Raw genomic sequence first — 118,668 nt, 5'->3', positions numbered from 1 at the left:
CTGTCTTTTGGTCAGAAAGTTAACAACAGTGTTCATTGAGCTTGAATAAGGCTATGATCCATGTGATTTGTAATAGATTAATTTGAGATTAATTAGTTGATGAAATTAAATTATAGATATTAATTAATATATTTGTTAATAAATAAACATTAATTAATTAATTTTATTAAAATAAAAAAAATAAATAATAATGTAATTAATATTAATTAATAAAAAAATAGCAAACAGTTCTAAAGACCACTAAGTGGACAATGATGGGAATTTAACTATAGACCCCTTTAATTATGGAGGCTAAATTTTTACTATAAGAGTAAGACCTCATCGGCTCTCTCCATATAATCTCTTTTTTTTTTATAGATAATTAAAATACACTTTATATTTAATTTTTTTTATATATATATATTATCTTATCAATAGTTGATTTACTCATTTGAGTGAATTCAAATTAAAAGGGGGAAGTATTCATTTTTTCAGTAAGTCTTATAATTTTTACATTTTTGGATATATATTTATTTTTACATTTTTATATTAAAATATATTATTATTATCTCTATGAGTAAAAGATTTATATTTTTTCCATAACATATGCAAAGGAACAACCGCAGAGAGCAAATGCAACTTAAGAAGAACTTCACACTTGCAACAAACATTTCCCAAGCCATCTGCAACTTTTAAAAAATAAGATCAAATTGAGGGAGAGAACGAGCAGCTAGGTAGAGTTCTTGTAGTTCTTTGGCAGTTAAGAGACTGGATGCCATAGGAATGGCATCGATACTGTCCTCAAGAGGTACCGTGTCACGAAAACTAAGAATTTGTTTACCATCGATCTGAAACAGCTCAAACAAACAAAACTTTGCCCCTAAGATTATCATGCAAGCATCCACCCTTAAAGAAACCGGATGTGGAAATCTAACACTTTGTTTGGATACAGGGAAAAGGGGAGGAAAGAAAATAAATAAGAGAAAATAAATTGGGATTAACACTTTTTCTTGTTCGGAAATGAAGGAAAAATAAAAGAAAAGGAAAAAAGAGTTTCTCTCTTTAAAAAAAATTAGAGAAAGAAAATCTTATTCTCTCTGTCCACCTGAGATTAAACCTAATAGAGATAGGTATTTTTTTTTCCCTTATTTTCTTCATGTAGATGGAAAAAACAATTAAAAACATGTAAAAAATTAAAATGATAATAAAACCTGTAATTCATGTCTCATTTTTTAATATTGTTTATTGAAAAATAAAGTTATTAATTAATTAGCTAATTATATATTAAATTATAACCTAAAATAATATATTTATTTTAAATTTTTATGTTTTACAATTTATTTAAAATATTTATATTTAAATATTACATTTATAAATTGAAAAGAAATAAAAAAAAAAGGGGACCAACAAGATTTGTTGTCACGACGTACGTGGCATGCAAAAAGGGACTGTCGCTCCATTTTAGGAAAGAAAAACCTTTAAATTTTAGAAAATGATAAATAAGATTAAAATTAAAAAAAAAGTAATTTATCCTTAGTAATATAATTTTTTAAAATTTTTCATAATTTCTGATAACTACTCACTTTTAATAAATTTTGATATTTATCTACTTTCTACTAATTTATTTTTAAGGTTTTAATTAATTAAATCAATGAAAAAAAATTAATTTAATTAACTTTATGCCTAAATAAAAAAAAATTATTTTTTTGTAATAATTTTAAAATTTTAAATAAGACAAATTTACGAATTAAGATATTTTAAGTAAGAAGTTCAGTTATATGTAAAAGAAGTGTTAAGCATGCTAAAGCGTTCGTCCATAGACGTTTATTTATTTTATCATTTATTATTTTTTAAATTAAAAATAAAGACAAATAACATATTTTAAAAATTATTAAAACGAAAATATTTTATATTATAATTTGAAATATCACTAATTACATTTGGGGATTTGTAATTTTTCGTAAGTTTCAATTTTAACCATTTTCAGAAAATAAAAATAAATGGATCTAAATTTTGATGAATGAATTTAAATAAAAAATAATTTTAAAAATAGTAAATTGGAGTGAAATTGATATTTTTAATTAAAAAAAAGTGAATTTCAATATTTTAAATTCTGAAATAACGTCAATAATATTGTAAAAATTAAATTATAATTAATGAAATGAAAAAAAAATATTAATTTTGATTATGTAAAAATATTAAGTCTAATTTATTTGCAAATATTCAATTCGTTGGAATTGTTTGATCTTAAAGGGATTTTTTATAATTTCACTCGTGAAGCGTTATTTCTTATATTTTTAAAAATTTTACTTTTTTAAATATTTGTATATTTAATAATAATAATTTTATTTTTTTCAAGTATTTTATGAAAATTAAAATCAAACATATCCTAATGAGAGAAATATGATATAATAGAAAATTGATTTGAAATATATAAAACATATTATTTTTTTTAATATGTCTTCAATTTTTTTTTAATTTTCTTTTTTTCAATTAAATTAATTACAAACTAAAATTATTTTAAAATTCCACTTTAAAACCTAAAATTTATATAAATATAATAAATCTGGTCTCTAAAAACTTTTGACAAATGATTCTTTATATTATTGATATATGTTGGTTTATATTATCAATATGTGGCTTTATAAAATTTCTTAGTGTATGCATATTTAAATTATATAACCCTTCATTTTCTTTATTAATTATGTTATTTTTTTTAATGTGTTAAAAGTTATGTAATAGATTACCACCTTTGGTAATACTAATATAAATTATGGAAAACTCTTGAGTTATATCTTATTTAAATATTTTCATTTTTATTATAATGAGTTCATTTTTAATTCATTTGAAACTTGAAATCCATTCAAATTATTTTGTATTATGATAATATTAATTATTTAGATATTAAAATATTTATCACGTAGAATAATTAATAAATATAACTATTACCATTACTATATTATTTTAATTATTATAATTGAAAAAAAGAGGAATTAGACTTTAATTCATAATAGAAATAGTATTATTATTTTTATGAGTTTAAAAAAAACAATTTATGGATAATAAATAAATAATTCATAATAAATTATGTTCGTAATTAATAAATAATAAGCACAATAATATTTCAATAAATTATTAAGAAAAATTAATGTAATTTTTTTCTTTTTTAATTATTGTTAAGGGAGAGAAAAAATGAAAAAAAAAAAGTCATGGCTCGTGAATTTATTAATGTTAACAATGTTAATATTTACATATAAATTCAAATTAAAAGTGTGCTCTTTTGGCATTTTGAGATCTACATTGATGGTGAGTGCCTGTAGATATGAATTATATAAGAATAAAAATTTTATTAAAATTATCGTAATTTTAATGCATTATTGTTACTAATCCGTGTGTATATATATATATATGCGTGCGCGTTTTATTTTATTTTTTTTTTAATTTTTTTAAATCTTATTTATGTATAAATGGAATGTGATGCCTGCATGGTGTGTTTTAGCTGTAAACAAGTTGGCGAATAGAAATTGTGCCAAATTTTTATTATCAAAAACAAGAGGGGTCCACAAATTCCATATATTTAATCACAATCTTAATCATGATATGCCAAATCCCAGTTCTCATAATTTATTGAAATTTCTTGAAAGTATAATTATTGGATGATAAATAAATAAACTATCATTGAATATTTTTAAAAAATTAAAATTAATATAAAAACAATTTATTATTCAAATTATAGCAACTATAAAAGTTCAAATTTATATAAAAATAAATTCATTAATATTTAAATTAAATATTTATAAATAAATTCGTACACTTTATATATAAATTTTAATTAATTTTTATAAATTTTAATATAAATATTTAATATAATAATTATTAAATTATTTTCATGTGAGTTCAAATTTATATTAAATACATCTTTAAAAAATATAATTACTTTCACTTTTCTGAATTAAATTTTTTTTTAATCACTTGTTTGCAAGTTAAAGATCCTTTATGGAGTTTGGCATGCAAGTATAAATGAAGTTAAATAATCTCTTATTGGAAAAGTAAATTAAAAAAGGAAAAAAAAAATTTTTTGCAAAGCTGAGCATTAAATAAGGATTAAGGATTAGCCCACCATTAAACTTTTTTTATATTTTAAAATTTAATGAAAAGATAGAGCTTTTATGGTTTAAAATTTTTACATAATAATTAAAAAAATAATTAAATAATCTTATTTTTAAAAAAAATTAATAATTACCTAAAGTACTATTATATTTAATTAAGATAGAAATAAGTGATAAAAAGGAATAAATGCAGTGGAATAACAATAGATAAAAATAAAATTAAAAAAAATAATATTTTTTTAACTTTTTAGAAGGTAAATAAAGTGGGATAAATTTTTTTAAAAATTATTTGAAAAGGATGGAAAAAAATAGAAAAATGTAATTATTAATTTAATAATAATCTCATTATTAAATTATAAAATAAGTCTTCCATATGGTAATGTGGCCCGACTCACATGCATCGTGTGGAGACCACACACACGCCAACTCGCAAACATACAAGAATACTTTATTTTTTTCTTATATGTTCAATAATAAAATATTTCTTAAATAAAATTTTAATAATTTTATAAAGACACAATAATTTATATAATTTATATATACACTATTTATAATTAATATAAAATCTTGAATAATTAATTAATAAAATTTAATCATTAATTATTATTATAATTAATTAACAATATAATAAAACCGGTTGCAACCCATTATAAGGCAATTTGACTTGTATAAAAGGGCAAAGCCCATGATCGTGATCAAGGGTAGATTTTCTTAGCATCCAATCACAAATCAGGATTCATAAGAAGTGGTTTGGTCATCAAGTAAAAGCAGGTGGTGATGATGGGCAATTGGCACGTGGCAATTTTTTTTTTCCCATTTTTTGAGTATTTTCATTTATAATATTTTTGACCCAGAAGAGGATATCGAGAGATTCGTCAGGACAATCCACGGCGTTGGTATCATCGCCACATAACAAGAAGAAAATATCTTTTGGAAAATATGCTTTGATTAAGATGTGTTCATAAGCTGGCCGTCCAATTATTGAGCTGATAAAGTCAAGATTTAGGTGGAGATTGCTAGAAGTAGGGTAATAAAAACACACACATTTCTACACTTGATTGTGGTTGGCTTTGGCTTGTTGATCAACGATTTTATGATGCTTTTTTTATTATTTCTTTTTATGGGTATTATGAATTATTTTTATACAAAAATTTATCTAATAATTTTTAAATTAAATTTTTATTTTAAAATTTTTATATATACCCAACTCAACTAGGCTAAATTAAATCTTTATCTCAAAAATTTAAAATTAATTATATAAATTCATTTTTTCCGTTCTAAAATTTTTATATATATTCAAATTATTTATGATTAAATATATGAATTTTATTATTATTTAGCTCTTTTAGATATCAGATTTACATTATAAAATTTGTATATGAACAATATATATATTAACTTTACATATTCCCATACTCTATTTGTCTACTCTTATTTTTTGATTTTTTAAAAATTATTTTATTTATAAAGATTAAGAAGTATTAATTTTTTTAAAACATTTTATCTTTATATCTACTAAAAACTAACTATTTGTGTAATTTATTAAAACTTATCTTAACATTTCCCCTTCTCTTTTAATTAGAAGAGATAAAGGCTAATTTAATTAAATTAAAGAGTATTTTTATTATTATTTAGGTGATTTAATTATTTTTTTAATTATTATATAAAAATTTTAAACAAAAAATAAAAGTGAACGAAAAGTAATAAATATTTAACAAGAATAAATTTATAATTATGATATCTTTTACATTTATTTAAAAAGTAAACAAAGAGATTTAAATTGGACAACGTGTGTGTAATATAAAATTTAATATGTTTTAATAAAATTATCATGATTTTATCAAATGGTGTATGTTTTTCTTGACTCGTAAATGTTTGATGCATTGTATTGATATTTTTCATGAAGGGAATGACTAGTAAGATTGCGAAAAGTCATAACAATGTACTATGAGTTTCTAGTTAGTTCGATTCTCCATGGCTAAGTTCAATGAAGTCCAACAATTGATATTTGACTTCAGAAATTGAATTTGGCGTCAAATTTGGGATGAAAGTGATTTGGGTAGTTTTCCAATGGAATTGCTTTACAAGTATACATTTCTCTATTTCTTACCATTTTGTGCAAATAATTTTTTTTTTTATAGAGAAATTAGTAATTAGAGAGTAAAACTCAAACATGGATTTGTTAAATGAATAATATAATCATTTCAAGTAATAGATTTTGCTTAATGGTAAAAGACCTTGGTAATATTATTCTTAAGTCATTTTTAATTCGTTGTCAAGATTTCTCTCGGTCAGCAATTGCCTGAGTGTAAATATTGATACAGTAAGTCTTGTGTTTTCGTGTGTGTGTTCTCTAAAAAAAAAAATTGTAATTTTTCAAATAATTAAAAATTAAGGTCATACTAACTTTTATAAGTGATACATGCATTAATTAATATTTGACAAATTAATGGTGTACCTCAATAAAATAAGCCAAAATTTATGTATTTATTCAGAATTACATCACATAAAAATACATGTTGGGGGAAAAAAAAAATTAATATGAACATCTTTTCTCTTTCTCATCCAAGTCAACCCACATGGACAAAAGGGAAAATTGTGTCGCACCAAGTCACGTGTTTTATTTATTTACTTGAAAAAGAGAAGAAAATTATTTGTGAATTGTTAAAAAACTAGTTTACTTTTTATGGCCCTTCACGATTGAAAGACAAAGCATGATGTTGGGCAGGTGAGAAATTGCAGCTGCTTAGGATGTTTTTATGCCTGCTTTTCCACGATTCCATTTCAATCCTCACTATTTCTTTTCTTCAAATGCATGGCTTGGTCAAAATTTCACATTCCATTGCCTAATCTTTTGAGTTTCAATCACTAAAATAAAAGCATCACACACAGTGACAACAATTTTCCATTGTAAAATCCACTATTCTGATGGATATGATGAGGCATTTGAATTCAATATCATGTTAAAATTTTTATAAATTTTCACCTAAAACACAAATCCAAATTTAAATTCATTTTAAATCTAGGAAATTAATGATTTATAAATAGTTCAAGTGACACTCAGAACATATTGTTGGTACAAGAATTCTATAAAGTGCATCCAACTGATTGGATTGCATGCTCAACAACCAAGAACCCTTTTACATTTTTGTCTAATTTACCTTGGCTTCCTTCGCATTCCCATCCGAGATTTTGCATATCTTTATTTCTTATTAAGCAAAACATGCAGGAAATAATTTGCAGGGAAAAAACACAAGGCTATGTTTGGTAGAGGGAGGAAAATGGAAGGATATTGAAAACGAGAGGAAAATGGGAACGGGTTCTACATGACAAGAAATAAATGACAGCTCCACTTTCCTCCATTTTTCCTTCCTTGCCCCCATTTTCCTCCTCCCAAACTGACATAAATGAACTTTTCAAAAGGATACTCTAATCGCATGCCTTCACCTGTCGATGATGAGTAGAGAATTGTGCCTTGCAGATGATTTAGTGCCCCAGTTGAACAGGAAGTATCCTGCACAAAAATAGTACAAATTTGTTTAGGCGAAATGAGAAATTCAAAATGGCAGGAGTAAAAGACAGCAATAATCCCACTCTTCTCATACATTCAGAACACCAAAAAGAAAGGGGATGGTGGGGTTTAAATTGGCTATGGATCAACTGCCATTTACGATTTAATTACAACCTATTAATCTAGGAGAACAAGACAAAGTTAAAAGAAACTAACAAAGTAAATGATATATTACTTGTTCAACATGCCATACGGAAAACAGACAATCCCCACCCAGAGTTAAACCCAGCCAAACCTCCTTATAATAGAGCGCCATAGCCATTCTAGGGGGAAAAATGTGATATGCTCAAAAAGGAAAAGAAAGAGATTTGACAAGAATGAAATACCTGGAAATCAACAAATGCAACTGGAGACCCATAAGTGCTTTGCATCTTCAATTTCAAAAACCCAGGACATCTGACAGAGAGATGACAAAAAGGAAAATATCAAAAAGAATTGACAGAATATTGCTCGCCTATAACATTTTACATGACTAAATAATAGCATGTACCTTGAAAATACTTGAATTAGTTCTTGCTCTGTACAATTTGGTCCCAGATTAGCCACAAAAAGTGTCGGACATGGGGGTGATGAAGAATTAGTCTGTCAGTGTAAGAATATTCACTATTCAGAATTGGAGAATCCATTCACGTGAACATCATGTCCCTTTATTTGAATGAACCTCGATATCCAGATATAAAACGGATCCATGACATGATAACAATATGCAAAGGTTCCGCAATGAATGCAAGTTAAAATAGGCTTAGGAATACATTTCACATAAAATAATCTCCCAATTGGGGAAAAACATTTGGAGTTTGGACACAATTATTCACAAGCATCGAGAGCAATGAGTTCACGTAGATACATAATTATTCCCAATATCTTATTAGAATCAGATTGACATTTAATGATGCATCTGACTGACGTGAAATCCTGGAAAAAAATGCACGATCTCTAGAAATTTCTTTCTTGGTTTTTTTATTAAATCTCCTAAATGGTGTTAAAGGCCAAAAGTCCATCTGCTGCCTGCTTTTTTAAACATTTTAAGAACATCAGCTCTTAGATTTCCTAGTGTTAGTGTGTTACTGAATTATGATACAAAACATTCTAAGAATTTCTAAATGCCAGGGAAAAAAGTTTCAAAAGTCGATTTCTAGATATGCATTGGAGGAGATTGCATCATGAACTGAAATTGATATCTTATGAAGGACTGAAAATCATACATTCTATCTAACTAGGAGAATTATATTTGGTGGTGCAGGTGCACCCTCTCTCATAATCATGACCCACACTTCCTATATAATAGGAAGGACCCACTTTCTGTGAGAGAATGAGCACTATTTTTTAGTGCACCGGGTGCACCTAATAATTAACCCTAACTAGGTGGACATGATGTGTCAGCATCAATTGGTTGTGTTGCATAATTAATAGCAGCAACTACTATAGGATGCTATTTGTTCCTCAAGGATTCCAAAACTTAAAAATTTAGTGGGTCAGGAAGGGGAGGGGGGGAAATTTTTCAAACATAAAGGATTGGAATTGAATTGTTCAAATAGTTGAGTAATTGACCATCTATCACAATGTGTGCAATCATCTTCAAGGGCAAAAACAAGGGCAAGCAACTTACAGAAACCTATATAAAATGAAATGTCTTACCAAATTTGCCCCTGTTGACTCACTTACAGCTCGGCCATCAAAGTTCCCATGACTGCATGATTCAAAAACAAAACAGTAACAAGAAAGGCTTGAATCGATATAAGATGAAGGTCATAAAAGGCAGATACTGTACTCCCACTACAGGTAACAGGGCATGCAGTAACTGATATTACTAAGCCCTTGACCTTTCAGCTAGAAGTAATCAATAAAAGTGAACGAGCTAATTGAGCTAGAAATAGTCACTTCCAAATAAAGATGTGCTCAAGTAGTGCAGACAACCTTTGTGCAGATGGATAACCAATCGTGTTGTAAGCAGAATTACCCATTCCAGGCAAGTGGACGCTGCCAAAACCTGCTAGTGCCCAAGCGTGCAAAACGTGCAATGTGAGCTTTTAGAAGAATGTGTTCTCCATGTGATTGAGTAATTGATTTGTATTCCATGATAATAGAAGCAAAACACAACTAATAATAAGAGTAGAGTGTAGAAATATAACTCATTTAAAAGACCCGCAAAGATAATTAGAAAGAAGGTGAAGTTCCACAAATCCTCAAAATTTTGGACAGTCATCTTACCTGAATCAAGAGTACCACGTGCTATTGCAGGAGAAGCTTTAGCTTTCTTATCCAAGCCAGACCATTCATCATCTAATTCTCAAAACCATCAAGTACACAAATACAGTTTCAAATAAGTTAAAATCAAGGATATACAAACAAGTCTACCAGAGAATAAAGGAATGATAATTTGCAAGTAATAAACCTGTTCTTGAGCGCTTAGATCTGGAATTAGATTTTGCAAGGTCAATATATAGGGTTGAACCCTTCTCAAGATCAAAAACCATCCCCTGAATCAATGTTCAGAACCAAGATTAATCAGCTTACACTATCACATCCAATGTTCTGCGTTATTGCAGCTTCCTGGTGCCTCTGATACACCAGTTTGTACAAACTATGGTTACAACTTACAACTCACAAGTGAAGAATGAAAATCATACAATTAACCTTGATAACAATTTTACCACAAAAAAAGGTCACTTTTCCCATGCAAATTTCTAAATATTCCCATTTTCTGATATATTCTCAGATTTTTCTCTTATTTAAAGCATAAAAAACTTTTATTACAATATTTTATGAACAAAAGTTTCATATGAAACAACTCTTCAAACATTCAAAATATTCAGGATCAAACATGAAAAACTGTCCTTACATTCAGTGCATGCATAGCTGCAACTGCAGATGGTTGATCCGTGAACGTAGCAAAGGCGAATGGCTGCCACCATCCCAAAACCATGTTAGTGTACAGATATTCAACAGAATAAAAGAGATAAAAACATATTAAGTGACTTTTTTTTTCTTTTTTTTTTTTTTGGTAGTCTGCCAAGATCTGTACATTTTCCTTAAACTTTCAGCTCATAAGTAGCTTTCCCATTTCATTCAGAATGTCATACCCAAACCCGTCTCTCATTTTCACTCTGCCAATGCAATTACTTGCAAAGAACTTTGATATTATACCAGAAGAAAAAAATGAACCCTCACATTTTGTATTTAAAATTTCCATCTTACTCAAATTACAGAAATCTTCCTAGGAGGAAGTTCAATTCATTTTTTGGCCAGTAATTTGTTCAAATCCATAAAGCAATCATTGATGACCAACCCATAAACTTCACAGAGGCTTCCTTGGAATAAATATCATTAGCAATAAAAGAATTCAATTGAATTATTACATAATCATGCTTGATTTCTTTTTTTTTTAAATGAAAATTTTTTTAAGTTTTTTCCCCAAGCATGAGAATTGAGAAAAAAAAATCAATTTAATTGAATTCTTGTAAAATTCTAGTCTCCAAAGAAGGGGAGAGTGAATATCTGAAAGTAGATATCCAGTGGAAATAGTAAACTTCTATCCCATTACACAGCACAGCAAAGCAAACATGGTTTTTGCTGAACTAGGCATTATTGATCAAACCTCAACTAACAAACTTCAATCTGTTTTCTTGCATTATCATTATCCTATAACCAAAACATATCAGAACCAAGGCTCCTACTCTTACAAAAATTGAAGTCATTAAGCCATTTAAAACCCAAATATCAAGTAAAAGCATATAAACAATATATAAGGTGAAAGAGTACCTGAGAAGTCTGGGTAGGGCTTCGGAGATGAGAAGACTCGTAACCAGGGAATTCCCGGAAAAGATTGTAGATTTCGCGAGGCTTGACGTCCTCTGGTAGACCCGCCACGAAAAGCGTACGTACCAGATCGTGAGTGGCATGCGGGGTATAGGGAAGGGCGTAGGAGGCAAAAGGCTGATGTGGCTGTGGCTGAGGGATATATGGAGGAGGTGGCGGCGGCGGTGGAGCAGGAGCAGGCGCCGGCAGAGGTGGTGGTGGGGGTTGGTAGTAGGTGGGGTAGTGACCGGGCGGTGGTGGTGGGTAATAAGCAGCCATACTTTCATCCATTGAAAGGAATCCAAGATTCCGATTGGGGTTGGTGTTTTAATCGCAAGTGTTTTAATCGCAAGTGCGCTGATGATTGGGCCGAGGAGCGAGGGCTCGCAAACCCATCATATTTCATGTCTCCGACTGTGAGCGTTCCTAAATTCTCCCATGTTGCGCATCATCATCATCATCTTCATAAATTAACTCTATTTTTCAAAATTAAATTTATATTGTTAATTATATTTTTAAAATAATTAAATAATTTTATTTTAAATTATATTTTTAAGAAATTTACTCGCTAAGGTTAATAAAATAATTGAAAATTCACAAATACACGCAAGTGATTATTAATAAGCGGAAACTCCTTCATATTTGTAAAAGTTATTTTTTTTTTATTTTATAATTTACTCTTTATAATCACTATTTCACTAAATGGATTGAAATTAATCCTTCAAGGTAATATGTGCTAAGCATATGAGCAAATTATACAGAAAAATATAATCTATCAATTTAGTGTATGGAATTGAAACATTACTGCCCATTGAGCTAGAAGTTGAATCTTTATGAGTGATACTTGAAGCTAGGGTCCCAAAAAAATGTGTAAGCTCAGAAAAGATAGGAGCAATAGGCCACGATTAATGAAAAGAGAATGAGGGCCTTGTATCACATGCAAGCTTATTAGAGAAAGATAGCCTGAATCTTCAGCAAAAAGGTTAGGCCAAAAAAGATCAAAGAAGGTGATATAATTTTGAAATAGGTCTGGCCCATCCCCTTTGATCCAAGAGGAGAATTCAAGCCAAACAAGGATGACCCGTATATTTTCAAGAAGATTTTGCTAGGAAGTGCCGTGAAAATATCAGACTTGGATGGAAACAAATTTTAGGAACCCGTTAACCTTAACAGGCTCAAAAGTTACTTTGTGTGAGATAGACCCGCTAAGCTGAAAACCCATAAAGGTGATTTAGGCAAAAGTTAAGGTCAAGAAAAAGAACAAATAATAAAAAAAAAAAGAGAAGAAAAGAAGAAATATAAATGCTTGGCTGAAAACCCAAAAGGGCAATATAAGGAAAAGAAGAGTAAGAGAAGATCTGGATGAAAAATCTAAAAGGGCCATTCAGCAGGTTATAGTTTTATTTCTAACTTTGAAATGTTAGAAATTTGTCAAAATTGAATGGAGAAGGGATAATGGTGCACCTAAATTAATAAAAAAAGTTTTTATTTGTAACACCCCTGATTTTTTATATATTATTATTGGGCTTCGTGTAGGTATCCTCAATAAATTGCGGTTGTCCGGGATCGTAATTTCGGCGAACAGACCGACAAACACGGAAAAGTCATTGTCGGCGGCCCGAAAGTCGAATCGGGCAAGTAAACCCGAACCTAGTTTTTACGTAATTTTCTAGTGCTTAAATAGGATTAAAAATCCATAAAATATTCGTGGTAGCTTAGAAAATTACGATTCTTTTGCAATAGCTTAGTAATATTGCCAAAGTTTTATAATTTTTAGAGCTTGTTTTTTGCAAAAATGATCAATAATAAGGACTAAATTGAAATTTATTGTGATGGATGATTGATTTGATGGGCGGGAGGGCTGTGTGATATGATTGAACTGATGTATGGATTGTGAGTATAGAAGTGCGTTTTTAGCCCTTTGGGTAGGTCCTAGGTATAGGGAGACGATTTGACTTAGGCGTAATTGGTCTTTTTCTTTATTTGTATTGAGTCGATTGTATTAAATAAATGTAATATGATTGTCAATTTGTCCAAGTCCGTGAGTAAAATATTAATTTTAATTGTAATTTCGATATTATTATATATGCCCATGCATCACTTATATGCATATATTTATGTAGTTAAACTCTAGGCACGAATTATGTTGCATTCATAATGTGCCATGAATGTTGTTGTGGTAATTTGGAGGTGTGCGTGCGTTGGCGTGCGTGTGATGTGGTGTGGACTATGGATAGGGCGGGCGACGGCGAGTAGTTTGTTTGGACCCGATCTCCTGGTAGGTCACGGCTTGAGTATCGATTTGGTTATTAAGTGGAAGTCCGAGCTTGAGTAATGTTGGATTTAAGAGATATGTTATGATTGATACTGTGTGTGAGTGCTCCAAATTACCTTTTGATGTTATGATGTGAAAATGTTGTGTATGTTGCATTTCACTCACAGGTTGCATTAGTTTGAGATAGTTATAGAGATTATAGTTAAGATTGATATTTTACTTTCAAAAATTTGGAGGATATTTAGTTGTTTATCAATATTGTGTAATTTTAATTACTCCTAGAATTTCAATTATTTGAAATTGAATATTATATTCATGTTGGACTGTAAACTTAATATTTTAAGTTTTGATGGATTGGATGAGGCTCCCATTTATTATTATGTTGATGAGTATGTGGAGGAATGGATTGTTTATTGTGTTGAAAACTCCCGTTGGAAAGTCCATTTTTTGTTTTCTTATTTGGGCCCAAATGGGCCTTAGAGTTGGGTTAATGGTGACATTATTACATGACAAGAAATGAATTCTAATTAGTTAATATTGCAAATGCTTGCGACTAGAATGATACATCAAATAGTTAAATAGTAGGACTGCATATTTCAATTCAATGTGAGTTTTCTTTTCATGATAGAATAATCAATGATAAATTCCCGAACAAAGTTTGAGTAAAAAGAAAAAGATAGCTAAATCAGAAACCTGAAAAGGCAGTTTAGGCAAAAGCAAAGTTCGTTAAGTTGAAATCTAAAAGGGCAGCTTAGGCAAAGTTAAAGCAAGCTCGCTGAGACGAAAACTTGAAATGGTGTTTCAGGCAAAAAATTAGAGCATAAAGAATAAAGCACATAGAAAAGAATGAGCAGAATGAATCAAAACAAGGCATAGGCTTAAACATGGTCTTAGAATGATAATCCATAGTAAGAAAGAAATGGGACGTTAAAGAAAAATCAGAGAGAAATTATATTTTGATCTAGAAATAGTCTCTTGGTGTGCATTTTTTTTTTTTTAAAAGTTTTGAAAAATCTCACCTCCCCTGTTAGTTTTCCACAATACCACCATGAAAGCTTTAAAATTTTCAGAAAAATCTCCAGTGATATTCATTTCTAATGAAGTTTTCAAAGATATTTCCTAGCGAAAATAAGCATGCATACATAAAAGATAGAAAGCACATAGATCATAGATAGTTTTGAGATCCAGTTATCTCAGTTTTCAAATCATAGATTAGTTTATTTGGTAAGTCCTTAGACTTTATTTAGAGTGCATGACATGGTTGTATAAGGCGTAGAAGATTATGTTTCAATATGTCACCTGTAGATGTGTAAGGTATAGAAGATTATGTATCACCACAGTTTTTAAATCACAGATCAGTTTTTTGATAAGTCTTTAAACTTTGTTTAGGGCACATGACATAATTGTGTAAAGCATAAAAAATTATGCATCATCATAGTTTTCAAGTGTCAAACTATGAGAGGATTTAATTCTCACCAAAAAGGAGATACGCAGGGAGCCTAGAGTTTCTAGGTTCAAAATCTCAAAAATTTCAAATCGCACAATTGTCACACTCGATTTGCACTATTGTGGGACTGTAGCTAGTCCCATAACGTATAGGGTGTATTGACAAAGCAAGATACACTAGATTTGCACTGTTATGAGACTGTAGCTAGTTCCATGAAAAACTGGGTGTATCAACAAAGTATGATACACTTGATTTGCACCGTTGTGGGACTGTAGCTAGTCCTATGACACATAGGGCGTATCGACAAAGTAAGATACACTCGATTGGTACTGTTGTGGGACTATAGCTACTCCCATGACACATAAGGTCTATCGATAAAGCAAGATACACTAAATTTGCACTATTGTGGGTCCGTAGCTAGTCCCATGACACAGAGAGTATATCGACAAACCAAGATACAATCGATTTTCATTATTGTGAGACTGTAGCTAGTCTTATAACTCAAAGTCTTAAACTTAATTTAGGCAAAGTGTGTCGATAGAGTAAGACATATTCGATCCTCATAGCTGATATTTCATTTGCTTTCAAACAATTTTCAAAAATTTGTGTTTTCACTTTGATGAAATTTGAGATATGCCTTCGCATTAATTGCAAATCTCATCAAAGTGGGGGGCAAACTATAGACCCTTATTTTTGTTACTTTTATGGGTATGTGCATTAAGGCTGTGAGAAACCTTTGATGAAAAAATTATATTACCATGAGGGATATTTAAGGACGTTAAAAGTAAAACAATTATATGTATGGCATGATACTTGAAGAAATTTTTGAAGAGCAGAAAATAATAAAATAAAATTTATTTATTAGAAAAACCTATTTAGACTTTATGGGCCCAAGAAGATCTAAATAAGAATTTTAATTAAATAAAAAGCTCACATAATTTTTTTTTAACCTAATTTTTTTTTTAAGAAAAGAAAATTTTATCTCTATTTTTATCTCTTTCCCTCACTACCCCTCTCCCATACAATCTCTTTCTTCCTCACTCTCTCTGTCCCATAAGAACTTTCTCTCCCTCTCTCCCACCAATCAGATCCCTCGCTTTTTCTCTCCCAACAATTGGTTCTCTCTCTTTTTTTTCACTAAAATTCTTTTTTATTTTATCTTTTATTTTATCTCTTCTTAAACTCTATCAACAAGTCTTTCAATTGTACTACAATTTTACACCCATAATCTTACAAATACCCTACTAGAAAGATGAAAGGAACACACTCAGAAATCAGTCCCTAGAGCTCTCTTTAAATTCTCTCTTCCTTTTCTATGTTTTCTTTTATTTCTTTCTTTAGTTCAAGAAAAGTTTTTTTAATATTTAATTAAGGTGAGGATTCTTAATACCTTTTGTTCAAGATTCATGTCATACTATAGTTTTTCCATATTTATATGCCTTGAGTTAGCCTTTTATATTCATAATTTACATGTATATGTGATAAATTTGAGGATGATGACAGTTCTGCACATATTCTCATTTTTTTTCATTTTGTTTTAATTAAGTTTTGTGTATTTATTCTTCTATAAAAAAAAATAAAAATTATATTTATAATCTTCATGGTATTCCAATAATTTATACAAAAATTCTAGAAGCATACCAAGACATCATATCAAAATAGAAAATTATTAGCTAATTTAAAATCTCAACCAAATAATTTACAAAAATCGTAGTTCATTACTCTTATGCATTAGAGACAGATCTACACTATTTTTTTAAAATTAATATATTTCACAAACCATAAAAGATATTTACATGAAAATAGGAGTGGCCACGGTTCAGGAACCGCCGGTTACGATTCCTGAACCGCCGGTTTAGGTTCAATAAAATCATAAACTTGAACCAAACCACCAGGGGACGGTTTGAAAGACAGTTCCTGAACCACCTGTTCCGGTTTGAGCCCCGGTTTAAAATGGTTTGAAAGGTGGTTTGAAAAAGAACGGTTCAAGACAGTTTGGAGGACAGTTTGGAAGTGGTTTAGGGATGGTTTAAGAGTAGCTTAGACAAAAAAAATTAGAGAAAAATTTTATTGATTCAAAATTTAAGTTATATTTGTAAAAATATTTTAATTTTTCTTAGAAATCTTTCAATCAAAATAAAATAAGAAAAAAAAAAGAAAATAATTTATCTTTAAGAAAAATTTAATAAATAAAGAATTAAACCTGATTAAAAAACTAGAGATGAAATTAATTTTTTTTAAAGAAATTAGCAAAAAGTGTATGAACTTAATTTTGCCTAAATATCCCTTTAGGATTTAGAGGAATAAAAATTTCTAGTTCTATTACTTGCCTTTTTTTAAAAATTATATAATAATTGATAATTAAAAAGTATAAAAGAGAAAAAAAATTAAAATAGAGGGTATTGAAAATTTTATTGAGGATTTAAAGTAATAACAAAGTAATTGAGATAGTATTGAAAATTTCAGTAAGTATATAAAATAATAAAGTAGGAAAATTGAGAGAGTATTAGAAATTAAAATGAGTGTAGAAAATAATTATTTAGATAATTTGAGAAAAATTGAAAAAATACTAAGAATTGAAGAAAATGCAGAAAATAATTGTGTAGAGAATTAATGATATATATAAATGAATTAGGAGTGAGGTAACATATTTATTGAATTTTTTTAGATTTAAATCGCCGGTTTAATTCAGTTTGAAATCGTCGGTTCAATCCGGTTCGGAACCGCCGGTTCACGGTTCTTAAAAAATATGAAACGGTTTCGGTCTGGTTCGAAGCTGGTTTCGATTTTGACCGGGTTTGATCTGATTTTGACCGAACCAGTTCCGGTTCAGTTCTGGTTCAAAACCGAACCGTGGCCACCCCTACATGAAACCAATGGAAAAAGTTAGAGAAGATCTTAAATTTAATTTTACAATAATAGTAAAAAAAAAAAAAAGAATTGAAGGAGATATGAACTTTGAAATTCAACTATACTGCAAATCATGATATGCAGACACCCTAAATTTAGACTGCCATAATTTACTCAATTTAATAGCTTTTTTCACTATTATTGAGGCTAAAATTATTATAATATCATGAAGATTACAAATATAATTTCTATACAATTTTTACAGAAGTATAAATATACGAAAACTAATTAAAATAAAGTGAAACAAAAACATGTACAAAATTATCATCACTCTCAATTTTATCACATATACATATAAATTATGAACATAAAAAGCTAACTCAAGGCATATAAATATGAAAAAACTATAGTACGGCATGAATCTTGAACAAAAGGTATTAAGAACCCTCACCTTGATTAAATTTTAAAAAACTTTTCTTGAACTAAAGAAAGAAAGAAAAGAAAACAGAAAGAAGAAAGAAATTTAAAGAGAGCTCTAGGAGCTGATCTCTAAATGTGCTTATTTCATCTCCTTAGTGGGGTATTTATCTCTAGGTGTAGAATTATGATATAATTGAAAGAGATAGAGTTTAGAAAGAGATAAAACAAAAGATAAAATGAAAAAGAATTTTAGTGAAATAAGAGAGAGAATCGATTGGTGGGAGAGAGAGGGAGATAAAACAAAAGATAAAATGAAAAAGAATTTTAGTAAAATAAGAGAGAGAATCGATTGGTGGGAGAGAAAAAGCGAGGGATCTGATTGGTGGGAGAGAGGGAGAGAAAGTTCTTGATAGAGATAGAGTTTAGAAAGAGATAAAATAAAAGATAAAATGAAAAAGAATTTTAGTAAAATAAGAGAGAGAATCGATTGGTGTGGGAGAGAGGGAGATAGTTTGTGTGGGAGTGGGCGAGGGAGAGTGAGGAAGGAAAAGGTTGTATGGAAGAGGGATAGTGAGGAAGAGAGATAAAAATAGAAATAAAATTTTCTTTTCTTAAAAAAAAATTTTAGTTGAGCTTTTTTTAAATTAAAATCCCTATTTAGATTTGTTAGGCCCGTAGAGTCCATATATTTTTTTTAATAAATAAATTTTATTTTATTATTTTTCTGCTCTTTAAAAATTTCTTCAAGAATGATGCCATACATTTAATTATTTTTTCTAATGTCCTTAAATATATTTTATATTCATATAATTTTTTCATCATCGATTCCTCACCGTCTCAATACACACACCCACAAAGTCATAAAAAATAGGGGTTTACAACACTTATTGATAATACATGCAAGTGATTATTAATAAGGATAAACTCCTTTGTATTTGTACAAGTTAAATTATTTTTTTTTTAATTTTATAATTAAAATATTAATATCCTTAAATTTTGATTTTATTAATAAATCAGTCTTTTATATTTTTATATTTTTCAATTTATTTTATATTTTTCAATTTATCACTTCAAATAACGAAAATCGTTAACTAGAATCAAAACAAGAGATTAAATTATTTTAAATTAAAAATAAAGTAATTAATTATAATTTTCATCAAATATAAAGATTAAATTATAATTTACCGTATCAGTAATATTCTATATATTGTTTTCAAAAAAAAAAGTAATATTCTATATATTATTTATAATTTTAATAATAAATTTTAATTATAGTAATAAATGATTTTTTTAACTGACACAAGTTGAGTTTATTTATTAAAATGAGAATTAGCAATGGACATTCGCAAGCTTTAGGTGGAAAGTGAAATACGGTGGCGGTTTGCAGAGATCTCATGCCTGCCCAACAGTGCTTCGGTCCGTTTTTCAAGCTGCGCTGTCGTATGCTAATCAAGATTTGGAGTTTCAATATACTCATGTATGCCAGAAAGCAAAATTTTGCAAAAGATAGGATGGCTGTTTATGGTTCAAGATCCGGTCCTTTTTCATCAATCATTGATAAGGTGAGTTAGTTGTTTATACGAGAATAAAAATTTTATTAAAATTAATATAATTTTAACAGATATTTATCATTATCACTGAAAGAAGTGAAAATTAAGTTCGATGTGATTTATAGTTTGAGATTCATGAGTGGATCGAATGTGTTCTATAAATTAATCTTTTAAAATCTCACATCGATTATAAATAAAATATATTAAATTACTACATTCATTTTCGCCATTGACCCATTTGTGTGTCTAAATACCTACATGAAAAAAATGTTCAAGATTCATTTTCGCCATACTTCTGAATGGAATCCTCCGATGGCTTCTCCGCGATGCTTGGGGCGTACCTTATGCCAGAAGAGTTATCGTTCAGTTTTTTATTTTTATACATTTTTCTATTTAAAAAAATAAAAATCAAATATAATATAACACCCCAAAATTTTAAATTTTATGAGCATTTTTGGTATTTTAATTTTATTTAAATTTTAGGAATTTTTTTGAGATTTTTCGGATTTTAAAAATCGGATTCGATTTTTCGAAAATATAAACTTTGATGATTTTTAAAAATTAATTTAAAGACCACGTGGCAAAACTAAAAATATATTTGGAGTCTACGTATTTTTTTGAGTTTTCTGAAATTTTTTCGAAATTTTTGGACCTCGTTTTTGGTCCCGAGGCAGAGTAAAAATTTAAAATTTTGTATTTCGAATCGAACCAGCCGAATCGAACCGGACCGGATCGGACCAGTCGAATCGGACCAGCTCCCTTCCCTTTTTCTTCCCGCGCGCGTCGTTCCCTCTCCCTTTTCTCTCTCTTTTCTCTCTCCTCCTCCTCCTGGCCACGACCACCTCCCTGCCACCCCGGTGGCCGTGCGCCACCTGCAACCCGACCCGGTAGCGCGGCCCGAGCAATGGAAGCGCGCGAATCCCCTCCCTCGCGCGCGCGGCATTTCGGCTTCTCCGGCCAAAATCCGGCCGATCCGGCCACCAATTGGACCGGGTCTTGTGTCTAAAATTATCTACTCGACGAGAGCTTTCCATAGACACCAAGAACGCCGAAATCCATCTAGCGGTTTGTTCGATTTTTGCTCGGGAAAATTTTAGCCCATTTCGACTTTTGGGCTAGATTTCTCGAAAACCGTGAATCCCACGAGAAAACCGAGGGTACCAGCACGCTCCACTCATCGAGAGCTTCGCGGCGACATAAATTTCAAATTTTTCCGACACCGTTTTTCGGTAGGTCCCACAGAACTTCGTAGTGTTTTTCCGAGCATTTAATGAGCTTAGAAAATTCTGAAAAATTTATGTACTAACCCCCGTGTTATGGGCTTCGTGTAGGTATCCTCGATTCGCGGAAATTCGACACTTAACAGTGCTGTGAAATTAGGCGATGCACTGTTCTGGAAAAGTCTCCAAATTGGACCGAGGTTTTGGCTAGCCCCCCATTGTCAGACGTCCCGAGCACGTCCCCGAAGTCGGAATCGGCAAAGGTAAACCCGAACCTTGCTTTTTCGTAATTTTCTAGTGCTTAAATAGGATTAAAAATCCATAAAATATTCGTGGTAGCTTAGAAAATTATGATTCTTTTTGCAATAGCTTAGTGATGTTGCTAAGGACCATGGGCAAAGTTTTAGAATTTTAGAACTTATTTGGGCAGTTTTTGCAAAAATGGTCAATTATAAGGACTAAATTGAAATTTTACATATTGTAACGGATGATTGATTTGATGGGCCCAGGAGGGGCTGTGTGATGGGATTGAGTTGTGGACATATGGATTGTGAATATAGAAGTGTGTTTTGAGTCCTTTTGCAGGTTGGGTAGGTCCTAGGTATAGGGGAAACTCTGCCGGATTTTCGGCACGACTTAGGACGTATTGGTCTTTTTCTTTGTTTGTATTGAGTCAGATTGTATTAAATAATTGTAATATAATTGTCAGGTGAGCCGATGACCTTCTTCCTCCGCCCAGCCGCCACAGTGATTGTCGTCAAGTCTGTGAGTAAAATATTAATTTTAATTGTAATTTCGATATTATTATATGTTCAGCATGCCCATGCATCACTTATATGCATATATTTATGTAGTTAAACTCTAGGCACGATTTATGATGCATTGACAACTGTTAAAGTGCCATGATGTTGTTGTGGTAATTTGGAGCAGTGTGCGTGCGTTGGCGTGCGTGTGATGTGGTGTGGACTATGGATAGGAAGGGTAGTCACGGCTTGAGTTCTTCGCTGGGACCCGATCCTTCGAGGGGTAGTCACGGCTTGAGTTCTTCGCTGGGACCCTCGATTTGGTTATTAAGTGGAAGTCCGAGCTGAGTTCTTCGCTGGCACCAGGTTGGATTTAAGAGAGCTGTATAGGGGATCAGCTCCCATATATTATGATTGATGTTACAGGGTGCGTGAGTGCTCCAAATTACCTTTTTGATGTTATGATGTGAAAATGTTGTTGCTGTTGCATTTCACTCCACAGGTTGCATTAGTACTAGATAGTTATAGAGATTATGGTTAAAATTGATATTTTACTCTCTGAGTCGAACGCTCACTCCTGTTCAAAAATTTTTACAGGCCACAGGAGGATATTTTTTTGAGGTTAACCTGCTTTCTCCCTCGCAGATCAATTATTATTGTTTGTATGAACTTGTTAAATCTTAGAATTTCCGCATGTGTTAGAAATATTTATTTGATTTGGGTCTGTAAACTAAATTATTATTTTGGGACCTGTAAACTTAATATGCTATGCATGTTTGATGGATTGGATGAGGGAGCTGAGCTCCCATTTATTATTATGTTGATGAGTATGTGGAGGGTGAGCTGAGCTCCCCAATTGACTATATATTGCGTTTACAGGTCGGGTGAGTCGAAAACTCCCCGTTGGTAAGTCCATTTTATGGCCGAACTCTGTCCGTTTGTTTTCTTGATATTGGGCCCAAATGGGCCTTAGAGTTGGGTTAATGAACAGTTAGGCTTACTACGGGCCTCGGGGGCTTTAGGCTGATCCAGGTCCTAGTGCCGGTCCGGCCCATAGGTTGGGTCGTGACAAATGTGGTATCAGAGCCTGGTTCCAGATTCTTAGGGAATGTTTGTCTAAAGTGTTGGGAAGAGTCTACTAGGAGTCACATGCGGAAAAATAGGGTCCACATTCGTCTTGCATTGTCGTCTTTGCTTCTAGTTTCTGCTTCATATATTGTGTGTAAATATGAGTCTATAGAGCTGTGTAATATGCAGTTTTGAATTTTGTGGGCTAATGCTGCTGAATTTCAACAAAATGCGTAGAAGCAGGAGAGCTGCCACTGCACCAGAACCAGATGTGCCTGACGAGGTGTCGGCACATGATGAGGCGCCTGCCCTGAGGATGCGGGGTAGGAGGCCTAGAGCTGCTCAAGTAGAAGAGCAGCTGCCACGACTGAGATCGATCTTTTATGGCACAGGGTCCCATGGACCCAATGGCAGCTACTCTAGCTGGGTTACAGAGGACCATCGACATGATGCCGCAGTATATGGTCCACCCTCCATAGCAGCAGCAGTCCACCGCACCAAGAGGGGAACCTTACAAACAGATCATAAATTTCAAGAAGTTGGTGCCTGGAACTTATGATGTGTCAGACGATGCATATCGGTTTTTAGATTCTCGCATGTGCAGGGAACATAATCTGATTGGTGATAGAAGACTGATAGAGTGTATGCAGCATGTCATGGGGCCTATGCCTAGACAATGGATGAATGACTACGTGTTACCTCGGATGGAGGGTTTGTCATGGGCTCAGTTTGTGGAACTTTTCATCAATCGATTTGTGCCAGAAAGCTTCAGAGATCAGAAACAGTGGGCCTTTGAGGCCTTAAGACAGAATGGCAGGTCTGTAGATGAATATACTACAAAATTTCTGAAATTGAGCAGATATGCACCTACAGCAGTATCTACAGAGACTATGAAGGTGAAAAGATTCCTAAAGGGGCTTGACAGGAGGTATGCGAACCTGGCCATGATGTCTGATCAGTCTTTTGATGTGGTGGTTGATCGAGCGCATGATTGAGATTAGCTATCTTTGTGGATGACAAATGAAGAGCAAAGAAAACAGAGTGAGGGTTCTACCGGTGTTCCCAAATGGGTACTCGGATAGTGGTGGCGAGTAATTACAGAGGAAAGAGTAGGAACAAGAGAAGTGGTTTTAGACACAAACCACGAGGATTGCACTGTGCGGATCCAAAGAATGGTCACGATTGGGTACAGAGTTCTGGTGCAGTTCAGATCCTCTTGGCACCGTGCACAAAGGTGGAAGAGGACATTCAGACCTTGTTTGATGGAGTCGAGTATGCTTCAGTGTGGCCAACTGTGTCACTTTGCTAGGGAATGCCCCATGTTCACGAGCCACGATGGGGTCACAGTGGTTCATTGCAAATGTTCCTCGCGATTGTATCCGGTACTTCCAACATGGCAGTGATCGATGGCCAACAGGCGAGGACAAGGGGGACGTGGATTTGGAGGCGGTCGAGGTAGAAGTCGATGTGGTTACGCCACTCGGTAGGGGTCAAGCTCGGGTTTCACCCCGACCCACCAGGATGCTCGAGCTTCCAATGCGGTTGTGGCGTATTCTTCCAGTACATTCTTATGAGGCTCGTGTTTTGATAGATCCGGGTGCTACGCACTCATTTGTCTCCCCTGTGTTTGCCATGAGGTTGGGTAGACACCCTACAACTTTAGAGTACCCTTTGTCAGTAGCTACCCCACTTAGTGACAACATAGATGTAGACATGGTTTTTCCGGGTAACCCAGTAGTAGTGGATGGAAAGATCCTCCCAGCAGACTTGGTTCCTTTACCAGTAATGGATTTCGATGTAATCTTGGGGATGGATTGGTTGGCAACTCACTATGCCACTTTAGACTGCAGGAACAAAAAGGTGTATTTCCACATACCTGGTGTGGAAGAGTTTAGCTTTGATGGTGACAGGAGCGTGGCTCCATATAATTTGGTGTCAGCAATTAGTGCTAGAAAAATGTTGAGGCGTGGATGCCAAGGGTATTTGGCATTGGTGAGAGATACATCTGTAGAAGGTGTCAGCATGGAAAATGTTCCTGTTGTCAGAGAATTTATGGATGTCTTCCCTGAAGAGCTTCCAGGGTTGCCACCAGAAAGGGGAATAGAGTTCTGCATTGATGTTGTTCCGGGTACAAACCCCATATCAATGCCACCTTACAGGATGGCACCAGCAGAATTGAAAGAGCTGAAGGAGCAACTACAGGAGCTTTTGGACAAGGGTTTCATACGTCCGAGCACTTCACCCTGGGGTGCTCCTGTTCTATTCGTGAGAAAGAAGGATGGGTCATTGAGGTTGTGTATTGACTATAGACAGCTGAACAAGGTGACTGTGAAGAACAAGTATCCACTTCCTCGGATCGATGATTTGTTTGATCAGCTCAAGGAGCTAGATTCTTTTCAAGATAGACTGCGATCGGGCTACCATCGATTGAGAATCGGGGATGAGGACGTGTCCAAAGCGGCTTCGAGGACAAGATATGGTCATTATGAGTTCTTGATGATGTCTTTTGGACTCACTAATGCACGTGACAGCGACCTTCATGGACTTGATGAGCAGGTGTTCAAGCCATTTTGGACCGTTTGTCATCGTATTCATAGATGACATTTTGGTATACTCTCGGACCAAGGAAGAACACGTGTGGCACTTGAGGATGGTGTTGCGGGCGTTGAGGAGCACTAGCTATATGCCAAATTTTTAAAATGTGAATTTTGGCTAGAAAGCATCTCATTCTTGGGACACGTGGTTTCTAGTGACGGTATTCGAGTGGATCCCAAGAAAATTGAAGTCAGAATCGATTGGCTTAGGCCTACAAGATCACTAAGGTGCGAAGTTTTCCGGTTTAGTAGCTACTATAGGCGTTTTGTACAAGATTTCTCCAGAATAGCGGCTCCCCTAACTAAGTTGACTAGGAAGAATGTTCCATTCATTTGGACAGATGACTGTGAGGTGAGTTTCCAGAAGCTTAAGGAGTGTCTAACCACTGCCCCTGTGTTGACACTACCTGTGAGTGGTGAAGGATACACCGTGTATTGTGACGCCTCCAGAGTTGGCCTAGGGTGTGTTTTGATGCAGAATGGAAAGGTAGTGGCTTATGCTTCAAGGCAGCTGAAGAGGCATGAGCAGAACTACCCCACCCATGATTTGGAAATGGCGGCTGTAGTCTTTGCACTTAAAATCTGGAGACACTACCTGTATGGTGAAGTGTGCGAGATATACACCGACCACAAGAGTTTAAAGTATATCTTCCAACAAAGGGATTTAAACTTGAGACAGAGGAGATGGATGGAGCTTCTGAAAGACTATGATTGCACCATCCAGTACCACCCTGGGAAGGCCAATGTTGTAGCAGATGCTTTGAGCAGAAAATCTTCTGGCAGTTTGGCGCACATTTCAGTAGAGAAGAGACCATTGATTCAGGAGGTACATGAGTTGATGGATCAAGGTTTAATCCTAGATCTTTCAGATGAGGGGATATTGTTGGCTCACTTTTCAGTGAGGCCAGACTTGAGGGACAGAGTTAGAGTTTCCCAGCACAGAGACCAACAATTGATGAAGATCATAGAAAGAGTACAGCAAGGTGAAGGTGGTGAGTTTGGATTTGCCAATGATGGCGCCCTAGTGCAAGGTTCTAGGATATGTGTGCCCGATGTGGACAACCTCAGGAATGAAATCATGCAAGAGGCACACTATACAACATGCTGTCCACCTGTGCTCCACCAAGATGTACCATGATGTGAAAGATAGCTATTGGTGGAATGGCATGAAGAGAGACATAGCAGACTTTGTATCCAAGTGCTTGACTTGTCAGAATGTGAAGTTTGAACACCAGAGACCGTCAGGGAAGCTGCAAGAGCTCCCTATCCCAGAATGGAAGTGGGAAATGATCGCTATGGATTTTGTGACTGGGTTGCCTCGTACCACGCGATGATATGATTCGATATGGGTAATTGTAGACCGTTTGACCAAATCAGCTCACTTCTTACCTGTGAAGACTACATATTCGTGGCACGTATGCCCGCTCTACATTCGAGAAATAGTCGATTGCATGGAGTTCCGCTTCCATAATATCCGAGAGGGCCCCGATTCACTTCTCGGTTTTGGAGAAAGTTGTAGGAGGCACTTGGCACACGCTTGAACTTCAATGCGGCTTTCCACCCTCGCATGCAGGCGGTCAGAAAGGACAATCCAAACATCGAAGACATGCTTCGCATGAGTGTCTTGGATTTTGGAGGTCAATGGGATGAGCTTATAGCTTTGGTGGAGTTTGCCTACAACAACAGTTACAATTCCAGCATAGGTATGGCTCCCTATGATTCACTATATAGAAGAAAGTGTAGGTCTCCTGTGTTGGGAGAAATGGGGAAGTGAAGGTGCATGATGTAGACTTAGTGCGGTACACTTGAGGTAGTTCCTTTAATCGAGGAACGATTGAGGCGGCTTTCGATGAGAAGAGTTATGCACCCCAGACGGAGGATGTGGAGTTCTGATGGCGACTATGTATTCTGAAGGTTTCTCCAATGAAGGGAGTCATGAGATTTGGAAAGAAGGGCAAGTTGGCACCTCGGTATATTGGACCTTTTGAGGTTCTTGATAGAGTTGGAGCGATTGCCTACTGGTTGGAGCTACCACCCAACCTCTCTCACGTTCATCCGTGTTTCACATCTCCATGCTCAGAAATACATTCCAGATCCTTCTCATGTCTTTGATGGATGTGATAGAGCTAAAGGAGAACTTGACATTTGAGGAGCGACTGTAGCCATAGTGGACTACCAAGTGAGACAGTGAGATCCAAAGCAGATCCCTATGGTTAAGGTTTTGTGGAGGAGTCGATCGGTGGAAGAGTGCACTGGGAGTCGAGCGGGACATGCGTAGCAAGTACCATATCTGCTCAATGTATAATCATGTGCTTTATTCTCCCTTGTGTAAAATTCGAGGACGAATTTTCTGTAAGGGGGGAAGAATGTAACACCCCAAAATTTTAAATTTTATGAGCATTTTTGGTATTTTAATTTTATTTAAATTTTAGGAATTTTTTTGAGATTTTTCGGATTTTAAAAATCGGGTTCGATTTTCCGAAAATATAAACTTTGATGATTTTTAAAAATTAATTTAAAGACCACGTGGTAAAACTAAAAATATATTTGGAGTCTACGTATTTTTCTGAGTTTTCTGGAATTTTTTCGAAATTTTTGGACCTCGTTTTCGGTCCCGAGGTAGAGTAAAAATTCAAAATTTTGTATTTCAAATCGAACCGGCCGAATCGAACCGGATCGGACCGGCTCCCTTCCCTTTTTCTTCCCCGCGCGCGTCGTTCCCTCTCCCTTTTCTCTCTATTTTCTCTCTCCTCCCTCCCTTGCCGCCGGCCACCTCCTCGCCACCCTACCGACCGTAGGCCACACTGCCACCCGACCACTGCCGCGCTAACGGCGGAAGCCATGCGAATCCTCCCTCGCGGCATTTTGGCTTCTCCGGCCAAAATCCGGCCGATCCGGCCACCAATTGGACCGGGTCTTGTGTCTAAAATCATCTACTCGACGAGAGCTTTCCATAGACACCAAGAACGCCGAAATCCATCGACCGGTTTGTCCGATTTTTGCTCGGGAAGATTTTAGCCCATTTCGACTTTTGGGCTAGATTTCTCGAAAACCGTGAATCCCACGAGAAAACCGAGGGTACCAGCACGCTCCACTCGTCGAGAGCTTCGCGGCGACATAAATTTCAAATTTTTTCGACACCGTTTTTCAGTGGGTCCCACGGAACTTCGTAGTGTTTTTCCGAGCATTTAATGAGCTTAGAAAATTCTGAAAAATTTATGTACTAACCCCCGTGTTATGGGCTTCGTGTAGGTATCCTCGATTCATGGAAATTCGACACTTGACCGGGTCTGTGAAATTCCGGCCAGACAGACCCGTTACCGGAAAAGTCTCCGAATTGGACCGAGGTTTTGGCTAGCCCCATTGTCGACGTCAGCGGCGCGTCTGAAGTCGGAATCGGCAAAGGTAAATCCGAACATTGCTTTTTCGTAATTTTCTAGTGCTTAAATAGGATTAAAAATCCATAAAATATTCGTGGTAGCTTAGAAAATTATGATTCTTTTTGCAATAGCTTAGTGATGTTGCTAAGGACCGCGGGGCAGAGTTTTAGAATTTTTAGAACTTATTTAGGCAGTTTTTGCAAAAATAGTCAATTATAAGGACTAAATTGAAATTTTACATATTGTAACGGATGATTGATTTGATGGGCCCAGGAGGGGCTGTGTGATGGGATTGAGTTGTGGACATATGGATTGTGAATATAGAAGTGTGTTTTGAGTCCTTTTGCAGGTTGGGTAGGTCCTAGGTATAGGGGAGACTCACGGATTTTAGCACGACTTAGGACGTATTGGTCTTTTCTTTGTTTGTTTTGAGTCGATTGTATTAAATAATTGTAATATAATTGTCGTGAGCGGAGATGACCTTCTTCCTCCGCCGCCCACGGTGATTGTCGTCAGTCGTGAGTAAAATATTAATTTTAATTGTAATTTCGATATTATTATATGTTCAGCATGCCTATGCATCACTTATATGCATATATTTATGTAGTTAAACTCTAGGCACGATTTATGATGCATTGACAACTGTTAAAGTGCCATGATGTTGTTGTGGTAATTTGGAGCAGTGTGCGTGCGTTGGCGTGCGTGTGATGTGGTGTGGACTATGGATAGGACGGGTAGTCACGGCTTGAGTTCTTCGCTGGTACCCGATCCTTCGAGGGGTAGTCACGGCTTGAGTTCTTCGCTGGGACCCTCGATTTGGTTATTAAGTGGAAGTCCGAAATGAGTTCTTGGGCACGAGTTGGATTTAAGAGAGTGTATAGGATCAGCTCCCATATATTATGATTGATGTTACAGGGTGCGTGAGTGCTCCAAATTACCTTTTTGATGTTATGATGTGAAAATGTTGTTGCTGTTGCATTTCACTCCACAGGTTGCATTAGTACTAGATAGTTATAGAGATTATGGTTAAAATTGATATTTTACTCTCTGAGTCGAACGCTCACTCCTGTTCAAAAATTTTTACAGGCCACAAGAGGATATTTTTTTGATGTTAACCTGCTTTCTCACTCGCAGGTCAATTATTACTGTTTGTATGAACTTGTTAAATCTTATAATTTCCGCATGTGTTAGAAATGTTTATTTGATTTGGGTCTGTAAACTAAATTATTATTTTGGAACCTGTAAACTTAATATGCTATGCATGTTTGATGGATTGGATGAGGGAGCTGAGCTCCCATTTATTATTATGTTGATGAGTATGTGGAGGGTGAGCTGAGCTCCCCAATTGACTATATATTGCGTTTACAGGTCGGGTGAGTCGAAAACTCCCCGTTGGTAAGTCCATTTTATGGCCGAACTCTGTCCGTTTGTTTTCTTGATATTGGGCCCAAATGGGCCTTAGAGTTAGGTTAATGAACAGTTAGGCTTACTACGAGCCTCGGGGGCTTTAGGCTGGCCCAGGTCCTAGTACCGATCCGGCCCATAGGTTGGGTCGTGACATATAATGTATAAAATAATAAAGTATTAATTATTAAAAATAAAAGTTTTTTTTAAATCAAATATAACATTTAAAGAAGAGAGGGAAAAATCAAATAATAAGTTCAACATTAAAATAGAGACGATGTAATGCGAAAATAATAATAAAAGCTAATTTCAAAAAAATAAAATAAAAGATTAATTAATTGGTTAGATACTAAAATAATTCACACATATACACAATAATATAATGATATTAAATTATCTACCAAAAAAAAATATAATGATATTAAATTAACACATAGTAAATTAATAAATTATAATATTAAATTAGGTTCCAGAACTGGAATCCCTTGCAAATTCAAATTTCAATAAAAAATAAATAAATAAATAAATAAATATATATATATATATATAATATTAAACTAAATTTTATACCATACTTTAAAATATAACAAAAAAAAATATTTAATTTGCATAAATTTCATCAATAATTAGACAATAACAACTGAACGAAAAAAGAATGAACGGCAAACAGACGCTTGTCATGCATTTCAGAAAGCTACCATCTTAAGCAGTTGCTACCACATCAAAATTTCACACCTAACCTGCACTTCTTACTAGCAAATCATCCAATTTCAATTTCCAAATTATCATGTACATACATTATGACTTCCCATCACACCAAAGAAATTGTGATATAACTTAAATTTTAGATTTTAACTGCTATAAACACCAATGAGTAACAATGGCTGACCAGTATACTGCGACATATCAACGAAGATTAACCCAAATCCCAAATCTGTGGAGCTGAAATGCCAGTCCAACCATGCAGTCACACATAAAGGCCAGTGACAATTACCAAATGCCATCAACTATTAGCAAAAGCTAGTTTAACATTACACAATTGTGGGGCAACTAATAGTTACCATAAACCAGCAGTTCTTAGATATAGAAGTTTTCACATTACACAAGATGAGGGTATTGCTTGGCTTGCTGGCGAACCCTTTTCTTGTACTCCACAGCATCCTGCATTTAAATCAAGTTCATGCACATTAGACCAATGAAAATAATAACAGTGAAAGATAATTCTGTTTAAGCCCCTTTGCTCAAACAACCAAGAACTCTCAAGGACACCATCAATCCACACCTGCAAACACTACTATCACACACAGCCACATCTTTTCAAATACTCATCAGGTTATACTATTGCATGTCTTTTTGGCATCCATATACCATAAAGAACACAACCAAGGTGATGTTTGCTGTTCAAATTTGAATCTACAAAGGAAGGAGAGTTCTAATGCCATGAAGGTTTCTGTAGAAAAACTTCCATCCTTGTTTGTGTTCTCAAAACACATCAGCAGGCAACCACACTTCTGCCATTTTTCAAACTTAGAACTGAACCTATGACATTGAAGTATAGGTTTACAAGAAAATAATGACTCCAATAAAACAAATGGAGACCTAAAAAGCATGATAGTTACATCAAAGAAATCATCATATTTCCAAGAGGTCAGCATACCTGGATAAAGAGATGATAACCTTCAGTTTGTGCAGGATCAGCCGGATTTGGTTGGTCCAGCAGGTCCTGGATACCCACCAGAATTTGCTTCACAGTGATGGCTGGTCTCCATCCCTACAACATAAATATGCCAAGTATTAGGTAGTAAAGAGATTCCATAACACATTCCGGGAGGAAAAAAAAAAAAAAAAACACTGTAGAACAAGAATCAAAAGCAACATAAGGCACTTACACTATCTTCATTAAGGATTGACAGGCAAACAGTTCCAGAAGGGTAGACATTAGGATGGAAGAAACCTTGAGGAAATTTACATTTTGGAGGCTTGCTAGGATAATCTTCACTAAAGTGGAGTGTAAGTGGAAAGTAACCACCCTCCCAATCAGTCTACAATACCATATATGTTACAGTCAATCCATCCAATTTGAGAAGAAAATATATTACAAGGTAAAAACATAACCACTACTTTTATCCTTATAATCCATCTTTACTAATTATGTGAGATCTTTAGATAGCGATCAAAAAAACACCCAAATAAAACAAACTAACATGCCTTGAAGTCTTATACCTTATTATACATGTGAGGGAAAACAAGGGATGTAAAGTCATGTATTCTCTTTGCAATATAGGCGGATGAGGATACTAAAATAAGAGAGAGAGAGAGAGAGAGAGAGAGAGAGAGAGAAAGAGAGAGAAACAGAGAAAGATCAGAAGTCCAAAATCAAATCATGGCAGAAATTTATTTTCCCAAGTCAAACTTCAACTTAAAACCCAGCATCACAACTGGAAAAATTGAAATTTCATTTGATCATATTTTCTATTATTTCCCTTTCTTTACCCGGCAAAATGAAGTATTGAATCAATGAATAGAGTGCCTAGAGAGGGGCACTACCTCCAGTACAATGATATTGTTGTGGTTTTATCATAGGCATAATGTCAGGTACAACTTCTTGTCTTTTCATAAATTGGTAGACGAGTTGTACTGTACCAAAATACCAACAATACCAGAATAAGCTCAGCCATGCAATAAAGAGGTGAAAAAAAATTAAAGAGGAGGGCAATAAACTTATCAAACAATGTAGGTGACACAGAAAGCAGTAAAACAGCTACTGAGTTTTCAGCAAGTATCTTCTTTTACGATTTTTTAAGAGATCCATTTCCTAAAAGAAATATAGGAATAATTACCAACAGAGAATGCATGATGTAAAAAAATTGTAACTTGTAGCCATTAGCAATTTCACTACCATCAAAGTCAATTATCATCATTATGGCCAAATCAACAAAATGAAGAACTAATTTACCCTCTTCCACATCCACTACAACCACAAAAAATAAATGGAGAGAATCTCCTAAAAAGCAATTAAAATTTCCTTGTTAAGAAGCTGGAATTGAGAAAGGGAGAGAGGTCATTTCAATTTAAAATGATGAAGTTAAAATTAACAAGAACGGCATTTTATTTCCAACGGAAGGGTGAAATAATTCACTGGTTGAAAAAAAAAGAGATGCAAGAGATGGAAGCTCATGGATTGAACAAACCATCTCCATTATCCACTGGTAGTCATCATTAACAAACAAATTTGTGTATTCAAAAAGGATAGAGCCAAATCAAGAGGTTGACTAGCTTGTGCTAAGGCTTATCATCTTCAGCAACCAACTAGAGAAAGTCACATGCCAATGATTGTAGCAACATATAATAATAGCATGATAACTAGGCCAGCTATAAAGGTGCATCTCATATGTTGTTAGATTGTTTAACTGCATTGCCAATGAGGCGCGCCTAAGGTGCAAAGCGCACCTGGCCCAAGGGTTTGCGTCTACTGGCTGAGATGCAACATGCATCGTAAACCTACACCTCTGCCTTCTGATACACAAAGACCACCATCACTAGACTTGGAATGTTCTGATCTATCAAAATCTAACATCGAAGCATCAGAAAGTCCATCTCCGCTGCAGGGATCTTTAGGAACACCTGTACCTAGGTCGCTTGTGGCCGATCTTCTAATTTCTGGGGTCCACACGCCTTAAATCCTTCTCCTTCTGCCTTGTTTGGATCTTCTTTGTTTCCCTCCTACCCTTAGCTGCGGCTGCATCTCTTTTCATTCTGCTCTGGTATTTTTTTTATACCTAATCTTTTTTCTCTTAAACCGTAAAATTAACATACTTGTAACTCCCTCTATTCTATATTCTTGACAAATTTATTTAAATTAACTCCCTCTATGGGAATGCAATTTCCTCGCATGGATATGCTGGATCCATGCACTAATGTGGCTCACTTGTAACAAATTTTAATTAATAACTTCCTCTATTCTCTACTCTTGACAAATGTAAAATGTTAATCAGTAACTCCCTCTATTCTTAACAAATTTTAATTTATTCGTGAGTACATGTTCAATTTTTCAAGGTGTTTAATTTGTTGTATGTTCAATTGGTGATTAATTTGTTTACTTACAATTTATTCTATGAAAGTTGTTAAATTCTATCAATTTTTGCAATAGAACTATTTTTTTTTTCTAAAGGTAGATTGTTAATTTCTTAAATATGTTATGAAATTAAATAATACTGAATTTTTGCAGAAATCTCTTTGCGCAATGTGTCACTCAGGCACTCCCCTTCGCTTGCACCTCGGCTTCAAGACCCCTAGGCCCTTTGGTGAGCCTTGCACCCTTAACAACCATGGACACAATGTCACAATCACAAAATCCTGACTGCATACGAAGCTTTAACGGCCAAGAAATTAATAAACAAATGTATATCATTAGAAAAGCTATCAAGATATACAATATTCTAATGGAACTGGAAAATATTTCATTATATTAAAATTAAATTCACCTTTGAACATAAATGAAAACAACTTTTATAAGTCTTATCGTGCTAAAAAAGGAATTCAACTAACAGGTATATTTTGCGTCCCTTTTATTTGTTTTTCCTAATAACTTTCCATTTTAAACTACAATATCATAGATTTAAATTGCCGTCACAGTCGCGAGTAACGGAAACAGGTCTGTTACGGCTCTGTAACGTAATGGTAACGGCCTATGCTATGCAAGTTTTTTTGAAAAATTTTGCAAAGTTCACTAAGTGAATAGATATTTAAAAATATAAGTAAAACTAAAATATACAACTAAATAATGAGCATAAATATATCAAATAAAAACATTAAATCTATTATTCTTAGATATTATTAGCATTAATCAATTCAAAACTAAAAAAAAAAAACATGTAGATAGTAAAGAACTAACATTATAATTAACAAACATTAATAAAGCCTAAAAGTTTCTTCGATGTTATTTTCTAATTACTTACGTATTGCACTAAAATTAATTTTGAAAATAGTTTAAAATTAAAACAAATAGATCAGGCAAATTAATGCTTCATGCTATAAATTTAATAAAAAAAAATCTACCATCAAACATAATTTTCTTCAGCAAATAAAAAAAACCAAAAAATAAATAAATAACTCATCCTTTGCAAGATATGGATGTGTAGAACTAGAAAGATAGTTTATGATCTTAGCTCAAGAGACAACAAGTGAAAGATTTGTAGAAACATAGAAAATTTTACATGGAAGTGGAGAGAGAAAGTGAGACATAGCAACTTAAAACATTCCAAACCATAAACAAAGCATGAGGAAGAGCTACTGCACCATTTGGACCAAAAAAACAGCGAGGTAATGAACCATTACCATTGCTTAATGGCAAATAACGACCATTACCATTACATAAAGACCATTACAGAAAGTCAGTTTCATTACATATGCATGTTTTCTGTTGCTTTCAAATAATGGGTGCAACGATAACGGAAGGCTAAAAGACCTTTAAATAGCACATAACTGAAGTTATTAAAAACCATGTTTTTAATCTCTTATCCAAACATCATCAGTCATTGATCTAGAAAGGCTTGTACTTGTTGAAAAGAGTATCTATTGCATATATAAATTTTTAATAACCGCTGGGGGCAGCATGAAGGAAATTACTTTCACAATCCAAAGCAACCTCAAGGAAAGTAATTGTTCTTAATTTGTTGACTTAATTACCAAAGGGAAAAACAAAAAGCCACTATACTATTTGATCAATATGCCAGAATTTAAATAATTGGTTCAATAAATAGCAGCAGAATAATCAAATTTCCAGCATATTTACATTACAAATATTTGGTACAATTAATTAGTTTTTCCCTTCATACAGCAAAAGAATCTTTCATATCAACAAACTCCCAGTAATTTCCAAATCCTTTGGCCATCATCTACCATATGGAAACTATGTTCTCCCAAGTAAAATTCTCAACGAACAGGAAGCTCATAATCAACAAGCAATATGGCAATTTCATTGAGCAAGACCACCCAAGCAAAACAGGAAGCAAAAATTAGGGGAAAAAATGATAGTAGCACTTACACCAGGTTTTCCAGGAATAGTGCAATGCCACACCATCAAATTCACCGACCCATCAGGCAAAGTCTCCGGCTTCGCTACAAAACCCTAATCCACCAAAATTAAAAATCGAACCAACAGAAAATTAGCAACCACAAACAAACGAACAAAACAACAAATTTCAAAGACAAAAACATAACAAAGAAAATAAACAGCAAAAGAAAATCGAAGAGCCCAAAAAATTAATCATCTGATGAAAGGTGTACAGACATGGGGATGGTTTTTGCGCCAAGCCTTTCGCTCCTCAGCAAGACGACCACGCGCTATGCCTCCAGACATTGCTCTGTCTCTATATCTCCGTAATTTTAGGGTTTCTATCTCTACAGCAGATGTATGCTCCCCTCCCTAGGTCCCGCCCTCTCTCTCTCTCTCTCTCTCTCTCTCTAGAAGACCCAGTATCAAATGACGGGTAATTTTAAAGGGCAGCGAAATAGAGAGGCAATGGGAGTGAAACTTCTCTCGTCGGCCATAGCGCCCATTTTTTTAATAGAAAATTCCAAAACTGCCCTTGCCGTGAAGACTCCTGCAAGATGCTAAGCACTGTACGGTCGAGATTTGACGTTTGGACGACCTGAGCTGTTTCAGTGAACAAGGGAAGGTACATTTTGTCGTTTTGTCGTTTTTTAGAATATAAAAAATGAAGGGTTAAATAAAGTCAAAAAATTCGATTTCTCCTTTTTTATTTTTTCCTTTTAAGCTGGCGTGAGATACACGCCACTGCATGCCCTCTCGCGTGAAGAATTTCTCCCTGCGGACGCATAAAGCAGCTTTGGATTATTGTTTTAATAAGAATATATTTGATTTTATCAATAATATATTATTTATTTTTATTAATATTATTAATTAATAACATCTAATATTACACATCCAAAAATCACATCTAAAATTAAGTCAAATAATTAAAATTTTATACAAATATTCAACATGACAATTAAAAAAATTTAATACTATTTAAAATAGTTAAATAATTAGAGTAAAATAAGATTGAACAAAAAAAGTAAAACTAAATTTTATGGAGATAATTTTAACATATCAATTAAAATTATTTTTATAAATGAAGTAATGACTATTTTCGTATAAAGTTTATAAATTTTAATAAGTAATCAGAAGTAAGTTACGCACATTTTCATTCTTAAATCTTATTATAATTTTTTTTCATATTTTCATATCAAATTCTTTGACTTTAGCATTTAAGTGACTTGCTAAAAAGTTACTCACCTCACATTTTTCTCTATTACAGATTTACATGACGTTATGATTGGATCTCAAAAACTCACAACAGCGTTAATATTATAATTTATTTAATTATAATTCAACTCAACTAAATCTTTATCTCAAAAATTTTAGGTCATCTATATGAATTCTCTTACTCCACTCTAAACGATTTTGAGTTAAATCATCGGAAATGTGTAATGCTTCTAGGTTATATTATACTACTCTCATCTAAGTCAGTTTAGGTCTAACCCTTCTTTTCTTTCTATCTTCTACCTTAATGTACTCTACTTGTCTAATTGCAACCTCAGTATGTCTACGCTTCACATGACCAAACCACCTCAATCTCCCTTCTCTCAACTTATTCTCAATTTGTACCACTCCTACCTTTTCTCTAATACTCTCCTTACGGACTTTATCTAGTTTAGTATAGCCACTCATCCGCTTTAACATTCTCATCTCCGCAACTCTTATCTTAGACACATGCGACTCATTCAGTGCCTAACACTCACTAGCATATAACATGGCCGGTCGTATGGCTGTACGGTAAAATTTTTCTTTCAATTTATTGGGAATCTTGCGATCACATAAAACTCCTATGGCACGTCTCCACTTCAACCATCCGGCTTTAATCCTATGACTAACATCCTCCTTACATCTCCTATCTACTTGAAGGACTGCGCCGAGATATTTAAAGTGATTACTTTGGGACAGTATCACTTCATCCAAACTAATTCCTTTCCTATCATCAGTTTGGCTTTTACTGAACTTACAATGCATGTATTATGTCTTCGTTCTACTTAACTTAAAGCCCTTTGACTCTATAGTACTTTTCCAAAGCTCTAACTTTCTATTAACTCCTTCTTGCGTCTCATCTATCATAACTATATCATCCGTAAATATCATGCACCAAGGTATACTCTCTTGTATATGTTTCATTAATTCATCTAAAACTAATGTAAAAAGGTAAGAACTTACAGCTGAACCTTAGTGTAATTCAACTGAGATAGGAAAATCTCTTGTGTCCCCTCCCACTGTGCACACAATAGTAGTTACTCATACATACATGTCTTTCAATACTTGTATGTACCTAATAGATATCTATTTTTGTTCTAACACTCTTCATAAGACGTCTCTTGAAACTTTATCATAAGCCTTCTCCAAATCGATAAAAACCATGTGTAAATTTTCCTCGCATCTCTATATTTCTCCATCAAACTTCTAATAAGAAAGATCGCTTCCATAGTTGAACGATCAGGCATGAAGCTAAATTGATTGGGAGAGATAAAAGTATCATGACGTAGTCGATGTTCCACAACTCTCTCCCACAACTTCATAGTATGACTTATGAGTTTAATTTCCCTATAGTTTGAGCAACTTATTTAATTATAATTAATACAAAAAATTGCTATATTATTTTTCTTTCCCTCTCATAAATTATTCAAATAGAGTGTTAATTTGTGTTTTAATTGGTGCAGTTTGTTGTGCTTCTCATTTATGTGGAGACACAAGACTAACTTAATTGTGGGTAAGCAAAGTACATGATGATCCACTTTGCATTTTGCTGCCAATTTGTTGAGTTGTTACAGGTGCAACTTGTCCCAGTAAACGTTATGTGTGAATAGGCCTGGCCATGGCTGGATCCGTCGGCTGGGCCAATCCCATAGTTCAATCCAATTTCAGTTTGAAAATAACTTCGATTTGAAATAGTTAAGGCTTAAAATGAATCCAATCCAAATCCAAATCAGTTTTGGTTAAAAATGATTTTTATTCAACTTTAAATATTATTAAATTATAATAAATTTTTACATATTATGTAACACCCCAAAATTTTAAATTTTATGAGCATTTTTGGTATTTTAATTTTATTTAAATTTTAGAAATTTTTTTGAGATTTTTCGGATTTTAAAAATCGGGTTCGATTTTTCGAAAATATAAACTTTGATGAATTTTAAAAATTTATTTAAAGACCACGTGGCAAAACTAAAAATATATTTGGAGTCTACGTATTTTTCTGAGTTTTCTGGAATTTTTTCGAAATTTTTGGACCTCGTTTTCGGTCCCGAGGCAGAGTAAAAATTCAAAATTTTGTATTCTGAATCGAACCGGCCGAATCGAACCCGACCGGATCGGACCGATCGAATCGGACCGGCCTTTTCCTTCTTCCCTTTTTCTTCCGCGCGCGCGTCGTTCCATCTCCCTTTTCTCTCTCTTTTCTCTCTCCTCCTCCTCCCGCCGGCCGCCTCCCTGCGTCCCCCTCTCCGGCGCGCCTCACTGTCCCGGCCAATGGCCGCCGCCCGGCCCGGAAAACACGCGCGATCTCCCTCCCTCGCGCGCGCGGCGTTTCGGCTTCCCCGGCCAAATCCGGCCGATCCGGCCACCAATTGGACCGGGTTTTGTGTCTAAAATCATCTACTCGGCGAGAGCTTTCCATAGACACCAAGAACGCCGAAATCCATCGAGCGGTTTGTCCGATTTTTGCTCGGGAAGATTTTAGCCCATTTCGACTTTTGGGCTAGATTTCTCGAAAACCGTGAATCCCATGAGAAAACCGAGGCTACCAGCGCGCTCCACTCGTCGAGAGCTTCACGGCGACATAAATTTCGAATTTTTTCGACACCGTTTTTCGGTGGGTCCCACGGAACTTCGCAGTGTTTTTCCGAGCATTAAATGAGCTTAGAAAATTCTGAAAAATTTATGTACTAACCCCCGTGTTATGGGCTTCGTGTAGGTATCCTCGATTCACGGAAATTCGGCGATTGATCGGTCTGCGTGAATTTCCGCATGCACTGCACTGGAAAAGTCTCCGAATTGGACCGAGGTTTTGGCTACCCCCATTGTCGACGCCCGAAAAGGCGTCCCAAGTCGAATCGGCAAAGGTAAAACCGAACCTTGCTTTTTCGTAATTTTCTAGTGCTTAAATAGGATTAAAAATCCATAAAATATTCGTGGTAGCTTAGAAAATTATGATTCTTTTTGCAATAGCCTAGTAATATTGCTAAGGACCGCGGGGCAAAGTTTTAGAATTTTTAGAGCTTATTTGGGCAGTTTTTGCAAAAATGGTCAATTATAGGGACTAAATTGAAATTTTGCGTATTGTGATGGATGACTGATTTGATGGGCCCAGGAGGGGCTGTGTGATATGATTGAACTGTGGATATATGGATTGTGAATATAGAAGTGTGTTTTGAGCCATTTTGCAGGTTGGGTAGGTCCTAGGTATAGGGGAGACTCTGCCGGATTTTCGGCACGACTTAGGACGTATTGGTCTTTTTCTTTGTTTGTATTGAGTCAAATTTATTAAATGATTGTAATAAAAATTGTCAGGTGAGCCGGGACAGCCTTCTTCCTCCGCCCAGCCACCTCAGTGACCACCGTCAAGTCTGTGAGTAGAATATTAATTTTAATTGTAATTTCGATATTATTATATGTTCAAGCATGCCCATGCATCACTTATATGCATATATTTATGTAGTTAAACTCTAGGCACGATTTATGTTGCATTCATAACTGTTGATGTGCCATGGATGTTGTTGTGGTAATTTGGAGCAGTGTGCGTGCGTTGGCGTGCGTGTGATGTGGTGTGGACTATGGATAGGACGGGGTAGTCACGGCTTGAGTAATTCGCTGGGACCCGATCCTTCGAGGGGTAGTCACGGCTTGAGTAATTCGCTGGGACCCTCGATTTGGTTATTAAGTGGAAGTCCGAGCTTTAGTAATTCGCTGGCACCAGGTTGGATTTTAGAGAGCTGTATAGGGGATCAGCTCCCATATGTTATGATTGATACTACAGGATGTGTGAGTGCTCCAAATTACCTTTTTGATGCTATGATGTGAATTTATTGCTGATGTTGCACTTCATTCCACAGGTTGCATTAGTTTTAGATAGTTATAGAGATTATGGTTAAAATTAATATTTTACTCTCTGAGTCGAACGCTCACTCCTGTTCAAAAATTTTTACAGGCCACAGGAGGATATTTTTTGAGGTTAACCTGCTTTCTCCCTCACAGGTCAATTATTACTGTTTGTATAAACTTGTTAAATCTTAGAATTTCCGCATGTGTTAGAAATGTTTATTTGATTTGGGTCTGTAAACTAAATTATTATTTTGGGACCTGTAAACTTAATATGCTATGCATGTTTGATGGATTGGATGAGGGAGCTGAGCTCCCATTTCTTTTTATGTTGATGAGTATGTGGAGGGTGAGCTGAGCTCCCCAAATGACTATATATTGTGTTTACAGGTCGGGTGAGTCAAAAACTCCCCGTTGGAAAGTCCATTTTATGGCCGGACTCTGTCCGTTTGTTTTCTTGAAATTGGGCCCAAATGGGCCTTAGAATTGGGTAAATGAACAGTTAGGCTTACTACGGGCCTCGGGGGCTTTAGGCTGGCCCAGGTCCTAGTGCCGGTCCGGCCCATAGGTTGGGTCGTGACATATTATTTATAAATTATATAATTTTATTCACAATGTAAAATAAAACTTAAATATAAGTTCAATATAAATTAAAAAAAAAGTTTTTAAGTCAAACCAATTCTAGGCTGATACAACTGAAAGGGCACTAAATTGACACTCTAATCCTGATTTAAGGCTTGACCATGGCTGATTTTGAGCTTAACCCAAGTCGATCCCTAACGGGTTCAAGGGTTGAACCTGGCCTTAGTCGAGTCTATGTGTGAACTTGAAAACCTCCTCCTTTTAGCTTTCCTAAATCTCAACACAAATGCAGCAATTTCCACCTCAAAAAACTTAACGGATTTAGGAATCATTGCACCGGATGAGATAGGTAAGTAATGGTTTCGGCTGCAAAATATGTTGTCAGCATCTGTTAAGTTGATTAGGCAAGGTTATGCTATGTTATGGTTGATGGTTTAAATATTGCTCTTGTTTGTGATTTTACTTCTGTTAGTGTGGAAACTAATTCTCAAGGAATTCTAAAATCTCCAGGCCTCTATCCCTTCCATCACGTTGTTGAAGATATTTTTGCATCTACCTGTAAATTTTCAATGAATCTCTTTTGATTCCGTGCTCCATAATTGTAATCTAGTTAAAAGTATTATTGAATAATTGAATTGATATTTGTAACCTCGTAGTTTATGTTTTGGTTTTCAATTAATAATTTTAAAAATTTTCTGTCTTTAGTATCGTTCTATTACTTTTAATTTGATAATTGAAATAATTAAAATTATATTAATTAATATATTAATTATAAAGGAGTTTATATTTTTACAACTCAATAAATTAGGGTAACAAGTTGTAATGCCCCTTTCGGCCCACTGGACCTCACGGCTCTGTCCTTTTGACCCCTTCTTTGAGGCCCAAAAGTGCACTATCTAGGTTAGAAGGCTTATCACTTATATGGACATTCACTTTCCTCTTCATTTCTAATATGGGACTCTGTTCATTCCTACGCGCCCCCCCCCCCCCAAAAAAAAAGTTAAATATAAGTTTTTATATTTATAAATTATATAATTTTATTCACAATGTAAAATAAAACTTAAATATAAGTTCAATATAAATTAAAAAAAAAAGTTTTTAAGTCAAACCAATTCTAGGCTGATACAACTGAAAGGGCACTAAATTGACACTCTAATCCTGATTTAAGGCTTGACCATGGCTGATTTTGAGCTTAACCCAAGTCGATCCCTAAAGGGTTCAAGGGCTGAACCTGGCCTTAGTCGAGTCTATGTGTGAACTTGAAAACCTCCTCCTTTTAGCTTTCCTAAATCTCAACACAAATGTAACAATTTCCACCTCAAAAAACTTAACGGATTTGGGAATCATTGCACCGTATGAGATAGGTAAGTAATGGTTTCGGCTGCAAAATATGTTGTCAACATCTCTTAAGTTGATAGGGCAGGGTTATGCTATGTTATGGTTGATGGTTTAAATATTGCTCTTGTTTGTGATTTTACTTCTGTTAGTGTGGAAACTAATTCTCAAGGAATTCTAAAATCTCCAGGCCTCTATCCCTTCCATCACGTTGTTGAAGATATTTTTGCATCTACTTGTAAATTTTCAATGAATCTCTTTTGATTCCGTGCTCCATAATTGTAATCTAGTTAAAAGTATTATTGAATAATTGAATTGATATTTGTAACCTCGTAGTTTATGTTTTGGTTTTCAATTAATAATTTTAAAAATTTTCTGTCTTTAGTATCGTTCTATTACTTTTAATTTGATAATTGAAATAATTAAAATTATATTAATTAATATATTAATTATAAAGGAGTTTATATTTTTACAACTCAATAAATTAGGGTCACAATTTGTAATGCCCCTTCCGGCCCACTGGACCTCACAGTTTTGTCCTTTTGACCCCTTCTTTGAGGCCCAAAAGCGCACTATCCACGTTAGAAGGCTTATCACTTATATGGACATTCACTTTCCTCTTCATATCCAATATGGGACTCTGTTCATTCCTGCGCCCGCCCCCCCCCCCCCCCCCCCAAAAAAAAAAAAAGGACAAGGTCACTAGAGAGCCCCTTGCTCAAGCCGAGATCCTTTCCCTTTCCGCACGGGATATTACAAGCCCACTAGCTTCCGCCTAGTTCATCCCTGAACCACACTGTACTGTGAGAGGTTGGCTCTAATACCATTTGCAATGCCTCTTCGGGCCCACTGGATAGTATTGTCCGCTTTAGATCTCACGGCTTTGTCCTTTTGACCCATTCTTTGAGGCCCAAAAGCACGCTATCTGTGTTAGAAAGGCTTGTTACTTATATGGACCTCGACTTTCTCCTTCCTTTCCTTTCCGATATGGGACTCAGTTCATTCCCACCCCCCATTTGAACAAGGTCACTAGCGAGCCCCTTGTTCAAGCCGAGGTCTTTCCCCTTTCCGCATGGGATGTTACACAATTAAAATAAAGAATGAACTAAAACACTTTAAATATTAGTCATTTATAAATTAGTCATTAAAATTATTGTCATATTTATATCTTATACTTTCTCTCCCATATTTATTAGTCAACTTTAAAAGAAAGCAAATATTTTAAAGGATTTTCATTAAATAAAGTAATTGTAGCTTAAAATAAAAAGAATTTTACACCAAATAAATTGTACATTTTTTTATATAGGCTAAATGACAAAAAAGTTATTTATGTTAATTATCAAATTTAACTAAACCTTTTAATTTTATCAACTTAATCATAAATTTTTAACAATGTTTTCAAATTTATCAATAAATTTAATTAAACACAATTAAATTCATTAATTGACATATTATTAAAATCTTTTGATTTATATGTTGTCAATTTTAGGTAATATATTTAATTTTATTATTTTATTCAATAATTTTAATATTTTCATAATTTTAACAAACTTCCTATTATAATAAATTACAATAATTAAATAATATATCTAATATTATTATCTTAATTTTTAGTATTTTTGTTCCTCTTTCTTTTTATTATACTTTGAATTCATATATATTTTATCATTTTATCATGAATTTAAGACCTAACAAATGAAAAAAAAATCAAATGTTTAACATAAAATGTTGATAAAAAATATAATTAAAATAAATCTAATTATAACTTCCAAAATAATAAGTATTTGATTCAGTAAAGTAATATTTTTATTTGATTTATATGAGAATAATTGTTAAAATGATAAAAAAAATTAAAATGATTGGTTAATATTAATAATGCTAGCCATTATTTAAATTATTTTTATTAATTAAATTATTTAATAAAATTAATTATTAAGAATGAAATTAATGTAAAAGTTTGAGACTAAATTGATCAAATGGAAAAATTTTACTAAAATTGAAAAACTTATAAAGGTTTTAATTTTATTAAATGTTTAGCCTTTTATTTAATTTGCCATTATTATCTCCTCTCTAAAAAAATTACCACTATTAAGAATTGTTAAATAACTTGCTTAAATGTAAAAAGACTATTCTCATGAACAAAAATAAAATAAAATTGTTCAATACAAATTTATCAAGTATGCATTATTCACCCATTATTTTAGATATAATTATTTTTTTAATATTAATAAATATTTAATTATTAATAAGCAAATAATTTAAAAAATAATCCTTTAAAAATTTAGAGAGAATTAATCGATCAAATTTAGATATTTAAATATATATTACATAACTATTAATTTGTGAGTTTATTAAAAGATTAATTATTAAATTATTTACTTTTAAAATTATAGAGATTAAATTATAAGTTTAATCAAAATTTAAGAATTTACTTGTAATTTATTATTTTTTAAAATTTTAATAACAATGATTGGATTCTACTTATGAAAAGCCCAAAAGAAACTTGAGAAACGGATAGCAATGTAATGCCCAACAGTAACTACAGAACAAGACCCAATACACAGATGGGCAGGAGCCCGTGAAACTATCTATATCAGTCACTGCCAACCCTATTGAATTATTAGCCACTGTAATTGTTGTCAATCTCCCATTAATATGTTATTTTCATTGCATAAGTTCTTATAAGCAAATGAAATATTAAGACTTTATCTCTTTATTTTTGTAGAAAGAGAGTTTTCTCTCATTTTTTCTTTCTCTTAGTCTAGGGCTGGGCTCTCATCACTGATACTCGTTGGTTTTTTCTTATCTATCTAGGCAGGGGAAGGTCTCTCTTACCACTAACTAAACGTGAATTCCTTCCTTGCCTCGGTATTGGGTCGTAAATTTTTATTTTTGTGTTGTGTTGCAGCTAGATCGTTAATGTTGAAGGTTCTTTAAGCCGCCTTATTTTTCCATGATTTATTGCAAATTGCTAACACGTTTCTTCTGGTTTACTATGGCAAAAGGAGGCTCTTTGGAGAAAATGATACCATGCCCGGTTTGAAGTTAGGTTCGTAAGGCTCTTTGGATCTATAATGCTTTAAGGTTCCTATGTTCCTTTGGCCTAGGGTTAGTAGATCGCATGCTTACATGAAGATCCAAACAAAGACAATATGTTTCTGAGTGGTTTACCCGTTACAATTAGGGTTTCTAATTTTTTAATGTTGGACCTGTCCCTGGCTGAGCTTAGCTGAGATTATATGTTTTTAGACTCTTTTGCAATGGGCCTCAAGTCTATTTTAATTAATGAAATATCCATTTTCATAAAAAAAAAAAAAAACTATTAAGACTTGAAAAATTAAAATATATTTGATATAGCAGCAATGGTTGCTGATCAAACATTAGCAGCTAATAATGATAAACAATTCAGTGATCGAAAGCTAATAGATTGAAATTTCAATTTTAACATCATAATTATAATTTCTCTTAAACTATTCATTATTAACTTTTGAAGAGCCTATTCAGAAACTCCCTGTATTCAACACCTGAACCTAATTGTTTAAGAGCCTAACAGCTCAAATCTCACCATAAACATTAAGAAGCCCATCCACAACTAAATGGGTTTCATCTCGTTCAGCTGAATTCTCCACCTGGGTTGAGAAATTAATAATCTTATAATTAAATTTTTTTTTCAATATTATTAATAATAATATTATTATTATTATTTACGAAAAAATCTGCCTTAATTTGTTATAATGATTATTATCATTATTGCTCTCATATAATAATGGACAAATCAATGTTTTAGCTGCAATTTTTCAAACTTAACCATGATTACTACTTTCAGCTTTTATCTTTAGTATATAATAATAATAATTCTTAAAGCAAAAAATTTTACTTTTCACATATGCAATTGATTCCGCATGATAATTTTTTTTTTTTTTGCCATAACAATTATCCTCTCTTTATTTAAATATGAATAATTGATGCTCCATCATCACCCTCCTAAATCCAAAATATAGCTTAAATGCTTTTAATTCAATGATTGTTTAGTCAAAAACCCACCAACCAAAGATAAGGGTTGCAATAATTAGGACATAAGAGTCCTTGATTTGAAGATTTTAGACTAATTATATTATTGCAATTACCAACTTCATTTAACATTTGCTATTGTTGAGACACTTATAGATGGACTTCAAAAACAAAGCAAACAACGTTTGAAATCTAATGAAATAAATGATGTAATGAAATTGTTATTATATTTTATATTTATTATAAAATAAAAATATAAGTAATATAATATAATAATAATTTTTATTTTAATATTTAATTTATTTTTAATGTTAATAACAAATGATAATAGCTATAATAATTAGTGGTCGGTGGTGATAGCGGCTAAATATGGTGATTGTAGTTGCTAGATGGTGATGATAGTAACCAAGTGATGGGTGTGGTGGTAATAGTAGTGTCAGTGGTGGTGGCTAGATGATGGTGATGGTTGAGTAGTTGTGATAATAATAGGGATGGTAACAGGTTGGGTTTGTATGGGTACCCGATCCAACTAAATTACAATAGATCGAGTTTGGGACGGGTTCGAGTTTGAAATTTAATAGCCATGACGAAATCAGGTCGGGTTTAGATTTTATATATTGGATATCCGTTATCCGAACCCGTTTATATAAATATTCAATTAAATAGAAAATATATATTTTTTATAATAATATTTATAGTTTTTTATATTTTTTGTTTTATGTAAAATAAAATTGAAATATTTTATGAAATTATTAAAATTTTAAAATATAAATTATTAATAAAAATTATTTTTTATATAGATTATTAATTAAAATATATAAAATTAAACATGTTCGGGTATTTACCGGGTAATAATAATCGGGTTTAAAACAGATTTTGGTAATTGATAATAAATTTTAATCAAATTTATTATGAGTTAGGATTTTGAGAATGTTAATCGGGTTTGGATTCAGGTATAATACTTTTCGTGGGTACTCTACCCTTAACCATCCCTCATCCCTGGGTAACAGCGGTTATAAACAAGTATCCATGATAGTAGTAAAATTGAATAAAATAAATTAAAATGAGTAATTATGAAAATATTTATTTTTATAAGTAATGATGATTATATTTATTGAATTGAAATTATTGCATTATATAATTCTTATTTTATTATATTAATTTTTTTTAATCAAACAAAGTAATAAAATCATGATTATATCATACATTTAATTACGTAGCCTTAGATTCTTTGCTTGACCAACTATAATTGTGGGAATATTGGAGAAATAAAATTATTGTATGAGACTGAATATTCAAGCAAGCTGTTGAGTACTCTGCTTGCTGCACAATGTTACCTTCCTTTCAATGTTAATTTTTGTTGTGTATTAATTGCTCTAAGTATCCCATATTACCATGGTTGTAGTTACACACATGAATCCAATAATATCAAAGCTATTTTGGGTTTGAAGAAAAGAAAAGTTGCAGAGCAAATAACCCAATTAATGTCAAGCATTTTAAGGCATACCCATGATGAGATCTTGCAGTAGTGCACATGTAGTTGTTGTCAAAATTGCTCAAAGCTCAAGCTGTAAAGAAGAAGAGGGGAAACTAAAGAGAGATAAAAACCCACTTATATATCCATAGACAAAACTTGATTGAGAACAAAAGTGAGCCACAGTACATGCAGACAAGGTATGCATGGTCTGGCATGATAAAAGAGGACCACATCAAATGCCCACTTTTCAGTGCTTCTTAATCTTGGATTAGTGCATTGATTAGTGAATAAATTGTAATTATTCTCTACCATTCGATTAGAAAAGATCTGTATAAAGTTTACATATGTGTGGACAAAAGCCAATGGAAAAGTGACAGAAAATTTGAGAGATCAGATCAGAAGAAAAAGGTGGCAGCATCAGCATGTGAACAAAAGACCCACGTAGCCAGAAAGCACAGTAGAGGAGAAGATTGACAGAAAAAGAAGAAAGGAGGGAATAAAGACCTCCCTTCCTCCAAAATGCAACTCCAATCCTTAGTGGAGAACAAATGTAAAAGCAGCTATACATTACTTAATATGGTGATTAAAAATTAGTTTATCATATTATTTTATCTTACAACAACAGCATCTTAAAACTAGTTCTGGTCGATAATATATATCAAATTCTATTAGACACTAAATTCGTTTTAAATATTATTTTATCTTAACATTAAAAAAATTTATATTCTGAAACTCAACTCAGAGATATCATAAATGGTGGTGTTTCTCACTGTATTTTTGTCCATATTTATGAACCTTTGCCACATTTTCTGCAAGTTTTTTGTGAAAAAAGATAAAAGTTAAAAGCATACCATTTTCCAAGTCCTGCATTCTCATTCTTACCTTTTATGTCAATGAGGTCTTGTTCTTTTAATAAAATTAGTTGAAGTTGAAGCCATAGCATTGAGAAGTTTCATGTTTAAATCTCACTAATATTAGTTTGATTTTATTCTTATATTAATTAATTAAGATAATTGAGAAAATTTTTTTAATAGGGCAATCGGAAGAGTAAGAATTCATATCTGGATCTATCAAGTAAATGATATGTTATTAGAATAAGTTATGCTAGGCAAATGTATTTTGATTTAGATCGACGTAATTATATTTATTTTACACAATTTTTTGAAAAAAAAATCATTTTCATTTTTATTTAAAATTTTTTTCTTTTTCTTTACAATGATGGCAGAAGTAACAGAATAATTGCATAGGCTACTATGAAGTGTTGAATTCCATGAGCTGCACATGATATCTACTCATTTCGCTGTTCATTTCAACAATAAAATTATGCAGTAGATTTAAAATGGCAGCAATTCCCATCTCTTAAAATCATACATACTTTATTTCCTCAGTCAATAAAGCGAATTGATTGCCAGGTTACAGCCAATATTTACTGGAATCTGTGCTTTCCTTTGAATTTCTCAAGGCATATATTCATCTTATGCATACCCTTTTCCATACTTCTATAAGGGAAAACTGAACTGCTTCAAGTAGATCCTGCCAGGTCTCTATTCAGGTTTTAAATTGGATATAAATCAGGGCCTGAATTGGAATTGGACAAATTACAGGGGTCAAATTTGGTCTCCCATTCTCAAACCATGAATTGCAACCGAATTGAAACTAGCGGTTTGAAGCCGGTTCAAACCATATTTTAATAAAAAAAAATATGTGATGATTTTAGAGAGTGCCACGTAGATCAAATTGTTACCAAATAAAACTGAAATCGTCAAAAATCGAAAGTACTGAAAACAATTGGAACCAAAATTTGTCCAATTTCAGTTTACTCCCTCTTTAAAAATTGAATCATCGATTTCGACCCAAAATCAAACCAACAACCAAGGCTATCTTCAAGTATAAAACTAATATTATTAGAACTACTAATGCATCACATCAAATACATTTAAATCCAAAGGTTGAAATCTTCTAAATTAAGATATTTTGAATCATTTAAATTCTGTTTGGTTCAATTCTATGCTAAAATTCATTTTAAATAAATTTCATGATAGAATTTATTTATAAAATGAATTTCTTTATTTAATACATTTTATATTAAATATAAAATTCACTTCAAATGAAATGAATTTTATGTTTGGAATAAATAAAATAAAATAAAATGATATAAAATAACAGGATAACTTGAAATATATATGATTTTAAGTTTATAATTCATTTGCAAATTCTATCAATTTTGATAATATTTGATTCAATTATAATAAATTCCATGAAATTGATTATTAAAAATTTTAAATGAATTTTTATTTAAACTAAACACTAAAATTTTAGATTTACAAATGAATTTCACAAAATTTTATAGAATTCATTTATACCAAACACTACCTTAATCTCAATATAATAAATTTAATATAAAAACATATAGAGATTATATATATTTTTTTACCTAAAATATGTGAATAACCTTATATATTAGACCATTTTTCATTCATATATAAATCAATAAAGTATTTCTCTCAATGTACAAAGGAGAAAAAGGAAAGGAAAAAACTATAAGAAATGTGACATCTCAACTCATTTTGAAAGCTTTATATTTGTAGTTTATTATATTGAAGAGAAAGAATAAGTTTGGTTAATTTGATTTGTGGGTGCATATCAAAACATTATAACAATTAGATTATGTTAACATCAAATCACCAAAACTAACCCAACTAAATCAAAAGGGCTATTTGAAGATCATATAAGTGGGGGCCTCTTTATGGTTACTTGCCACCATCCAACTCCAAAGCCTCTAACAATCTAATCCAATGAATTAAAAAGATTATAGCTAAAGTAAAAGCTTACTTTAAGGTTGAAATAAAAAGAAGAAGAAGAAACGTTTCTTATGCACAAAGGAGATCTTAGTGGGAAGGAAAAGTTAAAAGTCATTCTGTTGCTAGCAGATTGCTTGACTTGTTTTCTACTATTTTCAGTACCAAGCAATGTATCTAACTGCAGATAAAGATTATCACTAAAAAAACTTTAAATATGATTGGTTGGATGTTAATAAATATTTTTTTATTAATTTTTAATGATTATAGTGTAACGACGAAATTATTCTATCTGTGAGTTGAAGGTCATGGGTTCAAACCACATAAACTATTTTTATTTTAAAATTAGAGTAAAATTACGTACAATGATAATTTTCAGAATCTACTAGTTAGACCTATTAATTTCACTTCAAACCTGTTTGAAATCACTAATTTATATTCGAGTCTCTACTCCTTAACTAAATGTAAAAAAAAATTAGATAAGTCTTGTTGTTATTTAATATTTTTTAAATTATAAATCAAATAGCTTTTCGATCAGATTTAGAAAGATCAATAATGCAATAAAAGCAACTGAGATTCAGATGTTAAGAGGAGGGACCAAATGGCCATAAAGTAGGGAGAAATTGAAGTGTTCTAAAGGAATAGCATGTGAGGGAGGGCCCAAAAGCTAAGTTGATCCTTGCATTGCATTGCATGCCAATGGCATTTTAATCGAATTAAACGGCTATAGTTTGCTGTTTATTTCCTTTTTTTTAAGTATAATTCACTTCAATTAAGGTTCAAATTTGAAGTTTCAGGAAACTGAATTATGGCTCATCTATGGATTTCTTTCTCTTTTACTATTGCTTTTGCCTAACTATCACATCTTCTTCTCCGTTTAAAGAGGCTTTACTTCCTTTGACAGCCTCATCAAAAGCTTCCTTTCAATTTTTTATTTGTAATTTTGTATACTGTAACAGCTTGGTGGAGACAAACTCCTTTGCATTTAGTGGTTTTTGGAATAACTTTCAATGAATCACATCAAAATTAATCAATTTGATCTGATAAACAATTCTCTCCTAATATTTAATCACAAACTCTGGCAAAAATGCAAACACTAATTAATGAAACAAAACTTTATTTATATTAGATAATCTTAATTAATACAGCACGATTAGCGAGGGCTAAAAAAGGTTGATTAAGAAATTTCCTCCTAAAACGGCTGTGGGACCCAGAGAGGGGCAGTTTAGGAAAGAAGGATACCAAAATTTGGACGGTGATATTTAAAAAAGAATAAGGGTGAACAAAATTTAAAATTGATTGAATTAGTTTAATTTAAAATTTTTATTTGATTTTTTTTTTTATAAAAAATTTAGCCTATTAGGTATGATTTTCTGAAAAATAATAGAATTAAACTAAATTTAAATTTATAAAATATCTATATTAATAAATTAAATTGAATTAAACAGAATTAAATTCAAATAATTCAATTTAATTTAATTTATTTAACTTAATTCAATTTAATTAGGTGAAAATTTCAATTTATTTAATTTTTTATTTTTTAAATCAAATTAAATTCATACATGCTCATCAGCTTTCATTTAAATAAATTATTTATAAAAAAAATAATTTAATTAAATTCATACATAATTACACCTAATTTATATTTTTTATAAAATGATTTCATTTAAATTAAAATAATTAAATTTAATCAAAACAACTAATTGAATTAAAATTTTCTAAAATCATAGAACGTAAATAGCAACTACTCTACTGGTATGGCCAGTATATACCCACCACCCGCATCATCAACGGAAATGGCTTTTTGGTTTGGTCAGTGTTCTATACCATACTTTAACACACACTCGCTGCTCGCAGGAGAAGGAGGAAGAGCAGTGAACCACCAGGAAAATGATAGTGTGAAGTGTGATTGATTGAAGCTAAGCTAAAGGTTGCAGTTACCTCCTCTAGCCTACCTTCTGGTGCCTCCACTTTTCAAACCCCTCCGCTTCCCCCCCAATTTCATTAACTACCAACCTTCTTTCTCTCTCTCGAAACCACCTTCGCTTTCTCTCTCTCGTTGCAGCATCATTTTCTCTTTCTTAATCCAATCTGATTTGATTGGATACTCAGAAATTAATCCTCACATAATTCTCCGTTTCTTTCTGTTATTTTTCTTTTTCTTTATATTTTGTAATCATGGAGGCGTCGGAGAATTGTAGTGTTAAGGTTGCAGTTCATATTCGTCCGCTTATCGGCCATGAACGAGTTCAAGGTTGCAAAGAATGTGTCACTGTTACGCCTGGGAAGCCACAGGTGTCCCTACATTTTTTTTTGGATTTTTTTTTTTAGTATTTTTCATGTTATGAGCTTAATTAAGCGTTTATGCTTTGTAGAATTAGCTGCTTTTTTTTTTTTGATGATTATGGGAGTTGTAATGTCTTCAATCTGTTCAATATAAATCTGTTTGTTGACTATGTTGACATGTGTGTGTGCTTTGCTCTCTGTCGCTAACACTAAGTTGGATTCTTGGGAGCTTGTAGGCAATCAATGAGTGGAATGAATTATTGAATTCGAATTTGGATTCGGATTCTGGTTATGAATTATTGAACTTTTTTCTAAGAATATCGAGTGTTGTGCATGCTCAAGTATGCATTTGAGTTTATATTCTCTGATTTTGCAAGTTTCAGAATATCAATACTATATGTACTGGCTTTGACATTGGTTTTAATTATGATGTAGGTACAAATCGGTACACATTCTTTTACATTTGACCGTGTCTATGGAAATGGAGGTTCTCCATCATCCAGCATGTTTGAAGAATGCGTTGCTCCACTTGTCGATGGGTTGTTCCAGGGATACAATGCCACTGTACTTGCATATGGTCAGGTAATCTCTGTGGTGTAAGACTGTGATTTTCTTTAAGTTGAACATGATTTCTCATATGTTGTCTTTTTCAATTAGTATTTTACATATGCTTGCATTGCAGACAGGATCAGGGAAAACGTATACGATGGGTACTAGCTTCAAAGATGGTAGCCAGACTGGATTGATTCCACAAGTTATGAATGCTCTATTCAATAAGGTTGAGACATTAAAGCATCAAACAGAATTCCAGTTGCATGTGTCCTTCATAGAGGTACATAATATTAGCTTATTTTACAAGTTTGTGTTCTGATGTCAATTAGTTATGTAAAACCAAATGCTTCGACTGGTTTTTTGGGTTATTAGTTTCCATGACAAATCCTATCCATTGACCAAAGGTAAATGAACAAGTAAGAAGTTGTTAGTTGACAATGTCAATATGATGACTTTGTCCTTGGGCTTTGGCTTATGTGGTAAAGAAGTTGGCCTCTGGGTCAAGAAGATTTCCAAGATGCATGACTCATTCGTGTTATATGCAGCAAGTGCTAATTAAGTTTTCTACTTCAAATGAATAGGCTGTTCTGTTTTGTTGATGTTTTAGCATACTGGTTTTCCGAGTTTAAAATGGTGTTAATAAAGGCATCTCAGACAAGGCTCCAACCCTAAAGCCTCTACAAGTGAAAGGCAGTTGACCTTTAATAGGCGCTTGTTTTATGTGCTTAGGCCCAGGCCTTTTTCTAGGCGTAAGGCTTTAGAAAGGTATGCCTTATTTATTTCCACCACCTGCGAGCACTTACATTGGCAAAAGACATTGCCATTAGACTTGAAATTTGCTGATATACTATAATATGGTGTTGACGCATCAGGAAGTTGTCATAATTGTGGTTGCTGGCGATAAAAAGCCATTAGAAGAATCTTGTCAAACCACCACACCCAAAATCCTAGACCGCCCATATTTCTATTTTCAACACTCATGCTCTATTAATCCCTCTCCTCATACCTTGTTTTCAATCTTCTTTCATTATCTATCTCATCTTTATTGCTTGTTGGACTCATCTATTTCTAGTTTATCTAAAATTGCCTCCCTTTTGTTTTAACACCACTAACAATGCCATGTAGGTCATTTATTTTAGGATTTTTCTGAGATTGCTTCTTTGTTGTTGTTCTTTTTTAAAAAAAAAAACACTAACATAGATCATCTATTTCCTTATTATTTGCCCTCTATTTAAAAAAAAAAAAATGAAACACTAACATGTCATTTAGGTCCTTTGTTAGGTTATCTAAAATTGCTTTCCCCCCATTTTTTTTAAAAACACTAATAATACTATTTGGGTTTGTTTGTGAATATCAAAAATCCAGAGTTTGTTTTTGAATGTCCAAAATTTGGATTTATGTTGTTTTCTAACAAGTTCTTATAGTGTTCTCTTAAAGAGAAAAATATATTATTAATGGTGAAATCTATATTCATTTTATGTATTTTTTTATGCTTATTAAAGCTTTGTATATTGGTTGTTTTTGTAAGTTTAGTTTCATTGAGTTTTATCTATGATTATCTGATTTTAATTTTAATTTTTTTATTAAATTTTATTTTTTTTAGCCTCGCCTCATTTAGGCACATGCCTGCACCTTGCGCATAGGCCCTAGGACCTCTTTGCATCTTAATGCACCTTGCCCCTTTAATAACTATGGTTTAAAACACCACAATTTTCCTGATAGGCGGGTGTTAAGCATGGAAGTTATCCGTTTTTTTCCCCCTCTCTACATTACAATCCAATGACCCAAATGAGAAAAATAATAAAATTCCTAATTTAAAAATAAATTTGGCTGCCATATGCTATGTTCTGCCATATATGTATATAGATATTTTTTCAAATGCTAATAACACTGTGATTTGGAAGAATCCTTTGGAGAGGAGTGAACCTTGAGATAGCGCATAAATTGGCAAACTTATATGATATTCTGGTTTCTAATTTCTTGCTTAGAATGCTCTTTGCTATCTAACCTTTTTCTGAGGAACTGATACTTGTGTTTTGTTTTTGAAGATTCTAAAAGAAGAAGTGAGAGACTTGCTGGATACTGTATCTGTGAGCAAATCAATTGCTGCTAATGGACATGGGAAAGTTGCTGTTCCTGGGAGGTCTCCAATTCAAATACGTGAATCGTCAAATGGAGTTATTACACTAGCAGGATCAACTGAAGTACCTGTTAGTACATTAGAGGAAATGGCTGCTTGCCTGGAGCAAGGATCATTAAGTAGGGCAACAGGAAGTACAAATATGAACAACCAGTCCAGGTAAACCTTGAATATGGAAGATTGTCCTTCCTACCTGATTTAACAAACTGTTCCATTCAAGTCAATTTGAAGTAGTTTGTTAATTTTGAATTAGAAATCCTTGATTTTATTCATTCATAATGCACATATATATACAACTCAAATCCCTGAATAGGAAAAGAATAGAATCCCTAAAATTACTCTAACCAATATAGGAGTATATAAACATATTTACTTCCTATTCTGTAATGCTCCCCCTCAAGTTGGAGCATGAAATCTCATCAATTCCAACATAGTTTAATTTTCCATTGTTGTCCCATTATATTGATCTTTGAGACAGTTTGGACTTTGGAGTTTGGACTAAAGAGCTTGTAGATATAAGTTAATAAAGAACTTCTTTCAAACAATGATGATAATTCCTTTGCTTCAAATTATTAACCGATTTTCCTCACGGGTATTTTTACAATTTGTGTTAAAGAACGAGCAGCAAATTTCATTTTGAAGTTTGGTATTTATGTAGAAATCTCTATGACTTGTATATGCTGAGTTCATCTAGAAAATATATTTATGGTCTTTGTTTATTAATTTCCCATTTGGTTGTGAAAATGTGATTCCCCTCACCGTTTTGATAGGGAAGTTTATTTTGAAATATTAAATTCAGAAGCTAGGAAGGTTTTCCATGTTGTGACTCATCAATGAATTGTAATCTAATTGCATGCCATTCCCTTTTGCATGTTTATAAAAGTCGGTCGCATGCAATTTTCACGATCACATTAGAACAGGTGTGCAATCTGCATTCAGTTTCTCCTGTTAATGACACTCCAGATGAGGATACGGGTGAAGAGTATATCTGTGCTAAGTTCCATTTGGTAGATCTAGCTGGATCTGAACGAGCAAAAAGAACTGGTTCTGATGGTCTTCGTTTGAAAGAAGGTGGGTAGATGCATATTATTTTCATGTATTACTGCAATGTTTTATCTTCATTGGTTGTTTCCATAACAATTACAGTTGTCTGTTATTTTATTTTGTATTTGTTTATTCTTTACGAACAGGTATTCACATTAATAGGGGGCTTCTGGCACTTGGTAACGTCATAAGTGCACTTGGGGATAACAAAAAGCGAAAAGAAGGAGTGCATGTTCCCTACCGAGACAGTAAACTGACTCGACTCTTGCAGGTTTGACTGACCTGTGTTTTAATTTTGGAACTGTTCATATTTTTCTAAATTCTGTTTTCACCTGGTATTGGCATATAAAAGCCATCTTTCCGATATGGTTAGAGGTTCAACTTCTGGTTTCTGCACTACTTGTGAAAAGAATTATCTCATCTGATAGTGGGTTTAACTCCCAAAGAAACAAACATATTTTTTTGTAACAAAATATGTTGAGTCTTGTTCTATTTTAATGTGTTTGCTTGTCTTAGCTGATATATCTCTTTTAAGATATCAAAGCTGGCTTTATCTCTACTGGCATCCTATAGCCTTAGCTGGATCATTTTGGGGGTTTGACATGTGCTTCAGAGCTATGCATAGAAGGTGTCAAAGATAATTAAGAATAATAAATGTGCTTAAACATAATGTTATCTACAGTCTTCATGTTCATGCTCTAACTCGATATCAAAGAGCCTGTTGCTTCTGCTCTGTGTTTTGATTTGCCACCAATCCATGCACTAGGCCAATATATTTGAATTGGCTTGTTTCTGATTATTTGCTGTTGAGCAACTTTTAATAGTGATGTACAACAGAGTGGTGGATTTGTTTCTATTAGAAATGACAAACAACCACTGCTATCTGTTACTGGGGTTAGGAAGTGATAGAGTAATTACAAAATAATTGCTGTTTTTACTTTCCATTGAATTATCTTCTTTTAAAGCTTTCTGATTGAAATTTGCTTATACTCTTTGGCAGGATTCACTAGGTGGAAACAGCAAGACTTTTATGATCGGTAATCCATAATTACACTTCACTTTCTTTTTGGAAGTTGCATCCCATGTTTGATAATGGGTTGGGGATGCTTTCTAGATATCTTGAGCTAAATTTCTCTGTATCTTATATTTAGACTATTTTTATTCTTATCTTTTTTTATAATGATCCTTTGCCCTCCTTTCCAGCTTGCATCAGTCCTGCTGACATCAATGCTGAGGAAACTCTCAACACTCTCAAATATGCAAATCGTGCTCGAAACATTCAGAATAAGCCTGTAGTATGTTTTTTTTTTCTTTTTACTTTTTTATTACTTGTCATGCGATCATTCATTCCCCTATATTATAGTCCACTATCCATGTCCCTGTGCATTTGTAAAATCTTATCAGGTATGGAGTCACTTCAATGGTATAAATGTAAATCTATGTATATATATATTTTTTGTACAGGTTAATAGAGACTTAATGTCCAATGAGGTGCAACAGATGCGCCGACAGCTAAAATACCTACAGGCAGAACTTTGTGCTAGGGGGGGAGGAGCTCCATCAGATGAAGTCCAGGTATATCAATATGCCTTTCACAAAAAGTTAGTGGTTTTCATGGGTTTTTAATGGGGATATTTACATTTCATAGTGACTCACTTAAAAGTGAATACCTGTGTTTTGACAGGTGCTGAAGGAAAGGATTGCTTGGCTTGAAGCTACCAATGATGAACTTTCTCGAGAACTTCATGAATACTGCAGCCATTGTGCTGTTGTAGAACAGTGTGAAATTGATTCCCAAGTATGTGAATAAAATTTTCTTACTCCCTCTCTCTCTCTCATTGCTTGTTATTCTTAAAATAATTTTCTCTGTTTTATGGATTGAAATGCTGTTGATTTTCATCATTATCGTTTTGGCTGCATGTTACATTCATTTTACTGATATTATAATATATTTACTTTTAATTGCTAGATTTATAGTTATGCATTTTCAACTTAAATCTCAGGAAGGTCATGCCTATTCTTCAAAAAGTGACAGACTTAAGAGAGACTTTCAGAGTATGGACTCATCTGATTTTCAAATGGATGAAGCCTTATCAGGTAATCACTTAGTTACTTGTATAGTCTGGGCCCTTATGGAACAATAATGCTGGGACTAGTATCAGAGATGCTCAAACATGATGCGTCCCTAGACATATCCTGGATAAACTTTTTGTTTGGTCATTTTAGTTAAAATTTTCTATTCGATACTATTGGTAATGGCCCTGCAATTAGAAGTATGCTATATTATCAGCTTGTCTATTTGCTTGGCCACTTCTCATCCATATTGGTTCAAAATTGCATTCTGCAGGTGAAAGTTCTGGGGAAATTGATGAAGCAGCAAAAGAAATGGAGCATGCACTTATGCAAATTACCATGGATAAAGAATTGAATGAACTAAACAGACGTTTGGGGCAAAAAGAGGTATTGTTTATGGGTGTTGTTTTATGAAACAAATGAAATTGATGAGTTAATAAACCTCCCTCTTTCTTTCTCTATTTCTCTCTTTCTCTCTCTTAATACAAAATAAACGTGTTTCTTAATTAAAGGATTGAAAGAGAATACTTTAAAACTGTGTGTTCATCTGTTGTTAACGGAAGTGGTGTTGCCTAGAATTTTATCATAGGGTTTATATCATGCTATTGTTCTTGAAAATTCCCACCAGATCAAGGCTTATATCTTATTTTTTCAAGATACAATCTAAACCTTCTCTCAAAATGTGAAAAAGCCTGTAGAAAGGGCATGTGTTTTATTTTTAAACAATTTTTAGGAATGAATTATACGGCTACAAGAATTTTGATGGTATGCATACGTAGGGTCAATCTTCTGGACTATGTTATTATTGTTTGATCTGCATATACAACAATATATCAAATTTTTACAGCAAATAGAGGTCATGTTCTTAAAATTGTAATCTCAAGTGCCAAAAATGGAGATATTGGTAATGTTTTCTTTTGAAAGAAATGCGTTGGAATGAGGTCATGGGAATGTGATATTTTGGAATGGCCTATTTCTCAATTATTTGCTTCTATCCCATTTGAGGAAGCTACTTATCCTACCTTCCTAATCAAACTAAATTGATGGTGATCTAGTATCATGTTTTGCCTTGAATTGTCTGACAATAACCAACTATGTTGAATTTCAGTGGCTGGATGAAGTCAATTTTACTCTAACAAATACCTTAAAACTTGAAAAATGACTCTTTGATCAAATTCCATTAATCTTTTTTTGAAAAAATATATATTTCAGTGATCAGAGTTAGGGACAGAATCTATTCATCTCTGTCCTTTGGGAAAAATTATAGGCCCCTTATTCTTTGTCTCCTTAACGCAGTCCGAGATGAAACTTTGTGAAGGGGTTGACACTGAAGCTTTGAAACAACACTTTAGGAAGAAAATCAAGGAGCTCGAGGAAGAGAAAAGAATTGTTCAGGTGCGATTGAACTCGACTTTTATTTGTTTAATCATTAATGTTTTACTTTGGGTCCTTTTGATTCAATTGTTAGCAGTAGCTAATAACTGGTAGCTATTTTTGACAGTTAATGTCTAGTTGTTAACTCTTTGGTAAAACCATTACTAATTGCTGTTATTGATGCCTAAAACATCATTAAGGACATAATTTACGTTCCACTATAGTGAATTGTATCTTTTTTTCTCTTTTAGATGGATTATACATATAACAAACAACCACTTATTTTATGCGTGACATTTGATAGTCATTTTTTTGCTACTGTTAAATTATAAGGTTTGATTACATATTATATTTGGATAGAAAAACAAGCAAATACTTATGGAAAAAGTTTACTAAGGACAATTAATTCAAAATATTCTAAAAATCCTAACAGATATCAGTTATTGGGAGAAACTGCACAGAGTTGCTTTAATCAACATTTGTTTGAGCTTCTAACATTTATCTGCTTTTCTGTAAAGAATGTCAAAGAACACTTTCGGTCAAGCTGTTAGGGTTGATCAATTAATAGCCAATAGCTGAACAAAACACCCTTTATAGCTTTAATATTTATGGTTGACAAAAAGTATAAAACTGCAGCAAGAGCGGGATCGTTTGTTGGCTGAAATTGAGAACCTTGCTGCTAATTCTGATGGACAAACACAGAAAATACAAGATATTCATTCACAGAAACTAAAAGCACTTGAGGCACAGGTGAGCTTGTGTTATCTAGCTGTATCATTCTGTCATCATGAACTGTTGGTCTGCTTAATCTTTGTTATTTTTCTGTATTTCAAATTCAGATTTTAGATCTTAAAAAGAAAGAAGATAGGCAGGTTGAGCTTTTAAAGCAAAAACAAAGAAGTGAAGAAGCAGCAAAAAGGTTGCAAGCTGAAATACAGCAAATCAAGGGACAAAAGGTTGGTTTTTCCTTCTGGTGCTTCTATGCTCAGATTGTACCCCAACATGTGTCTTAAAACTTTACAAACTGATCTACTTGTGCATTCTTAATTCTGTAGGTTCAGTTGCAGCACAAGATAAAACAAGAGGCAGAACAATTTCGACAATGGAAGGCATCGAGAGAGAAGGAAGTGCTGCAGGTTCTTCAGTTTCCATGAATGATACAATATGGATTTCTTTCATTCCTTAAGTTGCAAAGGGCTGGTGTCGTTTAGATTTTGAAGAAACTTTTAAGTGCATGTGACTAGATTTCAATGCTTTAAGAAGAAAATGATGTCCAATGTGACATATGTTAACCTTTCTCTCTAGGTTGATGTTATTGTACTACCATGTCCAAGGGTGCATCAGTCTCCAATAGGGTTCCGCTCATACTATTTTTTATTTTATTAAAGGTCTATTTTCTCTTGATGTTCTGTAAGGAACAATATTCAACATCTTACACATTTCCCCTTTTTCCATGTTTTGAGGTTCTTAAGATTTTTTATTGATGGATGCTTTACTTTAAACCATGATTCCCTATTTGATGCTTTATTTATCTTTACTGCTTTGATGCTTTGGACGTCAGTTATCCTAATCATGCTTGCAACTTTCAAACATATTGTATTTTTTTTTGCACTAATTCATTTTTCTCTTTTTTGGTTTTCTTGAGCAGCTTAGGAAGGAAGGCAGGAGAAATGAGTATGAGCGACATAAACTTGAAGCATTGCATCAACGACAGAAACTGGTAAAGAACTATATCTTTCAAAACTTAAGAATCGAGATTAGTACATTTAAACATGGTGTTGCTATATAATAGTTACATACTGATCCTTCTTTGTCTCCCTAAACCATAGCTCTGATTTTCTTCTAGTTATGATGCCTGTGGATGAAAGGAAGATGACCGTTAATGTTTTTTGCTTGCAGTTTGTCAATCAGTTTTACATGTTATTGTATCAGCTTTTTTCTTTATATCCATTTCCAAGTACTAAATTGGTCCATAGTAAATGATGTTGATCCATTTCTTGCTTAATGCGTGTGGGAGATAGCAAATAATACAGAATATTGATTTTGCTTGTAATTGATTGGATTTAAACTGGCTTAGGATATACCTGATTCTAATCTTTTAGAATAGTACTTAAGCTGATCCAATAATCAAGTGGATATTGAAGTATATTTAATTATAATTGAATTTGTTAAATTTCAGAAGCGTTGGTATAAAAAAAAGTTGAATTTATTAGTTTATGGAAATTAGACAATTGAACTTTTTTAATCTGATCTAGTTACATAAAAAATTGGCAAAAAAGAGAATGAGAAGAATCAACCTCTTCAAGTCTTATAGTGGATGTTAAAAAAAAAAAAAAGAAAAAGAAAGATAAAATGTAAACTACTATTCTTTGGGTGGACTGGGGGATTACAGTGCAATGATATTTGCTATCAGGGCTAAGCCAACCTTGGTGAGGGGGGTGGAAAAGCAAATTGAAAATGACACCCTTTTTCCATACTCAGATGTCTCCATGAATATGCAGTAGAATGAGCAAAGATAAATTAATATTATTTGAGATCATCAATGATACGTTATTGATTGCATCAATGATAGAATAAAGTATCTTGATGGAAAATGAGATGCTCCAAAACTGTGCTCAAAGAAAGATCTGGAATTTGAAGTAGTAATTAGAATAGGTAGAAAAAGGAAAAATTTTGCAGGAGTAGTGGCTTGAACAATGAGGCTGTTAGATGTCAACTCAATGACATGTGAACTAAAAGAATTCCTCACAATGAAGCCATGAAGATTCATTCAAATCAATGATTCTTTTCTCTAAAGTTGCCCTCAGACATAAGTTTTTTATTTTTCATCTTGATGTCAATTGGCTTTTCTCTTATTCGGCTAATCCATAATTTTTTGGATGTCAAGATTTCAAGGGACTGATATCACTATACTCTTTCTTTAAGGTTCTTCAAAGAAAGACAGAAGAAGCAGCAATGGCTACCAGAAGGTTAAAGGAGCTGTTGGAAGCTCGAAAGTCTTCAGCACGTGAGAATTCAGGTAATTTCCTTTTTGCTCTTTTCAGGTAGTCTGACAAACATTCAGAGACCCTGATTTTTTTTTTTTTTATTATTGTCTTCCGTCTCTGCAGTTAATTCAAATGGACATGCATCATCTGGGCAGGTAATGATCTAAACTTAGGTGATTCCTTATGGCATAGTTTACTTACTAGAGTAGCGATGTCTATTGATACCTGCAACCTTTTCGTGGATTGGCTTGTTCAGATTAGGTTCCTAGTTATGAATCATGATCAACATGGCACCAGCTCTAATTTTGCTTTGAAAATATTATTAGATGGCAAAGCATACACCTTAATCCGAATTTGTGCTGGATGCTTATGTTTTTGGTTTTCTACAATGTCATTACATTACATGTGAATGACAGCTTTATGCCCGCTGTACTTAAAGTGAGACATCTCATGTTATCCTTATGCTTCAAAGCTAATGTCAGAACAATATCAATTTTGAGTTGCACCTTTAGGGAAATGAAAAATCTTTACAAAGGTGGATTGATCATGAGCTGGAAGTCATGGTGAATGTGCATGAAGTTCGTTTTCAGTATGAGAAACAGAGACAAGAGTATGTCATCTGCAATTTTCTTTTCTGAGATTGTAAGTCGTTTTCAATATGTTTGGATAATTTTATTTTAAAAATTATTTGTACAGACAAACTGCACTGGCAGAGGAATTAGCCTCGTTGAAACAAGTAGATCAGCTTGGTCATAATGCGCAAAGTCCACATGAGGTGAAGAATGGACATTCAAGGTATATAGATTTTCCCCTTTAATATCTCTCATTTTTTAGCATACAAATTATGGTTGATTGACAGGATTGAAATCTCCATTAGATTCGGAAAACTAAGGATGAGTATAGTTGGGATAATACATCAACAACATGCTAGTATTCTACTATTGGATCATTTACTGGTTTGTGTTTCTTTCAACCCAATTAGATTATTGTTGATGTCACCAAATGCAAGAATGGCAAGAATAAATTCTCTAGAGAATATGCTGAGCATATCTTCAAATGCGCTAATGGCAATGGCCTCACAACTTTCAGAGGCAGGAGAAAGGGAGCGTTCCATAATTGGTCGTGGACATTGGAACCAACTACGCTCAATGGGAGAAGCTAAGAACCTGCTCCAGTATATGTTTACTACTGCTTCAGAAGCGAGGTGACTTTCTGAAACCTGGAATAATTTTCTTCTGTATTCTGTTCAGTCTTTACATTTTTTTCTACAGTTGGGTTAAGTTGTAATGTACAATTTTAGGTGAATTTAAATCACCAGTTTTAACTTTATGATCAAATTATAAAAGGTTGATTTGTACTAGTTTAATAATTATAAGTCCAGCAATTAGAAATTGCAACAGGCTGCAACTTTAGGTGCTCTTTCACAGTCAAACAATTTTTGGTGACTGTTGCCTTTTTCCCTAGGATGAATATGAGGAAAATGTTCACAAATAGGAAGAGAAAATGACTACTAATGATGATTTCGTGGTTGATTTTGTTTTTCTTGGACTTTTTTTTTTCTGGAATATGTACATTATTCAGCTTATTCTTACTTTCCAAGTTGGGATTATTCTGTTTTGCCTAATATTCAGGCTAAATGTCATGTGACTTCAGTTATATATGTTTTGCATTTATTTTTATATAAAGCGAGGGTAGTTTGTGTGTAGTTTACTAGTTTTTAAAGTTGTTTTCTTCTAGTGCTAGGGAGCACCTTCTTGCCAATTTAATGTGATTCTTTTATAACAATACAATTCAACTCAACTCAACTCAATTAAGTCTTTATCCAAAAAATTTGGGGTCGGCTATATAAATTCTCTTTCTCCACTCTAAATGATTTTGGGTTAAATCCTCGGAAATGTGTAATGCTTCTAGGTCATGTTGTACTACTCTCCTCCAAGTCAGTTTAGGTCTACTCTTTCTTTTCTTTCTATCCTCTAACCTAATGTTCTCTACTTGTCTAATTGGAGCCTCTGTATGTCTACACTTCACATGACCAAACCACCTCAATCTCCCTTCTCTCAACTTATCCTCAATTGGTACCACTCCTACCTTTTCTCTAATACTCTCATTACGGACTTTATCTAGTCTAGCATGGCCAGTAATCCACCTTAACATTTTCATCTCCGTAACTCTTGTCTTAGACACATATGACTCCTTCAATGCCCAACACTTATGTGGAAAGAGATAATTCTTATTGATTTTAATTAATCTGTACATAGGTATATATATATACAATTGATTCCTATAATTGTGTTTTACTAATTAGGAAGAATTCCTAAATAAGAAATCCTAAATAGGAATACAGAATACAGAATATACAGAGAAATAATATAGTGATTGACTTTCCATAACACTCCCCCTCAAGTTGGAGCATAGATGTTAATCATGCCCAACTTGTTACAAATGTATTCAATCCTAGCTCCATTCAGAGCTTTTGTGAAAATATCTCCTAACTGCTCTCCAGTTTTGATGTGTCCTGTTGAGATGATCTGTTGTTGAATCTTTTCATGAATAAAGTGACAATCAATCTCAATATGTTTGGTTCGCTCATGAAACACCGGATTAGAAGCAATATGAAGAGCAGCTTGATTATCATACCACAATTTCTCAGGCAGGGAGGTCTTAAAACCTGTCTCATCTAGTAATTGAAGTATCCACATTACCTCACATACTGATTGTGCCATGGCTCTGTATTCAGATTCAGCACTAGATCGAGAAACTACACTCTGCTTCTTGCTTCTCCAAGACACCAAATTTCCTCCAATAAAAACGCAATATCCAGTAGTTGACCTCCTGTCAACCTTAGATCCAGCCCAGTCGGCATCTGAAAAACATTCAACATTCAAATGCCCATGATTACCATATAGCAAACCTCTTCCTGGAGCGCCCTTCAGATAACACAAGATTTGTTCCAAGGCTTCCCAATGAGCAACAGTTGGGGAAGACATAAACTGACTTACCACACTAACAGCATAAGCAATGTCAGGACGAGTGACTGTAAGGTAGTTCAATTTTCCTACCAATCTCCTGTATCTCTCTGGATCTTCAAACAACTCACTATCCCACTACTTGATTGTAAAGTTTGAGTCATTGGTGCGCTACAAGGCTTAGCACCTAATTTTCCTGTCTCTGTCAATAGATCGAGGACATATTTTCTTTGAGACAAGAAAATACCCTTCTTACTTCTCATAACTTCGATACCCAAGAAATACTTTAACAATCCCAAGTCTTTGGTCTGAAACTGAGTTTGGAGGAAGGTTTTAAGAGATGAAATACCTGCAGAGTCACTCCCAGTGATGACAATGTCATCCACATAGACTACCAAGAGAATTAGACCAGCCTCAGATTGCCTATAAAATACTGAGTGATCACACTTACTCTTTTGCATACCAAATTCCTGTACTGCTTCACTGAATCTCCCAAACCATGCACTAGGACTTTGTTTCAAGCCATAAAGAGACTTTCGAAGCCTACAAACTTTGCCCAACTCCCCTGAGCAACAAACCCAGGTGGTTGCTCCATATACACCTCCTTCTGAAGATCACCATGAAGGAAAGCATTCTTGATATCCAATTGATGCAGGGGCCAATCATATGTAGCTGCTAAAGAGATAAACAAGCGAATAGAAGTAAGTTTAGCTACAGGAGAAAAAGTATCAGAGTAATCAATCCCATATATCTGAGCATATCCTTTTGCTACAAGACGTGCTTTTAACTTAGCCACAGAACCATCAGGATTTACCTTTACTGTAAATACCCATTTGCAACCAATAGCTTTCTTACCAGTGGGCAAAGGCAATAGTTCTCATGTACCATTAGCATCTAAAGCCTCCATTTCCTCTTTCATAGCATCACACCAGCCAGGATGAGACAGTGCCTCACCAACAGTATTAGGAATAGGAACAGAATCTAAAGAAGTAACAAAACATCGAGAATAAGAAGAAAATTGATTATAAGAAACAAAAGAAGAGACAAGGTAAGTACATGAACGTTTACCTTTACAAAGAGCAATGGGTAAGTCTAGATCAGAATCATGATCAGTATAAAGTACAGGATCTCCCAACGAAGTAGCTGGTGAAGGATCTGAGTCAGGAATCTCCAATCTCCTGGAATAAACATGAACAACGGGACGTCGAGTAGGTCTAGAGACAGAAGGAACAGGCTGTGGGAGAGGACTAGACACTGGTTGGACAGTATATATTAAGAGATCATCCTCCTCCCCCTGATGATGGAGGAAAAAATGAAGTGGACTAAAAAAATATGACATCTGCAGAAACAAGATAACGATTAAGAGTAGGAGAGAAACAACGGTACCATTTTTGGAGCCAGGAGTACCCAAGGAAGACACATTTGAGAGATTTTGGATCCAATTTAGTAACCTGTAGACCAACATCACGCACAAAATAGGTACAACAGAAAATACGGGGTTCAATAGGGAACAAAGATTTTGTAGAAAACAAAGCAGTATAAGGAATATCTCCATTAAGGACAGAAGACGACATACGATTGATCAAAAAACATGCCGTAGAAACTGCATTCTCCCAAAAGTGTTTAGGTACTTTCATCTGAAAAAGAAGAGCACGAGTTACCTCAAGAAGATGCCGATTTTTTCTTTCGGCCACGCCATTTTGGGATGGGGTATCCACACAGGAAGACTGATGAAGAATGTCATTTTGTGTCATATAAGGCTGAAATTGTGCTGAAAAGTATTCTTTGGTATTGTCACTTCTTAATATGCGCACAGAAATATTAAATTGAGTTTTGATTTCATTACAAAAGGCACAAAAGATAGAAAACAACTCAGAACGATTCTTCATTAAATATAACCAGGTAACATGAGAGTAATCATCAACAAAAGTAACAAAATAACGAAATCCAGTTTTAGATGTAACAGAACAAGAACCCCAAACATCAGAATGAACTAACTAAAAAGGGGATGAAGCCCGTTTATTGACTCTACACACAGAAGGCAAACGATAATGTTTTGCAAACTGACACGACTCACATTCTAGTACTGATAAAGACTGAAATTGAGGACACAGCTTCTTCATGGTAAACAAAGAAGGATGACCCAATCTACAATGAGCTTCAAGAGGTGTTAAGGTACTGGAGCAAACAAGCGACCACGTTACATGATTTTCCAGAATGTAGAGACCACCTGACTCGCGTCCTCTACCAATAATCTGCTTCGTCGTAAGATCCTGAAACAAACACTGGTCAGGAAAAAAGGAAACAAAACAATTTAATGTACGAGTAAGTTTACTAACAGAAAGTAGATTAAAAGAGAATTTTGGTAGACACAAAACAAAAGACAAAGAAATTGACGAAGTCGGGTTCGCAGTTCCAGAACCCATGACACAAGAAGTAGAACCATCAGCTAAAGTAACAGTAGAGGAAGTGAGATTAGACTGAAAAACAAATAGAAGACTAGAATTACCTGTCATGTGATCTGTCGCACCAGAATCAATAACCCATTTGGATGAAGAAGACACAAGGCATGTAGTGGATTTACCTGACTCAGCGATCGCAGTGACAGGGGAACTAGTAGGCTTTAGAGATGCCTGATACTGGGAAAATTGTGCAAAATTCTCTGCAGATACCAAAATAGTTTTCTTAGAAGAAGATACTGTAGAATTCTCTGCTGCCATATTTGCCATCTGTGATCGCTGATTTTTCCTCTGAAGTTGCGGACAATTACATTTTTTATGGCCAGGCTCATGGCAATAATAACAAATGACTCCTCTTGAGTCCTGATTAGAACTAGTCTCTCCATTACGCTGGTTATTTCTATTGCCTGTAATTCCTCCTTTACTTCCTCTTCTATTACCCTGTTGTCCATTTGGATTACGGCTAATAAGAACACTACTGGCAGGCTGTGAAGATTGAGTACTCTCTGTACGAAGGACCCGTGTGAACGTTTCATGCAAAGAGGAAATCTCGTAATCGAGAGAATCTGAGATTTAGCAGTCTCATACTCTGAAGGAAGGCCTGCAAGAAAACTCATAACAGCCAGTTGCTCCCGTTGGGCCTGCTGAACTTTCACATCAGGACTAAAAGGCAACAATACATTAAGTTCCTCATATACTCGTTTAAAATCCATAAAATAAGCCGTGAGAGACTTATCCTCTTTCTCAGCACAGTAGAATGCCTTACAAACATCATAAATACGGGAGATATTCCCTTTACCAGAATACAGAAAATCTAAGTAATCCATTAATTCCTTAACAAATTCACAGTGATTAATTAAACTAATTACCTCACTATGAATCGAGTTCCGAAGCTGCAAAAACAACCGAGCATCCTCCCTTAGCCAAGTTTATCGTGTATCATCAGTGGGTGGATCTTTAGTAAGGTAATCATTCTTATCAATGCTACGCAAATAGACCCTAACAGTCTTACTCCACTCCAGGTAATTCGAACCATTAAGTTTATGTTCCGTGATCTTAGTCATCACCGGAATCACATCAGAAATAACATTCTTATTGTCTGCCATTTGTTGAGACAAATAAAAACTAAACGAAACGCTAATCCAAAGTGCTTATAGCAGCAAAATAACCTAAAATCACAAATCAAGCAAATACCGAAATAGGATCTGAGAGCCAAACCTCAAAAGTCCTTTAATGGTATACTGGATCAGGCAACAGCACACAGTGGTGGAACGGCGATGTTGATCGGGGTCGAAACGGCCGGTCGGCGGCCAAGGTCTCTCCTGAGCTGGGTAGTGAGAACAAATAGTCACCCTAGATTGATGACCTGCTCTGATACCATGTAGAAAGAGATAATTCTTATTGATTTTAATTAATCTGTACATGGGTATATATATATAATTGATTCCTATAATTGTGTTCTACTAATTAGGAAGAAATCCTAAATAAGAAATCCTAAATAGGAATACAGAATACAGAATATACAGAGAAATAATATAGTGATTGACTTTCCATAACATAGTGATTGACTTTCCATAACAACTTACTACCATATAACATGGTCGGTCGTATGGTTGTACGGTAAAATTTTCCTTTCAACTTATTGGGAATCTTGCGATCACATAAAACTCCTGTGACACGTCTCCACTTCAATCATCCGGCTTTAATCCTATGACTAACATCCTCCTCATATCCCCATCTACTTGAAGGATTGAGCCGAGATATTTAAAGTAATTACTTTGGGACAGTACCACTCCATCCAAGATAACTCCTTCCCTATCACCAGTTCGGCCTTCACTAAACTTGCAATGTATGTATTCTATCTTCGTTCTACTTAACTTAAAGCTCTTTGACTCTAGAGTACTTCTCCAAAACTCTAATTTTCTATTGACTCCTTGCGTCTCTTGTATATATTTCGTCAATTCATCTAAAACTAAAGGTAAGAGCTTATAGCTGAACCTTGGTGCAATCCAACTGAGATAGAAAAATCTCGTGTCCTCTCCCATTATGCGCACAATAGTAGTTGCTCCTTCATACATATCTTTCAACACTTGTATGTACCTAATAGATACCCTCTTTTGTTCTAATACTCTCCATAAAATATCTCTTAGAACACTATCATAAGCTTTATCCAAATCGATAAAAATCATGTGTAGATCTTTCTTTACATCTCTATATTTCTCCATCAAGCTTCTAATGAGAAAGATTCCTTCCATAGTTGAACGACTGGGCATGAAGCCAAATTAATTGGGAGAGATAGAAGTGTCACGACGTAGTCGATGTTCCACAACTCTCTCCCACAATTTAATAGTATGGCTCATGAGTTTAATTCTTCTATAATTTGAGTAACTCTGTATGTCTCCCTTATTTTTAAAAATAGGTACTAAAATACTCTTCCATTCATCAGGCATTTTCTTTTATAAAAATAATTCCCCCTTTTTTTCATTAATGATAAAATTTGGGTTTTTTGCTGGGAAGCTGGATAACAGAAATACTAAACTGTCAACAGGTGCCAGCTGTGGGATAAAGATATGGAAATCAAGGAACTGAAAGACCAACTAAATGAGATTGTAACTCTTTTGCGACAAAGTGAGGCCCAGAGGAAAGAACTTGAAAAGGAGCAGAAGATGAGGGAGCAAGCTGTTGCCATTGCCTTAGCTACATCAGCTTCAGTGAGAATATCTGCTTATGACCTTCTAACTTTATGTCCTTGTTATTTCATACAATCATGTCTGGGTCTCTAATGCATTCATCTTGAATAATATTTGAAACGTGGGATGGAAATCGCCAATTTTTTCTAAACAAATATTGAAATATAGTCCCAGTTGTTCAGCTAGGGACATTGTTGCTAATGATCACGTGATGTAATGGCTTTGGCCTTCTTGAATGAGTCTCAAGGGCTGGGTTCAAGTCCAACTACCAAAGCACCATTGATGGGAAGGATTTTGAGAGGAAGAGAGAGTTTCTTCATTTTGTGTTAAATACTAACATTAATTTTTCCCCCCTTTTTGAAAGAGAAGGGCTAATGATACTGTTTTACACTTCTGAATGGAAATCAACAGGGTAGCTCACGCAGTTTGTCTAAGCACTATATCGATGATATCAGTGGTTCCTTGTCCCCAATGTCACTTCCAGCGCCAAAGCAACTGAAATTTACACCTGGGATTGTTAATGGGCCTGTCAGAGAGTCGGCGGCGTTTCTAGATCAGACACGGAAGGTAATTCCCTTCTGTCTGTTCTTTATATCCTGGTCATCCCATGTGAATAACAGAACTGAGATACTGTAAGAGCAGATGGTACCAGTTGGGCAGTTTCCAATGAAGAAACTGGTAGCTGCTGGCCAAACTGGAAAACTCTGGAGGTGGAAGAGAAGTCATCATCAGTGGTTGCTTCAGTTCAAATGGAAGTGGCAGAAGCCATGGAAGCTCTCAGAATGGATCAAACACAGTGATGAGACAATAATGAGATCAAGGCCTCGCCCACAGGCTCTTGTTGACATCATATGACTACTGCATTTTTCAACAGTTAACCTTGCTGCTGTATGTACAACTTGATTACTATAAATGGATCTGACACATCTCACTGAGACCAAGAATGAATGAAGGTAATCTTTTCTTTTTCCCTTATTTTTTTTAGTACATTTATCAAATATGATGCCAGAACAGAAACTTTTATTTCGTCTGGATTTAGCTCTATGTAGCGTAGAAGGCCCCACCCTGTGTGATTGACCATGGTTTTCCATTGTAATTTCTATATGTCTAGTTGCAAACTAGTTCAACAAATATCTACTAAACACTACAGCATGATTGCTTAGCACCATTTATTATATATAACGACACCGTTATAAACAAAAAATGATTATTTTTCTTGCCCTTGTAAAATGCAGAAATGTGTATTGGGAAGGTGGTGTCCTCCATGGTCAAATTGGTGTTCAGAAATTCATGAGGCTGATACTGTCTTTGGACTGAACTGGTAAATCATAAAATACAAAGATCTTGTTATGCCTGATGGGCTCTCAACGGTTCTGGAAAATGGCAGTGGTTTTGTGACTGCCGCATGATCGCATATAGCAGATCATGTTATTCGTGATTTCTACTGCATAATGTAGATTTTCTCTGTTAATTTTTTATGTTATTGCTGTCATAATTGGTGAAAGAGAGGAAATCATCCACCTGAGTGCAGGTTTTGTGTAAAAGTTATTTCAAATCTGCTGTATATATATTTGATTTTGTTTCGAGTTTTGTCTTAACATTTATTTTTTTCTTTTTTTTCCCCCTGATTTCTTCTCTCTTTTCCTAATCAAAACAGGCTGGATATGGAGTCTGATTTTTAACCAAGTCGGTACTTTTGCTCAACCTTGTTTCAATTAGGGTTCGGTTCAGCTCAAATGCTGTGATGTATCTTCAAATTGCCTCAGGTGATTTACAATTGGTTTTTGAGTTATGGCAAAATTCATATTTTTTTTTCTTTTTTACAAACAAGTTGGTTTTTGAGGTATGTTTGTCATTAGGTTAAAATTTACTGTTAGTGAGTTGAAAATTGTCCGAGTTTAACAACACTTTAATTCATATATTTTTAATATTTTGTATCAATGCATCAATTATTATTGACCCTTGTGAATTTTAATAGAAGTATTATTTTGTTAACAGAAACATATTTCAGTGATTAACTTATTTTTCTTTTCATAAGAAAAATAGAGAGATTAAGTTAAAATATTTGTTATAACTCAGGGATTAAATTGCAAAGTAACCTAGAAATAAATGCCACTATCTTTGCTAAAATATGGAGAGGTCGACGGCCTACAGCCACCGGACCCGGTCAATAATATAAGTTGAAACATCTCAACTCAAAATTTGTTTGGAACTCAAGAAAACTGGGGAAAATGAGAGAATTGTGGAAAATAATGAAGGGATATTGTATTCAAGAATTCACCAACTTAAGATTATCAGCTTGTTAAAGCGGAGATAGTGGTTTGCTTTTGGGGTCTACAAATTGGGATGACAACAAGCACGACCCTAAATGACCAAACCCAACTCCGATTCAATCCGATTACTGTCAACGGTGGATTTAGAAAGATATTTTTTGAGAGTTAATATATAAAAAGTAAATAATATTATTATTAAGAAATTAAAATTATAATATTAATATACTACATAAAAAATTACATTATTATTAATACTATAATATATATATATATAAATAAAAGCAATTAAAAGAAACTTATCAATTTATCATATGTTTATCTTCATCAATTTTATTCTTAAAAGAAATTATCGTAAAATTTTTAAAATAAATAATGATTTGAATGCATAACATTTCTTTTATTTTAACTAATTTGAAATTTTTTTAAAAAATATTTAATAATTAAATTTATAAAGTGTCAATATATAAATATTTGTATTATATATATATATATATATATATATATATATATTAAAGAAAAAAAAATCAATTAACCCATCATTGAGCTGTCTACATCCGCCACTTGTTATTATTTATTACCACCTCTAATCTCAGCGATAGGGGTACTGAACTCGCTAAAGTTTCAAAATTTTTCAGGGATATATTAGTCATTTCACAAGCTCCTAAAATTTCCTTAGTGCACTAGTTCACGATTTGGTGCATTATGTTATTTGGATATCACATACGTGCCTTTGTTTTAGTGAAACTGGAAAATTTTATTTGTTCAATAAATGATTTTGGCATTAAGCCTCCTCATTATGAACTCCTCAGTTTTACCTCTTGACCTTTATATGACTGTAAATTATATGGCAGTTTCTCACCTTTTTTAACATTGGCATTTCTTCTTCTATTATGAACACTAGTAGTAGTTGGTAAAATCTTCAACTTCAAAGGTTCATTTTATTCACTTTTTACTATTTTGTGGATGGATTTGTCCCTCAATTAGATATGGGGTTTACAAAAATAAACACTGATGTAGGTTTTGCATTTCATTTGTAACTAATGCAAGAACCTTGGCGTTGCTTGTTTTAGTTGAATGCCGAGAGAGTTGCGGATCTGTGTGTACTCTCTCTATTTATTTTTTTTATTATTATTTTTGTCGTAATTCAACAGTAATTTTACCATTGGGTTTATAAATAAGTTTGACTCAGAAATTTGATTGACACTTGTCGAATTAGGAATGCCATTAACTTTTTTTTAATTTAATTATAATAATTTATTAATTCTCTTTGTCAATTTATTTGTTGATCACTGTATGATTATGGGTTATAAATAATTAAGAAAGTGTATGTCTTAACTTATAATCAATAAAATTAATTTATAAATTTAAAAAATATATATATATTTATTTATAACATTTTTTAAATAAGATTGAGGAGACTAATTTTTAATTTTATCACTTATAAACTCTTACACTTATAAATTAATTTGATCAAATATTTTATTTTTTTTAATTTTAAAATTTTTAATATATTTTATTTAATATTATTTTTAATAATTTTAATAATAAATATGCCTACAAATTATTTTAATTAAATACATAATTACTTAAATTTTTACGTTATGAACACTTTGTACCTATAAAGTTGCATGATGTTCGAGCTACACCCCTTATGAGTTAGCTTGTTACTCCCCTACATCTTATGTGGCTCGGTAATGGCTGAGCATTGTCTTTGTAAAAGCTTCATTTGAGACGGCGGTGGCGTAATGCATTGCATGCTAAGAGAATCAGTTTTATGCTGAGTGCTTTCCGCTATGCCCTATCTTATGGGAACCTTTACTTCAAAGGAGACCATTAAATTGTGGATTTGGACTTTGATGCTTTGCCGCGAAATTTCATTTTTTTTACTTGTTTATATATGTGAGGGTGAGCACAAGAGACTATGATATTTTACTCTCTTATTTTTATGCATGCGCAGAGGTATATACATTTATTTTTAGTGATCTAAATATTACTACAATTTTAACCTTAAAAATCTAACAAGGGGATCAAATAGAAGAGCCATTTAATCGGAGACAAAACTGAAGCAGATGGTCAAATCCACTACAAGGTCCAAAACATAAGTCCAAGCTACAAAGGAGAGCAATCTGCTGACTGAACTCAAACAGTACAAACTCGACATCAGGCCTGCAAAAACAAATCTGCTGTATCTTTCATCGTCTTCCTCCTATTACTTGCTACACCACCATCTCCAACACCATCTTAACCATACAATTTGTAATACCTTAATGCTACCACTAAAAGATCTACCTCTCCATGTGTGTTTCTGTTCTGGAGCAAAACGGATGAACTTCATGTTACTCCTTGTTGAAAATGGAAATTGCTTGCCAATTCTGCTTTAAAGAATGAAAACCCAAATATAGAAGGAGTTGATTTCTTAACCATCAAAGGTCCATTTGGCAAGCGATCAAAATGATAACACTCCACGGAAAGAATAGTAGAATCTTTACAAAATCACGATTTATCCTCCATTTAAAGGTGACATCTGACTGGCGTTCCTGTAGCTTCCTAGAGTTCCATTAGATCATATAAATAATTTTAGAAACCTACCTCCCAAAGCTATGGTTTGAAGCGGCCGAGTTCGCAGTTTGTTCCATGCATCCAATCTTGTAAATGTACACAACAGAGAACTATGAATATCCAGCAGCTGTATTATCCTCTACCATGGCACTTTCCTTTATTTCATGTATCATCTTCAACACTTGCCACATTGCCGGTCTTTGTTCTGGAGAAGTCAAGCTACAAACACTGGCAACTTCAGTAAGCATTCCTAATTGGTTATCTTCTGCACCATCATCTTCCCTAACTGCTCTGACCCAGTCCAACATATCAGCGGGTGCAAGGAATGGATGGTGTGATGGATGTTTACCAGTCAAAAGCTCGAGTAATAGCACACCAAATGCATACACATCAGTTTTGGCAGTGGCTCGATGGCTAGACTTGCGGATCTCAGGTGCTTTGCATGCTGTGGAATCAGGATCTTCAGTAGATGCGTCTGCAAGGGCGGCAAGGCAATAGTCTGTGATACAGGCCTCAAAATCAGCTCCAAGGAGAATGTTGGAAGATTTCAGGTTGCCATGAACCAGTTTCGATGCTTGGTGGATATATGCAAGACCCTGGGCCACATCTTCTGCTATCTTTAAGCATGATGTCCAATGAAGAGGCTTCGCTCTAGTGGATCTTGAACCTGTCCGCATTTAAATAAGTTATAAGCAACAAGTGATAAGCAATGTGATGGCAGTTGCCAAGAATGAAAAAGATGAAGAATCATTTGTTCCATGACAAGGCATGCATGTATAACATAGGATGAAAGCATTGAAGGGATTGGGTAATAAATCAAACCATGCATAGGCATCAATTTCAAAGAGGAATCCAGGAGACAAACACTACAACCAAGCCCCTTTATAATCTCTGTTACTTGATCAAGCTTTTAGGATAGAAACAATATAATTCACAACTGGGCAAACATCCTCAAGAAAACTTCAAAATAGGGAAGATCAAGAAAGGATAAGGACCCAAACGGTGATCATAGTTTATCTGGTTCTTTCATTTATCAGGATAATCAAATATATCAGCCATTAAGTGAATGAATTTTCTGAAATCACCACTAGCAATATAACAAGCAACTATTTCCCCAATAGTTTTTTGTTTGAGTAACCTTTCATGTAGCCAAAGCTCATACATCCAGCTACACGTACTTTGTGCAGAGTAAATCAAATCATGCTAACTCAACTAGAGTTAAACAATCTACTATTCTCAAATCATGCACAAATGAACTTTTAGTGTTTGTCAAGGTGCAAATACTCAAGACTAACTTTAATATACAAATAATTAAACACATAAAATTGATCGCTTTAGCTCTGGAATGGGCTGATGATGAATCTCAAATTTGAGTTTCAATAGGAGTAAGCACATACACAAGAAAAGAGAGAAAGAAAGAAACACCAAGATTTTCATAGTCACACGAAAAGAGAGAGGTTTGGAGACAATAGTGACATTTAACTAGTTGATCCTACGGCATTGGAGCATATCAAGCTTTCACATTACCATTGAGCATATCTTGAATTTAGTTAGTTCATCAGTTGGAGGGCTGTGCTCAGAATGTAAATAATTTGTCCCCCATATCGACAACTAAGATTGAAATCCTCCTAAAGTTATGTATACCTATTACTTTTATATAATCCCAGTAATTGAATTCAAAATCAATAATTGAGCTTTCATTATCCAATCCTAAAATTCTAAACCTGATTTTTGATAAAATATCAACCACTCATTTGAAACACATTCAAATCCAGATAACTAACCATCCAAATAATCTGGATCTGGAGGTATTTTTTGGACTGATGTCTCTTTGCCATAGCAAGGAAATCTTCATTTAAGTTTCAAAAATTTTTTTAAAAAAATAATGCAACAAGTACATGTAAAGTGAGTCAGCAACACAATAAGACCCAACTCAGTTTCTGCATTGCCATGTTGCAAGATTTGTCCATAAGCATGCATTAGGATTCTCTTAAACAATAATATTAATACCAAGACAAACATGTACACAATTTCACCAGAGTCACGGTCAACACCTTGATTGTTGTCCATCATTTTTCTTTTTTCTAATTGCTGTTTATCTTGAAAATAGCACCGTGATTGTCGGCATAGTTAACAGAAAACGTTACAATCGCCGTAACTTGATGTGATTAATTGATTATGAAAAAGAACACCACAGATCCACACACAGCACACCTATGCGCTAGCCACGAAAACAGCACATTAGAAATTGTGATAAGCCAAGTGGGGTCATACTGGATAATTCTGTAGGTCCATCATCCATGTGACACATGACATGTGGTTCATGCATTGATTGCGATATAGGATACAGTTCCAAACTCCAATGAATCAATCCTTGATTGTAATAGCAAACAAATCCCTTTAGTATAAAAAAAAAAAAAAAAAAAAGCAAACATATCCCTTTCAATGTGTTGTATCCATCATAATTATTGACGTCTTGAACAACTCTTACTCAATTCATATACAAATATATAATAAATCTCAAAAAAAAAAAAAAACCTCTAATCTTACTGGTATCTTTTAATTTTCGCCATGAAATAGATAATGTTGCAATAACTTAGGCAGAGTATAAATATCACTAACCTAAATTAAGGGAGACATGGTATCAACTCGGACAGCAATGTAGTAATTCACCCACAAATTAACAAAAGCAAAAATAATGCTAAAAATTCACAATATCATATGTTGGGGTTCAATAATGTATACCGTGAATGAGATTGAAGAGGCTGCCATTGGGTTGATAATCATATATAACGAGCCTCTCTCCCTTGGCCTGGAAGTATGCCATGATCGGCACCAAGTTCGGGTGGCGAAGCCCACCCACGGCTTCCATATGCCCTTCAAACGCAACACTACTCGTAATGGCAGTCTTACTCGCATCAAGCCTCTTTACCGTCACTATCAGGTGATTATCTAGCACAGCCTTATACGTAGTCCCTATAGAACCCCTCCCCAGCAACTCCGCGGAAGCTCTCATAAGCTGCTCCAATGTGTATATCTGTGTGTTCCCTCCACAGAACACCAAAATACCACTCTTCTCCGCTCTTCTCATTTGTTGTACTTCAATTCCTCTCGTTTCCGAATTTACTATTGCTTCGCCATATTCTCTAAAAGCTTGAGCGTCCCCTGTCGAGTTTGTATGAATCGAATTCGCAGCCTCGGTTGCAGATGTTGTTGCCGCCAACTGTTTTTCCTGCGAATTTGCTTGTTTGCTCTGTTTCTTGAGCAGAACAAAAAAGATACATAAAAGAGACACTATCAACACCGAAACACCAACAGCAAAACCCAAAATAGCAGTAGTTCTCTTGTGCTTCTGCGGCGATGGCGGAGATAAAACCACCACTCCAACACCGCCTTCCGCCTGCGCGCTCTGGCCCAGAGTTGCCGTCGGCGAGGTGGCATTGGATGATGACGGAGAATCAAAAAACGGAGAGCGCGTCCTAGTACATGCCTTGTTGATAATCTCACCACAGAGATCCGGGTTGAGGGAAAACGACGACGTATCAAACTTGGAAAGAGTAGAAGTGACAGGAATTGGCCCCGTGAGATTATTCCCGGAAACATTGAAAAAAATGAGAAAAGACTGGTTCAATGGCGGGAGCGAACCATTGAAGTGATTCCGCTCTAACCGAAGAGAACTAAGCCGGTCGAGAGCAGACAACTGAACCGGAATGTGACCGGTGAGATTATTGTAAGAAAGATCAAGAACATTGAGCCTATGAAGCAACAAAATAGAAGGAGGAAAAGATCCAGAGAAGGAATTGTGGCCCAAAAAGAGGGATTTCAAGTTAAGGAGAGGGGAGAGATCGGGAAAGGGACCGGAGAGAGAGTTGTTCTGAAGACTGAGGACTCGAAGCTGGTCGAGACGGGAGAGAGTGTTGGGAGCGAAGGTGCCACGGAGAGAGAAACCTTGGAGGACGAAGCGAACTACGCGGCCCTGCACACACTTGACGCCTTGCCATTCGCAGTAGTCGAAGCGCTCGTTGAGAGTATAGAGAAGCTTATTGTCCAAGTCGGCCTTGGACTTGAAGGAAAGCAGAGAAACGGCGTCGGGCGGGAGGAGGTAGGTTGTGGTCTGGGACAGGGAGGGAGTTGCAGCGGCGGCAACGGCGACGAGGAGGAAGTGAAGGAGGAGAAGCATTTGCATTTGAGAGAGGACAAAGTGGCGGGTGGAGTGTGGGGAGCAGCTGGCTTTTGAAGTTGCTAGTGGAAATGAAGAAGTCACGTGGGAGTGGGGAAGGATGAAGAATTTTGATTGGCTTTTTTGAGGGGCGTGAGTGTCTGCGGGTGTCAGTAATGGAAATGGAGGTGTATGGCAGAAACTGCAACAATACAGTATCTGATACCCATAATATAAAAATATAATGTACAATTATATGATTTTTTAAAAAATTCAACACTATATAATTTTTTAATAATTATGTGGAATTTTTATATTTAAAAGAAATAATTTTTTATATTTACAATCAAACTTATTTTGACTTAGTTTTTACATATAAAACTTTTTCTAAATAATTTTAAGGACATATTTTTTAATCAATTTTATATAATATGTTTTAAAATTTTTTTTATCATAACTAAATTTTGATTAATAAAAATAAAATTTTATTAATTGAAATTTCTTATATAATATAAGTTAGTGTACTAATAATATATTTGATGCCCGTGATATCTCTGCATTAATACTTATACACGAGAGAAAAGTATATTATCTTATATTATGAGGCTTTTAGCATTAAAGATATATATTTTATTTTATTATAATTAAAGATGAAAATTTTAAAGTTGTTTGCACTTTAAATATAAATTGTTAATGGTGATAAATGACACTGACATAAAATAGTGATGTGACGTCAAATATGACGAGATATAATGTAGAGCTCATGTATGAATGATATGCTAATATAGTGCAGTATATGACATGATGTTGATATTAGTGCCCGTGATATCTCTGCATTAATGCTTGTATATAAACGTTTAGTCACATTTAGTGACTTTTAAAAGTGGGCAACATAGAAGTCAAATCGACTTCCTCTTAATTAGGAAGACAAATAGAGCTCTATGCAAAGATTGCAATGTCATTCCAGGAGAGGCTTTAACAAGTCAACATCGGTTGTTAGTCTTGGATGTCAAGTTTAGGAACAATTCAAGTAAGGTCAGAAGAAATAGTGTAACTCGAACAAAGTGGTGGGAGTTCAAATGAGTAAAGCAAGTGAAGTTCAAAAATGAGCTGGATATGGAGGCCAATGATATGTGGATACAGATAGCATCAAATATTAGAGAAGTAACTAGAAAAGTACTTTGAGAGTCTAAAGAATATGGACCACCCTCAAAAGAGAGATGGTGGTGGAATGAGGAAGTACAAAAGTCAGTGAAGAGAAAAAGGGAATGGTATAAGAAATTACCTAAATGTGATAATAATGAGACATATGAACAGTACAATATAGCAAAGAAAGAGGCCAAAGAAAAGTTATATGAGAAACTTGGAACTAAAGAAGGGGAGAAAGATATTTATAGATTAGCAAGGATGAGAGAAAGGAAATGTCAAGATCTCAATCAAGTTAGGTGCATTAAGGATAAAGAAGGAAAAGTGCTAGTGAAAGATGAGGACATTAAAGAAAGATGGATAAATTATTTTAATGATCTCTTTAATAATAGTCAAAATGGTAATAGCGTAAATATAGATTATAGAATAATAGAAAATAATGTGAATTATACTAGAAGGATTAGATCCTTAGAAGTAAATGAAGCACTTAAGAGAATAAAAGTGGGTAAAGCCTGTGGACCCGATGAAATACCAATTGAAGTGTGGAAGTATTTGGGAGATATAGGAGTGGCATGGTTAACTAAATTATTTAATAAGATTCTAAACTCAAAGAAAATGCCCGATGAATGGAGGAAGAGTATTTTAGTACCTATTTTTAAAAATAAGAGAGACATACAGAGTTACTCAAATTATAGGAGAATTAAACTTATGAGCTATACTAAGAAGTTATGGGAGAGAGTTGTGGAGCATCGACTACGTCATGATACTTCTATCTCTCTTAATCAATTTGGTTTAGTGCCCGGTCGTTCAACTATGGAAGCGATTTTCTCATTAGAAGCTTGATGGAGAAATATAGAGATGTGAAGAAAAATCTACACATGATTTTTATTGATTTGGAGAAGGCTTATGATAGTGTTCCAAGAGATGTCTTATGAAATGTGTTAGAACAAAAGAGGGTATCTATTAGGTACATACAAGTGTTGAAAGATATGTATGAAGGAGCAACTACTATTGTGCGCACAGTGGGAGGGGACACAAGAAATTTTCCGATCTCAATTGGATTACACCAAGGATCAGCCATAAGCCCTTACCTTTTTACATTAGTTTTAGATGAATTGACGAAATATATGCAAGAGAGTATTCCTTGGCGCATGATGTATGCGGATGATATTGTTCTGATAGATGAGACACGAGAAGGAGTCAATAGAAAGCTATAACTTTAGAGAAGTACTCTAGAGTCAAATGGTTTTAAGTTAAGTAGTACGAAGACATAATACATGCATTGTAAGTTCAGTGAAGGCCAAACTGGTGATAGGGAAAGAGTTAGTTTGAATGGAGTGGTACTGTCCCAAAGTAATCACTTTAAATATCTAGGCTCAGTCCTTCAAGTAGATGAGGAATGTGAAGAGGATGTTAGTCATAAGATTAAAGCCGGATGATTGAAGTGGAGACGTGCCATGGGAGTTTTATGTGATCGTAAGATTCCCAATAAGTTGAAAGGAAAATTTTACCGTACAGCCATACGACCGGCTATGTTATATGGTAGTGAGTGTTGGACACTGAAAGAGTTGTATGCGTCTAAGATAAGAGTTGTAGAGATAAGAATATTAAGGTGGATGAGTGGCCATACTAGACTAGATAAAGTTCGTAATGAGAGTATTAGAGAAAATGTAGGAGTGGTGCCAATTGAAGATAAGTTGAGAGAAGGAAGATTGAGGTGATTTGGTCATGTGAATAGACAAGTAGAGCACATTAGATTAGAGGATAGAAAGAAAAAAAGGAGTAGACCTAAATTAACTTGGAGAATAGTAGTACAACATGACCTAGAAGCATTACACATTCTAAGGATTTAACCCAAAATCGTTTAGAGTGGAGAAAGCGAATCCATATAGCCGACCCTAAATTTTTTGGATAAAGGCTTAGTTGAGTTGAGTTGATGCTTGTACACGAGAGAAAAGTATATTATCTTATATTATGAGGCTTTTAGCATTAAAGATATATATTTTATTTTATTATAATTAAAGATACAAATTTTATAGTTGTTAGCACTTTAAAGATAAATTATTAATGGTGTTAAATGACGCTAATATAAAATAGTGATGTCATGTCATGTATGACGCGATATGATGTGAAGCTCATGGATGAGTGATATGCTAATATAGTGCAGTATATGAAATAGTACTAATATTAGTGTTACATCAATAATTTTTATGTCATTATTTATTTTAGATCTAAGTATAAAAAAGTAAGGATACATATCTTGAATTGTCAAAAAAAAAATCAAACCTTAAATGCTAAAAACATAAAACTATAAAAAAATATATAGGCATGAGAGAGAGATATATATATACGGAGAAAGAGAGAGACACACACAGTGAGAGGAAAAAGGACAAGAGGCACAGAAGGGTCACTTTGTCTTCTCTTTCTCTCTCTCACTTTATCTTTCTCTCCGTCTCCGTCTCCCTCTCTCTTCCTCTCCTAATTTTTTTATTTCTCAATTAATCGGAGAGAAAGAAAAGAAGAGAGTAGGATAAAGAAAAATTAACAAATAGAGTAGAGAGGTAGAGATAGATAGAGAAAAAGACATAAAAAGAAAGCAAAAAAGAGAGACGAGGAAATATATGAAAGGAGATAGAATCAGAGTGATTTTCCCATACCTCTCTACTTAAAGAAGAGAGTAGGATAAAGAAAAATTAACAAATAGAGTAGAGAGGTAGAGATAGAAAAAAAGACAAATAAAAAGAAAGCAAGAAAAAGAGATAAGGAAATATACGAAAAGAGATAGAGTCAAAGTGATTTTCCCATGCCTCTCTACTTGTCTCTATCTGTTCCTATTTTTCTAATCGTCTCTCTCTCTCCTATGCCTTTCTTTCTTTATGTTTATTTCTCTTTCTTTCTCTCTCTCTTACTTTATTTTTTATATGCTTCAAAAAATTTTATAATTTTAACATTTAGATTTTAATTTTTTTTTTACAATTTAAGATATTTATTTTCACTTTTTTTTATATTTAAAACACAAAAATATATAATATAATGTCAACATGTCACGTCATATCAATGTTATATCTACGTCACTTAATATCATCAGTAATTTGTTCTTGCTAGCAGGGTAATAAAGTATATCTTTCCCTTCGTATTATAGGGGCACAGGCTCTTTGACTTTTCCGAAGGATCCCGATGGACGTAGCTGTGGCCATTGTTGCCTACCGAAAGCTCGCCACGCAATTACTTAGTTAAATTTTGTCCACACTTTGCCTCATTATCATCGTGACACCATGCAGTACTAATAGTATAATACTGTTGCTCGCCGGTTCTGATTGGGAAATTATTGAGCGAACTTCGCGGGAAATTACACAATATCAAATATTAAATTATTTCACTTCTAATATTTTTAAATGCTTGTTCAGGCACACAATTGAAATTCAAAAATCAATCAGAATTCAACGTCATAATGCTAAATTTTTTTTATTTGTTCATTGTTTTTAATTGTTAGCAATTTGTTAATATTTTTATGTTATAAAAATTCATTAAATTAAATAATAATTAAAATATTATATATTGAGAGAATCTTCTATTTATTATAAAAATTATTAATTTTAAAATAAATAAATAAATAAAATATAAAACATTAATTCAAATAATACTCACTCAACTAAGTTGGATTGACATTATCAAACTCAATAGAAAAAGTTTTAGATTGCAAAGAATATTTATCTAAAATATTTTTATTAATTAACTTTAAAATATTAAGTTATAGACCTTTCATTAAAAACTTTAAAAGACATAATAAATCTTAAATAAAATAACTATCATCAATTTAATGGCAAATTATTTCCATATAAGAGTTAATTTATTAATGATCGATCTAAACATTGAAACAAATAAAAATTTAGTGTCCGAACTCATTTTTTATTGTAAAGCATTAAAATAATGATTATTCTTAAAATATGTATGAAATCCTTTTAAATTGAGGGTTTAAATCATTTAAAAATAATTACAATTTTTCGATAATGAGAATAAGTGTTGAATTGATACTAATCTGATAAATTTTTGTTTTATAATATTATTGGAATATTTGAAGACAACTTGTATCAATCATAAATATCTAAAATGACAACTAGCCATTCATTGATCTAATGATTAATTGGGTTGAATTAGATAATGCTTACAGTGCTTATAAGTATTAAATTAATATAAATTTATAAATATTTAAAATTTTAAGTAATTATATAATTAATTAAATTATTTATAAGTGACTAATAAGTGATTAACGCATTTAGTGAAAAATAGCTTATAAACATATTTAATATTAAAATTGCTAAAAAAATATTAAATAAAATATATGGTAAAAATTTAAATATTAAGTGAGGATAATATAATAAATTACTTAGATTAAATTAGTTTATAAATAATAAAATAAAAAATTAATTTTTTTAACTTATATATTCAGAAAATATTATAAATAAACAGATAAATTTATTTTCAGAATATTAATTTTTTTTAATTTATATATTCAAAAAATATTATAAACAAACAAATAAATTTATTTTCATAATTTATAAATTAGTTAAACCAATTTATAAGGTAAAATAAAGACTTACTTACTCCAACTTAATTTACAAATTTTAAATAGATAGATCATAATTGGTGGTTCAAGTTCTGACTTAGGATTTGGATATGATGATTTAGCTCTAAAGGCAAATTAAAACTTTTATTTCAATTTGACTCAATCTAATCTTTATAAAATTCAGTATTGAGCAATTAAATATAATTTTCTTTAAATTAAAATATAATTAACCAGTGAAACATATGGGGATTGCATTTTTTTTTTTTCAAATTATGTATAGTATGATCAGCATGTTTAATAAGTAATTTGTGGTCTAAAACACATGTAAAGGTACAAAATATAAAATTTATAAATGCTAAATATTGGGGCTGAGTATTCAGTTCAAATTGAACCGACTTAACAAAATTGAATTAATTGAATTACTATATTTAAGAAATCGAACGAAATTGAAATGAATGAAAAATCGAACCGAATTGCTTTATTTTAGTTTGGTTCGATTTGAACCCCAAGTTTTTAGTATGAAATCTGTCCTACGAGACATTGGTACCATATCTATTGTCCATATTAGGTGATTTTGTTGAAGGATGCTAATCAGAATTAAATGAAAAGTTTGATGGCATGAAGAGAGTATATGAGTCAAAGAGACGGTCAGTGCTTGACTTATCGAGGAAATGAAAAAAGTGGAAATGTTCTCAAGGAAAGTTGCAAGTGGAGGATATTCGGACCGGGAAATGATTAATTAGATCACTAACCAAAGTTGCCTCGTACCATCGAGAATATGATTACGATATGGGTAATTAAATGGCTAAATTGAAGAATATTATTTGAAGACTGATATTCAATTAGTTTATGCACATAAAATCATTCGAAAAAGTAGCCTTCATATAATTGGTTATAGAGAAATAGATTCGCGCCGGTGGCAACGTATCTTCATCAAAAGTCACCCAAATGGCACGGTTCGGAACGTTGCGACTTCCACATCAAACATGAGAATGATCTATATATATATATATATATATATATATATATGCAATTTTGGATTTTGGAGGCTTAGGGATGAAAATGCAGCAATTATGAGTTTGCCTTTAATGCCGATTTAAAATATAACAGATATAGGGATGAAACCAGTGTCACACTATATGAAAGAGACGGAAATGTAAAGTTTTTCGCATTTATGAAATGGGGCGACTTTGCAAATAGTATTGCTTAAAGCAAAACGATATAATAGTTCACTGTCCAGAGGCTTATTGAAAATATTTTTCATGGCGGAAGATATTATTGAGTAAATATCAGGATGGATGATGTAGATTACTTTGGCGTATTAGGAATTAAAGATTTCTCACGATGGGCAAATTTTTATATATAACTTGGATTTTTTTGGGCACCTCATTAAATTTTTCCTTTTTGAGGTTCTTATGGAGCTTAACTACCACCTTTCAGAGCTGTTCTGTTGGTTTTCGATCGTTCATCCAGGTAACCGCAGAAACATCCTCTTCTAATACATTCCAGATTCGGGTCTTTAAAGGAGAACTGCCAATGAAAACTTGAAATCTGTGATTGTTAGGTAACACAACCAGGATGGCAATAAGATCAAAATAGATCCCTAAAATTTGTTATGTGGGTTAATTTTTGGTGGAAGTTCATCGGTGGAAGGACTGACATGCTGTCTCTAGCAAAACATGTATCCCTTATGTGTAATCGGTATGTTTGTGTGCTGTGTAAAATCTTTTCGAGAGAAATTTGCCAAGAGAAGGGAAGAATGTAACACCCACTTTTTATATAATATTTATTGGGCCGATGTAAGGTATCCTCGATTCGCGAAAATTCGACGGTTGTCCGGATCGTGAATTTCGGTCGACAGATCACTCTGGAAAAGTCTCCGAATTGGACCGAGGTTTTGGCTATCCCCCCATTTTCAAACATCCCGAGCGCGTTCTAGAAGTCAGAATCGGCAAAGGTAAACCCGAACCTTGCTTTTTCGTAATTTTCTAGTGCTTAAATAGGATTAAAAATTCATAAAATATTCGTAGTTTAGAAAATTACGATTCTTTTGCAATAGCTTAGTAATATTTCTAAGGATCACAAGCGAGTTTTATAATTTTTAGAGCTTATTTGAGCGCTTTTTGCAAAAATGATCAATTATAAGGACTAAATTGAAATTTTACATATTGTGATGAATGATTGATTTGATGGGCGGGAGGTGTGTGATGTGATTGAGTTGTGGATATATGGATTGTGGATATAGAAGTGTGTTTTGATCCCTTTGCGAGTTGGGTAAGTCCTAGGTATAGGGAGACTCTGCAGATTTTCGCACGACTTAGGGCGTATTGGGTCTTTTCTTGATTTGTATTGGGTCATTTGTATTAAATAATTGTAATATAATTGTCGGTGAGCCGAATGACCTTCTTCCTCCGCCACCGCCACGGTGATTGCCGTCAAGTGCGTGAGTAAAATATTAATTTTAATTGTAATTTCGATATTATTATATATTCAAGCATGCCCATGCATCACTTATATGCAAATATTTATGTAGTTAAACTCTAGGCACGATTTATGTTGCATTCATAATCATAGCGTGCCATGGATGTTGTTGTGGTAATTTGGAGCAGTGTGTGTGCGATGACGTGCGTGTGATGTGGTGTGGACTATGGATAGGACGGGTAGACACGGCTTGAGATCTTCTCTGGGACCCGGTCCTTCGGGGTCGACACGGCTTGAGTTCTTCATTTGGGACCCCGATTTGGTTATTAAGTGGAAGTCCGAAATGAGTTCTTCACGGGCACCAAAGTTGGATTTAAGAGAGTCGTATAGGGATCGGCTCCCATATATTATGATTGATGTTACAGTGCGTGAGTGCTTCAAATTACCTTTTGTTGTTATGATGTGAAAATATAGTTCTTTGTTGCATTTCACTCCACAAGTTGCATTAGTTCTAGATAGTTATAGAGATTATGGTTAAAATTGATATTTTACTCTAAAGTCGAACGCTCACTCTGTTCAATATTTTTTCTCAGGCTACAGGAGGATTTTATTGTGGTTAACCTGCTTTTCTCCTTCGCAGGTTGTTTATCAATAGTTTTGTAATTTTATTTACTCCTAGAATTTCCGCATGTGTTAGAAATATTTAAATGATTCGGGTCTGTAATATAAATTGTCATGTGGACCTGTAAAATTATATGCATGTTTGATGGATTGGATGAGGGAGCTGAGCTCCCATTTATTTTTATGCCGATATGAGTATGTGGAGGGTGAGCTGAGCTCCCCAATTGATGATATATTTTGTTTACAGGTCGGGTGAGTCAAAAACTCCCCGTTGAAAGGTCCACTTTATGGCCGGACTCTGTCCAGTTGGTTTCTTGAAATTGGGCCCAATGGGCCCTAGAGTTGGGTTAATGAACAGTTAGGCTTACTACGGGCCTCGGGGGCTTTAGGCTGGCCCAGGTCCTAGTGCCGGTCCGGCCCATAGGTTGGGTCATGACATAAATTGAATTTGTTAACTTCATAAAAAAGTTGTGAAAATTTGAAGTTTATGAAATTGATTTTCATGATCAAGTTAAAATGTTGATTTATCCGCTTTTAGCCCATGAGGCACTCCATTTTGTTCCTACAAAGAAACATAGATTTTGCACTGTTTTTACATTTAATTGAGGTTCAATCAAATGATAAAAAGGCATTGAAGATATATATATATATATCTATTTTTAATTTTTTTAACATTATGCAAAATAATATTTTTTAAAGAATATTTTTAATCTCAAAAGAAATCATAATTATTAAAATTTTTAACAAGTTGTAAAGTAAAACAACATTAATTAATTACAAGAAACGTACACACATGATTCAGGGAAGACTTATTGTATACACTTACACATCTAGGCAATTACTGATTGGATTAAAAAAAAATTAATTAAAATAAAAAATAATCTTATAATCTTATTTATATTTGCAAGATTAAATTATGAAGTAAAATTCCATGCATTTTGTATGGACCCTCATAGTAGTGGCAGATGTAGGCTATACAATGAGATCAATTGATTCCTCATAATTTAATTACTAAATCATAATTTAGAAAAAAAATTAATTGTGATAAAAAAAATTGTTATGCATTTAAAATATTATTTACTTTAAAATTTTATTATAATTTTTCAAAAATAAATTTTATCAAGACAAAATTATATAATTATACATATAATAAATTGATAAGTAATTTTTAAATGTTTAATAGTATTAATAATGATATAATTTTTTTTTATATAGCATTCAAGATATTTGATTTTGTTAAGTTTAATTATAAGATATTAACATTACATTTTTATATTTTTTAATAATAATATTATTTATTTTTTTATATATTGACATGGAAAAAAATTTGTCATCCGCCACTGGCTTATAGTTGGTCTGGAAAATGGTGGGTTAGCCCTTGGAAACTGAGGGGTGAGTAGGAATGGCAATTTCTTAGGTGCTGGTTGATTCCAGATAGAATCAAATTACCTTTTAAGAAAGGCAGATCTCAGCTGCCCCATCTTTGCAAGTTAACCTACTTAAAAACAGCATCTGCCATCCATAGATCTGTCACCATTACCTGTTTTGAAATTGAAATTAATCATAATTATATTAATCTAAATTGAAATTAAAATTAAATTAATTAAAATTAATATCTAACTAAATTAAAATTAGATTGATTTAATTTTAATTTAAAATTAAATTCAAAATCAATCAAAATTATTAATCGCTAAAAGGGAGAATCTCAATTAAAGTAGATAGATTTTGATTAATGAAGTTGATGATGCTTTGTTGACCAGAAAGAGGGCTTACAATTATGAACATCACAAATCCACAGGGGGGAGGATGTCTTGTCAAATGTCAGGTGGGTTTTTTAGGCAAAATGAAATGATGATGGTGATTGGGCCACCAGGCAATGACAAAGCCCAAAGCTTTGAATGGAAAAGAACTAAAGAAAAGCCTTTATTATCAAAATTTGTGAGCTTTTAGACAAAAAGCACACACCAAAATGGCGCATGTAATCATCATTATTATTTGGTTAATTTTTAGGCGAAAGAGATGGTCTAGCTCTTTGAATAATGACTTGGTTGTAGAGAGGTCCATTCCCATTTGAGTTGGGCTTCACTTGTCATCCATTTGCTGGGCTATCTCTCTGTTATGGTTATGGACCATCTCTTCTCACTACATCTCTCATGACAAGATTTCCGTTGCTTTCCTTTGGAGATCACTCTCCCTGTATCCGTCTCACTGGAATTTGGTATCAAGATAAAGGGGATTTGGAGCGGAAAGAAGATCTTTCTGTCCCACTCCAAAATTAATATGGGATCGAGAAAAATTAATTATATTTAAAATGAATCAAATTAAGGTTGAAATAATTGTTGATCTTTAAATTAGTACAATGTTTCACAATCGAAACTAGGGGTGGCCACAGTCTGGTTTTGAATCAGAATCGAACCGGAACTAGTTGGGTCAAAATTGGACCAAAATCGATTAAAACTGAAATTGGCTTCGAACCGGATCAAAACCGTCCTTCTGCGGTTTGGTTCAGGTTCATATTTTTTAAGAACCATAAACCGACAGTTCCGAACCGAATTAAACCGGCAATTTAAATATAAAAAAATTCAATAAATATGTTACCTCACTCCTAATTTATTTATATATATCATTAGTTTTTTACACAATTATTCTCTGCATTTTCTTCAATTCTTAATATTTTTTCAATTTTTCTCAAATTCTCTCTTTTAACCCTCTCATCTAGCTCCTAATGGGACATAAAACAATTTTTAGGAAATAAAATTTACACATCATTTTGTAAAAAATTTGATCCTAAATTATTGAAATTTGCAAATATAAAATTTGTGAATAAAATTAAAGTTTATTTATCAAACTATTGAGATGATTTCCCTTCAATGATGAAAATAGCATGTACATATAAATATAATAATTTCCATGACAAGGAATATATTTTAGGTAATAATTGAGGCATCTAACTATTGAAAATTGGGCTAAGTTTGGTAGGAAGTCTAATGTCAAAGGTTGCATTGGATTTTTTTAAGGACATTTTGTAAATAAATATTTTAAATTACATACATGTGCTACAACATAGATGGGTGGTAGGTACTTCAAATTCTTGCTCCATATGAACTCTTTCTAATCAACCCTTAAAACAATAATTTAGTTTTCAAGTATTTGTCTCATGATACAGAAGATGAGATGGTAATAAATACATATATATTTTTTATTTAATTAATTATTTATATAAATAAATTCGAATAATACACACTTAATACATAAAATTTAAACTCGATATAAATCCAATACGTATATTTTTTTAAATTCAATTCTATTTTAAAATTGATTACATTCTGTTCTCTTAGATTTATGATTTAAAATTCTAATTGTTTTGAAGTACTCTTTGTTGGAAGAAATATTCCTTAATAGGATAGAGAAATATTTTCTATATAGACTAAAATTTTTCTATGAACAGTGATCTTTTAAGTGTAATTAAGTTGATGAATAATATTATTTGAGTTTATAATTGATAATTATTTATTTAATTATAATAAAAAATAAAATGTTAATAAATATATCTATATGAAAAGGATGAATTATTATTTCTTTTATAATTTATACACTTTAGCAGTACATAACATATTCAAATGTATCTAAATAAAATTTAATTGAATTGAGTATCAAAAAGTTATTCAACCTCTGTCATCCTATACAAAAGTTTTGACTCAACATCAATTTCAAATCCAAACCCATCCAGCACATATACACCTTTTACTGCTATTATGGACACTACATGTACTTGTGTAACAGAATTAGTTACACCTGTATGTATGCTTGAAGTTGAAAATTACCATGGATCACAATCCCATGAAGGACCTCATTTTGGTACATAATCACTGGAGGTAGGGCATAATCTAATGATTGCTTTTCAATTACAATCTAGTTGCAGGTAGTTAGTCTCCATCAATGGTAACTACTTGTTTAAGAAAAGGGTCTCTATTTATTTAATTAATTATTCAATATAATTAATTATTATATATGTTACTTGTGAACTAAAACAAAAATGATGAAGGAAAAGCGACTTCTGGCTAGTAATTAGTTATTGGGTCGCTACCTTCCTTCCACCAGCTCCAGTCCAACCACTTTGTGTTTTGCTGCCATTGCACATCAAAGTTTGGATCAGAATGAGCTGCTTCAATTCTTGAAAATTTTTAAATATAATTTTCCCATTTGACCGATCACAATTGCATGGAAACAACACAATTAATTTAAATAAATTATGTAATTTGCTTGAAAATGTGCTGTAATTAGGTATCTAGAATATTATTTGGTTGATTGTAAAGTGACTGATGTCACATTCTGGCTGTACTATTGCTTCAAAGCATGATCTTTTGCCTTAGAGCTAACCCTTCTTTAAAATCATTCCCTCTTTTCTCATTTCAATCAAGATTCTAAATCTTGACCACCAAGAACGAGAGAAGGGAGGATTTTCATTGCTCTCTCTTTTGCACAAGAAAGATGAAGAGCAATAACAATAACAATACAAAGCTTATTCTTCTTCACCCTTATGTCCAAAAACAAGGAAGCTCCAATCGCTTATGGCTCCTTGCCTTTGTTTCTTTCTTCACTATTGCGTTTCTTGTTACTCTTATCTACACTAGAGAGTCTTTGCCCACTAAATCCACCGCCGCTTTGGCTGCTGCTGCCACATCCTCCTCCATCTCCACCACCGCACCACTGCCTACCACAGTCATCAATACTCTCCTCCACTATGCTTCAAGATCCAATGACAGTTTCCACATGTCCTACTCCGAAATTAAACCCATATCTGATGTCCTTAGAAAGTGTTCTTCTCCTTGTAACTTTCTTGTTTTTGGCCTAACACATGAAACCCTTCTCTGGAAGGCCCTCAACCACAATGGCCGCACAGTTTTCATCGATGAAAACAGATACTACGCTGCCTATTTCGAAGAGCTACACCCTGAAGTTGATGTGTTTGATGTTCAATACACAACAAAAATGGGAGAATTCAGAGAACTCATAGCCTCCACAAGGGATCAAATACACAATGAATGCAAGCCAGTTCAGAATCTTCTCTTCTCAGAATGTAAGCTTGGGATTAATGACTTGCCTAATCATGTTTATGAGGTGGATTGGGATGTGATATTGATCGATGGGCCTCGAGGGGATGGACCAGAAGGGCCAGGGAGGATGACACCAATCTTCACATCTGGGGTTCTAGCTAGAAGCAAGAAGGGAGGAAATGGGAAGACTCATATATTTGTGCATGATTACTACAGAGATGTGGAGAAAGTATATGGAGATGAGTTCTTGTGCAGAGAGAACTTGGTGGAAGCTAATGACATGCTTGCTCATTTTGTGGTGGAGAAGATGGATGAGAATAGCTACCAATTCTGCAGCAACAAAACATCAAAATCAGCTTCTTCTTCTTCATCATCCTAATTGTTTTTGTCTTAAAGGCACATGGTTCCAGTGGATATCAAATGGTACAAGTGGTAAAAAAAAAAAAAAAAAAAAAAGAATGTGGGTTATTTATGATCATTGAAAAGCTTAGACCTTTTCTCTTTTTCTTCTTGGATTGGGGACTGGGGAATGTAAAAAATAATTCTTTTTGGTAATGCAAAAAAACCCTTGTAATTTCGTGGCAATGGAAGCTTCAAAATCTCAATTTGTTTTAGTTCATTTCTCATCTATCATTTAAGATTTAAGCCTTTAGTTTTTTTTTTTTTTAAGATTGAAATTGGATTTACATTATAATAGCAGCTCAATTATTATAATATTATTGATATGAGTTTTTTTAATTCTGATTAAATTTTAATTGAATGTATTAATCAAATTTTAATTATAATTAGTGGTAGGCTTCTCTCTTGGAAAAAGACAGAAGAAGACGACAAGAAAACTTTCACATTCCGTGATTAAACACTACTCTTCCCTTTCTCATTAATAGACTGTACTTAGCGGCCCCTTTGGATCCATTTCACACAGAGATCCTCAGGCGAAGCGTCATGGCCACCGATTTCAAATCTATCCCAATTATCGGTAATCAAATCTTCTTCGAACCCGTATCTATTATCTACCTGACCAAGTAATAAATTTTGTAACTTTTCGAATGGAAACTTTTCTTTTGAGCTCTGCAGATATTGGTCCTTTGGTAGCCAAGTGTGATGATCCAAACATGGCTCGGGACCCCACTGTGTGTGAAGTCGTTAAACAATTGGACCAGGCTTGTAGAGAAGCTGGATTCTTCTACGTGGTAATTTTCCTTCCTAATTTTGTGTTTTTTGCACTTTGTTTATTGCAAAATTGCTGTAGCTGATGGTGGGTAGTTGAATTTTATGTTGCTGTGCTAAATTAATTTCCAGAGGTAGAAATTTTCTGGTTAATTTGTTTTTGAGATATATTAATGGATTAAACAAAGTAAATAGTAATAAGTTAGTGGTTTCTAATGAGTATATAACAGTATGGATATTTACTGGTCTTCTGCTAGAAGTAATAATTAATCCCTTGTGCTTCTGTTTTCAATTGTAGCAGATAGGAGGGAAAAAATCCTATTATTTTCATACTTTTTAATTGTCTGGGCACATGCATGTTTGGTGGGTTTGTGTTCGTGTGGTTTTATACTCCTATTGGAATAAAGACAGCAATTTCTCTTGTCTATATAGATTGATTCGATACATTATCAGGGAGGAAAAGCAATGTGTTGCTCGATTATATTTTGTTTAGCTTTTGCCTTTTTCCTTTTTCTTTTTATTAATTTTCTTTATGCTTTTTGGTTATGTGGTTGATTAGAGGGGCCATGGTATACCTGATTCTCTCATTAAAGAGGTTAAAAACGTATCACACAGATTCTTTGATCTTCCCTACGAAGAAAAATTGAAAATAAAGATGACCGCTGCTGCTGGATACAGGTTTGCTTTTTGAAATAGCGTGCTATATCTAACAACTTATGGTTTTGTTAGTAGCATTTATGAACTTTAATTCACACGATAAACTCTTCCTTTGGATTCAGGGGATACCAGAGAATTGGAGAAAATATAACCAAAGGCATTCCTGACATGCATGAAGCTATTGATGTAGGTTTTTCTTATTCAGTGTCATCCTATATCTGTGATCCTTTGAATGTTGTATTATGCATTTTAACTAAGATAAGATGCTTTTGCAAATATACTAAATTATAAGTAAACATAAAAAGTAATAAATGTTGTGCGCATTCCATGTTGAACTTGTTTTGCTGTTATTGTATGTAGTTTCAACTACAACTTGTGCAGGCAATGATCCCATGGAGGCTCTTTTGAAGAATCTGTGATTATAATCACCATTGCTGGTGCACTAGTGCTGCTGCTGTTTCTCCTTTCATTTTTTTCTCTTCCCTAGACAATGATTATTGTTTTGTTTTATGTTCATTATAGTGTTACAGAGATATGAAACCGGGGCTGTATGGAGAGCTTGGCAAACCCATGGAAGGACATAATCAATGGTATGCAGAAATTTCGATGTTTTTAGGCGAACTTAATAGACAGAATATTGCAAATATTGAATGGTATTTCTTTTCTTATCCTGTTAAGTGATTATTACCATATCATTTAAGATTAACTGGATGTTCAACCATCAAACCTCAAGCAATACTTGGCTGCTTTTGGTAAATTGGTATAAATAATGATATTGTGTCAGCAAAGGTAGCCTTGACTGAGGTTTTCAATTGAAACTTTAAAAAAACTTCTGCGTGGTGGAACACAAACCTTAACGGTTTGCTGCTTCATTATGTTTGGCCATAAGATGCAACACTTTGCTGTTAATAAGACACTTTGACCAATATCAAATGGATTATTATTGTTGCTTTTTTGCTCATAAAATGGCTCATCAGTGTAATCTTCTGTAATGGCTTATTTATATGTTCCACAATTTTAATAAGCTTGATAATTATAATTTTTTCAATCTACCGCGCTGAAATTTAGGAGTGCTGATCTTCAGGTTTAGCCCTGAGTCAAAACTTGTTATTAGTTGTCTTCATGAAGTTGTATGTTAGTGAATGTTGGATTACTTCTCAACATATATGAACTTGTGCTCATTATTCATCTCTGCTCCTTTTCACAGGCCACTTAATCCACCAAACTTCAAAACACTGATGGAGGAATATGCAGCCCTTTGCACAGGCATGCCTTCTGTAGTGTGGTTCCTTGCTATTTGTCCCTCAGATTTTTTTCGGATTGAGAAGTTCCATTCTTATCTTTGACAGAACTATCAAGAAAAATCCTGCGGGGAATTGCTCTAGCATTGGGTGGTTCAGCTGATGAATTGGAAGGTGAAATAGCCGGTGATGCATTTTGGGTGTTGCGTATTATTGGTTATCCAGGTGTATCTAGTGCAAGAGGCCAAGATTTGGCTGAAAATGACATTGGATGGTAATGCATTCTCATTTCAGATTCAGTTGGCACTTGCACTTTTCTTGTGTTGTTGGGTCTAATGTAAATGTTTTTCTCTTTTTCTTTGTTTGCATCTGCACATATCTTCTGGGTGAATGATTACAGTGGAGCTCACACTGATTATGGTAAAGTTTATGAACTTTAAAATGTTAGCCCCTTGTAAATTCTAGCTTATCAATCTCAGTCCTTCTGAAGTGTTGCACGACAGGTTTGTTGACTTTGGTTAATCAGGATGATGATATAACTGCACTTCAGGTACGGCCCTACTATTCTGATCCTCTAGTTTTAGGGAGTACTGTCTTAAATGTTCCACTACATATTGACAGAAATGCATGGTGTTGAATCTCTGGACAACTCTACTGACCTTGTAAAGATATGCGCTCATCTTTCATTGTAGAAATCACATATTTTACATTCAGAAATCTTTTGTTCTCTTGAGCAGTGAAATAACCAGTGGTTACATATAGGTTCCATTTGGTGCCTATATCCAAACCTTGCAATTAACATGCTTTTTATACTTTACAAAAATCATCTTAACTACCTATGTCTCACTCCCAAGCTAGTTGGGATTTATTATATGTTTTTTAGACTTTTTCATACCCTCTCTTATCCATTCCATGTCCCAACCACTAATCTATTGGTTCCCCTTTTTTTTTTCCTTACAAAACTGCATATTATATAAAAGGGTATTTTATAAAAGAGTCCCTGAGGTTAGGGGAAAAAACTCGGGCCCATCCTTGCTGTTTGAAAACGTAATGATTTCATCATTCCATTAACCAATTGGCCTTTCTGTCCAAAATCAACCAAAATTAAGGTTAGTGAAAAAAAAAAAAGGACATTCAAAAATTTTTTTTATCTAAAAAATACACTTGTCAATCTCTCTCTCATCCTCCCTCTCCTCCTCTATCACCCAAGAAACCATCTCAATGGTAATTTCCAGCAGCAAACAAAACCCAAATTAATCAAAGAACAAATTAAAATAAGCAATCCATCTCAATTTGGCCATTGACAGTGGCAATTCAATTTAATACAAAGAATAAACAAACTCTTAATTTGATCGAAATTGAAGAACATGATTGTGAATGAGAGAGAGAAAGATGGGGATCGGGGAGATCTCTTTTTATAGTCATCTGAAAATTATGGGCATTTTGGACCTTTTCTCTACGATTAATAGTAAATGACCAATTGTTTAATGGAATCAAATCAAATGTTAGGGATGAAATTGTTAGCGTGGTTAAAATTAATGTGGTTACAGTTAATTTCCTGCAATAGGCAGCTTTATTTTAGTATTGGAGATCAGTGACCATAAGCAAATTATAAGCACCACCCAACCACCAAACACACCCACCCCCCCCAACAAACAACCCACCCGTCCCTCTCTCTCTTCAAAAGCCCTAGTGAGAGAGAAGGATTTATCTTCTAGTTCCAAAGTCTTGTGACAACATGATCTGCATTACATCTTTTACAGTTCTTATTGTACCTTTGCTGCTATTATGTTACCCAAAATTCTGTTCCTGAACATTCAAATTTAGCTATTGAATGTGATAGTGAGGTTGGGCATAGAAGGTAGGAGCCATTTCTTAGTAAAGTCCGAAGTACGATAAGTTGAAGGATCTTTATAGATAGGCTAAGTAAACCTGCTTGCTTTATTTTTCCCTGAATTCTAAATTAGATGAGCTGTTGAAGGTGCGAAACCTGTCTGGTGAGTGGATATCAGCTCCCCCAATTCCTGGGACATTTGTATGCAACATTGGGGACATGCTAAAGGTAATAAAATTAAACACTGACCTAAATGTCTTATAAGTCTTTTGCTTCTAGTAGATCATTCTTATGGAGTCTTGGCAAATTGCAGATTTGGTCAAATGGTTTGTATGATTCAACTCTGCATCAGGTCATCAACTCCTCTCCTAAATATCGTGTATGCATAGCTTATTTCCATGAGGTTAGTGAGTAGCTCCATTTATCTCTTCCTTCATTTCATTGACAATTGATCCCTCACACATCCTTTTTGTATGAACAGCCCAACTTTGATGCAGCTGTGGAGGCTTCAGATATTTGTGTAAAGAGGACTGGTGGTATCAGGAAGTCTGGAAAAGCAGTTTATGGAGAGCATTTAGTGAACAAAGTTCAAACTAACTTCGTTTGACCTTTGTTATTTTAATTGAGGTGTATATTTCATTGAATAATCCATGCATCCGTGTCTTAGCTATGAAGTATTTATTTAGAGTGTATGAGTTGCAATTTGTGTTTGCACTCATCCATGCAAATGTATCCTCTTGAATGGATTTGTCTATTTATCTTCATTCTGGCCTCAGGACTGATAAGGAAAATTGTAAATGGAACACCGTACCTCATCATTCGAAATTTTTCTTCAAGGCATTGTCAAATGCCAATTAATTCTTCGAAAATCCAAATGCCTTTACTATTGAATTGCTTTATTAGATTTTTCTGGCAGAAAATGTTAGCCGAAGCAGGGAAATACAGCACCTGACACGTTGTAGAGCATTGTTTTTCTTATACGATAACAGATAATCTACGCAGAAAAAAAAAAAAAAAAGAGAATACAGCCTTTCGAGTAGTTACTTCTCCGTGGTACAAATATCAACAATAAAAGAAAGTCAACACAAAAATGCATTTCGAGAGTTGCCATGCGATAGAGGGAGGAAAATCGGGTGTGTGCAGCCTGACTGGTGGAATGTCTTCTGCTTCCTCAAAAAATGGATTAGCAATAATTAGCACCACAAATTGCTGTATTGTTCCAGTCTAATAATATTATAAGAGACAACAAATTGATTAATGATAACCTGCTCACTGATTCTCATTTTCCATGGTATGAATAATGTGCACCAGCAACCTAACTACCATGTATTGCAAAAATTATTGGCCAAACCATTTGCAGTAACTTCTGCTGCCAGTGTATCGACTTCAACATCCTTCAGATAAAGTGGAATCCTCCCACCTAACTCTCTGAGTTGGTCTACTATATTATATAAAAATTCAAACGTCAGCCTGGATTGTGCATTGAGATCTTCCCTTACATGAGGATGTATCCTGAACCAGTCTCCCAACATCTTGTGCACATGAGCGCGGATCATTCTCCATGGTACAGGGTATTTTTCACAAAGCTTCAAATACTCCACTAACAAATCTGCCTGGTCCAGATTTCCATCTCTATTTCTTTTTTCATCACCAATTACCCATTCAGCTGTCCGAAATCCAGCAAATAGAGCTGGATTCTCAAGGAGAGATTCAGCCGAAAGCACCCCATCAGCACCAGTCTCTTCCAAACAGTTCTGAACATCATCCATATGCCGGATGTTCCCATTAGCAAGAACTGGGATTCTGACAGCACTTTTTACAGCCTTGATGGCCTTCCAGTCAGCCCGGAATTTCTTTCCATCTTTCTCATCTCTAGTTCGACCATGGACAGCTAAAAGGGAACAACCAGCTTCCTCCAACATTTTCGCATAATTAATAGTATCCTCTAATTTTGGGAACACCCGGATTTTGCAAGACACAGGAACATGAAGGTTGCAAGCCAACTTTTCAACTAAAGATTTGACAAGCGGAAGATTATCCATTAAGAAAGCTCCATAGTTCCCCCGTCTGGCTATCCGCTGAGGACACCTGTACAGATGCCATTATAGCCAATTACATTTTATGTAAAAGGATTCAGTCCACAGTTGCAGGAATCATGCATGCATGCTTGATAGTTGGAAATATATTACATTTCATCAATTCAAGTATGATCAAATTATTCTTTATAATGAGAAAGCTAATGGAACGATATTTGAATTGCCTAATATCTAAGATATTTCATTCAAATTTTGACCCACCATCATTGCCATCAGTACCACCACCACCACCATCACCACCAACATACCATGACTATTATGCACCACACTACCACAACACAGGTATCACCCAAACCATCGCTACTTCTACCACCATAATCCCACCACTACACCATCATTGTCATTCTTATCATCAACTGCCACTAACAACACCACAACCATCACTCAAAACTACCACCAGTTTGAATCAAAATCAACACTACCCCCAACAAAAATCATTAGCACTACTGATTTATATAATTACACCATTTCATCAACTATTTCCTATGATTCCAAACATACTAAAGACTACTGAATTTTTAACTGATTTAATGTTCTCAAAAGGATAAATTTTAGTGAACTCCAGTGTACTCTATGCCCTTTAAAATAATACTGCTTTGACGATCTTGCCCTCATCCATGTAATGAAAAAAGCTGTATTATTTCAGTCTACATAGTGTTCTGTGACATGAACTAACTTGATTCAAAAAATTTGGAGCTTAATGAGATTCCTTTTATCAGTCTTATCAAAGTTCACAACAGATATCTTAAAACTAAGTGCAAACAAGAATAATTTGATATGCTAAGAAACAGTAAAATTTTAATATGCTGCAAAGAATAGATCCCTACTCTAACCAAACATTTTCCATAAGAATCAGAGAAACAAAAAACTAAACCTAAAACTTGTATTAAAAAATCAAAGTTATCTTCATTCCTCTTAAAAAAATTAAGCTATTTTAAAGACATTAGAAAAAGCATTTGCTTAGATAATTGGTTAAGAATATTACCCCAGATTAATGTCTACATAATCACAATAAGGTTCAACCCTCCGTGCAGCATCCAAAAAGGTGTCTGGATTATTGGCACAAAATTGAACAAATAATGGACGATCTTCCTGCAATTGTTATCACAAACGCATCTCAATATTATGGTCATAGAACGAACAGAGAGAAGAATATCATCCAAAGCTAGATGTTTGCAATTTGTGAGAGATTAACTCATGTACCCCCATCCCCACAGAAGAAAATGGCACGAATCAATGCAGTATATAGCATACAACTGTAGAATTGTTCCAGGAGGCTCAGTTTCACAATACACAGTAGCATAACCATAAGCATCCCACGTTAATAAAAAGTAATAGAAATCTACAATATAAATCAGCTTTCATGATAACCCAAAAGGCTTAATACCCAACAAATCCAACTCAAGCATAATGCACATAAAACTGAGTTTTCTATAGTAAATTAAGGCACTAGATAATGCTACTTACTAAGGCACAAATAAAGCAAATCACTTATTAGTAAAAACGAAGCTTAAGTGAATACCTGACAAGTAGTAAATTCCTGGTTTCGATACTTTTCGTTCTCAGTGAAAATCCTGGAATGCAACATCGGAGTATAAGCAGCGTCGGCCCCATATTTTCTACAAAGCATTCGAAACGGCAGCTCCGAATTGTCCACCATAGGAGCAACAATCAACTTGGGTCGGCCCAGCTTCGTCCAGTGGGACCATGCTCGCTCCACCCTAGACTCTCCGCTCAGGTACCGACTAGGGGAGCCCAAGCAGAAGGACGACGACGTATCAGGCAAAGAGGTATCGTTATCGTCTTCCGTTTGGTGTTGCTGTGGTTTAGAACAGAGAAGGTCATCTAGGTGTGGAGGAGGAGGATCTTGGCAGAGGGCATGGGTTAGAGACGAGGCCATAAGGGGTTTGAGTGGCGTAGAGGGTAAGGTTTCGAGAGAAATGAATTGAGAAGAGAATAGATTTTTCATGGGCTGACGATGGGAATGGATAGGCAACCCATCGCCGCCTTCGGACAAGGTAGAGAGCACGCAGAGCGGTTCCCAAGATTCGGCAATTTGAGAGTTGAGACTGGAACTGGGGAGCCCCGCTTTGTGTCTGCGCCTTTGGTCATGGGCTTGGGTTGGCTTCATAATTCGCTCGTTGGGCCTCTATTTGGGGTAGGACAGTAAGATTTTTTTAAATAAAATTTTTCATATTTTTAAATTTTTATAGTTTTTTATTATTTGATAGTAAGAGAATATTTTTAAAAATATTTAGTGATTTTGCAGAAAAAAATATTTTTAACTTATTAATTTATTAAGTTAAAAAAATAAAAAGCTCTTATTTTAAAAAAAATTTATTTTTCTAAATATTAATTTAAGATTTTAAAACCTTAAAACACCTTGCTTTATAAAATTTCTTTTTAAATAGAGGCTTAAATTCATGCTTACAATAAGCGGTTAAAACACTATTAAGAAAATATTTTATAAAATAATAAAATGTTTTTTAAGATTTAAAAATCATGAATTTATGTTTGTGAGAACATGTAATTTATTAAAATAAGATTTTTAAAATTTTAAAAATAATAAATTTATATTTGAGATAATATATGATTTCTTAAAATAAGATTTTTAAAATTTGAAAACTAAAAACAAAAATTATTATGACACACCAGACGTATAGTATTCTACCACTCTTCCTGATGGCCCATCATCACCGCTCACCGCCACAAGAGGAAGCTTCATGTTCTGCAAAATGCTACATCGAATTTAATGGATTCTAGGGTAGCGAAGCAGTATAAATTTTGTCAAATAGAAATATACTTCAATCACCCTCAAGATGAAACCATTTTCAATTCATATGATGAACAAGGAATCAACCATGCTAACAACATCTTCAGATCCTCCAGAACCTATATTGTTAAAAAAAAAAAATTCGATTCGTTAAGTAAATCTTTGATCTACCCAAGAAGAAAAGGCATGCAAATTGCTCGACTCAATCTCAATAATAATAATAATAATAATAAATTTCAAGTTTGGAAATTTCTCAAACTTTGTTGCAAGATTACTAGAGAAATTTCATAAGCAATATAGTTGCGGTTGTGCGCATTGGAAGCAGAAGATCATAAAAGAAGAGACTAAGAGTATGTTCATGGAAAAATTTTTGTCTTCACTCGGTGCATCAGCTAGGGGGTGAGCCGTTTTCGGTCTGAATTGAAAAATTGAACTGAATCAAGTCAATTCGAGTCAATCGGTTCGGTTTATAAATTTCGATAATTTCGATTAATCAGTTCGGTTTAATTATTTTTCATAAAAAAAAATCAAACCAAATCAAAATTACTAATATATATCTATCAAGGAAACCCTAAGATTTTTGAATTTTGATTTCTAAGTTTTTTTATGTTTTTGTTATTGAGATTTAATGTTAAAAATATGAAATCTTACAAAATTCAGTTTGATCGGTTTAAAACCGAATCGATATTTATTAATTTGATTCGGTTCGATTATCTTTTATTGATCGGTTTGATTTGATTTTCAAAATTCTTAATTTTTGATTTTCGATTTTATCTATTCAGTTTGGTTCAGAGCTGAACCGAATCAGGTATGACTCAATATTTAATAGGTAGTTTCATTATATATTTTATATTTTAAGTTCATTAGCTTAAATAAGAAAAATCAATATTCATATATGAAAATAAGAAAAAGAAAACTTAAGAATAACATTTTATATTCACATGTGAAATTTTTTAAATAAAGAATTGAAATTTTATTTTTCTAATTTTTCTAAATTTAACTAAGATTTGTGCTACCATTTTCCTTTGGACTTAAACTTTGTTTTCAAACTAAATTCCAATATAAAATAATAAATTTTTTTATAATCAAAATTATACTACAATTTTTTATAATTAAAATTGAATAATTATTTAAGAAAGTATATATTTATAACATCAAGTGAATACATTTTTCATGCTTTTTTTATTATTTTATAAAAAATAAAAATTGAAATTTTTTAAAAAATAAAAAATTATTAGAGTTAGGGCTAGCATGGCAAGTTCTAAAGCCTTATCTCAATGAGCTCTGATCCTGAAATTCCAGCTCTGGCATTTTCAATTTTTCACTTCCAATTTGGGTAACAAGGATTTTTGTGAAAAGAAAAATGAAAATAAAATAATTTTTTGATTACAAATTAAAATTGATGAACTGATATGAAATATCCCTAATATCAGGGACAAAAAAATAAAAATTATGTGGGATTAAACCCCTCCATAAAACCAGTAAATAAAAATTAAAAAAATAAATAAAGCTCCATTTTTTTTTCAAAAAAAAAATATTTCTGTATTTTTTAGCATTTAAAAAAAATATAAAAATATTTATACATATATAATTTAACATTGCAATCAAATAATATAAAATATTTTTTTATAAAATAATTAGTTATATTTAACCTTTGTTAAACAGAGGTCAGAGGTAAATATATATATATATATTACGAGTGAGAAATTCAAAAGTCCTGATATATCGTATTTTTAATTTACTATATTTTATTGTGTATTTTATAGTAAAAAAATTATCATTTAAATAGTTGTATAGAGTTAAGAAATGCGCAAATTCCAATTTAAAATTATAATTATTGTGATTAGAAGGTCTAAAAATTAAAAAAATAATAATAATTTAATTAATTTTTTTATTAAATTTTATATTTGAAAAGTTTAAAATTATTGAAATTTAATTTTTTTAATTAAAAAATAAATATTTAAAAAAAAATGAATTCATACTAAAAATAGCATGATTTTGCATGAATCCATTTTATTTAAGAAAAATTTCTATTAAATACCCAAAGCACTCTGCTTAAATTGTATTTTTTTAAAAAAAAATATGAATACATATATTTCACTTATCAATTATTACAAATAATAAAATTTATATAAATTTTATTATTTTAAAAAGTATTCCAAATACAGTTAATTATAGGTTACACTTGATAGCACTAAAAAATAGTGTTTCTTTCTATATAATAAAACAGTTTTTCCTTAATTATAAAAAGGCTAGACCCATATTTTTATAAAAATAATATATATATACCGAGTGCACTTTAAGAATATTTGGTTTAGCGATTTACTTTTAACTTTTAATTTAAAATATATTTTTTAACTTATGAGTCAAATTAAAAATAAATAATTAATTATTTAGTAAAACTACTTAAATATAACTTTTAAATGGTTTAAGTATTTGATTAAAATGTGTTTAAAAATAATTTAGTTTATTGAAATTACTAAAAAAAATATTTAATTAAATGTTGTAGTTATTAAAATAGGATAATGTTGATATTTTTAAAAATTATTAGGATTATATAGTCTTTTATTTAGTCAAACAGTATTTTTAAAATAAGTAGATAAGTCATAAGTACCTTATTTATGACTTCTAACTTATTTTAAATAGTTTTTTTAACTTATAGACTAAATTAAATGCTAATCTATTTATGATTTTTCTATTTATAAATAGACTTAGTATACTTATAAGTCAAACTAAACACACATATCTTTCAAAACACATTAAATCTAATAGTAAGAAACACATTTTCATATGAAAAAGAAAACAAGAAGTCCTTTATAGATATAATACCCCACACAATGAGTTAGTTCCCACTATGACCTGCTTTTTATCCATGCACAACAATTGAATATCACATGCTTTCTTGACTTGTTGGCTTGTTTCATATTTATGTTCAATCCAATAGCTAAGCATAAAAGAAAAAGGCATACACTTTGATATTCTTTTCTTGCAAAGCTTTTTCATGTTGGTGCAATAATAACTACTCTCATCCCCAATTCCCAATCTTATCATTATCTCCATCTTATTATTAATTGACAAACCCTTGTCTTTGGATGATACTTTCTACAAAATGTGCAAAGCATGAGAATTGAGAATTTGTGTTTAAATTGACATTCCCATGCAATTGGATATATTTTGTGTGATTTGACAGATTTTGGCAGCTAAAAATTTTTATTTCAATTATTTCTGTTCAAATTTTATTGAAAAGGAGTCTTTAATATCAAATTATATTTTGTTTAACTTTTATTAATAGCCTTTAATTTAGAATTTATTACACTTTTCTCTCTCGTCTTTATTTTATTATCATAAAATTTATTTATTTAAAAAATATTATATAAAAATCTCTCAACTTAAAATATATTACATAAAAATCCCAGCTTCTTTGTTAAAGGGGAAAGGATGAAGATCAGCTTCAAAGTGATTATGTTTGGCTTGAGACTTGCAAATTATTTGTTGATTTAAATTTTAAATTTGATTAAATTAATTTTAATTTTAATTAGACTAGGAGGAGAATGGGGAATCATGTGCGAGGCTGAGTAGAAACATTGTCCATACGCCTGTGGACCTAAGATTCTCTGAATATTATAAATGCAAAAGCAAATAGGCGAAGAAAAACGCCAAATGCAAAGGATCCAGGCGGTAATAGCCTTTGACCTACGCAAAGGGGCGCAAGACAACCAAACCAAATCCTCCACTTCCTCTAGTACTTTGTAATAATAATAATAATAAATTAGGCGTTGCAAGGAAGGTACTGTAATTCGGAAGTGTTAATATTAATACTTCATCAAAAAATGATTTCTGCGTATGATGATCGCCGATTTCAGCTTTCAAGGAGGGGACCATCAACGTTGACGTTGAGCAAAGCCAAAGCAATTACAACCAGCCAAAATTTCTAATTATTTCAAACATTGTAGGGCCCTTTTTATGACCCTTTTGTTTAATCAATTCCCCCACCCACCCATTTTGACTTTTGCCCATTTTGCATTCCCATCCATTTCCCTCACCCTTTGCCTTTTGTCTACACTTCCTCGCACTATTATTCTTACACCTACCTTCCTTTATTGTTTTTCTTTATTGACCATTATCTAGCTAAATACTATATATATAAATTCTCTTAAGTTAATTAGATCTAACTGTAGTTAGTGAATTGGCCGTCCAACTGGAAACTGCCAACTTATTTCTTATGGTCAACCGTCCCAAACACGACACTACACGCTGGTCAGGGTCTGCCCTTCTTTTCTTGGCCTTTGTTTGACCCAGTCTTTTTCTTTTACTATGTTAATCAAAAGATGATGCAAGAAAAGTAGGAATTAGGCATCCAGACACAGACTAGAGCAAGCAATCAATCAATCTAATTTTAAAAATTCCAGAAAGGATTGAATTCCCATTTTGCTTTTGATTTATCCTTTGCTTTTAGACCCAAAATCCAATACCAAATCCCACCATCTTCACATTCTTTTTTCTTTTACTTAACAAATGTCCAATTGGGATCACAATTTTTCAATTCAAAGAGATGAAAAAAATAAAAATTGAGAAGCTGAGGAATTTATAATATTTTACAGAGAGAAATGAAATGAACCAAACCCACTAATCTCCTTTGAGATTAAAGCTTGAGAGAGTTTCTTTGAATCCCATTGTACACAGCTCTCGCTAGCTACTGTTACTACAAACTATTCCTACACTCAAGTTGAAATGAAACTAAAATCCCATTTGTTTAAAACTGTTTTTGGTTACAGTTTTTGTTTTTGTTGTTGATGGGATGAAGATGATGACGCTGGTGATTAACCTATGAGGATTCTAAGATGAGATTGGTTGTCTCTGCAATGGAGAGAGTATGATTGTGTTCTCCTTCGTAGGTGACTACAAGCATTGATGGATCGTCTAAAGCTCGCTCCACATGCTTACGTGCTGGGCAACCTCTCACGCTACTGCACTTGTAATAGCCTCTGTATAATGTGATCACAAACCAAGAACAGCAAATTAATCCAGGGTTCACTAGTCCCACTTGGTTAATTATGATTTTGAAATAGCAATTAATGGAATCTTAATACACAAGAGCTTAATTAGCTCTGCGAAAGTAGATAAAAAGCATATGTGTACGAGTATATACCTTGGATGAGGGGACCCTTTAATGGGTTTTTGTCCATATTTTCTCCAGGAGTAATCATCTGGTGGAATATCAGCCATCTTCAAGCTAATTGCTGGAACCCTCACCACTCTCTTCAGTCTCAACTTTCTACTACAGAAAGCAAAACCAAGATCCAGGTTAATTGAATTTTTTTGAAAAAGAAAGCAAGAAGTAATCAAAATTATTTGAAACAGAGACCTACCTCTTCTTAGAGCAATGGCAACGACCAGAAGACCCACCACTGCACTTTCCAGAACCCATATTCTCAGAACTACACTTCCTCTTCAAGGAAGAAGAAGAAAGTGGAGGCTTTCCAGATGAAGAAACCTGAGAAAGATTGGTAATCTGAAACGCTGATGAAGAGGATAGCTGTTTACTATCAATCGTATCACCGGTCAAGGAAGAAACAAAAGAATTCCCAGCAGAAGAATAAGAAAAATTGAGGGTGGTAGACGATTCTTTCCTGTCACTGATCACCCCATTATTCTTTGACATCATCGTCACAGAAGAATAATCATGGAAATGATTAGGAACTGGAGGAGGAGGAGGAGGAGGAGGAGGAGGAGGAATCAGCTGGATCGGCATAGCATAATAAACCTTACTTTCAAGAACTTGATTTTCTAGGCTAATCTGGGTGTTGTTTACAGGAGTTGCCACAGGAGCTCTTCTAAAGCGAGCATGGCCAGTTCTGGTTCGACCCAGAAGAGAAATAACTCTCTTGAATTTAGAAACAGCAACATCTGCAACTGCCTTGCAATCCATCCCTATATCCATGGAGGGTCCTGAGCTTGGAGAAGAAGATGACGATTGAAGATTTTCTTGATTTTGATGCGAGAGCAATCTGATGAGCTTATTGACACTCTCAAGCCCTGAAGCAGCCTCTTGGACTGCGTTCTCTTCCACTTTAGCTGCAAAACCATCGTTCCTATAAGCCATCATAAGCTCTACAGCCATGACTACTGAAACAAGACCATGAGAGAAAAGAGAGGAGAAAGAGAGATTAAAGCGAGTGAAAAGAAAACGAAGAGAGGTGTGCTGTTGATAAAGGGCGTGGGAGAAGGGGAAGGGAAGGGTCTAACCTTCTTTTGCAGTTTGGTCAAAAGGATGGCATCGGTTACACAACCCTATCGACCAAGAGTAGGTCACTGACCTGTCACTCTAGCATTTGCCGTCAAACATGTAGATGTGGGTGCGAATAAGATTCCACCACAATCACATTTCTTTATGTTGGACCTTTTATCTCTCTTTTAAACGGCTCTAAATCTGATAATAAATAGGTAAAAAAATAATCCAATTTTTTTATTTTTATATATTTAAATTAATATTTAAATATTTTTAACTTCAAATTCGATTAGAGTTAAATAAATTAAAAAAATTATAATAAATTGTGCCATATATTTGAAAAGTGTTTGATTTAATTATTTGTTTTTTATTTTTTATTTAAAGTATATTTTTTAATTTATAACTCAATTTAAAAATAATTAATTGAGTGTTTGATAAAATTATTTAGAAATTATTTTTAAATAATTCAAGTGTTTTGGTTAATAAGTGTTTAAAATGATTAAATTTATCAAAATAATTAAAAAGATTATGAGGTAAAATATTGTAATTCTTAAAATAAAAATAGTGTTGATATTTTTAAAAATTATATTTAGCTACAAAGTAATTTAGAATAAATAAATAATGAGAAATAAGTGAACATACTTTACTTATAATTTTTTATTTATTTTAAATATTTTTAATAACTTATAAAATAAATTAAATATTATTCTATTTATGACTTATTACTTTTAAAGGTGTTTGACTTAAATTTTAATTTTCTGTTGACTCATATGTTTAAAAATTTTTAAAACTTCTAAATATAACTTATAAGTAATAAATAAAATAAAAAACATAACTAAAGGATATGAACTTTTTTATTTTAAGTACTCATAAATCAGTTTAATAAATTAATTTATTATATTATTCTCATTTAATTTTAAAATATTACTATATATTTTTATTTATTTTTCAAATAATTAATATATTTTTTAATTATTTTAATAATAATTATATTTTTAAATTTTTTTATTAAATATATTAATTATTTATTAACTATTTAAAATATAATTATTTAAAATTTTAAATATTTATAAATTTAAATTTACTTAGAAATAACGATGGTTTTGAAATTAAGGGACGCTGAATTAATGACAAGTATGTAAATAAAACTTTCTCTTAATAAATTAATGAAAATCATGTAAATAAAAATAATTAATAAATTAAATTTGCAATACATAATTAATAATTAATTTAGAGTGATGGGAGCCAGGAAAAGGTGAATTGACGTGCCCTGATTAGGGTAGTGTAAAGGGATGTCGTGGTCGAAGCAGAAGAAGTCAAAGCATCGTCTTTAGCCAGCCGTCCGATTGCCAAAAGAAACGGGTCGCTGCCCGCTTGATATAGTTGACTTTTATGAGTTGGGAAATTTCGCAAAGTTAGCTTCCTATTTTGTGGTTTTGCAATTTGTCTCTGTGGATTAGGACAGGTCCAATAGGACCTTTTGTCCTTTTGCTTTCTCTCCTATAAATAGGCTTTAAACGATGCAATTCAAATAATAGGATAATTAATTAAAAGTTAATTTAATTATTTTATTACATCCAACAATTTTCTTTTTTTTTTTTGGTTATTCTCTTCCTATGTTTGAATTTTTCATTACACAATTAATGTCCCCTTTTTTAGTTACAATTTTTTTTTTTCAAATTACTCTCATTTATATCATTTAAATTTTAAATTTATTAAATTAAAAAATAAAATATTATCTCAATAATATATATTTTTTATTAAAATTATAATATTCGATTATGTAAAAATAAATTAATTTTTTAATAAAAGAATATATTACTATTAATGCAGGTTAAGGAAATTTAGAGTATGAGAAAGTCTTTTATATCCGCTTCACATAATATCGAGATTAGAATAATATCAAAAAAAAAAATAGGTGTGAAACAGATCAGATTAAATTTAGAAATAATTATTATTTTTATATGTGTATAATTTAATTATTAAATTTAATTGATAATTAATAAATATTTATACAGCTAAATTCATATATTTGATAAACTTTTTAAAATATATAATTGATAATTGATATCAATCTTTTATTTTTTCTATCAAGTGTGTGTGTCTATATATATATATATATATATATATATATATATATAGATGTTCATGAATAGCTGTGAAAACTTTTTATTATTGGACAAAAATGCCCTTTACTCATTTCTCGAATCAAGCTCACAATGCACTATGTGCAGATGTATTTAAAAAAAATTGATGGGTACCTGGATGGCTTTCAGAGGTCATGGTCCTTTTTTTTTATTATTAGTAACTATATATTTATTTTAATAATAATATAATATAATAAATTAATAATCATATGTTATTTTAATAATAAAATATATTATGTAATCTATATCTTTATTAATTATTTTATATACCAATAATAATTATTAAATATTTTTTTATTCAATAATTAATATAAATAAATTATTATCAATTATTAACTATCAATTATTAACTAATAACAATCATAATATTAATTGTATTTAATAATTAAACTAAATAGACTCATAATTATATATTGAGGTCAATTTCCTTATTTAGCTTCTTATTCTTTTTATGCTTTTTTTTTTTCTTTTTAGAAATTTACTAAATTAAAAGTGGAGATATATAAGAATCAGAATGGGACATTGAAAAAAAAATTATAGGATAAATTATAAATTAATTGTTGAAATATGTTTAAAACCTCATGTAAGTCCTTATATTTTTTGTGATAAATAGTTTAATCATAGAATTTTTATTCCGTTAACTTGCTAATCTTTATTATTAATTTATTTTTAATTTGAAATAATTTATTCTCTAATTTATTTTTATTAATAAAATAATCCATAGATCTCAATTTTATATTTAAATAATTATTTATTTTATATTTAAATAATTATATATATTATTAAAAATATTAACAATTTTTATAATTATAATTCATTAAATATAAAATATTAAAATTAATTAATTTCATAATATATATATATATATATATATATATATATATATATATATATATATAGATTTTGATCTGAAGTTAGTTGAAATAATAATGCCAAATATTTGTACTAGTTAAGCTAATATGATGAGAAGTTTCCTCTACTTTCTTTTAAAGAGGAGGAGAAGTTTCCTCAAACTTTTGGTCAAAATTACCAATTATTGTTCTTGTTAGATTCCAAGATGAGATTTAATTTGCTTTTATACATGCATCTATATTTATTAAATAATTTTCATTTATGCAACCAAATCAAAACTTGTTTAATTCAATGTAATATTATTAGTAGAATTTACCATCTCAATTTGTTAGACTCTGTTTAGTTTAATTTTATGGTAAAATTTATTTCATTTGTAAATAAATTTTATGATATAATTTATTTATAAATAAATTTTTTTATTTGGTATATTTTATATTTAAAATAAATAAAATTTATTTTAATTGAAATAAATTTTATATTTAGAATAAATAAAATAAAATGATATATAATAAAAGAATAATTTTATCATTTGAAATATATATAATTTAAAATTTAAATTTTTTTTATAAATTCTATCAATTTTTATGAAATTTAGTTTTGTTATAATAAATTATATGAAACTACTTATTAAGAATTTTAAATGAAATTTTATTTAAATCAATACTAAAATTTTAGATTTATAAATTAATTTTATAAAATTTATTAAAATTTATTTATACCAAACACTATCCGAAGACATGTTCTTTCCGATACTAAATTGGACTTTGAATGGCTGAGTGATCTAAATTTGAAAGTTAAACTTAAGGCATTAATATAATTCTAATTTAAGTTTAAATTTAATATTTATTTATTACATATGTGGAGAGAGAAATCAAACTTAAGTTTTCAATGTTGAACATATATACAATTATCTTTGGATTGTGCTCATCACTGCTTAAATTTAATATTTTAAAAATAATTTTAATATTATTAAATTAAAAATTATTAGTAGAAAAAAAAAAAAGAAGTAAAGAAGTGACACCACATGTTGGTAGGGACATGTCTGCCTATCAATAAGACAAGAACCACTCTGTTGAACTTAAATATGAGGAAATATAAATATTTAAAATTATATATTTCACAGATAATATTTTAAATTTATAGTAAACTAAATATAGATAAATAAATGTCATACAATTTTTTTTAAGCTGCATTAGGTGATGTTAGATTTATACAATTTACATATAATTTTTAATTTTAGTTGAAATTTTTTATTTTATCAATTAAATCTTCAAAATTTTATATTAATTTTACTATATCTAATGATTAAGTTATTTTTATCTAAAATTACTTAAAATATATGTTTTTTAATTTGTATAAATATTTATTTTAATAAAAGGATGTTATTAATAATATAAATGGCAGATGGTCCAGAGCAGTTTGTTCTTCATTAAAAAAAAATTAAAATTAAATTAAAATTAACAATATAAATATATGTGCTTTTGTATTTATTATTTGAGCACATGCGGGAAATGGGTGAAGACGAGTAACGCAGACACAAAATAGTCAAAGACGTGGAGTGTTTGGCTACCTAAACTTTGACTATAGAGCGCAGGGACATTAATTATTATAGCACCTCCCATGCTCTTCTAATAATAATAATATAATAATAAAAATTAGGATCATAATTGATGAATCAAATATATTCATAATTAATCTGTATTAATATAAAATATCTTATTTATTTTTTATATTTTTAAAAGTGAAATTTTCGTCTATCCTTTACACTTTACTCTTTTCTCTTTCAATATTTTTCCTATAACTACATCCTTTTTCTTTAGTAAATAGTAATAAATTATATTTTTATTTTTAAAAAAAAATTAAACTTATTTTCTATACTTATTTTCTCTACACACATTGAAGAAAATATATATAATTATTTGAATTTTAATAGCATATACTTAATATTTAAATTTTAACTCAACTCAATTCAACTCAATTAAGCTTTTATCCCAAAAATTTGAGATCGACTATATGTATTTATTTTCTCTACTCTAAACGATTTTGGATTAAATCCTAATAAATGTGTAATGATTATAGGTCATGTTGTACTACTTCCTCCAAGTTAATTGAAGTCTATCTCTTTTTTATTTCTATCCTCTAACCTAATGTGCTCTACTTGTCTAACTGGAGCCTCTGTATACTTTTTTGAGGAGAGTAGTATAACATGACCTATAATCTCACTACTACCTTTTCTTTAATACTCTCATTACGGACTTTATCTAATTTAGTATGGTCACTCATCTACCTTAACATTCTCATATCTGCAACTCTTATCTTAGACGCATACGACTCTTTCAGTGCCCAACACTTACTACTATATAACATAGCCAGTCGTATGGCTGTACGGTAAAATTTTCCTTTCAACTTATTAGAAATATTGCGATCACATAAAACTCCTGTGGCATATCTCCATTTCAACCATCCGGCTTTAATCCTATGACTAACATCCTCCTTACATCCCCCATCTACTTGAAGGACTGAGCTGAGATATTTAAAGTGATTACTTTGGGACAGTACCACTTCATTCAAACTAACTCCTTCCCTATCACCAGTTTGGCCTTCACTGAACTTGCAATACATATATTATATCTTTGTTCTACTTAACTTAAAGCCCTTTAACTCTAGAGTACTTCTCCAAAGTTCTAGCTTTCTATTGACTCCTTTTCGCGTCTCATCTATCAGAAAAATATCATCCGCAAACATCATGCACTAAGGAATACTCTCTTGTATATGTTTCGTCAATTCATCTAAAACTAATGTAAAAAGGTAAGGGCTTATAGCTGATCCTTGGTGCAATCCAATTGAGATCGGAAAATATCTTGTGTCCCTTTCCACTGTGCACACAATAGTAGTTGCTCCTTCATACATATTTTTTAACACTTGTATGTACCTAATAGATATCCTCATTTATTCTAACACGCTCCATAAGACATCTCTTGGAACACTATCATAAGCCTTCTCCAAATCAATAAAAACCATGTGTAGATCTTTCTTCACATCTCTACATTTCTCCATCAAGCTTCTAATGAGAAAGATCGCTTCTATAGTTGAACGACCGGGCATAAAGCCAAATTAATTGAGAGAGATAGAAGTATCATGACGTAGTCGATGCTTCGCAACTCTCTTCCACAACTTCACAGTATGGCTCATGAGTTTAATTTTCCTATAGTTTGAGCAACTCTGTATGTCTCCCTTATTTTTAAAAATAGGTACTAAAATACTCTTCCTCCATTCATCAGACATTTTCTTTGAGTTTATAATCTTATTAAATAATTTAGTTAACCATGCCATTCCCATATCTCCAAAATACTTCCACACTTCAATTGGTATTCCATCGAATCCACAGGTTTTACCCACTTTCATTCTCTTAAGTACTTCCTTTACTTCTAAAGATCTAATCATTCTCGTATAATTCACATTCTTTTCTATTGTTCTATATTCTATATTCACGCTATTACCATTTTGACTATTATTAAAGAGATCATTAAAATAATTTTTCAATTTTTTTTAAAGTCCTCATTTTTCACCAACACTTTTCCTTATTTATCCTTAATACACCTAACTTGATTAAGATCTGTAACATCAAAAAAAAAAAAAAAAAATATTTCAAATACGGGAGGAGGACCCCCCCCCCCAATTTTTCCCTTCTCTCCTCTCCTCCCCTCTCTTCTTCTTCTTCCTTCTCCGGTGACTGGCCGACGACCTCCCGAGCAGCTCCCCACCTGGCCGGCGACCCTCCGGCGACGGCCAGAACCACCAGAAATGGTGGCAAGAGAGGGAGAAGAGAGAGAAAACGCGCGCACAGTGGGCAGCGGCTTTCCAGCGCGATTCCGGCTTCATCCGATGTCCGATCGAGGCGATTCAAGTGGCGTTGGAAAGCTTGTTCTGAGACTTTTCTTTTAATACCAATTTTGCAGCAAATGGAGGTCGGATGAGTGAGATATGGAGGAGAGAAGTTTCGGGTTTTTCAAACTTTTTCGTCAGATCTAGGACGATCCGACCGTTGGATCGACGATCCGAGACCACATATGGACTGAGGAAGAGGGGAGGAACATGATGGTATGATCAGATCCGGCAAATGTCGCCGGCGGTCGGCCACCGTGGTGGCTATGGAGATAATTCAACTTCCAAAGGCTTCCTCATAAATTTTTGGAATTTTTGAGACACAGATAAACTTCGAGTAAGACAATTTTTATTATTTCTCTGTCTGTGGAGCATAAATACAGTGTTTCTTAAACAAGAAAAATTAGAGAAAAATTCTAAGAAAAATATATGATGAAAGTAAAATTATTTGGAGATATTCTATGGTGTTTGTTGAATTTTTGAGTGATTGTAGAATATTTTTGAAAAATATAGATGGATTTTAGTTAGATTTTTAGCATATGGGCATATAAGATTATTTGAAATTAAGATAATTAAATTTTATATAATTGGTTGAAGCTTGAGGATGAAGGTTTAAATATGTAAATATTAAATTGGGTTGAATTAAAAATATA

General features: G+C 32.9%; 8 protein-coding genes across 13 annotated transcripts; 3 read left to right on the top strand and 5 right to left on the bottom strand.

Annotated features, from left to right (window-relative positions):
- Positions 1–7,098: 7,098 nt before the first annotated feature.
- LOC110643832 (RNA-binding protein L) lies at positions 7,099–11,932 on the bottom strand. Of its 4 annotated transcripts, none has more exons than XM_021796340.2 (10): positions 11,422–11,932; positions 10,502–10,564; positions 10,055–10,139; positions 9,871–9,948; positions 9,577–9,652; positions 9,298–9,349; positions 8,150–8,241; positions 7,986–8,055; positions 7,517–7,602; positions 7,099–7,288 (listed from the first exon to the last, which is right to left on the bottom strand). In XM_021796340.2, exons 1-10 carry the CDS (start codon positions 11,746–11,748, stop codon positions 7,246–7,248), a joined length of 972 nt encoding a protein of 323 aa, XP_021652032.1. In that variant the 5' UTR covers positions 11,749–11,932; the 3' UTR covers positions 7,099–7,245. The 4 variants fall into 4 exon arrangements, with proteins under 4 accessions (XP_021652032.1, XP_021652034.1, XP_058010455.1 ...); XM_021796342.2 differs by having other exon boundaries at positions 9,577–9,649; positions 11,422–11,931; XM_058154472.1 differs by having other exon boundaries at positions 9,871–9,942; positions 11,422–11,931.
- Positions 11,933–31,241: 19,309 nt separating this feature from the next.
- On the bottom strand, positions 31,242–36,947 carry LOC110657419 (SUMO-conjugating enzyme SCE1). Of its 2 annotated transcripts, XM_021814615.2 has the most exons (5): positions 36,701–36,938; positions 36,455–36,538; positions 32,298–32,450; positions 32,066–32,179; positions 31,242–31,569 (listed from the first exon to the last, which is right to left on the bottom strand). In XM_021814615.2, the coding sequence occupies exons 1-5, from the start codon at positions 36,767–36,769 to the stop codon at positions 31,507–31,509; spliced, it is 483 nt and encodes a 160-aa protein (XP_021670307.1). In that variant the 5' UTR covers positions 36,770–36,938; the 3' UTR covers positions 31,242–31,506. The 2 variants fall into 2 exon arrangements, with proteins under 2 accessions (XP_021670307.1, XP_058010454.1); XM_058154471.1 differs by lacking the exon at positions 32,298–32,450 and having other exon boundaries at positions 36,701–36,947.
- Positions 36,948–53,483: 16,536 nt separating this feature from the next.
- On the top strand, positions 53,484–73,929 carry LOC110657420 (kinesin-like protein KIN-4A). Its single transcript, XM_058154470.1, has 26 exons — positions 53,484–54,055; positions 54,482–54,628; positions 54,729–54,878; positions 56,647–56,897; positions 57,622–57,809; positions 57,929–58,053; positions 58,783–58,819; positions 58,986–59,077; positions 59,247–59,357; positions 59,467–59,580; positions 59,786–59,879; positions 60,130–60,242; positions 61,152–61,250; positions 61,866–61,979; positions 62,069–62,185; positions 62,285–62,365; positions 62,878–62,949; positions 64,155–64,248; positions 64,340–64,371; positions 64,729–64,826; positions 64,913–65,011; positions 65,199–65,420; positions 72,190–72,352; positions 72,743–72,898; positions 72,974–73,284; positions 73,567–73,929. Exons 1-25 carry the CDS (start codon positions 53,939–53,941, stop codon positions 73,184–73,186), a joined length of 3,099 nt encoding a protein of 1,032 aa, XP_058010453.1. The 5' UTR covers positions 53,484–53,938; the 3' UTR covers positions 73,187–73,284; positions 73,567–73,929.
- A 2,736-nt stretch (positions 73,930–76,665) lies between these two features.
- LOC110657421 (probable inactive receptor kinase At5g67200) lies at positions 76,666–81,437 on the bottom strand. Its single transcript, XM_021814619.2, has 2 exons — positions 79,909–81,437; positions 76,666–77,830 (listed from the first exon to the last, which is right to left on the bottom strand). Exons 1-2 carry the CDS (start codon positions 81,347–81,349, stop codon positions 77,274–77,276), a joined length of 1,998 nt encoding a protein of 665 aa, XP_021670311.2. The 5' UTR covers positions 81,350–81,437; the 3' UTR covers positions 76,666–77,273.
- A 12,935-nt stretch (positions 81,438–94,372) lies between these two features.
- Positions 94,373–95,753, top strand: LOC110657423 (protein IRX15-LIKE). The gene has a single exon (XM_021814622.2). The coding sequence runs from the start codon at positions 94,569–94,571 to the stop codon at positions 95,511–95,513; it is 945 nt and encodes a 314-aa protein (XP_021670314.1). The 5' UTR covers positions 94,373–94,568; the 3' UTR covers positions 95,514–95,753.
- A 199-nt stretch (positions 95,754–95,952) lies between these two features.
- Positions 95,953–100,797, top strand: LOC110657422 (probable 2-oxoglutarate-dependent dioxygenase At3g50210). The gene is made up of 12 exons (XM_021814620.2): positions 95,953–96,110; positions 96,209–96,324; positions 96,861–96,979; positions 97,081–97,144; positions 97,481–97,548; positions 98,166–98,224; positions 98,308–98,473; positions 98,600–98,619; positions 98,703–98,749; positions 100,181–100,261; positions 100,347–100,436; positions 100,515–100,797. Exons 1-12 carry the CDS (start codon positions 96,077–96,079, stop codon positions 100,638–100,640), a joined length of 990 nt encoding a protein of 329 aa, XP_021670312.2. The 5' UTR covers positions 95,953–96,076; the 3' UTR covers positions 100,641–100,797.
- A 94-nt stretch (positions 100,798–100,891) lies between these two features.
- Positions 100,892–104,214, bottom strand: LOC110657425 (uncharacterized). Its single transcript, XM_021814623.2, has 3 exons — positions 103,652–104,214; positions 103,115–103,221; positions 100,892–102,121 (listed from the first exon to the last, which is right to left on the bottom strand). The coding sequence occupies exons 1-3, from the start codon at positions 104,096–104,098 to the stop codon at positions 101,353–101,355; spliced, it is 1,323 nt and encodes a 440-aa protein (XP_021670315.2). The 5' UTR covers positions 104,099–104,214; the 3' UTR covers positions 100,892–101,352.
- Positions 104,215–109,455: 5,241 nt separating this feature from the next.
- LOC110657426 (probable WRKY transcription factor 15) lies at positions 109,456–111,180 on the bottom strand. Of its 2 annotated transcripts, none has more exons than XM_021814624.2 (3): positions 110,272–111,180; positions 110,052–110,180; positions 109,456–109,887 (listed from the first exon to the last, which is right to left on the bottom strand). In XM_021814624.2, exons 1-3 carry the CDS (start codon positions 111,021–111,023, stop codon positions 109,728–109,730), a joined length of 1,041 nt encoding a protein of 346 aa, XP_021670316.2. In that variant the 5' UTR covers positions 111,024–111,180; the 3' UTR covers positions 109,456–109,727. The 2 variants fall into 2 exon arrangements, with proteins under 2 accessions (XP_021670316.2, XP_021670317.2); XM_021814625.2 differs by having other exon boundaries at positions 110,052–110,177.
- Between the last annotated feature and the right edge of the window lie 7,488 nt (positions 111,181–118,668).

This window comes from Hevea brasiliensis, chromosome 10, assembly GCF_030052815.1.
Source record: "Hevea brasiliensis isolate MT/VB/25A 57/8 chromosome 10, ASM3005281v1, whole genome shotgun sequence".
In the NCBI taxonomy this organism is placed as follows: Eukaryota; Viridiplantae; Streptophyta; class Magnoliopsida; order Malpighiales; family Euphorbiaceae; genus Hevea; species Hevea brasiliensis.
This window is presented reverse-complemented; position numbering and strand designations above follow the sequence as displayed.

Bases quoted from the DNA above. Each gene is read 5' to 3' on its own strand.
- LOC110657425 (XM_021814623.2), bottom strand. From the start codon at position 104,098: ATGAAAAATCTATTCTCTTCTCAATTCATTTCTCTCGAAACCTTACCC. The intron at 103,222-103,651 runs GTATTCACTTAA...TAACAATTGCAG, and splicing joins AGGAATTTACTACTTGTCAG to GAAGATCGTCCATTATTTGT. The intron at 102,122-103,114 runs GTAATATTCTTA...GCATCTGTACAG, and splicing joins TATGTAGACATTAATCTGGG to GTGTCCTCAGCGGATAGCCA.
- LOC110657419 (XM_021814615.2), bottom strand. From the start codon at position 36,769: ATGTCTGGAGGCATAGCGCGTGGTCGTCTTGCTGAGGAGCGAAAGGCT. The intron at 32,180-32,297 runs GTAAGTGCCTTA...TTTATGTTGTAG, and splicing joins CAATCCTTAATGAAGATAGT to GGATGGAGACCAGCCATCAC. The intron at 31,570-32,065 runs GTATGCTGACCT...ATTTAAATGCAG, and splicing joins GTTATCATCTCTTTATCCAG to GATGCTGTGGAGTACAAGAA.
- LOC110657423 (XM_021814622.2), top strand. From the start codon at position 94,569: ATGAAGAGCAATAACAATAACAATACAAAGCTTATTCTTCTTCACCCT.
- LOC110657426 (XM_021814624.2), bottom strand. From the start codon at position 111,023: ATGGCTGTAGAGCTTATGATGGCTTATAGGAACGATGGTTTTGCAGCT. The intron at 110,181-110,271 runs GTAGGTCTCTGT...TGCTTTCTGTAG, and splicing joins TGCCATTGCTCTAAGAAGAG to TAGAAAGTTGAGACTGAAGA. The intron at 109,888-110,051 runs GTATATACTCGT...CACATTATACAG, and splicing joins AAAGGGTCCCCTCATCCAAG to AGGCTATTACAAGTGCAGTA.
- LOC110657420 (XM_058154470.1), top strand. From the start codon at position 53,939: ATGGAGGCGTCGGAGAATTGTAGTGTTAAGGTTGCAGTTCATATTCGT. The intron at 62,950-64,154 runs GTAAAGAACTAT...TCTTTCTTTAAG, and splicing joins TGCATCAACGACAGAAACTG to GTTCTTCAAAGAAAGACAGA. The intron at 65,012-65,198 runs GTATATAGATTT...CAACCCAATTAG, and splicing joins GTGAAGAATGGACATTCAAG to ATTATTGTTGATGTCACCAA.
- LOC110643832 (XM_021796340.2), bottom strand. From the start codon at position 11,748: ATGGATGAAAGTATGGCTGCTTATTACCCACCACCACCGCCCGGTCAC. The intron at 9,653-9,870 runs GTAAGATGACTG...CTTGGGCACTAG, and splicing joins ACGTGGTACTCTTGATTCAG to CAGGTTTTGGCAGCGTCCAC. The intron at 7,603-7,985 runs GTATTTCATTCT...ATTTTTGTGCAG, and splicing joins TTGCATTTGTTGATTTCCAG to GATACTTCCTGTTCAACTGG.
- LOC110657421 (XM_021814619.2), bottom strand. From the start codon at position 81,349: ATGCAAATGCTTCTCCTCCTTCACTTCCTCCTCGTCGCCGTTGCCGCC. The intron at 77,831-79,908 runs GTATACATTATT...AAATGCGGACAG, and splicing joins CCTCTTCAATCTCATTCACG to GTTCAAGATCCACTAGAGCG.
- LOC110657422 (XM_021814620.2), top strand. From the start codon at position 96,077: ATGGCCACCGATTTCAAATCTATCCCAATTATCG. The intron at 96,111-96,208 runs GTAATCAAATCT...TGAGCTCTGCAG, and splicing joins CAAATCTATCCCAATTATCG to ATATTGGTCCTTTGGTAGCC. The intron at 100,262-100,346 runs GTAATAAAATTA...GGCAAATTGCAG, and splicing joins ACATTGGGGACATGCTAAAG to ATTTGGTCAAATGGTTTGTA.